This window comes from Anomaloglossus baeobatrachus, chromosome 5, assembly GCF_048569485.1.
Source record: "Anomaloglossus baeobatrachus isolate aAnoBae1 chromosome 5, aAnoBae1.hap1, whole genome shotgun sequence".
Classification (NCBI taxonomy): Eukaryota; Metazoa; Chordata; class Amphibia; order Anura; family Aromobatidae; genus Anomaloglossus; species Anomaloglossus baeobatrachus.
This window is the reverse complement of record NC_134357.1, coordinates 18,836,347-18,980,525: the sequence shown is the minus strand read 5'-3', so window position 1 is coordinate 18,980,525 and position 144,179 is coordinate 18,836,347. Positions and strand designations below refer to the sequence as shown.

General features: G+C 46.9%; 2 protein-coding genes across 3 annotated transcripts; both read right to left on the bottom strand.

Moving 5' to 3' along the window:
- Positions 1 to 25,172: 25,172 nt before the first annotated feature.
- On the bottom strand, positions 25,173 to 42,660 carry LOC142310663 (uncharacterized). Of its 2 annotated transcripts, XM_075348246.1 has the most exons (7): positions 42,515 to 42,660; positions 41,985 to 42,158; positions 41,780 to 41,903; positions 41,552 to 41,619; positions 40,709 to 40,829; positions 27,259 to 27,615; positions 25,173 to 27,174 (listed from the first exon to the last, which is right to left on the bottom strand). In XM_075348246.1, the coding sequence occupies exons 1-7, from the start codon at positions 42,590 to 42,592 to the stop codon at positions 25,634 to 25,636; spliced, it is 2,463 nt and encodes an 820-aa protein (XP_075204361.1). In that variant the 5' UTR covers positions 42,593 to 42,660; the 3' UTR covers positions 25,173 to 25,633. The 2 variants fall into 2 exon arrangements, with proteins under 2 accessions (XP_075204361.1, XP_075204359.1); XM_075348244.1 differs by having other exon boundaries at positions 25,173 to 27,615.
- Positions 42,661 to 69,873: 27,213 nt separating this feature from the next.
- Positions 69,874 to 141,940, bottom strand: LOC142312565 (uncharacterized). The gene is made up of 19 exons (XM_075351557.1): positions 141,660 to 141,940; positions 138,329 to 138,478; positions 138,063 to 138,242; positions 137,857 to 137,980; positions 137,182 to 137,249; positions 135,094 to 135,214; positions 129,640 to 130,748; positions 113,643 to 113,747; positions 109,994 to 110,173; positions 109,791 to 109,911; positions 109,182 to 109,249; positions 108,392 to 108,512; positions 102,335 to 103,436; positions 83,216 to 83,315; positions 79,163 to 79,342; positions 78,957 to 79,080; positions 78,623 to 78,690; positions 77,784 to 77,904; positions 69,874 to 72,332 (listed from the first exon to the last, which is right to left on the bottom strand). Exons 2-19 carry the CDS (start codon positions 138,404 to 138,406, stop codon positions 70,960 to 70,962), a joined length of 5,343 nt encoding a protein of 1,780 aa, XP_075207672.1. The 5' UTR covers positions 138,407 to 138,478; positions 141,660 to 141,940; the 3' UTR covers positions 69,874 to 70,959.
- Between the last annotated feature and the right edge of the window lie 2,239 nt (positions 141,941 to 144,179).

The following is a 144,179-nucleotide window of genomic DNA, read 5'->3' as shown; positions in this document are numbered from 1 at the left end:
TTCTCTTTTTTAATCGCCTCTTACTGTATTTTTTGCGAAAAATTGGCGGCGATCAAAAAAAATGTAATTTTTGGCATTTGGAATTTTTTAACGCTACGCAGTTTACCGATCAGATTAATTGATTTTCTATTTTGATTGGGCATTTCTGAACACGGAGATACAAAATCTGTGTATATTTTTTTAATGTTTTAACACTAATTTTTAATGAGGTGAATGGGGGTGATTTCAACTTATGTTTTTTTATATATTTTTTTTAACTAGTCCCCCTAACGGGCTATAAAGTTCAGCAGTCTGATCACTCATTCTTTTCTCCCTCTCAGAGCAGCACCACTCATATCGAGAGAAATGATCATCACTTGTAATCTACAGTAATCGGCTGCTTGTTAAAGGACCTGAGTCATTTGAGCTACAGGAGTCATCAGATGACCCTGTGCTACCATGACAACCATCGGATTCACATGAAATTCATGAAATAATTAAAAAAAGGGCTTTTCTATGTTTTTGGTTCCCAGCTGGGTACAAATAAGCAGCTGGAGGCAGTCCATATCTGCCTGCTGTACCTGGCTAGCATACAAAAATATAGAGAAGCCCATGTTGATTTTTTTTAAAAAAATTCATTAAAAAAACCAAACACATAAGTTATAATCCTAGGGGTAAGAGTAAAAAATATAAATGTGTGGGCTCCCACTGCATTTTCTATTGCTAGTTAAGGGTAACCCAAGCAGCTACTGGCTGCTAACCCCCAGTGCTTGGTGTTACCTTCACTGGCAATGAAAAATGCAGGGAAGCCCTTTTTTTTTTCTTTTCTTTTCAAAAAACTAACAAAAAATTATATGGACTTTGCCATAATTTTGTAGCTAGCCAGGTACAGCAGGAGGCTATGTACTGCCCCCAACCCACAGCTGCCTATTTGTACCCGGATGAGAACTTAAAAAAAAAAAAACCGATGGGGCTTCACCCAATTTTTGTGTCCAGCCAGATACAACTAGGCAGCTGGGGACTGGAAACCCAAGCTTTCTGGGCCCCCCCAACCCGCTGCAAATTGCAGTCTGCAGCCACCCCAGAAAAAGATGCTTTCATAGAAGCGCCATCTTCTGGCACTGTATACAACTCTTCTCTAGCGGCGCTGGCTAATAAGGGGTTAATACCAGCTTTGTTTTACCAGCTGGTATTAAGCCCAAGATTCTTAATGTTAGGCCACGTTTGACCTGGCCATTAAGAATCTCCAATAAAGGGTTAAAAAAAAAGACACCACAAAGAGAAAAAAATTCTTTATTAGAAATAAATACACAGACACACTTAGGAACTCCATCTTTATTACTCCCTCTCAACCCTCCACAATCCTGGTCTTCTGTCTTCTTCAACCGATGCAGCTCTGTTATATCAGGCAGGCAGGGAAGGCATATTAACATACCTGCGGGATGGTGAGATGAATCTTGCTGTGCTGGCATGGTGTCCTGGTGCCGGCAGGTGTCTTGGGTCACAAGACAGCATAAGATGCGAGGGCACATGCGCTGCCCTCTCAGCCTCAAGAATAGAATAGTAGAGAGTACCATGATATTCACAAAGATGGCGCCGGAGATAAGCGCTATGCGCAGGCGCCAACTCTGACACCATCTTAGTGAATAGTGAAATTAGCAGGGCGTTGGAGTCGGAGTCGTGGAGTCGGAGTCAGAGTCGGAGCTCATTTTGGTGGAGTCTGAGTCGGAGTCGGTATAAAATGCACCGACTCCGACTCCTAAAATATATAATAACTTGGGGACAGTAGTGCAATGCAGAATGTGCTGAATATTTTTTCATACGAATTTGGGAGAGTTATGAAATGTCCTATAAATGGCTGTTCTATTCCTAATCTAAGGCTACAGTCACACACAGCGTTTTTGCTGCTTTTTTTGAGGATATGTTTTCAGCTGCAAAAGCAGATCAGCTTTTTAAAAAACCACATCACCTGAAAGGTTTTGGAGCTCATAAATAATTATTTCAATAGCAAAAGCAAATTAGAAAATGCCACAAACTGAGTGCTCATTCTTTGTGAGGATCTGTTTTTGAGCACAAAAACGGATCTTCACAAAACGATGTGTCTGAATGTCCTATCTGGAAACCCATTGCCTTAGCTGGGTGCCCAGAGTCACTGCATTTCACTGAATTATTTTGCCATCAATGTTCGATATGTTTGTGACAAGAAAGAAATTGTTACCAAGACACTGGCAGTAACAGATACTAAAGCTCCTCACACCAGCCAGTTTCTCCAGGCCTTAGTGGAAAAAGTTCTGCAAGATTAGGAACTCAAAAAAGAACAGGTTCTTGCTATTGTAACAGACAATGCTTCAAACATGATAAGTAGAGTTGAGCGCGGTTTGAGATTCGCCAGTTCGCGGTTCGAGTGATTTTGGGGGGTGTTCTAGATCAAACTCGAGCTTTTTGCTAAAAGCTCGGCGGTTCGAGTTACGTTCGAGAACGGTTCTATAAGCAAAAAGCAGGGCTTTTTACAGCTACAGTGTGCAGGGAGCCATCGCTGGCAGCTTGCGGTAAGCTGGTAACCAAGATAAACATCGGGTATCCAAGCAAAGCGCTTTGGTTAGTAACCCGATATTTACCCTGGTTACGTGTGCAGGGAGCCGACACTTCCTCGCTAGGCTCTGCCCCCTCCTGCACTCGGCATGTACACACACACAGACACACACACACTCACCTGTCCCCAGCCATGCAGTCCCGGACACTGACGTCCTCAGAGCCACATGGCCCCGTTAGGCTCCAACCACTTTGCACTCCGCCGCCCGCACACATGGCCCCGCTGGGCTCGCCCACCTCGCACCGAACACATGGCCCCGCTAGGCTCCGCCCACCTCGCACCCGCACATATGGTCCCGCTCAGCCCCGCCCACCTCGCACCCAGACACATGGCCCCGCTAGGCTCCGCCCACCTCGCAGCGCACACATGGCCCCGCTCAGCTCCGCCCACCTCACACTCCGCACACATTACCCCGCTAGGCTCCGCCCACCTCACACTGCACACATGGCTTCCTAAGCTCCGCCCACCTCGCACCGCACACATTACCTCGCTAGGCTCCACCCACGTCGCACTGCACACACAGCCCCGCTAGGCTCCGCCCACCTCTCACCACACACATTACCTTGCTAGGCTCCACCCACCTGGCACTCTGCACACATTACCCCCGCTAGGCTCCGCCCACCTGGCACCGCACACATAGCCCCGCTAGGCTCCGCCCACCTCTCACCGCACACATTACCTCACTAGGCTCTGCCCACCTCTCCCCGCAGACATTACCTCGCTAGGCTCCGCCCACATGGCACTCTGCACACATGGCCCTACTAGGCTCCGCCCACCTGGCACTCTGCACACATTATCCCGCTAGGCTCCGCCCACCTGGCACTCTGCACACATTATCCCGCTAGGCTCCGCCCACCTGGCACTCTGCACACATGGCCTTGCTAGGCTCCGCCCACCTGATACTCTGCACACATTCCCCCGCTAGGCTCCGCCCACCTGACACTCTGCACACATTACCCAGCTAGGCTCCGCCCACCTCGCACTCCGCACGCATTACCCCGCTCGGCTTACCTGCGGTGAATAAGTCCCGCCCTCCCGACCTCAGCGCTGACACTGTCTTCCATGGCCGCCGCTTCACATCTCTCGCTGCCGGCCCGAGATTGTCACTAGCGGTGACGTCACAGGCTCTCGCGATACTTGGCTGTGAAGGTTATTGAAGTCAGTGACAGGTGCTGTCAGCAGTGCCGGAGATCAGCGCAGGTAATGTACCTCGCTGACAGCAGCACTTGTCATGCCCTGCAGTGACCTGGGCTGACCTATTGATGTTAGCTTAGGTCACTGCACTGCTCACCCAGCTAATGGGGAACATTCTGTTCTTCATTGGCTGGGACAGTGACTATGGTATGGATCGTCATGGTAACCGCTTGGATTACAGCAGACCTGGATTTGTTTTTCTTTCTAATAAATTCGTGAAAGAGGGAATGTGTTGGGAAGTGTTTTTCAAATAAAAATGTGTTTGTCGTCTATTTTTTTTTATTACTGACTGGGTTGGTGATGTCGGGTATCTGATAGACGCCTGACCTCACCAACCCCAGGGCTTGATACCAGGTGACATTACACATCTGGTATTAACCCCATATATTACCCCGTTTCCACCGCACCAGGGCACAGGATGAGCTGGGGCGAAGCACCAGGATTGGCACATCTAATGGATGGGCCACTTCTGGGGCGGCTGCGGCCTTCTATTTTTAGGCTGGGGAGAGTCCAATAACCATGGACCTCCCTAGTCTGAGAATATCAGACCCCAGCTGTCTGCTTTACCTTGGCTGGTGGTCCAATTTTGGGGGGACCCCACGTGTTTTTTTTTTTTTAAATTATTTATTTAATTTAAAATATCAGCGTGGGGTGCCCTCAGTTTTGGATTACCAGCCAAGGTGAAGCTGCCAGCTGTGGTTTGCAGGCTGCAGTCGTCTGCTTTACCCTAGCTGGCTACAAAAATAGGGGGAACCCCACATCATTTTTTTTTTAATTTATTTATTTATTTTGGTAAATACAAGGCTAAGCACCCCTTAGTGCCACATGAAAGGCACCAAAGGGTGCAAAATTACAAAATGCAGGAGAGTGGGACATTATGTGTCTATCTGCCATTGTAATGACAGAAAAGACTGATATGCAGTGTACAAGCACAAGAAAATCACCAGAGCGCTCTACACTGTGAAAAGCAGTAGAAAATGACACTGGAGTGAACATGTGACCGCCTCATGTAGGTTGAAGCTATGGATCCTGTGTAAATTTACCGTATGTATTTTCCCTCCTTCAGTTTTTTGGCAGTACACAAAAAAACGGAAGGCGCACGGATGACAAACGGATGACATACGGACCGTACTGCATACGTGCCACGCTCCCAATGCCTCGGCACCGCTCCTTACCCACTGATCCGGTCGCACCATCCCAGCACCACTCCTTACCCCCTGATCCAGTCGCACCTGCACGGCACCGCTCCTTACCCACTGATCCGGTTGCACCTGCACGGCACCGCTCCTTACCCACTGATCCGTTCCACGTGTCCACCGGTCACGGCTGCCGCTCCCGCTCGTGCTTTCCTGTGTCCTGTCCCCAGTCTTATGTGTCTGACTCATGCTTCTGTATAGGGTCGGGCCGCGCCCACTCATCTGGTCTTATAGCACTGCAGATGCAGCAGGATATTGTAACGGGGTGCCAGGGGTGCCTCTGGCCTTGTAGTCGTGGCCCTTGCAATCAGGCTTACCCCTGGTTCCACCGTCACTATGGGGACAGGAGATGACTTGGTGGGGCAGAGTGTGGTGGTGATGCAGATGTTATCCGGCGCACAAACACTCTTCAGGCAGGGTTCAATGCAATGAACAAACATTCTTTTATTCTTCACAAAGTCCCAAACAAAGCAATAAAGGTGATGATACGCTTTCTTAGCTGGGGGAAGCCTGTCCTTGCGTCCCCTCCAGTGGGGATGTGCCTGACTACTCCACTTCGCCCGGCTCCCACTTCTGGCTACCCACAGCCCGGACCCACACCGGACTGCTTCACACTATGAGGTTCCGCCCGCTCCTTTTCTCACCGGCTTCCCTGATTTCCAGCTCCCACACTCTGCCCCGGCTCTGCTGCTCCGCTCCTGTCCCCGAGACGACTGCTCCCTTGATCTAATCTTTCCCTCACACCCTTGCTCTCTCCTCCCCTTGTCTCTGCCGGCTCCTCCTCCCCACTGTGGTGACAGCCGTCCCACCCGGCCACTAGGGGTACCCTAACACAATACACATGCACATACAAATAAAACATTTTTATTAATAACATTTCCGGGTTAACTATGCTCCCTTTTGCAGGGGGTCTGCTCACCCACTGCATACCTCCCCTCTTAAAACCCGAGCCTCCCGGCACGGCTCTTACTTAAAACACACAGAAGCACGTAAAGTCTGCAATACCGTCCACAATAGGCGCAGCACCCACACAGAGGGCTCCAGTGTGCCCAGTTCTCCTCCTCTGGACGGCCACCAGTGTGCGCAGCTCTCCTCCTCTGGACGGCCACCAGTGTGCGCAGCTCTCCTCCTCTGGACGGCCAGCAGTGTGCCCAGTTCTCCTCCTCTGGACGGCCACCAGTCCCGCGCAGCTCTCCTCCTCTGGACGGCCACCAGTGTGCGCAGCTCTCCTCCTCTGGACGGCCACCAGTGTGCCCAGTTCTCCTCCTCTGGACGGCCACCAGTCCCGCGCCCGGCGGTTTCTGCAGCGCTCCCGGTCCTTCTTTCAACTAGCGCCCGGAGGCTCAACAGCGCTCCCGGTCTTAGATGGGGCGACTGCCCGTACGAACACACAGAAGGGAGCTCGTCCCGTGAAACTTTAAAAGAACTTCTGCCGGCTAAACGGCGCCGGACTTAAACAACAGATCAGCAGTGGTGACTTACTCTGGGGGTCAGACCCTCTTCCATTCCTCTGCTTGGGCCTGGATGTATGCCCCCAGGGATTGTCCCGGCTGCCGACGGATCCTCTGGAAGGACGCAGGGGCGTAGGGTGGCTCCACAGGCGCAGCTGCTGCAGCTCCTCTCGGTGGTGAAGGCGTCGCTGCCCCTGACAATCTTGCTGGTAACGGCGGCGGTGTCAATGCTGAGACTGGGTAGAGTGGAGGCGGGTCCTCGTTTCCCGCTCTTAAACAGACTCCACCCCCAGCCCCACGCATCATCTTGACTCCTCCGCTGAGGTACTTCTTTTTCTTCTTCTTCCATGCCCTGGAGCTGGCGCCTCCCCTCTTTGGGCGGAGTACTCCATGCTTTCTCTTCGGCACCGGCCAGCCCCAGGCTCTTCTTTCGGCGCCAATTTTCCGCGCCTTTTCTTCCTCACAGATAACGGCCTCCTTACCGCCATCTTGTACCCGGTCCAACGCTACGGGTACTGGGTTCTCTTCCCACCACAGGACTGGAAATCCTGTATCACGGTCCGGATCCTGTGCTTCAGGCACGACCCGATCTCCAGCCTCCTGGGTTCCTGGCAGGGGAATCGCATCCTGCCGACTACGCCACATGTAACAGGGTGCCAGGGGTGCCTCTGGCCTTGTAGTCGTGGCCCTTGCAATCAGGCTTACCCCTGGTTCCACCGTCACTATGGGGACAGGAGATGACTTGGTGGGGCAGAGTGTGGTGGTGATGCAGATGTTATCCGGCGCACAAACACTCTTCAGGCAGGGTTCAATGCAATGAACAAACATTCTTTTATTCTTCACAAAGTCCCAAACAAAGCAATAAAGGTGATGATACGCTTTCTTAGCTGGGGGAAGCCTGTCCTTGCGTCCCCTCCAGTGGGGATGTGCCTGACTACTCCACTTCGCCCGGCTCCCACTTCTGGCTACCCACAGCCCGGACCCACACCGGACTGCTTCACACTATGAGGTTCCGCCCGCTCCTTTTCTCACCGGCTTCCCTGATTTCCAGCTCCCACACTCTGCCCCGGCTCTGCTGCTCCGCTCCTGTCCCCGAGACGACTGCTCCCTTGATCTAATCTTTCCCTCACACCCTTGCTCTCTCCTCCCCTTGTCTCTGCCGGCTCCTCCTCCCCACTGTGGTGACAGCCGTCCCACCCGGCCACTAGGGGTACCCTAACACAATACACATGCACATACAAATAAAACATTTTTATTAATAACATTTCCGGGTTAACTATGCTCCCTTTTGCAGGGGGTCTGCTCACCCACTGCAATATGACATGAGGCTGTGCTGGGTATACAAGACTGGCCTTGCCATGTGGGCGGGGCCTGATCAACGTGTCTTGTAAGTCTTGTCTTGAAAGCTAGGTGCTCAGGTCCCCCTTGTGCCATGTCCTGTGATCAATACTATTGCCTGACATTCCTACCCGGCACCTGTGCCGGATTCCTGCACTGTCTCCAAGCCCCAGTGACTGTTCTACCTGTCCCCTGTGGGACGCAGTCCCTGCCATGCTAGTGCTCTGGCTAACGTGCACCCAGGCCTCCGGTGGGGTGCACGGCCCAGTGGATCCACCACCCGGACCTAACAATACGGAACAGAAACAGATGCCACACGGATGCACCCGTGAAAAAACAGACCATTTTTTGCGGACCGCAAAAACGGATCGGTCGTGTGACTGTAGCCTTATTCTGATCTGCCGTTTATAAACCGCAGGCAGAAATAAGTGAGAAATAAGCGTCAGAAAATCTCCGGGGTTTTAGGGGTAGCTGAGACCCCGGTGAACATGATTTAGGTCAGTTTTTCCGGTCCCCGCTCACGTGATCACCAGTATACACCGTATACCAGTGATCATGTTACAGTACATGACCGTGTCGGTAAAAAATTATTTATCTCCCATCTGGCATGAACAAACATGTCAGATGGGAGATAAATCTCCTCCCCCAGTCCCATCCGGTCCACCGGTGTCGCCAAAGTGCCCCCCCCGACCCCCTCCCGAAAATCCAAGATGGCCACGCGCACAGCAACGCGCAGGCCGCATTCACCCTACTCCTCTGATTTCTGTTGCATGTGCCATGACACATGCGACAGAAAACTCCTCCCCAGGCCCTGCCAGGTCACCCCCTATAACCCCACCAGTGTTCCCCGGTGTCTCACGGTACCTGTGCAGCATTGATCCCCCACGGCCCCCTCCTTCACAATAGACGCTGCCGCATGCACAGAGCGGCTGGCAGCTCAGCTTCCTCTGTTCAGACACAGTGAGTGGTGGTAACCATGCATCTGTAAGCTACTGCAATGCCCTGCTCATGAGGTAAGGAACATAGTTGATCAGGAGAGCTATACTACATTTACAAATGGAGGGATTCGCTATTTCTGTTGCCCTGCTGAACGACTACCAAACATGACAGTCCGTTATTCGCCACAAGAAAACATGTCTAAATAGCGAGCTCTGTTGTTTAGTATTCATTCAGCTGGATAACTGGACTTAAAGGGGTATTCCATCTCCAAGATCCTATCCCCAATATATAGTAGGTGGAATAGCAATAATATCAGCAAATACCAATATTTGGAAATGTAGAATAGTTCTCCTGATTAGGCATGCCCTTACCTCATGAGCAGGGCATTGCAGCTTTGGTAGCAACAGTTACGACATGGACTCTGCTGCTGTGGACCCGGGGAGAGTGGGTTCAGATTCATTGTACCTACACTCCTCACATGGAGGGTCTGCACTCCTAGAAAATGGGGGACACGTTCCCTGAGCTTGTCCCCCCATATTCTAGACGGTCCAGAGTCATCGTGGGACCCCCTTATATTTTTTCCTTACAATAAATTAATGAAAGAGGGAATGTTTTGGGGAGTGTTTTTTCAAATACATTTTTTTTCGTCTATTTGTTTCGTTAGTGCTGACAGTTTGTGATGTCGGGTATCTGATAGACGCCATGACATCACAAACTGCTGGGCTTGATGTCAGGTGACCTTACAGCTAGTATCAACCCCATTTATTACCCCGTTTGCCACCGCACCAGGGCACGGGATGAGCTGGGGTGAAGCGCCAGGATTGGCGCATCTAGTGGATGCGCCAATTCTGGGGTGCCTGCGGCCTGCAATTTTAAGGCTGTGAAGGACCAATAACTATGGACCTTCCCACCCTGAGAATACCAGACCACAGCTGTCCACTTTACCTTGGCTGGTGATCCAATTTGGGGAGGACCCTACTTTTTTTTTGTAATTATTAATATTTATAAAATAATTCTAAAAAAAGAGCCTGGGGTGACCTCCACATTGGATCCCCAACTGCGGTAAAGCTGCCAGCTGTTGTTTTCAGGCTACAGCCGTCTGCTTTACCCTAGCTGGCTATCAAAAATGGGGGGACCCAACGTCATTTTTTTTTAACTATTTTTTAAATAAAAAAAATTAATGGGCTTCCCTGTATTTTGATTGCCAGCCAAGGTAACGCCAGGCAGATGGGGGTGGCAACCCGTAGCTGTCTGCTTTATCTGCACTGAGAATCAAAAAATACCGCGGAGCGCTACATCTTTTTTTTAAAGAATTATTTTTATAGCACTGTGATGTCAGGCAATCAAAATACAGGGAAGCCCATTTTGTGTTAGTTATTTAAATAAATAATTAAAAAAATATATATATATGGGCTCCCGCTGCATTTTTTGTATTGCTAGCTAAGGGTAATCCAAGCAGCTGCTGGCTGCTAACCCCCACTGCTTGGTGTTACCTTCACTGGCAATGGAAAATCCAGGGAAGCATTTTTTATTTTTTTTATCAAAAAACTAAAAAAAAAAAATGATGTGGGCTTCGCCATATTTTTGATTGCTAGCCAGGTACAGCAGGCAGGTACGGCTGCCCCCAACCCCCAGCTGCCTATTTGTACCCGGCTGGGAACTACAGATATAGGGAAGCCCTTTTTTTACTTAATTCATGAATTTTTTAAATAATTAAAAAAAAAAAAAACGACGTGGGCTTCGCCCCATTCTTGTGTCCATCCGGGTACAGCTAGGCAGCTGGGGATTGGATCCGCAGTACAGGTTAGCCCGAGGTTTCTGGGCCCCTCTGCTGCGAATTGCAGTTCGCAGCCGCCCCAGAAAATGGCGCTCTCATAGAAGCGCCATCATCTGGCGCTGTATCCAACTCTTCCAGCAGCCCTGAAGCCGGGTGGCTCGCTGGGTAATAATGAGTTAATACTAGCTTTGTTTTACTAGCTAGTATTAAGCCACAGATTCTTAATGTCAGGCACGTTTGACCCGGCCATTAAGAATCTCCAATAAAGGGTTAAAAAAAAAACACCACACAGAGAAAAAATACTTTAATAGAAATAAATACACAGACACACTTAGAGACACCATCTTTATTACCCCCTCTCAGCCCTCCTCGATCCATGCTCTTCTGTCTTCTTTCACCTTTAACATATGCAGCTCTGTCTGCTCCATCAGACAGCACAGCTGCATGGGGGAAAGGACGCTGTGCTCTATGCAGAAATCACTCTGTGACAGTGACCACAGGCTTCCGGCTGTAAGCGGTGGCACGGGTTGCCATAGCAACGCTGCTCCGATCAAGTGATTCCGGTGCCGCTGCGTGCTGGTAGCGATATGTCACCGTCACCGCTACCAAGCGTGTTACTATGGTAACGGTGATCTCCGTTATTGACCGGCTGTGTCAGCCGGTCAGGAGCCGGCTTCTGCGGACGCTCGTAACTACGGTAAACATCGGGTAACCAAGAAGCCCTTAGCTTGGTTACTCGATATTTACCTTCGTTACCAGTGTCCGCTGCTCTCACGCTGTCAGTGCCGGCTCCCTGCACACATAGCCAGACTACACATCGGGTAAAATTAACTCGATGTGTACTATGGCTAGGAGTGCAGGGAGCCAGCGCTAAGCGGTGTGCGCTGGTAACCAAGGTAAATATCGGGTTGGTTACCCGATATTTACCTTAGTTACCATGCGCAGCATCACTTCCACGCGTCGCTACTGGCTGGGGGCTGGTCACTGGTGAGATCTGCCTGTTTGACAGCTCACCAGCAACCCGTGTAGCGACGCTCCAGCGATCCCTGCCAGGTCAGATTGCTGGTGGGGTCACTGGAGCGTCGCTTAGTGTGACGGTACCTTAAGGGAACGGGGAAGCAGAGTGGGGAGTCGACCGTGTGCTAGAGCATGTCGCCGGTACACGACGATACACAAACGTGCACCGTGTAACAGAGAGATGCAATGACAGGTCGTAGCATGACACGTCATAGTCATGTGACCAGTCTGTAGCTGTCACGCTTCCCGGTCCCCGTGCCCCGCTCTCCGGTCCCCGTGGCCCGCTCCCCGGCGGCGTTTACCACTCCGGTCCCGGTCTCCTCTTCCCCGCCTGCGTCCTCCATGCGTCCAGCTCCCCGCTCCCGACGCTCCTCTGCGACGTGGGACACCCAGCCGGGCACTCCTGCTTCCTCCGCACCGCTCCCCTGGACTGGCTTCTGGTACACGGGCCTCGCGCATGTGCATTAGGGCGCGCGCGCGGTCATTGACCCTTTCTTAAAGGGCCAGCACCTAGAAACAGGAAATTGCATAGACAGGTACAGGGTATATTAAGATTCTCTTTCCTGGTGGGCGGGGCCTGTTCTACGTGTTTGATAGACTAGGAGTTCAGGTCTCCGTATTGCTTTGCTCTGTATTAACCCTGTCCTGTCTCGTAGAGCCTGTCCTGCTATGCCAGTCGCTCCGAACCACGTCCATTCCAGCACCCTGACGGTGACTTCGGCGGATGTTCCACCACGTCTCCAGTCCCTGGCTCCGTTGGGTGACCCGTCCCATCGCTCAGCAGGTTCCGGATCCCGCCTGACCCTCAACCCGGCCTTGGACCCTGAGTCTCGTCACCCGGACTACCGTCCAGAACTCCGTGTGTTCGGCAACATCCACCTTTCCAGCTCCCCTACGGACTGTCTGGCTACCAATAGTGCTTCGGCTGCCGTACATCAAGACCCTCTGGCGGGGTAACCGGCCTGGCTGCCTCCTCAGGGGAAACCGGTGTACGGTCCAGTGTTTCCACCACCCGGACGTAACAGTAGCCAATGAGATAATAGACACGTGACTGGTCACATGGCTATTTTGACGTCACGATAGGTCCTGCATCACTGCTGGTGTTCCCGGAGGACGCAGAGATTACTGATGGAAAAGCTGCGGGAGACAGAGTGCAGGACGCATCCCGGGGACAGGTAAGTGTTATGGCAATGTTTTATTAACTGTATGTGTACATTTATAATGCGTTTTTATGTGTTTGTGATTGCCTCCCATTGTTTCTTATGGGGTTCCAGTGGTTCGCCGAACCGAACTCGAACCAGACCTCCGTTCCACGAACCGAACTCGAGCCGAACCGCAGCCGGTTCGCTCATCTCTAATGATAAGTACAATTACATTGATGAATGAGAGTAATGAACAACAGCTAGAAGGAAATTTAGGATTCAGCATGTCTGAGATGAAAAGCCACAGTGCTGTTCATGTAACTGAAAAACAAAGAGATATTACAACAGAAGAACAGCAAAATGATGCTTTAGAATTAGATGATTTTGTTGAAGCTGCTTCAGAACACTTTCATAATCATCACATGCGCTGTGTTGTGCACACGCTGCAGCTGGCAATAACAGATAGTCTGCAATAGGGACCAGGATTTCACACATCCGGCTTTTCGCCGGTTTGGCGGATGCGGCGCACTCCAGTACAGTGTATACAGTACAGTGGCAGCGCGACAAATGCCGGTCACATCCTGTCATGTGACCCGGAAGTTGTGGCGCTGCCACTGTACTGTATCTTACTGTACTGGCGTGCGCCGCATCCACTAAACCGGCGAAAAGCTGGATGTGTGAAACTGGGCGGACATGCTGGAAATCTGATTGGAAAAGTGAGGAAATTGGTTATTGCCGCCAGAACGACTAAAATTGATTCCATCTTGAAGAGACGTGCTGGGAAAGGGGCAATTGTTGATCAAGCCACTCGGTGAGGCAGCACTTATTTAATGACTGAGCGATTGTTTGAACTAAAATCATTTCTTATAGATATGGTGAACCCTCAAGTAACCTTTAATGAAGGTCAATGGACACAGGTGGCTGAATTGAAGGAATTGCTTATCACCCATTTACCGTGACTAAAAAATTACAAGCTGAGGATTTAACTCCTGGCATTTTCATAAGGGAGTGGAAGAACTTGCTATTTTGCCTGTCCTAAGGAGGAGGTTTAATCCCAGATGGCATTTCTACTTCAATGAAACGGAGAGAGACACAGCTATTGGAAAATAAAATTCTTCTGGCAGCTGTTTATGTGGACCCAAGTCATCGTATACTACTTGATGATCAACAGCTTAATAAAGGAAAAGAAGCTTTGAGTGAGGTAGCAGTTAGGATGAGCGGCTACAGGACTGCCAGGTGCAAGAGGACTTGGGTCCTGAGAGTGCTACTGCTGCCATATCTTCATCCTCATCAGATGAGGAGTTTAACTTTGACAAGTATTTGGATGACATGGAGCAGGCAAAGCGTTGCCGCAAGGAAAAAGATTTCACTCCGTCTCCTATAGCAGCAGATTGACCAGATTTCAGAAACATTTTTCACTTGCTCTCAAAGAAATAGAAAAATTCAACTGTTCATCAAAACTGACTGTGCATGAGGCAATTCCTTTATACCCGGAAATTGTTAGAGATGTTGCCCATGTGGTTACGGCTTTGCCTCCAACCCAAGTTACTGTAGAGAGGTCGTTCTCCAGCCTTAAAATTATTAGGTCAGATTTGAAGTCATCTGCGAAGAATGATCTGATGGAAGCAAATCTATTTCTTAGAAGAAATTCATAGAACGCACAAATGTTATTTAGTATGTTTTTGTTGAAAACTGTTTTTTTTGCCACTTAGTGTTTTATATAACACTATGTAATACACTATGTAAGTGGCAAAAAAACTTTTCAACAAAAACATACTAAATAATAACATTTAGTATATTGCTTATAATTAAGTGAAAAATGTATTGTAGTACAATGTGACCATTAGACATTTAATAATTTTTATGATACAATAATCAAGATATTTAGATAGAACATAAAATAAATTTATTGGAATACAACTTTAGAACACAAAAAACTGTAATAAATTGTAAATATGCAATACAATATGTAATATCTATCTATCTATCTATGTATATATATATATATATATATATATATATATATATATACACACACACACACACACACACACACACACACACACACAAGATATATATGTAATCTACTGTATATTACATGGTGTATTTAGTGCAGGGGTGGGGAACCTTTTTACTGCCGGGGGCCATTTGGAAAATTCTACCAACCTTCGGGGGCCGTACAAAATTAACAACTTGAAAATGACCCGGTTATAATTGGCCAAACAATTAATTAACTCTCCCCTATACCCCTACTGTGGCGGCCGGAGCTGATTCTCTTTGGTGCGGCTGTGATGTTTGCTTCTCACAGCTGCTTTTCCAGGTTTGTCTTTGTCTGAAGCGCAGATTGGTAAATCATATATATCACACAGGAGACACTGTACATACACACACCGCTCTGACACTGGCCGTATACTGCACACAGCCTTGACACAGTTGTCATATTTTACACCACCCACGACACACACTGGCCATATATAGTACACATGCACAGGAGATACTGTATACTGCACACAGCACTCACATGCCGTATACAGGACACACACAAGCCATACACAGCACTCAAGCCATACACAGCACTCAACAAGCCATACACAGCACTCAACAAGCCATACACAGCACTCAACAAGCCATACATAGCACTCAACAAGCCGTATACACAGTATATAAGGAGAAGAAAAGAAGGGAATTTTGTTTACTTACCGTAAATTCCTTTTCTTCTAGCTCCAATTGGGAGACCCAGACAATTGGGTGTATAGGCTATGCCTCCGGAGGCCGCACAAAGTATTACACTAAAAGTGTAAAGCCCCTCCCCTTCTGCCTATACACCCCCCGTGCTCCCACGGGCTCCTCAGTTTTGGTGCAAAAGCAAGAAGGAGGAAAAAAAATATAAACTGGTTTAAAGTAAATTCAATCCGAAGGAACATCGGAGAACTGAAACCATTCAATATGAACAACATGTGTACACAAAAAAACAGGGGCGGGTGCTGGGTCTCCCAATTGGAGCTAGAAGAAAAGGAATTTACGGTAAGTAAACAAAATTCCCTTCTTCTTTGTCGCTCCATTGGGAGACCCAGACAATTGGGACGTCCAAAAGCAGTCCCTGGGTGGGTAAAATAATACCTCGTAATAGAGCCGTAAAACGGCCCCTTCCTACAGGTGGGCAACCGCCGCCTGAAGGACTCGTCTACCTAGGCTGGCATCCGCCGAAGCATAGGTATGCACCTGATAGTGTTTCGTGAAAGTGTGCAGGCTCGACCAGGTAGCCGCCTGACACACCTGCTGAGCCGTAGCCTGGTGCCTCAAAGCCCAGGACGCGCCCACGGCTCTGGTAGAATGGGCCTTCAGCCCTGAGGGAACCGGAAGCCCAGCAGAACGGTAAGCTTCAAGAATTGGCTCCTTGATCCACCGAGCCAGGGTTGATTTGGAAGCCTGTGACCCTTTACGCTGGCCAGCGACAAGGATAAAGAGTGCATCCGAGCGGCGCAGGGGCGCCGTACGAGAAATGTAGAGTCTGAGTGCTCTCACCAGATCTAACAAGTGCAAATCCTTTTCACATTGGTGAACAGGATGAGGACAAAAAGAGGGTAAGGAGATATCCTGATTGAGATGAAAGGGGGATACCACCTTAGGGAGAAATTCCGGGACCGGACGCAGAACCACCTTGTCCTGGTGAAACACCAAGAAAGGGGCTTTGCACGACAACGCTGCTAGCTCAAACACTCTCCGAAGAGAAGTGACTGCTACTAGGAAAACCACTTTCTGCGAAAGGCGTGAGAGAGAAATATCCCTCATTGGCTCGAATGGTGGTTTCTGAAGAACCATCAGCACCCTGTTCAGATCCCAGGGTTCTAACGGCCGCTTGTAAGGAGGAACGATGTGACAAACCCCCTGCAGGAACGTGCGTACCTGTGGAAGTCTGGCTAGGCGCTTCTGGAAAAACACAGAGAGCGCTGAGACTTGTCCCTTAAGGGAGCCGAGCGACAAACCCTTTTCCAGTCCAGATTGAAGGAAGGACAGAAAAGTGGGCAAGGCAAAAGGCCAGGGAGAAAAACCCTGAGCAGAGCACCACGACAGGAAAATTTTCCACGTCCTGTGGTAGATCTTGGCGGACGTTGGTTTCCTAGCCTGTCTCATAGTGGCAATGACCTCTTGAGATAATCCTGAAGACGCTAGGATCCAGGACTCAATGGCCACACAGTCAGGTTGAGGGCCGCAGAATTCAGATGGAAAAACGGCCCTTGAGACAGCAAGTCTGGTCGGTCTGGTAGTGCCCACGGTTGGCCGACCGTGAGATGCCACAGATCTGGGTACCACGACCTCCTCGGCCAGTCTGGAGCGACGAGGATGACGCGGCGGCAGTCGGCCCTGATCTTGCGTAACACTCTGGGCAACAGTGCCAGAGGAGGGAACACATAAGGGAGTTGAAACTGCGACCAATCCTGAACTAAGGCGTCTGCCGCCAGAGCTCTGGGATCTTGAGACCGTGCTATGAACGTCGGTACCTTGTTGTTGTGCCGGGACGCCATGAGGTCGACGTCCGGCACCCCCCAGCGGCAACAGATCTCCTGAAACACGTCCGGGTGAAGGGACCATTCCCCTGCGTCCATGCCCTGGCGACTGAGATAATCTGCTTCCCAGTTTTCCACGCCTGGGATGTGAACTGCAGAGATGGTGGAGGCCGTGGCTTCCACCCACATCAAAATTCGCCGGACTTCCTGGAAGGCTTGCCGACTGCGTGTGCCGCCTTGGTGGTTGATGTATGCCACCGCTGTGGCATTGTCCGACTGAATTCGGATCTGCTTGCCTTCCAGCCACTGCTGGAACGCTTTCAGGGCAAGATACACTGCCCGTATTTCCAGAACATTGATCTGAAGTGAGGACTCTTGCTGGGTCCACGTACCCTGAGCCCTGTGGTGGAGAAAAACCGCTCCCCACCCTGACAGACTCGCGTCCGTCGTGACCACCTCCCATGATGGGGGTAGAAAGGATTTCCCCTTCGATAATGAAGTGGGAAGAAGCCACCACCGAAGGGAAGCTTTGGTCGCCTGAGAGAGGGAGACGTTCCTGTCGAGGGACGTTGGCTTCCTGTCCCATTTGCGTAGGATGTCCCATTGAAGAGGACGCAGGTGGAACTGCGCGAAAGGGACTGCCTCCATTGCTGCCACCATCTTCCCCAGGAAGTGCATGAGGCGCCTCAAGGGGTGTGCCTGACCTTGAAGGAGAGATTGCACCCCTTTCTGTAGTGAACGCTGCTTGATCAGCGGAAGCTTCACTATCGCTGAGAGGGTATGAAACTCCATGCCAAGATATGTCAGCGATTGGGCCGGTGTCAGATTTGACTTTGGAAAATTGATGATCCACCCGAAACTCTGGAGAGTCTCCAGAGTAGCGTCGAGGCTGTGTTGGCATGCCTCTTGAGAGGGTGCCTTGATCAGCAGATCGTCCAAGTAAGGGATCACCGAGTGACCCTGAGAGTGGAGGACCGCTACTACAGTAGCCATAACCTTGGTGAAAACCCGTGGGGCTGTTGCCAGGCCGAACGGCAGTGCCACGAACTGCAGGTGTTCGTCTCCTATGGCGAAGCGCAAGAAGCGCTGGTGCTCTGGAGCAATCGGTACGTGGAGATAAGCATCTTTGATATCGATCGATGCAAGGAAATCTCCTTGGGACATTGAGGCGATGACGGAGCGGAGGGATTCCATCCGGAACCGCCTGGTCTTTACGTGTTTGTTGAGCAGTTTCAGGTCCAGGACCGGACGGAAAGACCCGTCCTTCTGTGGGACCACAAACAGGTTGGAGTAAAAACCGTGACCCTGTTGCTGAAGAGGAACAGGGACCACCACTCCTTCTGCCTTCAGAGTGCCCAGCGCCTGCAGAAGAGCCTCGGCTCGCTCGGGAGGCGGGGATGACCTGAAGAATCGAGTCGGGGGACGAGAGGTGAACTCTATCTTGTAACCGTGAGACAGAATGTCTCTCACCCAACGGTCTTTTACCCGTGGCAGCCAGGTGTCGCAAAAGCGGGAGAGCCTGCCACCGACCGAGGATGCGGATTGAGGAGGCCGAAAGTCATGAGGAAGCCGCTTTAGTAGCGGCACCTCCGGTGGTCTTTTTAGGACGTGACTTAGACCGCCATGAATCAGAGTTCCTTTGATCTTTCTGAGGCCTTTTGGACGAGGAGAATTGGGACCTGCCCGCGCCCCGAAAGGACCGAAACCTCGACTGCCCCCTCCTCTGTTGGGGTATGTTCGGTTTGGGCTGGGGTAAGGATGTATCCTTTCCCTTGGATTGTTTGATGATTTCATCCAAACGCTCTCCAAACAATCGGTCGCCAGAAATTGGCAAACTGGTTAAGCGCTTTTTGGAAGCAGAATCTGCCTTCCATTCCCGTAGCCACAAGGCCCTGCGGAGTACCACCGAATTGGCGGATGCGACCGCCGTACGGCTCGCAGAGTCCAGGACAGCATTAATAGCGTAAGACGCAAATGCCGACGTTTGAGCGGTTATGGACGCCACCTGCGGCGCGGACGTGCGTGTGGCTGCGTCAATTTGCGCTTGACCTGCTGAGATAGCTTGTAGCGCCCATACGGCTGCGAATGCTGGGGCAAAAGAAGCGCCGATAGCTTCATAGATGGATTTCAACCAGAGCTCCATCTGCCTGTCAGTGGCATCTTTGAGTGAAGCCCCATCTTCCACTGCAAGTATGGATCTAGCCGCCAGTCTGGAGATTGGAGGATCCACCTTGGGACACTGAGTCCAACCTTTGACCACGTCAGGGGGAAAGGGATAACGTGTATCCTTAAGGCGCTTAGAAAAACGCTTATCTGGACAAGCATGGTGATTCTGGACTGCCTCTCTGAAATCAGAGTGGTCCAGAAACATACTCGGTGTACGCTTGGGAAACCTGAAACGGAATTTCTCCTGCTGAGAAGCTGACTCCTCCACCGGAGGAGCTGAGGGAGAAATATCCAACATTTGATTGATGGACGCAATAAGATCGTTCACTATGGCGTCCCCTTCAGGAGTATCAAGATTGAGAGCGGCCTCAGGATCAGAATCCTGATCAGCTGTCTCCGCTTCATCAACCAGAGATTCCCCCCGCTGAGACCCTGAACAATATGATGTCGAGGGAATTTCCCAGCGAGCTCGCTTAGTCGGTCTGGGGCTGGGGTCTGTGTCAGAGCCCTCAGCCTGGGATCTATGAGACACCCCGGGGGGACATTGTTGGTCCAACTGAGGGGGGCCAGGGAGCAATGATTCAACAGTGTCCCTGTGCTGAGATACCGGTCTGGACTGCAAAGCTTCTAGTATCTTAGCCATAGTCTCAGAGAGTTTATCCGTAAAGACTGCAAACTCCGTCCCCGTCACCTGGACAGTGTCAGCAGGTGGTTCCCCCTGGGCCCCCCTTAGCAGAGGCTCCGGCTGAGTAAGTGCCGCAGGGGCCGAGCAGTGCACACAATGAGGGTCAGTGGAACCTGCCGGTAGCGGTGTCATACATGCGGCGCAGGCAGCATAGTAAGCCTGTGTTTTGGCACCCCTGCCTTTTGTGGGCGCCATGCTATTGTCTTCCCTGAGCAACACAATAGGGTATATAGCCAGAAATCAACTGTGCACCATACAGTGTAAAGTATATACCATAAACATATAATTTATAATTACACTTCTGCACAATGGGGCTAGCACCACAGGTGCTGCTTACCACCCGCTTAAAGCGGTTGTGAGGCCACCAGAATCCCTGCCTGGGTCTCCCAGAATTTGTCCCCCTCTGCAGCGTCCGAGGAGCTGACAGGAATGGCTGCCGGCGTCCTGAGGAGAGGAGGGAGCCGTGGGCGTGACCCAGAAAGTGCGGGAACTGGTGCCCCACTGTGCACAGTGAGGGGGGTGGAGTATGCAAAGCATGCTCCAGCCCACATTGCTGCTCGTCCTGTACAGCGTCCCGCCCTTCCCCTGCCTGTCAGGGCTGGGGGCGGGAGGGAAAGAGACTAGGCCGCAAAAGCCGGGGACTCGAGTAATAAGCGCGGCCGCCGTATAAGCGCGGCCGGCGCGGAAGTCCCCGGCGCACTACAAGTCCCAGCCGCGCCGCAGTGTTAACCATGGCAGCGGCGGTCAGCGCGGTAGCCCCCTACACAAACACACTCAGCGACGCTGCAGTGTGTAATGGCACATTTAACCCGGTCAGCGCCGCGGTTCCCGGTGCACTAGCACACCCAGCAATGCTGGAGTGTTGCTGTGCGCGGTCCCCACTGGGACACAGAGTACCTTCAAGTAGCAGGGCCATGTCCCTGAACGATACTCGGCTCCTATCCAGCAGAGTCCTCGGGAGCTGTGGATGGAGCACGGCCTCAGTGCTTGGAGACCGATTAGGATCCCACTTCACCCAGAGCCCCAAGGGGAATGGGGAAGGAAAACAGCATGTGGGCTCCAGCCTCCGTACCCGCAATGGATACCTCAACCTTAACAACACCGCCGACAAGAGTGGGGTGAGAAGGGAGCATGCTGGGGGCCCTATATGGGCCCACTTTTCTTCCATCCGACATAGTCAGCAGCTGCTGCTGACTAATCTGTGGAGCTGTGCGTGCATGACTGCCTCCTTCGCACAAAGCAAAAAACTGAGGAGCTCGTGGGAGCACGGGGGGTGTATAGGCAGAAGGGGAGGGGCTTTACACTTTTAGTGTAATACTTTGTGCGGCCTCCGGAGGCATAGCCTATACACCCAATTGTCTGGGTCTCCCAATGGAGCGACAAAGAAAAAAGCTCTGCATGTAAACATGTGCACACCAGGAATTAGATATACCAATAAACCTTACATTATGAAACTTTATTAAGTGGCAAATACAACAAACACAGCACACACACACGCCGTATACATAGCACATACACAGTACACACGCCGTATACACAGCACACACACGCCGTATACACAGCGCACACACGCCGTATACACAGCGCACACACGCCGTATACACAGCGCACACATAGCACACACGTGGAGTCGGTGCAAGGGAAATTGAGGAGTCGGAGTCGAAGGTTTGGCTTACCGACTCCACAGCCCTGGAAATTAGCATAGAGAACAGAGAGAGGGAGGATCAGGTGGTGTGGGGGGCGGAAATCCGTATGAATACCCACCCGGTTATTATTTGCTGTAGTGCAATTGTCACTGAAGAAGCTGCTGAATTTATAAACTTTACTTTCTTGGAATTGAAAATCTAAATATCTGAGCTGACCACTAATGATATGTAGATAATTAGCCTGATAATGCCAGTATAGCTCTGGCTTTACCTTATATATGAAAATCCTGATGATTGGCTCCCTTTAAACTTATTTAAATATTTAAAAATAAAATAAAAAAAGCCGCGTGTCTTTCATCCTGTTTTGATACCCAGCCAAGATAAGTGCGTGGCTTGGGGCTGCAGCCTGTAGCTGTGTCTTTATCTGTGCTGGGTATAATAATATGGGGGGCCATATGCCAATTTTTTTATTTCACTGTATGATATAGACCCGCCCACCAGCATTTGTGATTGGAAGCATCAGACACGCTTGTCACTGAGCGTGGGGGCGTGTCTGACTGCAACCAATCACAGATGCGGGTGGGCGGGGTGAAACAGGGCATATTCAGTGAAGGTAATTAGGGCCCGGGAATTGAAAGAGTGACAGCGAGAGCAGTGTGACAGCTACGGTGGTGACTCTAATTATGAAGCACTTGATCCTAACCACCCCAAGTCAACAGGGGAGGACTGGCAGGTCAATCCCATCACTAGTGAGAAATGCAGGGACAAAATGCAAAAAGAATTGACATGCTGCATCTTCTAAAACACAGTCAAAAAAAGATGCACTGTGCGGACAGCAAAATAGAAATCTCATAGACTTTACTGTAGGATGGAAATGCATGCATTTGGATGCATCTTTGTGACCACAAAACTTCACCAAAAATGCAGTAAAAGATGTAGCGTGCGCACATAGTCTAAGATAATGCTCTCGATGAGCATGAAAATATTTTCTCCTTTATGCGATTCCTTACATGTTCAGCATAATAGGATTTACTTGTGAAATGTTTACCACACTGTAAGCAGCAATATGGCTTGTCGCCTGTGTGACTTTTCTGATGTCTAATAGATGGGATTTACGTGTAAAACATTTCCAACATTGTATGAATTCTATGATGATTAACAAAATGTGATCTCTGATTGAAACATTTCCCACGTTCTGAACATGAATACCAATTCTCTCCCGTGTGAATTCTCTGGTGACTAACAAGATATGATTTCTGTTTAAAATATTTACCACATTCTGAACATGAATACGGCTTCTCCCCTGTGTCAATTCTCTTAAGTATAACAAGAATAGATTTTGTGCCAAAAAATATTTTTCACATTCTAAACATGAATAAGGTTTCTCCTCTGTGTGGTTTCTTTGATGCTTATCAAGATCTAATCTCGTTTTAAAACATTTTTCACATTTGGAACATGAATATTGTTTCTCACTTGTATCAGTCTGACAAGATCTTATTTAGTTGGAAAACGTTTCCCACATTCTGAACATGCATATATTAAAGGGTGGTTGAGTGTCTTAATAATAGTGGTAGAACCTGCTGTTCGGCTGCAGCGCAGCCCGGTTTCTTTTCTCTGTACCCCAACCACCACTTTAGTGCAATACAGTAATAAGCATACTTTTTCTTCATGCGTCACAAGCACTGACACTGTCACAGGTTCTATTAATCAAACTTCTTTACTTGTCAACGTCTTCAAAAACAGTTTTTTATCTTGCCTTAGGCGGGCACATTCTTGTTTCCCGAAGGGGTTACTATTAGCAACGGATAATTCATACATTTTACCGACCGACCGCTTCCCTGGTACTCGGGTGCCCATTGGGGTCCCTAAGCTCCTCATCCTCTCCTTCAGCTTCATTATTCCTGTCAGAAACAACAGTCTCTCCAGTCTAGTCAGGGCCTATCCTTCTCTCAAGAGCCCACTGACCTTCCACTGACTAAGGGAATTCGCTAAGTGGCCAGGGAATGGCCACCACCTGGACTGCATCACGTGTCCGGCACCCAGATTTGACCCAGAAGGTCACGCCAAATTAAAGTTATTTGGGTTTTCCTCCACTATGTCTCTAACAGACTGTTTTTCTCCCTCAGGGACTCCTCCTACTTCCAGTCCTTCCAGCCATTTTCTCTGACTAAGCTCCTCCCCTTAATTAACTCCCTTTAGCCCAGGAATACCAGGGAAGCAGCTTACACATTGTGGTCACCTAGTGGCCGTTTGAAAACACTACATCATTATATCAAATTGAAACATTACACACAGTGGATTTGCAAGTGTGGGGCGGCCGAGCCTTACACCCCCTTATACTCTGTTTATGTGCGTGTGATGCTCACATTGGGGCATGAGGCATTTTGGGTTACGTCTCATGTTACCTCCATCTTGACCTGGGTCCTTGTCATGAATAAGGTTTCTCCTCTGCGTGGTTTCTTAGATGCATATGAAGAGCTACCGTATTTTTCTGACTATAAGACGCACCGGACTATAAGATGCACCCTGGTTTTAGAGGAGGAAAATTGGAAAATAAAACTTTAAGCAAAAAAATGTGGTCATGACACACTGTTATGGGGCGAGGATCTGCTGCTGACACTGTTATGGGGGTAATGTCCCCAAATTCTCTACTAAGGTACCCCATTCTGGTAACTATCCTCCTGCCTTGTATATGATCCTGCTATAAACCCCCATCCTGCTCATATACCCCATCCTGCTTATATACCAGCATCCTGCTCATATTTCCCCATCCTGTTCATATACCCCCATCCTATTGATATACCCCCCATCCATCCTGCTCATATTCCCCCATCCATCCTGGTCATATTCCCCCATCCATCCTGCTCATATTCCCCCATCCTGTTCATATACCCCCATCCTGTTCATATACCCCCATCCTGTTCATATACCCCCATCCATCCTGCTCATATACTCCCATCCATCTTGCTCATATACTCCCATCCATCCTGCTCATATACTCCCATCCTGTTCATATACCCCCATCCTGTTCATATACCCCCCATCCATCCTGTTCATATACTGCCATCCTGTTCATATACCCCCATCCTGTTCATATTCCCCCATCCATCCTGTTCATATACTGCCATCCTGTTCATATACTCCCATCCATCCTGCTCATATACCCCCATCCTGTTCATATACCCCCCATCCATCCTGCTCATATACTCCCATCCTGTTCATATACCCCCATCCTGTTCATATACCCCCCATCCTGTTCATATACCCCCCATCCATCCTGCTCATATACTCCCATCCTGCTATATGCCCCCATCGTGCTCATATACTATCCTGGTATATGGCCTGTATCCTATAGCACAGAGAAAAAAAAACAAACGTTTATACTCACCTTTTCCTCACTCCCTGCAGCCGATCATCTTCCTCTCTGCACCACTTACCTGTGTGTGTCTATGTGTGTGTGTGTGGAGCCGTTCCCCTGCAGCACGCGATGTCTTCCTGTCTGTGCCGATCAGCTGACCGGCACAGATCAGCTGACCGGCACAGACAGGAAGACATCGCGTGCTGCAGGGGGCAGCTCCACACACAGGGACGGGTGAGTGTACTGATTCATTGCACCCCGCGCTGATGATGACGCGCGGGGAGCAGTGAATACAGCCGCACATGATCACTCTAGGCTGTAATTGCCAGGGGTGATCATGTGGACCGGCTCTTTACTATGCGCGCGTCCCCGCTCGTCCTCCCGCCCACCTGTCAGCGCCGGCTTCTGCGCTGAGAAATGGGCGGGAGGATGGGCGTGCATATGTAATGAGCGGGCACACGTGGTCACAGTAGGCTGCTATAGCCTGCTCGTGCCCCCGATGACCCGCTCCACCGCAGCACCTCATTCCCCGCAGCCACAGTCAGACCATAAGACGCACCCCCAACTTTCCCCCAACATTTGGGGGGAAAAAAGTGCGTCTTATGGTCCGAAAAACACAGTAATCTCGTTTTAAAACACTTTTCTCATTTGGAACTTGAAGATGGTTTCTCACTTGTGTGAGTTTTCTGATGTCTAATAAGATCTGCTATACTTGTAAAAGCTTTCACACATTCTGGATATGAATATGGCTTTTCCCCAGTGTGAATTCTCTGATGATTAACAAGAGATGTTCTCCGAGTGAAACATTTCTCACATTCTGAACATGAATACCGTTTCTCTCCTGTGTGACTTCTCTGATGATTAACAAGAGATGTTCTCCGAGTGAAACATTTCTCACATTCTGAACATGAATACCGTTTCTCTCCTGTGTGACTTCTCTGATGACTAACAAGATTTGATTTATAGTTAAAATATTTTCCACATTCTGAACATGAATATGGCATCTCCCCTGTGTGAATTCTCTTATGTGCAATCAAAGTAGCCCTACTGCTAAAACATTTTGCACATTCTAAACATGAATAAGGTTTCTCCTCTGTGTGAGTTTTCTGATGTCTAACAAAATTTGATTTAGTTGCAAAACATTTCCCACATTCTGAGCATGAATATGGTTTCACCCCTGTGTGAATTTTCTTATGTCTGACAACAGCAGATTTACTGCGAAAACATTTTCCGCATTCTGAACATGAATACGGCTTTTCACCTGTGTGTTTTCTTTGATGTGTCACAAGATCTTGACTTCTTTGAAAACATTCCTCACATTCTGAACATGAATACCGTTTCTCTCCTGTGTGACTTCTCTGATGAATAACAAGACTTGATTTATGTATAAAATATTTACCACATTCAGAACATGAATATGGCTTCTCCCCTGTGTGAATTCTCTTATGTACAAAAAAAGCAGACCTATCGCTAAAACATTTTCCACATTCTAAACATGAATAAGGTTTTTCACCTGTGTGGGTTCTTACATGAATATCAAGACCTATTCTTGTTTTAAAACCTTTTTCACATTCGGAACATGAATATGGCATCTCCTCTGTGTGAATTTTCTGATGTCTAACAAGATCTGATTTAGTTGTAAAACATTTCCCACATTCTGAGCATGAATATGGCTTCTCCCCTGTGTGAATTTTCTTATGTTTGACAAGAGCAGATTTACTGCGAAAACATTTTCTACATTCTAAACATGAATACGGCTTTTCACCTGTGTGTGTTCTTTGATGTATAACAAGATTTTGAATTCTTTGAAAACATTCCTCACATTCTGAACATGAATACCGTTTCTCTCCTGTGTGATTTCTCTGATGACTAACAAGACTTGATTTATGTATAAAACATTTACCACATTCAGAACATGAATACGCCTTCTCCTCTTTGTGATTTCTCTTATGTGCAAACAAACCAGACCTATTGCTAAAACATTTTCCACATTCTAAACATGAATAAGGTTTTTCACCTGTGTGGGTTCTTACATGAATAGCAAGAGCTATTTTTGTTTTAAAACCTTTTTCACATTCGGAACATGAATAAGGCATCTCCCCTGTGTGAATTTTCTGATGTATAACAAAATATGATTTAGTTGGAAAACATTTTCCACATTCTGAACATGAATATGGCTTCTCCCCTGTGTGAATTTTTGTATGTTGGACAAGACCAGATTTCTTGCAAAAACATTTTCCACATTCTGAACATGAATATGGCTTCTCACCTGTGTGTTTTCTTAGATGTACTACAAGATGTGATCTATTTGTATAACATTTGTCACATTCAGAACATGAATACAGCTTATCCCCTGTGTGTATTCTCTGATGTGCAACAAGACTTGGTTTGTTGTTATAACATTTTTTACATTCTGAACATGAAAATGGCTCATTTCTTTTTAGAGTTGCTGGATATTTCATACCCATTCTGTGAATTTTACTTTGCTTTTCAGTCTGTGATGAATCAGAAGATGAGGGTAGATCTGGGACAATTGCATGTACGTCATGTGTATCTTGTGAGTTATCAGGATTTTCTGCCTTTAAATCAGATGTCAGATGTTTATCTGCGCTCCGATTACAGTCATCTGCCAAAAAATGAATCTAATTTTATTATTTATGAATAAGAAAAGAAACCCTTTAAAAATATGTTGAAATTTTACCAACATCAGTATGTCACATGAAAAACAAGCCCTCATACAACCCAAGCAACAGAAAATATATAGATAAAAAAAAAAAAAAAGATATATACTTTTTTTTTTTTTACAAATTTCAGAATTTTTTTTTCACCACTAAATAAAATACAAAACTCTAAAGGATTGGCATCACTGTGATTATACTGATCTGAAGAGTCATATTTCAACTTTTTTTTTTAATAACAAAGAAAGGAAGATTTTTGTGTACTCACGTAAAATCTTTTTCTCTGAGCCTTCATTGGGGGACACAGGACCATGCTGTATGCTCCTGTTGCCAGGAGGTTGACACTAGGCAAACTAAGAAAAAAGTTAGCTCCTCCTCCGCAGCGTACACCCTCTGACTGACCAGGAACTAAGCCAGTTTAGTGTAAAAGTAGTAGGAGAGGCTGTAGCTGTAGATTATGCAACGCATGAGAAAAACATATAATCCAAACAGGGCGGGTGCTGTGTCCCCAATGAAGGCTCAGAGAAAAAGATTTTACGTGAGTACACAAAAATCTTCCTTTATCTCTTGCCTTATTGGGGGACACATGACCATGGGACATCCCAAAGCAGCCCCTGGGTGAGAAGAAAACCCATTAATAACTGGTAAGGTCAGACAAACTAACTGACCAGTAACTATAAAGGTAGGTAGTAACTGAAAAGCGGGGTCCCTCTGAGTCAGAGGAAAGGCATCGCCGCCTGCAAAACTTGTCTCCTCAGAGCAGCATCCGCAGAAGCCTGCGTATGTACTCTGTAAAACCTGGTGAATGTGTGGACAATGGACCAGGTAGTGGCTTTGCAAAGTTGAGCCTCCGAAGCTTGATGGTGAACAGCCTAAGACGTTCCCACCGCTCGGGTGGCATGAGCCTTCACTCCCCCTGGAAGGGTGACGCCTTTGACCCTGTACGCCTCTCGGATAGCTTCTCTAATCCAATGGCCTATCGTGGATTTCAAGACTGAAGCACCCCTCTTATTCCCTTCTGGAAGAACAAAGAGTGTGTCTGACTTGCGGAACGGCGCAGTTCGAGAGATATAGATCCTTAGAGCTCTGACAAGATCCAGATTATGTAGGGACTTCTCAAAATGAATGAACCAGAGCAGGGCAGAATGAAGGTAGGACAATCTCATTTAGATGAAGGGAGAAACTACCTTTGGGAGGAATGACGGTGAGGGCCGAAGAACAACCTTGTCCTGGTGAAAAACCAGGTAGGGAACCCAGCAGGAGAGAGCCGCCATTTCCGAAAATTGCCTCACCGATGTGATAGCCACTAAAAATGCGACTTTCCAGGAAAGTAAGGAAGCGAGACCTCTTGCAAGTGGTTCAGAAAGCACTTGCAGAAGGACTCCGAAAACCAGATTAAGGTCCCATGGATCTAGGGACTGGCGATAAGGGGAAGCCAAATGGGTTACCCCCTGAAGAAAGGCACGAATCTGAACTCGAACCGCTAACTGCTTCTGGAAAAAAAAACAAAAAACGAAAGGCCGGAGACCTGTTCATTGAGGGTACTGAGGGCTATCCCCAAATTTAGTCACCTGCAAAAAGTCAGAATGTTGGACAAGGAAAAGGTAAGCGGCGACTTTCCATGTTGTTCGCACCAGGAAAGAAACGATCTTCAGGTTCTATGATAAAGGCAAGCTGAGGAGGGCTTTCTAGCATTCATCATAGTGCAAATGACCTGGGTAGGGAAACCGGTCCTGGCTAGAATCTAGGATTCAATAGCCATGTCGTCAAACGCAGCCAAGCGGAGAGCTGGTGGCAAATCGGACCCTGCGACAGAAGATCTGGGCGGTCGGGAAGCCAGGGAGTCTCGCATTGTAGCTGGACAAGTTCCGAATACCAGGCCCTCCAGGGCCAATCTGGAGCCACTAGAATCACCGAGATTCCCTCCACCTTGACCACCTTGATCACCCTCAGGCGGATGAATATGTAAGAGAGCCGAAACTGGGACCACGGCAGGACCAGGGTGTCTGAGCCTATTGCCTGCCAGTCGCGGGAGTGGCCTATGGAGGGATGAACCTTGGCATTTTGACGAGATGCAATGAGATCCACATCCGGAGGACCCCACCTGAGGCAGATCTGCTGGAATACCTAGTCATGGAGGGACCACTCTCCCGCTGCCAGACCTTTTCAGCTTAGGAAGTCCACGGCCCAGTTTTCTACCCTAAGGATGCGAACCACGGAAATGGCAGAGGCCTTTTTCTGCCCAACAAAGGATCCTGGTGACTTCTTCCATCGCTGCTAAGCTGCATGTCCCTCCTTGATGATTTTTGTATGCCAATGCAGTGGCATTTTCAGATTGAATCTGAACCTGAAGACCCGAGAGAAGCGAAAGGAACTCTTGAAGAGCCAGAAATATGGCCCTTAGCTCCAGAATGTTGATCGGGAGGGAGCAGTCCGGGATAGAACAGCGACCCTGAACTGTGTGATGATGAAATAGATCCCCACGTATCAGGCTGGCGTGTGCCAGCGAATCGGGGGGGAAAGAATCTCCCTTGGGAGAACTAGGAGTGATAGGTCCACCAGAGGAGGGAGTGAATCACCCTCTGGGAAGAAGAACTGGGCAAAGGAGGGACACCAGGTTCCTGTCCCACGCTGAAAGGAGAGCCAGCTGAAGAGGACGAAGATGAAATTGAGCGAATGGGACGGCTTCCATTGCCGCCACCATTTTCGCGAAAATCTTCATTCTTAACTGCAGAGGAAGGTGGCGCCTGCGCCAGAGGACCTGAATGCCCTGTCTCAGAGAGGTCTGTTTCTCTGCTGGTAGAAAACCCCAGGGCTCGAGAAGAGTCTAGGATAATGCCCAAAAGACAAGACGTTGAGCTGGAAGTAGACACGATTTTTTGGCGGATGACGAGCCATCCCAATGTCAAGAAAGTGTCCAAGCAGATTTGCATACTCTCCGAGCAGGCACGAAATGACTGTCCTTTTATGAGGAGGTTGTCCAGGTACAGGATGAGTATAATGCCTGTGGGACGAGGCACGGTCATGACGGCCACCATGACCTTGGTAAAGACTCGAGATGCCGAGGCTAGGCCAAAGGGGAGAGCCGTAAATTGGAAGTGCTCCTCCCCAATTGCTAACTGAAGGAACCTTTGGTGAGCTTTGCAGATTGGAATGTGCAAGTAGGCATCTTGTATATCGATGGAGGCCAGGAATTCTGCCGGTTCCATGGATGCAACCACGGATCTTAGAGATTCCATGCGAAATGGGTGAGTCCGCACTGCTGTGTTTAGCCTCTTGAGGTCTAAAATAGGACGGGCAGAGCTGTACTTTTAGGGAACCATGAAAAGTTTTGAGTAAAAACCTTTGTAACGTTGTTCGGTGGCAACTGGTACAATGACACCTGTATCGCGAAACTGCGATAGCCTGAGACAAGCCCCGATTTTGGGCAGCGAATTTGGGAATGCGTGATTACAGGAAACGTCTCGTAAAAAGAAAGGTGAATTCGATTTTGTAACCGGTGGATACCAGTTCTCGAACCCAGGCATCGTCTATGTAGGAAAGCCAGACGTCCTGGATGAGGAGCAGTCGGCCTCCTACAGTGGTCAGGAAAAGCCTGGCGTCATGCTGAGGAATGGTGAGAATGGGACCCACCAAACCGAGGCTGCCCAGGCCATGTTTGTTTTAGAGGGTTCAGGCTTTTGATCCCTGTGCTGGGAGGGTCGCTCACACCACACAGGTGGCTGAGAGGTAAAGTTCTGAAAGGACTGAAAACGCCAGGGAAATCTCTTGCGAGGTGCGCGCTTTGGGCGCTGTTGTGGTAGAGAGGTGCTCCTACCCCCAGTTGCATCCGTAATGATTTTGTCAAGAGTTTTGACGAAGAGACGAGACACTTAAAAGGGTAACCCCGTTAGGGATCTCTTAGATGCACCATCTACACTCCAGGCTTTAAGCCAGAGAATCTGACTTATTACCACTGAATTGCTGGCCACCATGGTGGCATAATTTGCCAAGTCTAGCGCAGCATATATAAGGTATTTGGCAGCCATGGCTATTTGATCGGTCAGCTCAACCAACTTGGCAGACAGACCTTCTGCATGGAGACCTCTCCGTAAACTCTTACTCCAGACGGCAATCCATTCTGCGGCAAATGAGTGGCAGAGGGAAGAGCCGCCTCAAAAATAGATCTAGCGATAGCTTCAATGGTGAAGTCAGTGGGTTCCTTGAGAGAGGTACTGTCTGGAATGGAGAGTACAGTGTACTTGGCCAGTCGAGACACAGTAGGGTCGACAGCAGGGGACTCAGCCCAATCCTTCACTAGTTTCGAAGAGAAAGGATAGAGAACGGCAAGACGTCTGTTTGCAGCAAATTGTTTTTTTGGGTGAGCCTTTTGCTTGACCAGAATGGCGGTAAATTCGTGATTATTAGAAAAGTACTTTGGGACTTGCTTAGGTTTTTTGAAGAAACCGTCTTTGAAGCCGCAACAGGCGGCTCTTCTTCCACCGATAGAGTCTGGTGAACAGCCAAGACTAGGCTGTTGACCATCTCCCGGATATTGGAGACCTGCTCCGCGTCCAATTCCAGGTCGGAGTCTGACTCTAGAGATATATCCTCGTAGACCGACTCTGACGCAGAATAGGACTTGGAACCATTATGGGATGTGGATGGGCTGCATGTTTAGACCCGTTTAGAGGATTTCTTCTGGATCCTAGTGTAGGGACCCTATCCTGTGCCTGGTGTGCAGGGTCGTTCTAGACCTCCGAAGCAGCCTCATCCTGGTTCCTCGAGGGAGGCTCATGGAGAGCTGGTAGGTGCTGTAAGACCGAAACCAGAGACTGGGAGACTTGGTTAGGTCAGCTACCGATTGGGAGAGGAAGGCAGCCCATCCGGGGGGGGAGTATGCGCTAGTGTTCTCATCCGCGGTGTCGGGGGAGTCCTGGAATGGCATGACGACTGGGACATCGCGTAGTCCTGACACAGGTAGAGCTGACTGGCCTGAGGAAAAATTCCTATTGCAGGACGTGCAAGCTGAGTAACGCTATGTATGGGAGGCCTGCTTCCACGCTTTTGAATTAGACATAATGCAATGCAGTATCCTAGCTCCCATTAACTTCTATCGAAGTTATGGGGTCTCCTAGTGCGGAAGGGTTAACTCTGTAATATACAGCAATAGCTGGAGCCTGCAGACCAAGCCTCCTGAGCAAGGAGAGCTTACTCCGTCAAGATCCAGAAGCTGCTGGCTGTGTCCCTCGGGCTGATCAGCGTTTTCCCAAGATGGTGCTGCTGTGTGTATTGCTGTTGTGGGCGTATCCTAGGCTGAGTGTCACAGAGCAGGAAAACAGCCTGCTCAACTGTGGAATATGCAGGGCAGTGAAAAACTGCCCCCTCCTATAGTGGCGGGACACCTGCACGCAGAGAAACTGTCCCAGCACTGCTGTGAGGAGTGATAGAGCCTCCACCCTTGTGAAACACCCTTCCTGTGTCGGGAATCAACATGCCTGCACTGAGACTGTCTCAACGCTAAAGCGAGGAGCAGCCTAAGCCCCCACCCTTGGAGGGCGGGACACCAGCGATAATGTATGAGCAGCGCTGATAAAAGACAGCAAGGGGGCGCGGCTAGCGGCCGCGCTAGGCCTAGTCCGGGGACTAAATTAATTGCCGGCCTGAAAACGTACCGGTGATAGCGCGACACTGCAACGCAGCTATCACTGATCGGGTAGACCATCACCCCTGCCGCTCCAACGCTGAATAGGACCTGCCTGGAGAGGATGAAGCTCCCTACCTGCATCCAGGTGCGCCAGCCAGGTAAAAACGTGGAGGGTCATGGACTTTGACTTGGCTGCGTCACGCAGCAGTTAGACGGACGGCAGGCTTGATACTTGGAACTGCCGAACGTTGCCACTCCCGGCGCAGCTTGCCTAGAAGCGCGACATATGGGAACACTCTCAGCACAGCTTGCCTAGAAGTGGAGGAGCCTGGGCGGACATACAGTGAGGGGCTCTGGGCACCAAGGTGATGCAGAGTGTAATTGTCCGGCCACTTAGGAAGAGGGGAGACCTGGTGGCGAAGCCACCCTGTTACCCTTTTCCCGCATAGGGGGAGAGCAGGAGGGTGGTACACCCTGTCGCCCATCTGTGAATAGAACAGACGAGAGATTAGAGGGCTAAAAAAACAGACCAGAGAAAAAACGAAAAAGAAAAAAAATCAAAAAGCGCCTGAGAACAGGCTTATGTCCACCTCCTAGGACACTAAGCAAAAAACTGGCTTAGTTCCTGGTCAGTCAGAGGGTGTACACTGCAGGGGAGGAGCTAACTTTTTTTCTTAGTTTGCCTAGTGGCAACCTCCTGGCAACTGCAGCATACACCTATGGTCCTGTGTCCCCCAATTAAGTGAGAGAGAAAAACATAATTAAAAAAACGCAATTGCGGGATTTGTTCACCACCTCCTCTTCCAGTACAATGTATAGTAACTTTTCATTCAAAACTACAACTTGTCCCATCAAAAAACAAGCCCTTATATTGCGATGTCCCCAAAAATATGGAAAAAGCTATGGCTACTGAAAGAAGAGGTGAAAACAAAAAAATAAATAAAAATGGGTTGCGGCGGGAATGGTTTAAAGAAAAGGTTAATGAGGATATTACAGAATATAGAATGAGAGTAATATGCAATTTAATTGGAATAATTGGGGTAGAGAATCCACATTTCCCAGCTCTTTGTCTACTTGGAATAAATTAGTTGCTGTGGTGCAATCATTTTTTTCAGATATACATGTAATATTCCCATAGCCTGGCATAGAAGAGGGTAAGAAGATATTCAGCTCTTTTACCACCCTCCTGTATTTATGTCCACATATAATGTACACCACTGGGTATAAAGAATGTGACTATATAATATTAATATTTAACTTTTATTATTACCATTAATCAAATATAAATATTGTTAAAATGTCCCTATTCTTGACCAAGAAATCCCAGTTCGTAGGATGGTAGAGGACACGCCGGGTCCTCAATGTTAATTCCCAGTCTAATATTGGGAATATATTATCCCTTATATAATGGAGTGATAATATAATTAATAAGCAGCACTGTGATCATGACACAAATAATTTTAGAAGTCAAATGAAATAGACACTGAACAAAAATATGACATGCAATACATTTTTTTTTCTCCAATTTTTCATGAGCTGAACTCTAAGGGGTACTTTACATGTTGCGACATCGCTACCGAGATATCGTCGGGGTCACGTCGTTAGTGACGCACATCCGGCGCCGGTAGCGACATTGCAGCGTGTAAATCCTATGTGCGAAGATGAATGAGCACAGAAGCGTTAAAAATCGCTCATCTGTGTAACGTCGTTCATTTCCATAATGTCGCTACTTCAGGAGATACGATGTTGTTTGTCACTCCAGCGGCGTCACATATTGCTGTGTGTCAAGCCGCAGGAACGAAAAACATCTCCTTACCTGCGTCCACCGTCATTGCGGAAGGAAGAAGGTGGGCGGGATGTTATGTCCCACTCATCTCCGCCCCTCCGCTTCAATTGGCCGGCCGCTTAATGACGTCGCTGTGACGCCGAACGCACCTCCCCCTTGAAGGAGGGATTGTTTGGCGGTCACAGCGACGTCGCCGAGCAGGTATGTGCGTGTGAAGCTGCCGTACCGATTATGTTCGCTAGGGCAGCAATCACAAGATATCGCATGGACGATGGGGGCGGGTGCTATCGCGCTGGACATCGCTAGCAAATGCTAGCGATGTCGCAACGTGTAAAGTACCCCTAAGATCTTAGACTTTTTCTATGTACAACAGGCCTTTTTCTCTCAAATATTGTTCACAAATTTGTCTAAATCTGTGTGCCTTAGGCTGGCCACAATTAAAGGCCACTGTAATATGTGCAGTTTTCCAGTAACTGAAGGGGATTTGGAGGAGGAGGGGAAATAGAAAACCACTCGGTGATCACATTTGCCTCATGCAGTGCAACACATCTCTGCATACAGTTGATCAGGTTGGTGATTGTGGCTGTGGATTGTTGGTCCTCTCCTCTTCAATGGCTGTGAAGTTGCTGGATATTGGCAGGAACTTGTCCTCGCTATCGCATTCGCCGATCCAGAGCCCCAATCCTGCTCAATGGGTGACCTGTCATGGTGAAGATGCTGCCATGCAAGAACTGGGATGTGTTCAACTTCCGGGAATTGTGAACAGATCCTTGCACCATGGGGCCCAGAATTATCAGCAGTAACAAGAGGTGATGGTCGTGGATGAGGCACAACAATGGCCTCAAGATCTCATAATGGTATCTCTGTACATTCAAAATGGCACCAATAATGCACCTGTGTTCGTTGTTTGTAATATACGCCTGTCCATACGATAACCTCACTGCCACGATGGGCTACTATATTCACAGCGGTGACATCAGCAAACCGCTCATCCACATAATGCCATACACACAGTCTGCCATCTGCTCTGTACAGTGAAAACCGGGCTTCATCCATGAATCGAATATGAGCATTTGCCAACAAAAGTCAATTACGATGACACTTTTCAGTCCGGTGGAGACCCCCGATGAGGATGACGAGCAGCAGATGAGATTCCCTGAGACAATTTCTGACAGTTTGTGCAGAAATTCTCTGGTTTTGCATTGATTGTTGCAGCCGCTGTCCGGGTGGCCGGTGTCATACGCTCCTGGAGGTGAAGATGCTGGATGTGGAGGTCCTGGGCTGGTGCGGTTACACGTGATCTCCAGTTGTGAGGCCGGTTGGATATTCTGCCAAATTCTCTGACACACCTTTGCAGACAACTTATGGTAGAGAAATGAACATTCAATTCACAGGCAACAGCTCTGGTGACGTTCCTGCAGTCAGCAGCCAACTGCACGCTCCCTCAAAATTTCAACATCTGTGACATTGTGCTGTGTGATAAAACTGCACATTTTAGAGTGGCCTTCTATAGTGGTCATTCTAAGGCACACCTGTGCAATAATCATGCTGGCCAGCCTGAGACGCACCTGTGCAATTGTGACGCCCCTAGACTAGTCAGGAGGTCACAGGGAGCTGCACGTTCTTTATCCTTAGTGCAGGACTCAACCCCTCTTGGTTCTGCGTTCCTAACTTGCAGTACTGCCCCATCAGCATACAAAATCCCAATCACATTCAAAAATTGAGAAGAGGTTCCAGGGCACTACTCAGCACGCACTATGTCCAATAGGAGAAAAACTCTTGTCCAGAGGCCAAAAGCAATGCAAGACCAGGGTGCATATATATATATATATATATATATATGTCAGTTGTCATTCAGCATGAACATAGAAAAAATATAGCACTCACCGTTTTTTTTGCTGTGCATAATGCCGTTTATTCAATGGTGGAGGTTACATGTATGGAGAGGGCTGGTGGGGAGAGGGAGTGCACGCCGTATGTGGCAGACGACGGCCGTTTCGCACCTGTCCGGTGCTTCAGCTGGTCTGATTAGGCATGACATCATGTCCGTTTTATCCACAAACAAAATGTGGCTGATGTCAGACAATTAAAACATACATTAAAATCAAAATATACACCCAAAACTTGAAAATTAGCAACAATTTGTAGCAAAGATATACATATGTATAGATAAAGACGGGTGCTTCATAAATCAACCTAGAAACACACTTAGATAGTTTTCAGTCCGTGCCAATACTTTTACATCGGAAAGACTATACGGCAGCTTTTTGTGAGATTCAGAGAGCACAGGAATTCCATTCATAGTGGAATAGGGGCAACAAGGTTAATTAACCACATAAATGAATGTCACAATTCTGATTGTAATGTATTGTATTGTCTTTTGCAGGTATCGAACGGATTGAGCCTAATGCTAGAGGAGGGGACACTCACAAAATGTTACTTAGGAGGGAAGCCGAATGTATTATGAGATTTAATGCAACAGGCCCTCTAGGGTTAAATTAAAAAAACAATCTAAGTGTGTTTCTAGGTTGATTTATGAAGCACCCGTCTTTATATATACATATGTATATCTTTGCTACAAATTGTTGCTAATTTTCAAGTTTTGGGTGTATATTTTGATTTTAATGTATGTTTTAATTGTCTGACATCAGCCACATTTTGTTTGTGGATAAAACGGACATGATGTCATGCCTAATCAGACCAGCTGAAGCACCGGACAGGTGCGAAACGGCCGTCGTCTGCCACGTACGGCATGCACTCCCTCTCCCCACCAGCCCTCTCCACACATGTAACCTCCACCATTGAATAAATGGCATTATGCACAGCAAAAAACTGGTGAGTGCTATATTTTTTCTATGTTCATGCAAAATCACAATCACACCTCGCACCACACCCTGTCAAGCACACCAGTGGGCTGCTAAACTGGAATAGGGCCGCCCACCTAGGGGTTAGGCAGGGAGGTGGGAGGTGACAAGTCAGTTCAGTGGTAGCCCTTGAGCAGTGAGGAGCTAGGGGGAGCGTGTGGCTCCTGGGGATGAGAAGATTGGGTTGCAGACGATGGTCTGGACCCAGAGGAGTCGGAGACCCGGTCGCGGGATATTGGGACTGGGTGCCTGGCTTAGTCTAGGAAGACGGCCAGCAACAGGACAATAGCAGGTCTGGGACCGAAAGCACGTCGGGGTACTGGACCCTAGGTCGGGGAGATGCTTGAAGCAACCCGGCAATTAACCTGCGGAAGATAGGTCCTTTATGGACTGTCCCCACAAAGCTCAGAGATCGGGGGCACTAGCGCAACGAGGGGGATAGGGCTTTCCAACCAAAGCAGCCCACTGAAATCCCAAGCGTGAGCCCCTGAGAGCACAGCTCCTTCACACCCAAAACGTGGTGAGCGGGGCCCGGACAGCTTCAAGCTTATGGGCCACTTTGACTACTAAAATCTGAGCACGGAGGCAGGCTCCGGTCCATCAGGCAGTGCTGCAGGGGACGGAACCCGGACAAGCTCTCCCAAGAGGGCAGCGGCACCCAGAGACTTGGTTTACTATGTTGTCAGCGTCTGTTTCCTTCTGAGTGAGTACCTGATCACCCCTTGCCCCAGCGAGCCTGCGCTCCGCCTGCAATCCAATCCCACCATCCAGAGTCCCGGGCCCTTCCCTACCCGTGGAGGGTAATGGCATCTGGCTACCCCCGTTCCATCATCCGGGGTACTCCCACTGCAGCGGCGGTACTCCCTATTACCGCACAGCATGTGAGGCGTCACAAACTATCTAAATCCCCTGTAAATAGTCCCCTTTTCTATTTGAGAGTGGCCCCAAGCCCCCGAGTCCGGAGACCCTCGAGCCACGAGTAACGACCCCCGGATCCGAGCGGTTCGACTGCTGCTGGGGCAGCACACCTCTAAAACTTCTGGCATCACGAACAGGATACGGACTGGGGACTGGGCCCACTTAGCTGGGTAACGTGCGCCTTGAAATCCAAGCTGCGGTGTCAAAATCCTGTTCCTGCCATTTTCCGCCATCTTTGGCGCCAAAACGCCATTTTCCAGACCAAAAGCGCGCAAAGCTAAAACCCCGCCCTTCGTCCTGAGAGTGTGGCCAGAACCGTAAATTCCCAGGGTTCCCAGGCGCGAAAGCGAGTGGCTGGCGAAAACCAAATGGGCGTGACGGGATGTAGCAGCGAAAGTGGAGCAGGGACGCCATGACTCTGCCATAACATTCCTGGGTACCGCAGAGGCAAGATGGTGGCAGCACGAGACTGGTCACCAGAGCGTGCTGCTCCTGGGACCGCGGCCTAGATAGAACAGGAAACGGAGCAACTCTGCAGGAGGATGCGGATGCAATTCCTCTATATCCTGGACCATCGGAGGGAGAAGATGAGGAGCCTGGCAGTGGCGTTGTGAGCCCATGGGATAGAAATCCCACGCGAGGAGCGGGTAAGCAGTTACCCAGTCTCGGTTTATCCGGCCCACCTGGCCGCGGGATCCGGTCTGCCCCTGCCCGTTCAAAGCATCCAGCTACAGTCACCCTCGCCCTCCAAGCCGCTATCCCTTACACCGGCAGCGGAACCTCCAGTCCCCGTCTATGAGGAGCAGGCTCCTGAGCCCCTAATCTAAATCCCCTGTAAATAGTCCCCTTTTCCATTTGAGACTGGCCCGTGCCCCCGGGTCCAGAGACCCTTGAGCCACGAGTAACGACCCCCGGATCCGAGTGGTTCGACCACTTGCAGGGATGACACACAATAATCATGATGTCTAATCGGAATCTTGATATGCCACACCTGTGAGGTGGATGGATTATCTCGGCAAAGGAGAAATACTCACCAACACAGATTTACATAAATTTGTGAACAACATTTGAGAGATAAAGGTCTTTTGTCTTTTGAAAAAGTCTTAAGCGGGCTTTACACGCTACAACAAATCTAACGATGTGTCGGCGGGGTCACGTCGTAAGTGACGCACATCCGGCATCGTTAGTGTTGTTGTAGCATGTGACAGCTACGTGCGATTGCGATTAAACGTAAAACCATTCATCGCATACACGTCGTTCAAAACCTAAAAATTGAACGTCGGATTGTTCAATGTTCCCGAGGCAGCACACATAGCAGTGTGTGACACCCCGGGAACGATTAACTCAGCTTACCTGCGTCCCGCGGCTCCCGCCGGCAATGCGGAAGGAAGGAGATGGGCGGGATGTTTACGTCCCACTCATCTCCGCCCCTACGCTTCTATTGGCCGTCTGCCGTGTGACGTCGCTGTGATGCTGAACGTCCCTCCCACTCCAGGAAGTGGATGTTCGCCGCCCACATCGAAGTCGTATGGAAGGGTAAGTACGTGTGACGGGAAATAATCGTTTGTGCGACACGGTCAACAAATTGAACATGCCGCACATACGATGGGGGCGGGTCACATCGCATACGATATCGTATGCAAAATTGAAAGGTGTAAAGCAGGCTTTAGATCTCTGAATTCAGCTCATAAAAAAATTGGAGAAAAGTAAGTGTTGTGTGCATATTTTCTGTGAATCTGGTGAAAGGGAAATCTGGTGAGAGATCCACTTTACCAATTTCAACATAAAACTGCTGCATCCAGTGGAGAAGAGGAATATGTGATCTGCATTCAGTGGCCACTACTCACCGGAGCCGTCATCTGTCGGAGTCTCCTTCTTACACTGCTCGTCACCCCTCACATATTCCTCCTCTTCTTCCATTATGTCTGTAGTAGGACAATGGTCTAGAACTTCATCCTGATTAACAAGCTGTGAAAAAAATATACTAAATGTGACCGGATACCTGGAAACTTCACATGGAATGAATAGATGACCAACCAAGATCATTAAAGGGTTATTTCCCCCTAAAACAGCAAATTATTCCCTATACATTGCAGTTTTGCGGGGATCTGACTGCTGGGACTCCAGATCCAGAGATCCTGTGAATGCAGCTCTACAGCCCATCGTGAAAAGAGTGAAGGTGTGCATGCTCGGCTTCTGCTCCCTTCACTGTCTATGGGACTGATGTAAACAGCCGAGCGATGCACTTCCAAATCCCACTGACCCACCAATGAATGAAGTGGAGGTTGAGCATGCGCACCTTCGCTCTTTTCAGGAAGGGGCTCCAGAGCCACATTTTTAGTATCACAAAGCCCCAATCTCAGAATCAATGGAGAGACCAGTGGTCAAACCCCCAGTGATCAAGTCATTCCTTATTCCAAGGACAGGGAATAACGTCTTGTTTTGGTTCTTTAATTAAGAAGACGAACGAAGCTCACATTACAGCAAATAGCTGCACATCTTCCATATAACTCCAACCTGTCGGTTTATTTTTCACAGCCAATAAAGTGTGATGAGATCCAGACCCCATGTAACGTCTGTGGTCAGCTGCCTTCTCCACCATGTATAAATCATATAATAATGCTGGACGGCAGAACACGACCTGCACAGCCTCCTACACATCAGATCCCTACAACCTCCTCCCCACCGACCTGATGATCCTGTGACCAGTCCTGAGCTCCGGGATGTCTCTCTGGTGTCGTCCTCTTACTGGTTCTTACTGTAGGAAAGACATAAGGATATAATATATATATGCATGTAATTTAACTTCATTTTCATCTTTCTGAAAGTTTTTTCTTCAGTGGCTGGTTACCTTATAAAGTTTTCCATCAAGTGACCAATCCATTTAACAAATGTGTGTATTTAGTCTTGTCTATTACCTGGTGATGTGCGGGGCGGATTCTCCTCCATCAAGACATCCTTGTACTGATCCTTGTGTCCTTCTAGATACTCCCACTCCTCCATGGAGAAATAGACGGTGACGTCCTGACACCTTATAGGAACCTGACACATACAATGATACTGTCACCCCCGATCCCTTCATAGCGTTACTGTATAATGTCCCAGCATTCCCAGCAGTGTCACCTCTCCAGTCAGCAGCTCAATCATCTTGTAGGTGAGTTCTAGGATCTTCTGGTCATTGATGTCCTCATGTATCCGGGAGAGTGGAGACTCCGGGATTGGGCTCAGGGTTCCCCCCCAACCCTCAGACTCCAGGGTCTGGCAGCAATCACTAGAGGTCTTCACCAATGTGTAATCCTGTGTATGGAAAGACAGTAATAAATCTCACTATAGACATTTCTATAGTTCCTTCAGTTACAATGCTTGGGGCGGATCATCGCTCTCCTTGGTGCTGTCATGGGTTTTCCAGACCCATGACAGCACCAAGGAGAGAGATGATTACCCAATTACCAGCAAGTAATTATCTATTTTTTACTCCTTTATTTTGTTTATCTATTTTTATGACTTCTATGAAAACGTGATGTAACTCTAGGTTAAATTTTTGCAGAAATATGGCAAATTCTGAAGGGTTCACAAACTTTCAAGCACCACTGAATGTCCATCTCTTATTCCCATAGATAATGATGTAATGTGAGGTCACCAGAATCTCTCACCTCTCCAGTAATCCGGAAGAGGATCTCCAGGGTGAGGTTTATTAACCTCTCCACCATCTTGTCTCTGTCATTATTCATCCTCGATGGGTCAATCAGGAAAATTATGTTATCAAGAAGATCTTCACGGAGAGGATCCTAGCTTGTTGGAATCTGAAAGGAAAGAAGATGAGTAAAATCATGCAAAATATCATGGAAAAAATACAATTACTAAGGATAAGAAGGGAAAACATGGTATTCATACCCTGGGAAGGAGTCTTCACGTGAGATCCTGGCAGACAGCGGCTGTATTCAATAGCCAAAATTTGATTCTAACATTTATTTGGAAAGCTCACTGGTGCCCGCGTGTATCAGATCCCATCAGACATTTCAAAGTAACACATAATTAAACACATACCAAGAGCATTGAGGGTCCTTTTTGCAAGCTTATAATCTAAGAGGAAAGAGGGGGAACACAAAAGGCAAAAAAAAAATGCTCATCATGTATGGTTTAACCATCGCTACAATAAATCGGGGCATTCAAATAACGCTATGTGAACCGGTCATCATCCGGTATCTGTATCCAGGGGCGGAACGTCAAGATCGCAGAGATCGCAACTGTGACCGGGCCAGGGGGTGCTGGGGTCCCGCCAGCCCCAGCCCCTTCTTCAGCTGGATGTAAGTCCAAGGCTGCACATCCAACTGAAATGCATCACAGTGCACAGACCCGTTTGGTCGCTGCACTGCAATACATGCTGCCGGCCAAACAGAAGCCGCAAGCTTTCATTGGCGTCCAGTGACTGAGGGCGGGACATGGCATTTACATCATGTGTTGCAATAGCACCGACACTGATGAAAGCTGCCGGCCAATGTGTGATGACTATACAGGAGGAGCCAGGCAGGGTGAGTACAATGTTTTTTGCATTAGACAGAACGGAGACATATTTACAAGGACGTGGACATATATACCAGAAGAGAAATAGTAGATACCAGGAAGGGGACAGTATGTACCAGGAGGGGAATAGTGTACACCAGGAGGGGGACAGTAGATACGAGGAGGGACCTAGCATTGCGACATAAATATCAGGATGGGGGATATTTTTACCAGGATGGGGTTATATATACACACCAGGATGTGGGCTAGAATGGGGAACATATATACTAGGATGGGGACATATATAACAGGATGGGGGACAAACTTACCAGGATAGGGGACATTAGTACATAATGGTGGGGGACGCATATGTCTTTAAAGGATTTAGAACACTAAATGTATATATACATACACAGTACATACATTTGTCCAACATAAGAGGGGGGACCCAGGTTCAAATGTTGCACCAGGGCCCATTGACCTCTAGTTATGCAACTGTCTGTACCCATACAGATACAAAGTACATGTGTGGGAAAAAGATGATGAGAGGGAAATGTGTGTTTTTTGCACGGACGTGTGAAACAGGCCTTAAAGTGCCACTCCAGGGTTAAACATAATTAAAAAAAAATAACAAACAGAAGAAAAAATGCTGGGGTGGTGCTTTCGCATGTCAAAGTAAAAAGTACGGCCATATTCGGGCTGTTGTATTGATTTAAGAGATACATCTGCAGAAATCCACAGCCTGGATCTTGTTTAATTCACGATAGAAGTTTTAGTGCAACATCCTTTTTGTGCATATAGGCGAGACTGTGGGGCAGGACCTTGGGTGGGGTCTTCAGCTCTGCTGTGGCCTCTCCATGTTTGTACAAGCCTCTTTTTTTTAAATTTAACACTAGCACCACCTACAGGAAGGGCAGCATTTCATCTCCCGGCATTTTTCAGCAAAAAGGTGCTGCATGTGGCGCATGCGCAGATTAAGACTTCGGCTCAATGACGAACCAAGAACCAAGAACTCAATCTGCACATGCACCTCCACCGGTCTCATTTTGCTGAACACCATCGGATGTCACTGTTTACATGCACCGTCCACTGTGCCATTTTGTTAAAGACTGTTTGACGTCACGGTGCATATACAGCGCCCACTGCGCCATTATGGTAAAGACGAAAGGATGTCACTGTGCGCATGCACTGCCCACGGCGCTATTTCTTTAATTACGGGTCGATGTCACTGTGCACATACATCGCCCATGGCATCATTATGCAAAAGACAAATGGATGTCACTGTGCATATACATCGCCCACGGCACCATTTTGCTTAATACCGTTCTATGCGAGTGTGTGCATGTGCTCTCTGCAGTGCCATTTTGCTGAACATACCCTGGAGAGGAAGGTGTGTTACCTCCATTCTTCTTTCGGAAAATTCTAGTGAAATTTTTTTTAAAAATTTGCTTGTATAAATGCGGAGGGGCCGCAGCAGATCTAAAGACTCTACCCACAGTACCGCCACATTGCACAAAATGGATATTACACCAAAACTTCTATCATTAGGCTGGTTTCACATCAGCGTTTTTTTTGTCTGTAGGTAAAATACCGCAAACCGCATTTGACCGGATCCTGTGCATTCAAAGTGCAACGCATGCAACCGCAATTCACCAGTACGTTATTTTACCGTATCCTTCTCCTTCTACTTTTTATGGCTGCTGCGATGGCTTCAGTGGGACACAGAATTTAATCGGCCGGCACTCGAGTCAGCTGAACTCCTTATCTCACAGCCCGCACACGCTGCGATGGATACAGGTTAACAGCAGTCACTGCCTTCTGCTGATCACGTGTGACCGTGTGCGCGCTGTGTGGTCAGGAGTTCAGCTGAGTTCAGATCAGCTGACTCCAGTGCCGGCCGATTACTTGTTCTGTGTCCCGCTGCATCCATCGCAGTGTGTGTGCTGTGGAATTCAGCTGAGTTTGACCGGCACTGGAGTCAGCTGATCTGAACTCAGCTGAACACCTGACCTACCTCACAGCCAGCAGAATAAGTAATCAGATCAGCTGACTCCAGTGTCGGCCGTTTACTTGTTCTGTGTCTCGCTGCATCCATCGCAGCATGTGCGGGCTGGAGTTCAACTGAGTTCAGATTGGCTGACTCCTGTGCCGGCCGAACTCAGCTAACATCACAGCCCGCACACGCTGCGATGGATGCAAGGGGACACAGAACAAGTAATCGACCGGCACTGGAGTCAGCTGATCTGATTACTTGTTCTGCTGGCTGTGTGGTTAGGAGTAGGGATGAGTGAGCAGTAAAATGCTTGAGTGCTCGATGGGCGAAGCCCATGTCGTTTTTTTTTTTTTAATTAATTAAAAAATAAAAACAAAAAAAAACAAAAACCCAAGCACATAACCCTAACCCTAGGGTTAGGAGTAAAAAAAAAAAAATGTGTGGTCTCCCGCTGCATTTTCTACAGCTAAGGGTAACCCAAGCAGCTACTGGCTGCTAACCCCCCACTGCCTGGTGTTACCTTCGCTGGCAATGGAAAATCCAGGGAAGCCCTTTTTATTTTGCCAAAAATCTAAAAAAAAAAAATTACTAGGGCTTCGCCATATTTTTGTATGATAGCCAGGTAGAGCAGGCAGGTACGGGTTGCCCCAAACCTCAGCTGTTTATTTGTACCCGACTAGGAACCAAAAATATAGGGAAGTCCTTTTTTTTAATTATTTCATGGATTTTATTAACCCACATTCGCGCTCACAGTGACGTAGCTAGGAAGGTAAGTACGTGTGATGGGTGTTAGCGATATTGTGCGCCACGGGCAGCAATTTGCCTGTGACACACAAACGACGGGGGCGGGTGCTTTCACGAGCGACATCGCTAGCGATGTCGCTGCGTGTAAAGCCCCCTTAAGTCCTAGGTTAATCATGGCAAGCGGCTCCCCGAGATACCTTCCATGATTAACCTGCATGTTAAAGAAAATAAACACATACACCCGAAAAAATCCTTTACTTGGAATAAAAGACAAAAAACCCACCCTTTTTCACCACTTTATTAATCCCCAAATACCCCTCCAGGTCCGACGTAATCCACACAAGGTCCCGCGATGCATCCAGCTCTGCTACATGCAGCTGACAGGAGCGGCAACAGACCACGACCGCTCTCTGTCAGCTCCACGCAGCAACTGAAGTGAGCCGCACGATCAGCGATGACGTCACTTAGGTTAGCCGCGGCCACCGCTGGATCCTACAACTGTGACAGCAAGTCGCCCGAGTGACTGAAGTGATCAGCGGTGCCGTCACTCAGGTTACCCGCGGCTACCGCTCTCAGGTGGAGGACTCCAGCTGTGGCCGCGGGTAACCTGAGTGACGGCAACGCTGATGGCGCTGCTCACTTCAGTCACTCAGGGGATTAGCGGTCACCGGTGAGTCCTTCACGGCTGACCGCTAATCAGGACGCGACACACAGACAGACAATGAAGTTGGGAGAAGTTCATCCGAATTCATTCTCGTCGCGCGACTGTCTGTGTCTGCTGTCAGCAAGCATGTAGCAGAGCTTAATTGCCGGGGGAACGCACTGTCAAAAATGCATCCAAAACGCATGGAAAATGCATCCAAAATGCATGCGTTTTGGATGCATTTTTTTTTTTTTCAAACGCAGTGTTTACATTTGTCTAGTCTGCCAGAGGGTGCGTTCTTTTCCGCACTGCACAGAACGCAACGTGCGCACATACCCTAAGAGACTCCATCTTTATTATTCCCTCTCACCCCTCCACGATCGTAGAGCGGGAGATAGAGAAATAATGCCCAGCACATAAATTAACAGTTTTCTGTACTTGGGCAAGCTCAGTACATAAAACAGGATCATGTCTATCACTATGCGGTGACTTTCGGTAGAGCAGGATCCGGCGCTCATTGAACTGCATTGCAGCTGCCGCTGCAATATCACGGAGCCAGTGACATGCAGTATTTTGACTGAGCTCAAAACCACTACAAGTATCGGTTTTGAAAAGAGACAAAATACCGCAAAACAACGGATCCAGTGTATGACGCACGCAACCGCATGTGACCGCATCTTGCCACGATTCCATTGCAAATGTATTGAAATGAGAACACATTTGCAAAGGATCCGGTTTAGCGGCAAAAAATGCATTCATGCTGCAGTTAAAAAAACGCTGATATGAAACAACAACCAGACTGCAGATTTCTGCACAACCAGTATTCCATCAGTATAACAGCCCCAATATGGCCGCACCTTTACTTTTACAGGTTAAATTGTGATGACAAGGTCCCTTTAAAACAAAGAAAGAACAATGGAATTATTCAGCGCCGGCGTCAGCACCCAGCAAACCCAGTCAAATGCCGGGCCCCTTGGCTGCCGGGGGGTCCACTCGTGGTGGCAGGAGTGGCGTACCACTAGTCAGAGGGGCCCAGTGCCCACGCTGTCACCGGCCTCCCCCCGCCGAGGATCGTGCTTTCAATTGTATCGGCATCACAGTTGCTGATACAATTGAGAACAATGATGAGATGTAGTGGAGCGCGCTCCCTCTCTCATCACTCTCTCTCTGTGTCTGTCGGCGCTCTGACAGCTCAGCAGCGGAGTGCGGTGGTGTCAACACTGCGCGCCTGCAGTGAGGTCAGAGCGACAGCAGTGGACGCGCCGAGGAGACTGGAGCAGCTGGGGAACGAGGAGAAGTGAGTATGTATTTCATCACTGTGACCAGATGACCATGGGGGTGCATTAAATGATATGATGGCTGTATACTACATGAGGGTGCCTAATTCTATCTGGGTCTGCACTGTGCTATAGGGGCTGTGTACTACATGAGGATGCCTAATGCTATGTGGGTCTTCACTGTGCTATATAGGGGCTGTATACTACATGAGGGTGCCTAATGCTATCTGAGTCTGCACTGTGCTATATAGGGGCTGTATACTACATGAGGGTACCTAATGCTATCTGGGTCTGTACTGTGCTATATCGGGGCTGTATACTACATGAGGGTGCCTAATGCTATCTGAATTTGCACTGTGCTATATAGGGGCTATATACTACATTAGGGTATCTAATGCTATCTGGGTCTGTACTGTGCTATATAGGGGCTGTATACTACATGAGGGTGCCTAATGCTATCTGAGTCTGCACTGTGCTACATAGGGGCTGTATACTACATGAGGGTGCCTAATTGTAACGCCTGCCTGGATCCACAGACTCAGAGGGGCTGTAAAGGGGAGGCTAGAGGGAAGCCACTCACCAAGCAGGACCACCAGAACCCTGAAACCCTTTAACCCCTATACAGGGCTTTGAAATTACAGAGGGCCCTGGAGATCACTACCTGTGGAAGGCTGCAGTCCAATGAGAGTAGTAGTCAGGCAGGGTCAAACCAGGAATGCGGAACAGGGACAGAATCGGCAGGCAATGACGTAGTCAGCAAACGTAACAGAGGTCAAATCCGGATCGGGCAGCGAGGTGCAAAAACAGTAGGCAGGTGGGTAGTCAGAAAACAGGCAGAAGTCAACACACAGGAATCACCAAACAGAATAGGACGTAACAGGAGCCAGGAAAATCAGAACTATCTCTGGCAGAGGTCATGTAACAGGAGGGGGAATAAGAAGGGTGCGGTGTCTTCCCATTGCAGAGTGCCCTGGATGAAGCTGCACCAGCTACATGCAGAAAAAAACCACACAGGCAGCGGCAGCCCTGGCAAACGCTTCAAACACGTTTCCTACAGCGCTGTTCTAGGTGTGCTGAGCGTCTGTGGAGAAAAACCTTTTCAGCTGAAGACTTCATCCACTATAAGTTCATGCTCAAAACCTACAACTCTGCTCTCCATCTGGCTAAACAAGTATACTTTACCAATCTCATCACTTCACTGGCCAACAATCCTAAACGACTCTTTGAAACCTTCCACTCCCTCCTGAGCCCTAAAGCACAGACCCCGGCCACCAACCTAAGCTCTGATGATCTGGCCACTTTCTTCTTACAAAAGATCAACGACATCCGCAAAACAATCTTTGAAAAATCCCCTCAGAGCCTGGATCCCCTCCTCTCCCACACCTCAAGCTCACTATCAATATTTGAGCCTGTCACAGAAGAAGTGACGCGTCTCCTTGCCTCTTCCCGCCCAACAACATGCACCAGTGAGCCTCTTCCCTCACATCTCCTTCAGGCTCTCTCCCCAGCTGTCACTACCTATCTAACCAAAATGTTTAACCTCTCTCTTTCATCAGGTATCTTTCCTTCATCATTTAAACATGCCATCATAACCCCTCTACTCAAAAAACCTTCCCTCAATCAGAACTGTGCCGCTAACTACAGACCAGTCTCTAACCTTCCATTTATCTCTAAGCTCCTGGAACGCTTGGTCCACTCTCGACTAATCCGCTATTTATCTGAAAACTCACTTCTTGATCCCTCTCAATCTGGATTCCGCTCTTTACACTCCACCGAAACGGCCCTCACCAAAGTCTCAAATGATCTATTAACAGCAAAATCTAAAGGCCATTATTCCCTATTGTTTCTCTTGGATCTCTCAGCTGCTTTTGACACTGTGGATCACCAACTTCTCCTCACCATGCTCCACTCTATTGGCCTCAAGGACATTGCTCTCGCCTGGTTCTCCTCCTATCTCTCCGACCGCTCCTTCACGGTTTCCTTTGCTGGCTCTTACTCCACTCCTCTCCCCCTCACCTTCGGGGTTCCTCAAGGCTCAGTCTTGGGCCCTCTCCTTTTCTCTCTATACACCGCCCCTATTGGACAAACCATCAGCCGATTCGGTTTCCAATACCATTTCTATGCTGATGACACCAAATTATATACATCATCTCCAATCATCACCCCTGCTTTGTTACAAAATACCAGAGATTGTCTGTCTGCTGTCTCTCAAAGCATGTCCTCCCTCTATCTGAAACTGAATCTCTCCAAAACTGAGTTTCTTGTGTTTCCTCCCTCTACCAACCAATCTACACCCGACATCTCAATTACCTTTGATGATTCAATCATTATTCCCAAGCAGCATGCTCGCTGTCTTGGGGTCATATTTGATTCAGAACTCTCCTTCATTCCCCATATACATTCACTCACTCGCACATGTCGCCTACATCTCAAAAACATCTCCAGAATCCGACCATTTCTTACTTTGGAAACTGCAAAAACCCTTACTGTCGCTCTTATTCATTCCCGCCTAGATTACTGCAACTCTTTATTGATTGGTCTCCCTCGGACCAAACTCTCCCCTCTCCAATCCATCTTGAATGCAGCTGCCAGGGTCATATTCCTGTCCAGCCGCTTCACCGATGCCTCCACCTTGTGCCAGTCACTACACTGGCTACCTATCAGCTACAGAATACAATACAAACTCCTATCCCTCACCGACAAAGCTCTCCACAGCTCTGCACCACCATATATCTCATCCCTCATCTCTGTCTATCATCCTAGCCGCCCCCTTCATTCCGCAAATGATCTTAGACTAACATCCTCCATAATACGAACCTCACACCTCCGTCTCCAAGACTTTTCTCGTGCCGCGCCAGTTTTCTGGAATGCACTACCCCAAAGAATGCGACTAATATCCAGCCCCCAAGTTTTTAAGCGTACATTAAAAACACATCTCTTCAGACAAGCTTATCATAATAACTTACTAACCTAACTGTCCCCCGTCCCACCTTCTAAATGCTACTCATAACCTTCTCTCTCCTATTTCTGTCCTCACATCCTACATACAACCAATAGCACGTAAGGGCACCCAAAAGGTTACTGTCAAAAGACCAGATCAGTCGTCTTTATATGTAACTAATTAACTAGCATAACAATAGCCAGCCAGATCTACAAGTGTACTTGACCTTTTGTGTCCCCCTTCTTCCCCAAAGATTGTAAGCTTTCGAGCAGGGCCCTCATTCCTACTGTAGCTGTTGAATTATGTGCCATTTTGTTTTGTATTTGTCTATACAACCCCCACCGGATTGTAAAGTGCTGTGGAATATGTTGGCGCTATATAAATAAACTTTATTATTATTATTATTCCCATTGGCTGTAGCTGAACGCTTGCAACTTCAGCTGGAAGACACATGCCACCCACAGTCAGCCAGCGGTACTGCAGATCCCAAGATAACCCAGCCCAGTGGATGATCGGAGCCTGCGCCCACCGGTGCCGCTGGCATCGACTCCTCTCCCATCACCAGCACCATCCACGGCAGGAACATGGCGTCGCTTGGTGATCAGAGCAGAAGTCGCTGGAGCAGACTCTGGCGGTGACGTAACACTAATGCTATCTGGGTCTGCACTGTGCTATATAGGGGATGTGTACTACATGAGGATGCCTAATGCTATCTGGCTCTGCACTGTGCTATATAGGGGCTTTGTACTATGTGAGGATACCTAATGCTATCTGGGTCTGCACTGTGCTATATAGGGGCTGTATACTACATGAGGATGCCTAATGTTATCTGGCTCTGCACTGTGCTATATAGGGGTTGCATACTACATGAGGATGCCTAATGCTATCTGGGTCTGCACTGTGCTATATACAGGCTGTATACTACATGAGGGTGCCTAATGCTATCTAGGCCTGCACTGTGCTATATAGGGGCTGTATACTACATGAGGGTGCCTAATGCTATCTGGGCCTGCACTGTGATATATAGGGGCTGTATACTACATGAGGGTGCCTAATGCTATCTGGGTCTGCACTGTGCTATATAGGGGCTGTATACTACATGAGGGTGCCTGGACGGGGAATCTGCACTCACCTCCGCCACCTGCAGAGCCGCACACTGGAGAATACGCTGCTCTGTGCTTACAGGACCTGCGGTGATGTCACCGTCATGTGATCAGTCACATGTGTGGGAGGAGTCAGGGGTCACATGACCAGGAGCCTCACCGTGTGCAGGACTGCAGTTGAAAACACTGATGTGTGAGTAACATCATAGAATAACATGGGTACGTGTGGCATTCGTGTTAAAAACGGATGTCACGTGTACCTTATACATTTCCTCACTTATATAGCGCTATTACTTCCACTTTACAGCAGTGATCACCATCTTGTATATTCCTGGTTATACTGTGTGAAAAGAATTCAAATAAAAAATGGGTGATATAAGTATTTATACAGTATACACCTGGCCTGAGGAAGACTCTGTCTGATGCTGAAACGTGTAGCCCTGTATTTATCTCATAAATTCTTCTTTACGTGTTACCTGCCTGTCTGTTACACCCAGCAGCGGTTATGTCATCCCCCTTTTTTTCTTTTAATTTTGAACCTATTTTTCTGATACATGGTGGTTCCTGCACCGTACCATCATTTGGGGCAAGCTGCAGCTGAGTCAGTCCATCTCTGGCTTTGTGCACATCCCTCCAAGGTGAGGATACTACCATACAGTGGGTACGGAAAGAATTCAGACCCCTTTAAATTTTTCCCTTTTTGTTTCATTGCAACCATTTGGTAAATTGAAATAAATTCATTTTTTTTTCTCATTAATGTGCACTCTGCATCCCATCCCCCATCTTGACAGAAAAAAAAAGTAGAAATTTTTGCAAATTTATTAAACAAGAAAAACAGAAATATCACAAGGTCATAAGTATTCAGCCCCTTTGCTCAGTATTGAGTAGACGCACCCTTTTGAGCTAGTACAGCCATGAGTCTTCTTGGTATCCTGTATTTGGGGCTCCTCGGCCATTCTTCTTGCAGATCCTCTCCAGTCCTGTCAGGTTGGATGGTGAACGTTGGTGGACGTCATTTTCAGGTCTCTCCAGAGATGCTCAATTGGGTTTAGGTCAGCGCTCTGGCTGGGTCGTTCAAGAATGGTCACAGATTTGTTCTGATGCCACTCCTTTGTTATTTTAGCTGTGTGCTTAGGGTCATTGTCTTGTTGGAAGGTGAACCTTTGGCCAAGTCTGAGGTCCAGAGCATCTGGAAGAGGTTTTCTTCCAGGATATCTCTGTACTTGGCCTCATTCATCTTTCAATTGCAGCCAGTTGTCCTGTCCCTGTCCCCATAGCATGATGCTGCCTCCACCATGTGTCACTGTGGGGATTGTATTGGGCAGTAAATGAGCAGTGCTTGGTTTTCTCCACACATACGGCTTAGTTATCACCAAAAAGTTCTGTCTTCGTCTCCTCAGACCAGAGAATCTTATTTCTCATAGTCTGGGAGTCCTTTACGTGTATTTTTGAAAACTGTATGTGAGCTTTTATATGTCTTGCACTGAGGAGAGGCTTCCGTCAGGTCACTCTGCCATAAAGGCCCGACTGGCAGAGGCTGCAGTGATAGGTGACTTTGTGGAACTTTCTCCCATCTCCCTACTGCATCTCTGGAGCTCAGCCACAGTGATCTTGGGGATCTTCTTTACCTCTCTCACCAAGGCTCTTCTCCCATAATTGATCAGTTTGGCTGGACGGCCAGTTCTAAAAAGAATTCTGTTGGTCCCAAACTTCTTCCATTTAAGGATTATGGAGGCCACTGTGCTCTTAGGAACCTTGAGTACGGCAGAAATTTAATTTGTAGCCTTGGCCATATCTGTGCTTTGACACAATTCTGTCTCTGAGCTCCTTGGGCAGTTCCTTTTACCTCATGATCCTCATTTGGTGTGACATGCAGTGTGAGCTGTGAGGTCTTATATAGACAGGTGTGCGCCTTTCCAAATCAAGTCCTATCAGTTTAATTACACACAGCTGGACTCCAATGAAGGAGGAGAACCATCTCAAGGAGGATCACAAGGAAATGGACAGCATGTGACTTACATATGAGTGTCTGAGCAAAGGGGCTGAATACTTATGACCATGTGATATTTCAGTTTTTTTTGTTTAATACATGTGCAAAAATTTCTGTTTTTTAGTCGTCAAGATGGGGGCAGAGTGTACATTAATGAGAAAAAATGAACTTTTTTGAATTTACCAAATGGCTACAATGAAACAAAGAGTGAAAAATGTATAGGGGTCTGAATACTTTCCGTACCCATTGTATATCCTGTCCGCCCTCACCATTTCCACTTAAGGGGTTCACTAAGAATGAGATAAAATGGAATCCCTAATATAATTCAAACTGCAGCCCTGGGAGGGACCTGTTGAAACGCAATCCATGTAGCATAAAACAGCTGTCGTTCACATGCTCCCTGCATCTCAGAGCTCCTTGTGTTTTTATGGAATTATGAATAAAAAATTTTGAATTTTCTAAGGACGGTGAAGTGCCAATTTCTTTTCTTTTGCTGCAACCAAGAGACTACTTGACAGTTTGAGCACCACCGGAATCCTATTCTGCAGTGTACAGGGAATTAATCTACATCATACCAGCTTATGCATGTGAGTAGTGCTGAATTTTTTATTTATTCACTGTAAACCCAACCACTTGTTTTGTTTGAAGATGAGTACATGGCAAGTGCACACAGTCAATGGAGCACCGCATCACATCTCTGATGATGATAAAACACAATTGACAAGTGCTGCGGCTTTCTGCAGTGTAGAGACCGGAATGGAGGGCAGAGTTGAAAAGTTTATGGAAGATAATGGATGGAATGATGAGTTCCTAGACCCCACATGGAGTCAAGGTTATCTGACTGTTTCCGTCTCAGACACAGCTGCCACTACATTCATCCAGTGGGTAGTTAGGGAGTAATAACGTCCTTGCCGGTGCTTACTGGTCCATGTATCGGTGGTTATGTGGACCTTTGATGGCGATGGCGTTGTGCAGTGCACATCTGATTTTGCCTGCAGTATTTTCGAGCAGGGCAGGGATGGCTCGTCTGGAAAAGTAGTGGCGGCTGGGAGCCACATACTGTGAGACAGCCATCGCTATAAGCTTTCTACAAGTGTCCATCTCCACCAGCCGGAATGACAACATTTCAATGGTCAGGAATTTGAAAATGCTGCCATTCAGGATCAGAGATTGTAGGTGGGTAGGGGGTTACTTGCTCTTCCTCTCCATTGTACGGGGGAAATACAGCTGAACGCTTCCTTGGGACGGTGTGGAGATGCTCGGTGACACTGCTGGTGGTGGTGGTGTCACAGCCTCGCTTTGTGGGAGTCAGGAAGCTCTGTTTCTCAGGAACGGCTGGAAGAGGCCGAGACCACAGCAGAAGAGGGAGCAAGATGAGCCTCAGATCTTCACTGTTTTTTCAGGTATTTACTCTATAGCCAGTGGTTTTGACATTAATGGCATTGACTCCATGTGGGGTCTAGGAAAAGAAATGACAACCTCTAGATGTTAAAAAATATACAAATTACTTATTTTTTTAAGTAAGGACGCGATGAGGCGCAGGAAAGATAGACTTCAAATTTCAAAATAAATAGTTGTATTTTATATAGAAAAAAAATGATTGGCAAAAATAAAAGTTCATTGTATGTCGATCAGTTACAGAAAAGGAAAAATAGTATTGTCCTTTAGCTTGCGTGATAGATATTTTGAAATTCTACTGGATAATTGTCCATTTCTCTATTAAATCAATAAAGTTTGTTTCTTCTTTCATTTATCCTTGCCTAAATCCTTTATATGGTCTAATCCTTAATGCCCTGCTGAGGCCTAGCACATGTGCTTCATCGGGAATCTTCCTGCAGCTCTCACACGTGTTCCTGCAGCGTTGACCCTCCAGAGTGAAGTGAGCCCCCCCCCGTGTGTCATGTGATGGATAGTTAATAATAATAATAATAATAATAATAAGTTTTATTTCTATAGCGCCAACATATTCCGCAGCGCTTTACAATTAAGAGGGGACATGTACAGACAATATGAGACAATACAAAATAACAAAATTAAGATACGAGGAGGAGTGAGGGCCCTGTTCGTAAGCTACAGTCTATGAGGAAATAGGGGAGGCACAAAAGGTGACTGGGGGGGAGAAAAGCCTGTCATATATGGTCCAGCCATCGATTAAATAGGGTATTCAAATGCAGCTGCATAAACTCGTTGATGAGAATTTATACAGGTACAGGGGACGAGAACTGGAAGTACATTTTTTAAAGGGCAGAAAGGGACTAGATTAGATCAGGGCAGTGAGGTGATAGGCTAGTCTAAAGAAATGCGTTTTTAGGGCCCGCTTAAAGGTGTTATATAAATAGTTATATGTTTTAGGTGCAGCTGGTGATGTCCTTCTTAGGAAGTCCTGTCCCTTGCATGATGCAACTCTTTACCAGTATTACACTTTTGATATGTCAGCAAAAAAAAAAAATTAAAATTATATATCTATGTATTGTGAATAATTTAATAAATGTGAACTATTTACACTAGATATGACGCTTAGCACGTACACTCAACTTCTTTGGTCGAAACATGGCATGGCCTGTTTCTAGGAGAACCCGTCTTGTTAAAATGCTGTATGATCTTCTAGGCCGCCATGCTACAGCTCAGTTTCAGGATGTTGGTAATTTTTGTGTAGCCTAGAACATCTTTATGTAGAGCAACAATTCTTTTTTTGAGAGCCTCAGAAAATTCTTTACCATGAGGAGCTATGTCCAACTTCCAGTGATCCAGGGGAGGACATTTTAGAAACCTGTGCAGCTGGAAAAGGGGCCCAAGAGGTTCAGGGGCCGATTTCTACCTCCAAAACTAGTGGCATTGTGCATTATGATGAAAATTGAATGGCAAAGGTCCCATTTATGCTCTTGCACAGGTGACCTTTTCTGTCTGTGTCCGACAGTTTAGTGACCAATATGAGAGTGTGTGTGTGAGTCATAGCCCTAAATTTACCACACCTGCTCCCCATTCACACCTGAGACCCTGAAGCACTAATGTGTCACATGATATCGGGGAAGTAAAATGGCTAATTGGACACGATTTGGCCATTTTAACTTACGGGTGTACTCACTTTTGTTGGCAGAGATTTAGATATTAATGGCTGTGTGTTGGGTTATTTAAAGGACATCAAAGTTACGCTGTTATACAAGCCGCACACTGAATACTGTACAATGTATCAAAGTGTCAGGTCTTCAGTGTTGTCCCATGAAAAGATATAAAATATTTACCAAAATGTGAGGGGTGTACTAAGTTTTGTGATATACTATTATGGTATTATATATCTCTTCTACAACTAATTTTCCTGGTAATGAGCCTGGTAAAGAGGGTCCACAAAAACCATGATTTAAATAATTATTCCCCATGAAAAGATAGTTTTCAAAACCAGAAAATGTCCTAGAAAATTACATAAAGTGTTAGTGTGGCACCCCAGTGGTGGTCATGGGAGCCCTACTGGCGTTGCTCTCTTCTCCGGGAGCGAAGCTATGTTTGGAAGCAGTGGGGAGAACTCCTTGCTGTGTAAAGGCCCCGTCACACACAGAGATAAATCTTTGGCAGATCTGTGGTTGCAGTGAAATCATGGACATATTGTTCCATTTGTGCACAGCCACAAACCTGGCACTGATTGTCCACAATTTCACTGTAACCACAGATCTGCCGCAGATTTATCTCTGTGTGTGACAGGGCCTTTAGTCTGTATACAACACTTCCTAACTCAGGCCAGAAGGGGGAGCTCAAGACCTGGTTTAGGGAGAACTTCCCTGGTGCATTCTGGTCTGGGGAGGGGTTAGAAAACACACCCAAGCACACACTGAAAGCGAGACCACCAACAGAACAGTTTAGGAGAGCAGTGCACACAGTCACTGAGGAGAGCTTTGAGACTGAGCCCTCTCAGGACCTAGTGCAGGAACAGAGCACCAGGGCTCTAGACTGATTGGGTGCTAAAGCCCCACCAATGAAACCCGGAGGACAGGCGATTTCAAGTCCCCTGGCCCAAAGAGAGCCTGAAGGTGCAGCAGCACAATAGAGCCTGGGACCGCAGCTGAATAGACTGTGCCCCTACAGGCTCGTGCAGCCACCATTAGGGACGGACTGACAATGACACCTAGGAAGAGGGTCTCTGTAGGGCTCCAAGCAGGGGCTGGCTGGCACAATTTAGCCTGGGGGAAATCACAAAGCAGTGGCCCTCAAGTTGCGGCAGCCCACTATTGGACTGTTCATCTCTGGCCGCTGCATTAAAGCAGCAGTAACAGGCTTTATGAACAGGCTGGTGCATATATATGGAAACAGAGCCAAGCTTACTGCATATATATGGAAACAGAGCCTAGCTTACTGTGTACATAGATACCGCAACAGAACCAAGATGACTACATAGATACGGGAATTGACGCGAACTCATGGGAGCAGAACCGAGATATGGGAGCAAAACCTAGCTTACTACAGAGATACGAGAGCAGAACCGCGCTTACTACAGAGATATGGGAGCAGAACTGTGCTTACTACAGAGATATGGGAACAGAACTGTGCTTACTACAGAGATATGGGAGCAGAACCAAGCTTACTACAGAGATATGGGAGCAGAACCGAGCTTACTACAGAGATATGGGAGCAGAACTGATGTTAGTATAGAGATATTGAAACAGAACCGAGCTTACTACAGGGATATGGGAGCAGAACTGAGCTTACTACAGAGATATGGGAACAGAACTGTGCTTACTACAGAGATATGGGTACAGAACCAAGCTTACTACAGAGATATGGGAGCAGAACCGAGCTTACTACAGAGATATGGGAGCAGAACTGTGCTTACTACAGAGATATGGGAACAGAACCAAGCTTACTGCAGAGATAAGGGAGCAGAACCAAGCTTACTACAGAGATATGGGAGCAGAACCGAGCTTACTACAGAGATATGGGAACAGAACTGATCTTAGTATAGAGATATGGAAACAGAACCGAGCTTACTACAGGGATATGGGAGCAGAACTGAGCTTACTACAGAGATATGGGAGGAGAACTGAGCTTACTACAGAGATATGAGATCAGAACCGAGCTTAGGGGTGCTTCACACACAGCGAGCTCGCTGCCGAGATCGCTGCTGAGTCACGCTTTTTGTGACGCAGCAGTGACCTCATTAGCGATCTCGCTGTGTGTGACACTGAGCAGCGATCTGGCCCCTGCTGCGAGATCGCTGCTCGTTACACACAGCCCTGGTTCGTTTTCTTCAAAGCCGCTCTCCTGCTGTGACACACAGATCGCTGTGTGTGACAGCAAGAGAGCGACAAATGAAGCGAGCAGGGAGCAGGAGCCGGCGTCTGACAGCTGAGGTAAGCTGTATCCAAGATAAACATCGGGTAACCAAGGTGGTTACCCGATATTTACCTTAGTTACGAGCCTCTGCAGCTCTCACGCTGCCTGTGCTGCCGGCTCCGGCTCTCTGCACATGTAGCTGCTGTACACATCGGGTTAATTAACACGATGTGTACAGCAGCTAGGAGAGCAAGGAGCCAGCGCTAAGCAGTGTGCGCGGCTCCCTGCTCTCTGCACATGTAGCTGCATTACACATCGGGTTAATTAACCCGATGTGTACTGTAGCTAGGAGAGCAAGGAGCCAGCGCTCAGTGTGCGCGGCTCCCTGCTCCCTGCTCACACTGGTAACTAATGTAAACATCGGGTAACCATACCCGATGTTTACCTTAGTTACCAGTCTCCGCAGCTTCCAGACGGCGGCTCCGTGCAAGCGCAGCATCGCTTGCACGTCGCTGCTGGCTGGGGGCTGTTCACTGGTCGCTGGTGAGATCTGCCTGTTTGACAGCTCACCAGCGACCATGTAGCGATGCAGCAGCGATCCTGACCAGGTCAGATCGCTGGTCGGATCGCTGCTGCATCGCTAAGTGTGAAGGTACCCTTACTACAGAAATAAGGGTGCAGAACTGAGCTTACTACAGAGATAAGGGAGCAGAACTGAGCTAACTACAGAGATAAGGGTGCAGAACTGAGCTTACTATAGAGATATAGGAGCAAACCGGAGCTTACTACAGAGATATGGGAACAGAACCAAGCTTACTACAGAGATATGGGAGCACAACACAATTGTACTTACTCAGTCATCTACATAGAAACCGCAACAGAACCAAGCCTCCTACATACATACGGGAACAGAACAATCTCACTGCATACACATAGTACCATAACTAAGCTTACTACTCAAATATGGCACCATAACTGAGCTTACTATATAGATATGAGAGCAAAACCATGCTTACTGCATAGATACAGTACCATAACCCAGCTAACTGCATATACAACAAACACAAAGCTTATCCTATATTTTCAATGTTAAACACGTACAGCAAACTGATCGTAACACGTACAGCAAACTGATGGTATACGGACTATACACTGATGCCATCCGTGTGCTGTACGTATTTTGCTGTACTGTACAACACAGCGTTTTGGATGCAGTGAAAACACTCTGCATCCAAAATGCTGTGAACCCTGAACGTGGTTACGTACCCTTACATACACACATACATAGATCCCCACAAAACGGACATGCAAACATACAGTACAGACACGTACACCCACACGGTGTACAGACACATACACAGATTTATTCACATGAAGCATGTACAAATTTGAAGACAATAACAAACATATAAACATACACATACATAAATAGACATACACAATCCTATACACACAGAGATACATATACTGGGGGGGCTTTTACTTTTGATGATTGAGGACAACAATTCTCTTGCCTCCTGTGTGGCCCACAGACTTGTTTGATGCTCCCCTTCGGTGGGGAGGCAGCGCATGCTGCCACCAGGAATTTTAGGGCCCCATACTGGCAATATTTTCAGGGCCTTTGAGACTTCACCCAGGTTCCACCCCAGCTCCACCTTCACCCCTCAAACCTTCTACAGTCTCACTGCCATTCTTGGAAAAACTCCACTTCCATCTTTGTCCTCCTTCTTCTGAAGTCGGCGTGCATGACACATCCTACGTCATGCACACGCACCGGCATTGAGGTCCTGCGCAGGCGCACTTTGATCTGCCCTGCGCTGATCAGATCAAAGATTTGTATTGCACCTGCGTAGGACCTCAATGCCGGCTATTGTGGATGAGGTAGGATGCGTCATGCACCCTGACTTCAGAAGAAGAAGGACAAAGATGGCCGAAAGAGGAGGCGCCGCACCCGGAGAACAGAGACACCCCTTTGACCAGTCTGCACCGCACCAACCGATTAGGTGAGTATTATAAAGTCATTTTTACATTCTACACAGCCTGGGATCTTATATACAACATGTTAGAATGCTGTATATAAGAGCCCACTGGTGGTGGCCACAGCCTATAGTCACCAAATTTGGTGACAGGTTCCCTTTAACGGCTGTTTGGCTCAGCTATGCACCGCAGTCGTCATTTTGACAGCCTGAAAAAGGCTGCATGCACTGTGTTTTTGGGTTATCAAAATAACAAGCCCTGATGGAATCATCAGCCATATGCGTATTTATATATATAATAAAGAGTATACAGGCAATATATACTGTAGATAATATAGAGGCTGCTGGCTGCATATAGACTGGGTACGGAAAGTATTCTTGTTTAATAAATTTGCAAAAATGTCTACATTTCTGTTATTTCTGTCACCATGGATGTGGGATAGGGTGCAGAGTGTACATCAATGAGAAAAGAAATGAACTTTTTTTAATTTACCACATGGCTGCAATGAAACAGAGTGAACAATTTAAAGGGGTCTGAATACTTTCCATACCCACTGAATATAATATGGGGGCTGTATATAGTGTATACACAGCACTATACTGTACACACGCATCCACACTATATATAGTATATACAGACATAATGCAGACTGTAGTGTGCTCCTGTATATACAGTATGGTGCTGTGTATGAGCCGAGAGACAGACACACACAGATTATACTTATGAGCCACGAACGGCTCCAACGCTAAAGACACAAGGTTCAGATGGAGTCCTGATGTTCAGCGGTAATTGGAGGATCCTCTCTCCTCGCGGTGACATCCTTCATCTTCCAGGACGGTCCCGTTTGTACTGCACATAGCAGCCTCTTTAGCGCATGCACAGTACAAACGTCACAATAATGAACAGAGGGCGGCCGGCAGCATCAGACGTCACTGATGATGTCACAAACAGCCAGCCCCTCTTCGGTGGCCATACTTTTAAGTAGCTGGGGCCCTGGGGCTTAATAAAGCTAAGCGCCATATTTTTTGGACTATGAGACGCTCTTTACCATAAGACACACCACAAGTTTACACAGCAGAAAATAGAAAAAAAAAACATTTTTCCTATTAAAACATCCCTGGCAGTGTAAAGGGGAGTGGTCATTATTACTAATAAATGTTCTAGGGTAGAATAGTCTTTCTGCGGAGTATATCTTATACACACACGGCTCTGCCACAGGCCTATACACACACACACACGGCTCTGCCACAGGCCTATACACACACACACACGGCTCTGCCACAGGCCTATACACACACACACACGGCTCTGCCACAGGCCTATACACACACACACACACACACACACACACATGGCTCTGCCACAGGCCTATACACACACACGGCTCTGCCACAGGCCTATACACACACACGGCTCTCTGCCACAGGCCTATACACACACACGGCTCTCTGCCACAGGCCTATACACACACACGGCTCTGCCACAGGCCTATACACACACGGCTCTGCCACAGGCCTATACACACACGGCTCTGCCACAGGCCTATACACACACACGGCTCTGCCACAGGCCTATACACACACACGGCTCTGCCACAGGGATATACACACACACTGCTCTGCCACAGGCCTATACACACACACGGCTCTGCCACAGGCCTATACACACACACGACTCTGCCACAGGCCTATACACACACACGGCTCTGCCACAGGCCTATACACACACACGGCTCTGCCACAGGCCTATACACACACACGGCTCTGCCACAGGCCTATACACACACACGGCTCTGCCACAGGCCTATACACACACACGGCTCTGCCACAGGGATATACACACACACTGCTCTGCCACAGGGATATACACACACACTGCTCTGCCACAGGGATATACACACACACGACTCTGCCACAGGCCTATACACACACACGGCTCTGCCACAGGCCTATACACACACACACGACTCTGCCACAGGGATATACACACACACTGCTCTGCCACAGGGATATACACACACACGGCTCTGCCACAGGCCTATACACACACACGGCTCTGCCACAGGCCTATACACACACACGACTCTGCCACAGGCCTATACACACACACACGGCTCTGCCACAGGCCTATACACACACACACACAGCTCTGCCACAGGCCTATACACACACACGGCTCTGCCACAGGCCTATACACACACACGGCTCTGCCACAGGCCTATACACACACACGGCTTTGCCACAAGCCTATATACACACACACGGCTCTGCCACAGGCCTATACACACACACACACGGCTCTGCCACAGGCCTATACACACACGGCTCTGCCACAGGCCTATACACACACGGCTCTGCCACAGGCCTATACACACACACGGCTCTGCCACAGGCCTATACACACACACGGCTCTGCCACAGGCCTATACACACACACGGCTTTGCCACAGGCCTATGCACACACACGGCTCTGCCACAAGCCTATATACACACACACGGCTCTGCCACAAGCCTATATACACACACACGGCTCTGCCACAGGCCTATACACACACACGGCTCTGCCACAGGCCTATACACATGCACGGCTCTGCCACAGGCCTATACACACACACGACTCTGCCACAGGCCTATACACACACACAACTCTGCCACAAGCCTATACACACACACACGGCTCTGCCACAGGCCTATACACACACGGCTCTGCCACAGGCCTATACACACACACACACACACACGGCTCTGCCACAGGCCTATACACACACGGCTCTGCCGCAGGCCTATATACACACACAGCTCTGCCGCAGGCCTATACACACACACACGGCTCTGCCACAGGCCTATACACACACACACACGGCTCTGCCACAGGTCTATACACACACACACGGCTCTGCCACAGGCCTATACACACACACACACATGGCTCTGCCACAGGCCTATACACACACACACGGCTCTGCCACAGGCCTATACACACACAAACGGCTCTGCCACAGGCCTATACACACACACGGCTCTGCCACAGGCCTATACACACACACACGGCTCTTCCACAGGCCTATACGCACACACGGCTCTGCCACAGGCCTATACACACACACACACACACACACATACGGCTCTGCCACAGGCCTATATACACACACACGGCTCTGCCACAGGCCTATACACACACACGGCTCTGCCACAGGCCTATACACACACGGCTCTGCCACAGGCCTATACACACACACACACACACACATGGCTCTGCCACAGGCCTATACACACACACACGGCTCTGCCACAGGCCTATACACACACACACGGCTCTGCCACAGGCCTATACGCACACACGCACGGCTCTGCCACAGGCCTATACACACACACACACACGGCTCTGCCGCAGGCCTATATACACACACATGGCTCTGCCGCAGGCCTATACACACACACATGGCTCTGCCGCTGGCCTATACACACACACACACGGCTCTGCCGCTGGCCTATACACACACACACACGGCTCTGCCGCAGGCCTATACACACACACACACGGCTCTGCCACAGGCCTATATACACACACACACATGGCTCTGCCACAGGCCTATATACACACACACACACGGCTCTGCCACAGGCCTATACACACACACGGCTCTGCCACAGGCCTACACACACACACGGCTCTGCCACAGGCCTACACACACACACGGCTCTGCCACAGGCCTATACACACACGGCTCTGCCACAGGCCTATACACACACACACGGCTCTGCCACAGGCCTATACACACACACGGCTCTGCCACAGGCCTATACACACACACGACTCTGCCACAGGCCTATACACACACACGGCTCTGCCACAGGCCTATACACACACGGCTCTGCCACAGGCCTATACACACACGGTTCTGCCACAGGCCTATACACACACACGGCTCTGCCACAGGCCTATATACACACACACACACGGCTGTGCCGCAGGCCTATATACACACACACGGCTCTGCCACAGGCCTATACACACACGGCTCTGCCACAGGCCTATACACACACACACATGGCTCTGCCACAGGCCTATACACACACACGTCTCTGCCGCAGGCCTATACACACACACACGGCTCTGCCATAGGCCTATACACACACACGGCTCTGCCACAGGCCTATACGCACACACGACTCTGCCACAGGCCTATACACACACACACACATGGCTCTGCCACAGGCCTATACACACACACACGGCTCTGCCACAGGCCTATATACACACACACACACGGCTCTGCCACAGGCCTATATACACACACACACGTCTCTGCCACAGGCCTATACACACATACACATGGCTCTGCCACAGGCCTATACACACACACACACGGCTCTGCCACAGGCCTATACACACACACACACGGCTCTGCCACAGGCCTATACACACACACACGGCTCTGCCACAGGCCTATACACACATACACACACATGGCTCTGCCACAGGCCTACATACACACACACACACACACACACACACACACACACACACACACACACATGGGTCTGCCACAGGCCTACATACACACACACAGCTCTGCCACAGGCCTATATACACACACACAGCTCTGCCACAGGCCTATATACACACACACAGCTCTGCCACAGGCCTATACACACACACACACACACACACAGCGATATACACACACGGCTCTGCTACAGGGATTTACACACACGGCTTTGCTTCATTCAAATATAAACACACACAGCTCTACTACATGCATAAATATAAACACATTGCCCTACTATATACACCTACATACACAGCTCTAATACATGCACCTATTAACAAACACAACTTTGTTAAATGCTGCACATATAAACATACAGCCTCACAACAAGCACATTTACTTACCACACTATACATTACCTCATCTTGCAGTTTCTGATCGGTGCAGGCAGGAGAGGAGACGCTGGGAGCTGCACGGAGGCTGCAGCAGCTGAACAACAGGACCTGTCACTTCACCGGTCATGTGATAAGGCACATGACTTGAAAGGTCCTGAAATTACTCATTTCACCTACTGGAGTCCAACAGCCTCCGTTCATCTCCCAGTAGCTTCCTCCCTGCTCTGCACCGATCACAAAGGTTAGTGCAGAGCTGCAGGGGGAGGGCAGCTTTCTGTGAGCGGCCGGGTTCTTTACTTCTACTCACCAGGCGGCCCGTACACCAGGGCAGTAATGCGCTGATGGCGGCCCTGGCATGACGCCATAACACACATGGCCGCGAACAGTGAACTGCGCGCGGCCATGTCTCCTGTACTATAATGCTGCCTGCTGGCACTATCTGCACCTGTATGTGTCACTGACACATACAGGTCCAGATAGTGTCAGCCGGCAGCATTATAGTACAGGAGACACGGCCGAGCGCAGTTCACTGTGCGCGGCTATGTACATATTATAATGACATCATGCAGCAGTCGGTCGGCCTTATAACAGCAGTTGGGAGGGCGGTCCGGTGGGAAATTGCCCGCCTGTCCCCCGGGCCAGCCCGCCCCTGGCTCCAAGCCACAGACACACACACACTGAAGCGCTACAAGGAAGGCCTCCAACCCACCCGGCACGGTGAATTCCCTCATTGCTTCCAGGCTGACCGGACCACCGCCATCTTCTGGACCAGACTCCCGGGCTGTATAACAACGGCCAAGTAAAGGTAAAGGAAACTACAGCCCTGTGTTGTCCAGTTATTATCGGCATCCTCAGTCCTGCACCCAAACGTTACAATATCACAGACTACTACCAACCCCATCATCCTCCCTGGGGCCTAGCTCTACCTGTGGGGAGCTGCAACACCCAAGATGCATTAACATCAGCCCCAGGAGAGAGAGACTTTCCGCAGCGGCGACTCCAGTCATAGCTACATACCACAGGTGGCGTCACGAGACAACTACTCCCAACATCCCCATCTTTATTTACACCGACGGGACCACGGAACCGGGCTAGGCCATCGTGACATCCTTCTCCACCACCAGCCTGATGACGAGTGAAACCCTCGGACCCGTGGGCTCGTCATTATCACTAAATATCTGTGTATTATCAGGATTCTAAGCATACTATTACAAGGTAATACATATATATCATCTGGATTCAAATTGCTTAAACATTATTTATTGGTAATTGCAAACATTTCATAAATTAACTACTAATTTTTGATGTTCAAAAAGATGTGATTTGCTGACAAAACATTTCAAACATTCAAAGCACAGATATATCTACTCTCCTCAGTGTGAATTATCAGATTATTAACAAGATCTGATTTCTGGTTGAAATTTTTCCCACAATACGAACATGAAAATGGCTTCTCTCCTCTGTGACAACTCTCATGCTGATAAAGACTTAAGGCCACTTTACACACAGAGATAAATCTTTGGCAGATCTGTGGTTGCAGTGAAATCATGGACATATTGTTCCATTTGTACACGGCCACAAACCTGGCACTGATTGTCCACAATTTCACTGCAACCACAGATCTGCCAAAGATTTATCTCTGTGTGTAAAGTGGCCATTAATGGACATGTCAAACATTTCCCACATTCTGGACACGAATACAGCATCTTCCCTGTGTGACTTCCCTGATGTCTAAAGCGGGCTTCACACGCAACGACATTGCTAACGAGATGTTGTTAGGTTCACGGAATTCGTGACGCACATCCGGCCTCGTTAGTGACATCGTTGCGTGTGAAATGCACGAACGACCGTTAACGATCAAAATTACTCACCTAATCGTTGACGCGTCGTTCTAATCCCAATTATCGTTGCCGTTGCAGGACGCAGGTTGTTCGTCATTCATGCGGCAGCACACATCGCTATGTGTGACACTGCAGGAACAAGGTACAGCACCGTACCAGCGGCTGCCGGCAATGAGGAAGGAAAGAGGTGGGCGGGATGTTCGGCCCGCTCATCTCCGCCCCTCCGCCTCTATTGGGCGGCCGCTTAGTAACGCCGCTGTGACGCCGAATGAACCGCCCCCTTAGAAAGGAGGCGGTTCGCCGGTCACAGCGACGTCGCTAGGCAGGTAAGTCCGTGTGACGGGGCCTAGCGATGTTGTGCGCCACGGGCAGCAATTTGCCCGGGACGCACAACCGACGGGGGTGGGTGGTTTCACCAGCGACATTGCTAGCGTGCAAAGTAGCCTTAAGGCTATGTGCGCACACTGCATCTGGAGTGTATCTTTTCATCCTGTGGTCACAGAAAATGCATCCTTAGCTCAAACAACACATGAAAGAACACAATCGTTTTGCCGCATTTTTAAAGAAGAAAGAAAATACAATTGGATAATTGATAGATAGCTAGAATAAATAGAACATATAGAATAGATAGAAAATAAAAACAGAAATAAATAACAGAATAGCTCGAAAGAGCGATAGATAATTAAAAAAACAGCTGGCCAAGTTATGTTTTGGTAAAAAAAAAATAATGAAAAAAAAAAAAAAAAATGATGTGGGGTCCCAATTATTTTTCCTATCCAGCACAGGAACAGCAACAGTTGTGGGCTGCAACCCTCAGCTGTCTACTGTAAAAAATAGAGGGGATCCAACGCTTTTTTTTTTCTTCAATTATTTAAAAAAAAAAAAAAAAAGTGGGGTGCCCACAATTTTTTTTTTTTTTTAAAACCAGCCAGGTACAGCGGACAACTTGGGGCTTGATATTATTAAGGTGGGAAGAGCCATGGTTATTTGGCCCTTTCCAGCCTAACAATAGCAGCCCACAAGCCCCAGAAGTGGCACATCCATTAGATGTGCCAGTTCGGGGACTGGACCTGGCTCTTTCCGTTGCCCTTGTGCAGTGGCAATTGGGGTTATAAGGAGTTAATCGCAGCCCACAGCTGCCACTAAGCCCTAGATTAGTAATGGGGGCATCTATGAGACACCCCCATGACTAATCTGTAAGTGAAAGAAAATAAACACAAACACCTAAAAAATCCTTCATTTGAAATAAAAAAAAAACACCCTCTTTCACGCCTTTATTAACCCCCAAAACACCCCTGCAGGTCCGAGGTAATCCACACATGGTCCCACAACGATTCAGCTCTGCTACATCTGAAGCTCACAGCGATTGCCATAAAACATGACTGCCCGCTGTGAAGTACAGGCAATGACTGACATGAGACACTCAATCAGCGGTGACTTCACTCAAGTTAGCTGCGGCCACAGCTGAAGGTTCCCACTGTCCTCCACTTGTGACCAGAGTGAGGTCACACTTGATCGCGCAGCTCACTTCAGTCGCTGCTTGAAACTCACAGCAGGCAGTTATGTTCTATGGCCGCTCGGTGTGAATTCACATGTAGCAGTGCTGGAAGCATCGTGGGACCTCATGTGGATTATGTTGTACCTGCAGGGGTGTATTGGGGGTAATAAAGTGGCGAAACATGGTGCTTTTTTGTCTTTTATATAAAATAAAGGATTTTTTGGGTGTTTGTGTTTATTTACTTTGTTACTTTCACTTACAGATTAGTAATGGGGGGTCTCATAGACGCCTCCCATTACTAATCTAGGCCTTAGTGGCAGCTGTGGGCTGCCATTAATTCCTTATTACCCCGACTGCCACCGCACCAAGGCAATTGGGAAGAGCCAGGTAAAGTCCAGGGACTGTCACATCTAATGGATGTGGCAATTCCGGGCGCCTGCAGGCTGATATTTTTAGGCTGTGGGGTGCCCAATGACCATGAGTCTCCCCAGCCAGAGAATACCAGTTGCCAGCTGTAGGGCTTTATATTGGCTGGGTATGAAAATTGAGGGGCACTGCATGCTGTTTTTTCAAAATGATATATTTATAAAAAAAATATATAATTTATAAATTAAAAAAAAAAAAAAAGCCGCATACGGTTCCTCCTATTTTGATCTCCAGCCAAGATAAGCGCATGTCTGGGGGCTGTAGCTTTATCTGTGCTGGGTATCAAAATATGGGGGGACCCTACACCAATTTGTTTTATTTATTTTACAGTACAATATAGACCTGCCCACTGGCATCTGATTGGAAACATCAGAAACGCTGTCACTCAGCGTGGGGGCGCATCTGACTGTAACCAATCATAGATGCCGGTGGGCGGGGGAAGCAGTGCATATTCAATGAAGGTAATGAGCAGCCGTGGGAGCAGTGTGACAGTTGCGCCGGTGACTCTGTAAGTATGAAGAGCTTTCTCCTATCCATCAGGGATCAATCCCCCGCTGGCCCAGAGTCAGCGGGGGATTGATCTGCCAGTCCTCCAATGATTAGTGAGAAACTCAGGGGAAAAAAAAAAAACGCCAAAAGAATTGTCATGCAGCATCTTCAAAAACACAGCCAAAAAAAGATCCATTGTGCGAACAGCAAAATAGAAATCTCATAGACTTTACTGGTGCAAGGAAATGCATGCATTTGGAGGCATCTTTGTGACCACAAAACTTCACCAAAACCACAGTAAAAGATGCAGCATGCGCATATAGCCTAACAGAAAGTTCTCTCTGAACATGAAAATGTATTCACCTGTGTGTGATTTCTCACATGTTCAGCATAACAGGATTTATTTGTGAAACGTTTTCCACACTCTAAGAAGCAATATGGCTTCTCACCTGTGTGACTTTTCTGATGTCTAATAGATATGATTTATGTGTAAAACACTTCCCACATTCTGAAGATGAATATGGCTAGTCCCCTGTATGAATTCTCTGATGTTTAAGAAAACGTGATCTGTGATTGAAACATTTCCCACATTGTGAACATGCATACGGCTTCTCACCTGTGTGACTTTTCTGATGTCTAATAAGATCTGCTTTACTTGTAAAAGCTTTCCCACATTCTGTGCAAATATATGGCCTTTCCCCGGTGTGAATTCTCTGATGATTAACAAGATTTGCCTTCCGACTGAAACATTTCTCACATTCTAAACATGAATACGGCTTCTCTCCTGTGTGAATTCTCTGATGATTAACAAAATGTGACTTGTGTTTAAAATATTTACCACATTCTGAACATGAATATGGCATTTCCCCTGTATGAATTTTCTTATGTTTAACAAGAACAGATTTACTGCTAAAACATTTTCCACATTCTAAACATGAATACGGCTTCTCACCTGTGTGTCTTCTTTGATGTATAACAAGATCTTGTCTTGTTTTAAAACATTTGTTACATTCTGAACATGAATACAGTTTCTCTCCTGTGTGAATTCTCTGATGACTAACAAGATTTGATTTCTGTTTAAAATATTTACCACATTCTGAACATGAATATGGCTTCTCCCCTGTGTGTATTCTCTGATGTATAACAAAACTAGTGCTATTGCTAAAACATTTTCCACATTCTAAACATGAATAAGGTCTCTCCTCTGTGTGGGTTCTTAGATGAATAATAAGACCTAGTTTTGTTTTAAAACATTTTTCACATTCGGAACATGAATATGGTTTTTCACTTGTGTGGCTTTTCTGATGTCTAACAAGACATGATTTAGTTGAAAAACATTTACCACATTCTGGACATGAATATGGCTTCTCCAGTGTGTGACTTTTCTGATGTGTAACAAGATGTGATTTCTGTTTAAAATATTTACCACAGTCTGAACATGAATATGGCTTCTCACCTGTGTGAATTTTCTTATGTGTAATAAGAACAGATTTACTGCGAAAACATTTTCCACATTCTAAACATGAATACGGCTTCTCCCCTGTGTGTTTTCTTAGATGTATGACAAGACTTAGTCTTCTTTTAAAACATTTCTCACATTCGGAGCATGAATACGGTTTCTCCCCTGTGTGTATTCTCTGATGTATAACAAGATTTGCTTTGTTGTTAAAACATTTTTGACATTCTGAACATGGAAATGGCTTATTTCCTTTTAGAGTTGCTGGATATTTCATACCCCTTCTGTGAATTTTACTTTGCTTTTCAGTCTGTGATGAATCAGAAGATGATGGTAGATCTGGGACAATTGCATGTACGTCATGTGTAGCTTGCGAGTTATCAGGATTTTCTGTCTTTAAAGCAGACATCACATGTCCCTCTGCGCTCCTATTACAGTCATCTGCCAAAAATTGAATACAATTTGACTATTAACAAGAAAAAAATAAAAAATGTGTTGCAATTTTACCAACATTAGTATGTCACAAGGAAAACAAGCCCTCATACAACCCAAGCAACAGAAACTAAAAAAAATAAATAAATCTTTTTCTTTTACAAATATTAGAATTTTTCTTAGAATATAGAATGGGAGTAATAAACAATTTAATTGGAATGATTAGGGTTGAGAATCCACATTTCCCAGCTCTTTGTCTACTTGGAATAAATAAGTTGCTGTGGGGCAATCATTTTTTCATATATACATGTAATATTCCCATAGCCTGGCATAGTCGAAGAGGTTAAGAAGATATTCTGCTCTTTTACCACCCTCCCGTATTTATGTCCACATATAGTGTACACCACCGGGTATAAAGAATGTGAATATATATTAATATTTAACTTTTATTATTACCATTAAAACAAATATTAAAATGTCCCTATTCTTGATCAAGAAATCCCAATTCGTGGGATGGTAGAGGACATGCCCAGTCCTTAAAGTTAATTCCCAGTCTAATATTGGGAATATATTATCCCTGATATAATGAGGAGTGATAATATAATTAATAAGCAGCACTGTGATCATAAGACATAAATACTTCTAGATGTCAAATTAATTAGGCCGCCATGAAATACAGTGAAGGAAATAATTATTTGATCCCTTGCTCATTTTGTAAGTTTGCCCAATGACAAAGACATGAACAGTCTATAATTTTAAGGGTCGGTTAATTTTAACAGTGAGAGAGAGAATATCCAAAATAAAATCCAGAAAATCACATTGTATAAATTATATAAATATATTTGTATTTTGCAGAGAGAAATAAGTATGTGATACGTCTGGCAAACAAGACTTAATACTTGGTGGCAAAACCCTTACTGGCAATCACAGCAGTCAGACATTTTCTGTAGTTGATGAGGTTTGCGCACATGTCAGGAGGAGTTTTGTTCCACTCCTCTTAGCAGATCATCGCTAAATCATTAAGATTTTGAGGCTGACACTTGGTATCTCCGAGCTCCAGCTGCCTTCATACGTTTTCTATGGGATTAAGGTCTGGAGACTGGTTAGGCCACTCCATGACCTTAATGTGCTTTTTTTTGAGCCACTCCTTTGTTGTCTTGGCTGTATGTTTTGGGCCATTGTCGTGCTGGAAGACCCAGCCACGACCCATTTTTAATGTTCTGGCGGAGAGAAGGAGGTTGTCACTCAGGATTTTACAGTACATGGCTCCATCCATTGTCCCACTGTTGCGGTGAAGTAGTCCTGTGCCCCAAAACATAATGTTTCTACCTCCATGCTTGACAGTAGGGACGGTGTTGTTTGGGTCATAGGCAGCATTTCTATTTCTCCAAACACGGCGACTTAAGACCAAAGAGCTCAATTATTGTCTCATCTGACCACAGCACCTTCTACCAATCACTCTCAGAACCATCCAGGTGTCATTGGCAAACTTCAGATGGGCGGTCTGCACATGAGCCTTGTTCAGACGGGCCGCCTGCGCATGGGCCTCCTTCAGACGGGCCGGCTGCGCATGGTCCTCCTTCAGACGGGCCGGCTTCGCATGGGCCTCCTTCAGACGGGCCGGCTGCGCATGGGCCTCCTTCAGACGGGCCGGCTGCGCATGGGCCTCCTTCAGACGGGCCGGCTGCGCATGGGCCTCCTTCAGACGGGCCGGATGCGCATGGGCCTCCTTCAGACGGGCCGGATGCGCATGGGCCTCCTTCAGACGGGCCGGCTGCGCATGGGCCTCCTTCAGACGGGCCGGCTGCGCATGGGCCTCCTTCAGACGGGCCGGCTGCGCATGGGCCTCCTTCAGACGGGCCGGCTGCGCATGGGCCTCCTTCAGACGGGCCGGCTGCGCATGGGCCTCCTTCAGACGGGACGGCTGCGCATGGGCCTCCTTCAGACGGGACGGCTGCGCATGAGCCTTCTTGAGCAGTGGAACTTTGTGGGCACTGCAGGAGTTTAAGCCATTACGGCGTAAAGTGTTACCAATGGTTTTCTTCGTGACAGTGGTCCCAGCTGCTTTGAGATCATTAACAAGTTCCCCCGAGTAGTTTTTGGCTGATCTCTCACCTTCCTCATGATCCTGGATACCCCACGAGGTGAGATTTTGCATGTAGCCCCAGGTCGATGTCAATTGAGATTTTGTATTACTTCCATTTTCTTACTATAGCATCAGCAGTTTATCCTTCTCACCCAGTGTCTTATGGTTTTGTAGCCCATTCCAGCCTTGTGCAGGTCTATGATCTTGTTCCTGACATCCTTAGAAAGCTCTCTGGTCGCCCATGTTGTAGAGGTTAGAGTCTGACTGATTAATGGAGTCTGTGGACAGGAGTCTTTTATTCAGGGGACAATGTAAGGCTGGTTTCAGACGTCCGTGTTTAATCACTTACCAGTCACACGCATGGTTATGATCATACGTGTGTCATACGTGTATTACACGTGTGACATCCGTGTTTGCATACGTGTGACACGTACCGGGTAAAACACGTGATTCTGTAATGAAAAGATTTTCTATATTTACCTGTATCCAGCGATGCTGTCTCCGGCTCTGCTGCGTCCCGCTCCTGATCCCCGCCCATTATTTTCATTGATTATTCACTGCCTGAGGATCTGGGAGCCGGAGCATCGCGGGGACAGGATGGATACAGCACCGCCGAGGACAGCACCGACGGAGACATCGCCGGTGACAGGTGAGTATACAGCAGTTTGTGCAGTGACATCCAGGGGGTCATCAGAAGTTCCCAATGAACTCTCATGAACCCCTGGAAGTCACCATCGTGACACTCGCTGTAGGGGTGTCATCAGAGTTCATTGGGAAATCCGATGTCCTCCTGGTCGTCCCCGCACACACACTGCTGACAGATTACTCACCTGTCACTAGCGATGTCCCCAGCGATGCTGTCCTCGGCGATGCTGTCTCCAGCGCTGTCACCACGATGCCCCTGCTTTCAGCTGCTCACTGCAGTGAATAATCAATGAAAATAATGAGCGGGGGTCAGGAGCGGGACGCAGCAGAGCCGGAGACAGCATCGCTGGATACAGTTAAATATAGAAAATCTTTTTATTTAAAAACCCGTGTTTTCTCCGGTTCGTGTCACACGGATCACAACAGTGTGTGGTTCGTGTGACATCCGTGCTGCTGGAGAAAAACGGGCACGTCTCCGTGTGTGAAATAGCGGGGCCACACGGTCCGTGTGAAAACACGGCCGTGTGAGAGTACACAATAGGGTAACATGGGTACGTGTGGCATCCGTTTTAAAAACGGATGTCACAAGTACCTAAAACACGGACGTCTGAAACCAGCCTAAGGGCTGCTTCTCACTTGCGAGTTTCTCGCAGTAGAACAATGCGAGAAAAACTCGCATTGAAATCGGATACATGTTAGTCAATGATTCGGCTCACATCTGCGATTTTTTTCTCAGTCCAAATCGGACCGAGAAAAAAATCGCAGCATGCTGCTTTTTTGCGAGTTTCTCGCACCATTTGTCCCAATGATTTCCTATGGAAGGGGATTAAAAGTAGCATCACACACGCGCACCAGCGTTCACATTTGCGAGTGTGGCAGTAACTTTATTCATTAGATGAATGTGACAGCACATTCCCATAGGTTAAATGACACATGTGTAATAGCTTTTATCTAATTAAGATGTTGCATGAAACTAGCATCGCAATCGCAACACACACGCGAGCAAAAAGCATCGCACTTGCGTTGCACTCGCACCTAACGTGAACTAAAATCAGCCGAGTATTTTTCAGCCCAGTCGGACCGATTTTACTCGCATAGATGTGTTTCCACCCTAAGACATTGTCTGTAATGCAGGGAACGAGGGGATTAGGAGCGTCTGTGTCTGTAGGAGCCAGAACTCTTAATGGTTGGTAGGGGATCAAATACATATTTCTCTTTGCAAAATGCAAATAAAAAGTTATAAAATTTAAGCAATTTGATTTTCTGGATTTTATTTTGGGTATTCTAACTCTCAGTGTTAAAATTAACCGACCCTTAAAATTATAGACTGTTCATGTCTTTGTCAGTGTGCATAGAAAAAGTCTAAGATCTCTGAGTTCAGCTCATGGAAAATGGGAGAAAAAAAAAAATGTGTTCATATTTTTAGTGAATCTGGTGAAAGTGAAATCTGGTGAGAGATCTGTACCGCCCTGGGACTCAGCCGGCTGCCGAGCCGCTCGGGTCCGTGCTCGTCGGTGGGTGGCTCGAGCTCCTCCCGGACTCGGGGGTCACGTCGCTCTGAAAGGGTTTTGGTGCTACATGTAGGGATTTCGGTGGGGAGGTTCATGGCCGAGGCCATGGCGTTTAGGGATGTAAGTTCGTGACGCCACCCACGGGTTGTGGTGAATGTGGACACCACCGCTGCCGTTAACTAGGCTCCCGGGGACGATATTATGCAGCTTGGTGTTGACCCCTCCGTGGGCAGGGGGTGATGGTCCCAGGGCCCAATGGTTGTGAGGTGCGGCCAAGATGGTGTGGTGTGGTGCGCGGCCCGAGGGCACTGTTGTACTCACTATGACAGATACACCGGAGTCTCTGGTAAACCAAAAAGGATGGTGGTCGGTGCCCGCAGCCGGCTGCGCTTTGCCCCTTTCTCAGGTTGGTGGTTCCCGCCTTTCTCCTGCACCTCTTTGTAGAACTTGACTGCCTATGCTTCAGCAACGGTAGTCCGCTCCCCGGCTTAATGTGTGTCGGGGAACCCGTTTGCCCACAGGCGCTGGCCCGTGGGATCTCTCTGCCTGTGCGGTGGCTTTCTATACCCCTCGGTGGGCTGTTGCTGTCTTTCGGGTCTTGGGACGGGAAAGGACCTAAGGTCCAGACCTCAATCAGTGAATTCGACGAGGTCCAGTGGCTTCTGGACGTCGTTCTGGGTCTGAGTAGCCCTCTTGGTGCTCCGGTTTCCAGTTGGCTCCCCGGTTCGGTTCCGTCGGGCCACTACCCTGTCCCGGTCCCTTACGGTTCCACCAGCCATCTTCCCGGCTTCTGCAGGTGGCAACCACCATCTGCCTCCTTGCCACGGTACCAGGGCTATGACCCCGGCACCGGTCAGTATTGTTGCTGCAGACCTGATGCCACAGGCCTGCTGCACTTGAACTTCACTCCACTCCACTGTACTTCAAACTAACTTGAACTGACTGTTTCCTGTCTCAGGCCCTCTGGACTCCTCGGTGGGCATAGCCAACCACCTGCCTCCGCCCCCTGGTGTGACCATTGAACACAGAGAGGTGACAAGGGTTTTGTAGGTTGGCTGCTGTCACCTTATTAGGGGCTGGTGTTTGTGCAGGGGGTCTACCTGTGACTACCTGTCTAGTCCAGGGCGTCACAGATCCACTTTACCAATTTCAACATAAAACTGCTGCATCCAGTGGAGAAGAGGAATATGTTATCTGCATTCAGTGGCCACTACTCACCGGAGCCGTCATCTGTTGGAGTCTCCTTCTTACACTGCTCGTCACCACTCACATATTTCTCCTCTTCTTCCATTATGTCTGTAGTAGGACAATGGTTCAGAGCTTCATCCTGATTCACAAGCTGTGAAAGAAATATGCTAAAAAGTGACTGGATACCTGGAAACTTCACATGGAATGAATAGATGAGCAGAAAAGATCATTAAAGGGTTATTCTCCCGGAAAATAGCAAGTTATCCCCTGTCCACTGTAGATTGGCAGGGGCCCGAATGCTGGGACACCCAGCTAATACAGAAATCCTGTGAATGCAACGGTGCAGCCTGTCCTAAAAAGAGTGAAGGTGCGCATGCTCTGCTTCTGATCCAGTCTATGGGACTGATGTAAATAACTTAGCACTGTACTTCCAAATCCCACTGACAATGAATGAAGTGGAGGTTGAGCATGCGCACCTTCGCTCTTCAGGAAGTGGCTGCAAAGCCACATTCTAAGGGTCACAGAGCCCCAATCTCAAGATTAATGGAGAGACCAGTGGTCAGACCCCCAGTGATCAAGTCATTTCTTATTCCATGGACAAGGAATAACGTGTTTTGGTAACATCCCTTTAATTAGCAGGATGAACAAATCTCACATTACAGCAAAGAGCTGCACATCTGCCATATAAATCCAACCTGTCAGTTTCTTTCCCAACAGCCAGAAAAGTATGAGAAGATCCAGACCCCATGTAACGTCTGTGGTCAGCTGCCTTCTCCGCCATGTATAAATCATATAATAATGCTGGACGGCAGAACACGACCTGCACAGCCTCCTACACATCAGATCCCTACAACCTGCTCCCCACCGACCTGATGATCCTGTGACCAGTCCTGAGCTCCGGGATGTCTCTCTGGTGTCGTCTTCTTACTGGTTCTTACTATAGGAAAGAGGAAATCATTCCATTTGTTAAAAATTAAGTAATTTAGTGTTACCCGCCCATCTTTACTGTGCAGTACAGAGATAGTAGGGACCCAAAAGAGGAATTAACGGGGGTGGGGGGGTGGGGGGTTTCGTCAGTAAGTTGAATATTACTTATTTTTCATCTTTCTGAAAGTTTTTCTTCAGTGGTTTGTCAAGTTTTAAAAATTTCCCTAAACTGACCAATCCCTTTAACAGATGTGTGTATTTAGTCCTGTCTATTACCTGGTGATGTGCGGGGCGGATTCTCGTTCATCATGACGTCCTTGTACCGATCCTTGTGTCCTTCTAGATACTCCCACTCCTCCATGGAGAAATAGACGGTGATGTCCTGGCACCTTATAGGAACCTGACACATACAATGATACCGTCATCCCCCGATCCCTTCATAGCGTTACTGTATAATGTCCCAGCATTCCCAGCAGTGTCACCTCTCCAGTCAGTAGCTCAATCATCTTGTAGATGAGTTCTAGGATCTTCTGGTCATTGATGTCCTCATGTATTCGGGGGTGCGGTGGAAGCCCAGGGATTGGGCTCATGGTTTCTCCCCATCCCTCAGGCACAGGGGCCGGATAGCGCTCACTAGAGGTCTTCTTCACCACTATGTAATCCTGTGTATGGAGAGACACAGTAATAATCTCACTACAGACATTTCTATAGTTCCTCCAGTTACAATGCTGCTTAAATATTTGTGAACCCTTCAGTATTTTCCATATTTCTGCATAAATTTAACCTAGAATTACAGCACATCTGCACAGAAGTCTTAAAAATAGATAAAAAAAAAATCAAATGAAATACAGGAGTAAAAACTAGATAATTACTTACTGGAAATTAGGTTCTCCAGACCCATGACAGCACCAAGGAGAGAAGATCTGCCCCAAGGACAGGAAACCTAATAATTATATATATATCTCCCCTTTTTCTTCTGACTCCCTGTGACTTAAACAGTGTAACACAACACTAAAGAGGAACAGAAAAAATGGAAATAGAAACAGAGGAAGGGAAAATAAGGTTGCTGTCATGGGTCTGAAAAACTCAATTACCAGTAAGTAATTATCTACTTTTCCTTCCTCACGACAGCACCAAGGAAGGATTACAGAGCAATCCCTTAGGGAGGGAGCACAACCTTCAAAACTTTTCTCCCAATGGAAAGGTTATTAGCACCCCAATCCAACCTGCAGTGCCTAAAAAAGGAAGGTGAAGACCATGTGGCTGCTGTACAAATTTGTTCAAGAGAGGCTTCCGCTCTCTCCGCCCAGGATGTGGCTACAACCCTAAGGTACCATCACACTAAGCGATGCTCCAGCGATCCCACCAGCAACCTGACCTGGCAGGGATCGCTGAAGCGTCGCTACACGGGTTGCTGGTGAGCTGTCACACAGGCAGATCTCACCAGCAACCAGTGACCAGCCCCCAGCGACGCGTGGAAGCGATGCTGCGCTTGGTAACTAAGGTAAATATTGGGTAACCAACCCGATATTTACCTTGGTTATCAGCGCACACCGCTTAGCGCTGGCTCCCTGCACACCTAGCCACAGTACACATCGGGTTAATTACCCAATGTGTACTCCAGCTACGTGTGCAGAGAACAGGGAGCCAGCACTGACAGCGTGAGAGCGGCGGACGCTGCTAACGAAGGTAAATATCGGGTAACCAAGGGAAGGGCTTCTTGGTTACCCGATGTTTACCGTGGTTACCAGCGTCCGTAGAAGCCGGCTCCTGCTGCCTGCACATTCAGTTGTTGCTCTCTCGCTGTCACACACAGCGATCTGTGCTTCACAGCGGGACAGCAACAACTAAAAAATGGTCCAGGACATTCAGCAACAACCAGCGACCTCACAGCAGGGGCCAGGTTGTTGATGGATGTCACACACCGCGACATCACTAGCAACATCGCTGCTACGTCACAAAAGTTGTGCCTCAGTAGCGATGTTGCTAGCGATGTTGCTTAGCGTGACGTGGCCTCTAGTGGAGTGTGCTTTCAAGCTTTTAGCAAGGCTTAATGACTCCCTGCCATGTATGCTAATGAAATTCTGGATTTAAAACTCATCTGGCCAAAGAATAAAGAGGGACGTAGATCTCCTGAAAACGTTTTGTTGCTTCTACAGTATGTATTCAAGAAGACACCGCCTAACGTCTAGCGTGTCAAGTTCCCTTACTTTTCCATTCTGGGGTTATCACAAAATGAAAGTAGTACAATACCCTGGCAACTATGAAATTCTAAGACTACCTTAGGAAGGAACGCTGGGTCAGGCCTAAATACTACTCTATCCAAAAGGATTTTTGTAAAGGGTCAGTTAGCTTACAAAGTCTTTAGCTTCTAGATTTTTCTTAACCTTTAGATAGTTTGCCAACAGTGACTGAAAATTACACTCTGCTAAGGTCATTATTTCCCTTGCCTCTGACATGAGTTTTCTGGATCTTGTGCCTCGGTTTGGTCACGTAAGCTACAGCCGTACGGTTGTCCAACAATATGTGACCTGATAAGACATGACAACACAGTGACCTGATAAGCACGGCAGAGCTCCTAGAGGCGCTAGCTTTATGGCCACTTGTTCCTTTAGGTTTGACACAATGCCTCCTTCTACTTCCTCCTTCTACCACCTTGAAGAATCTCGCCCTCTATGTGGGCCTTACAAACGAAAGGACTTGCGTCTGTAGTGATGATCTTGGGATTCCTTATCTCTCACAGAACCCCCTGGGAGAGGTTCTCCCTGTGTTTTCACAAGGACCATGTGGAGCACACGCATGTCTGTGTGCTCCAAACAGCGACATGTCCATTTTTATCCAGCAGCACGGGTGTCACAGGGACTGTGCACTGATGTGATCCATGTGACACGGAGAAAACACAGGTCACATAACCATAAAGAATTGTTATACTTGCCTGACTCTGGTGCTGCTGTCTCTGCCTCTGCTATTGTTTTGGGTCACTCATTATGCTCATTCACTGCACTCACCGCAGGCCCAGAAGTAACAGCAGCGTCAGGGACAGCTGAGTATACAAGCTCATGCTGTCCGTGTGCTATCCGGATATCACACGGCTTGCACATGGACACCACACGGAGAACAAACACATATACACACCTACACCACTGACCGTGCAAATGGTTTGTGTTTTGCATTGACGTGTGAAAGAGGCCTAAAGTAGAGGATTGAGGTCTATATGAGAAACATTGTGTCAGGGCAAAGAAAATGCTGCATTAGAGCATAAAAACCTCCTCCCATCTGTGATGTGACGCCCTTGGACTATCAGGTCGTCACAAGGTGCTGCACTCTCTTTATCTTTAGTGCAGTATTCATATCCCTCTTGGTTCTGGGTCCCCATCTTAGAGTGCTGCCACCAACAGCAAATCAAATCCTAGATACACCCTGCACCACACCCACCAGGCACACCAGTGGGCGGCTTGAGCGGAATAGGGCCGCCCACCTAGGGGTCAGGAAGGGGAGGTGAGGAGTGTAGTAGGCAGTAGTGAAGTGGAGTAGGCAGGGAGCAGTAGCTCCCAGGAGAAGCTGACTAGGTTGCAGACGGTGGTCTGGACCTACAGGAGTCGGACCCCCGGTCGCAGGGGATTGAGGCAAGATGGACTGTCCCCACTAGCTCCAGAATCGGGGCACTAGCGCAACGAGGGGGATAGGGCGTTCCATACAAGCAGCCCACTAAAATCCCAAGCATGAGCCCTGAGAGCAGGCTCCCACACTTAGCCATAGTGGGGAGCAGGGCCCGGCAAGTTCCAGACTACTGGGCCACTACGGTGAATTTAAACTTTGTGCCAGGAGGCAGATCACGGATTACCAGGCAACACTATAGGGGACGGGACCCGGACAAGCTCCCCTTTGAGAGGCAGCGGCACCCAGAGACTTGGTTTACCCATTTGTCAGTGTCTGCTTTTTGTCTGAGTGAGTACCTGAGTGATTTCCCCGTCACGGCACCCAATAGCACCATTCAGAGTCCCGGGGCCTACCCCTACACATGGAGGGCAATGACACCTTGCTGCCACACTCCATCACCCTGGGTACTCCCAACGGCAGCGGCGGTACTCCCAGTTACCGCACACCACAGGTGGCGTCACGAACTATAACTCCCCTGTAAATATCCCCCTTGTTTACTTTAGAGTGTGGCCCCTAAGCCCCTGGGTCTGGAGACCCTCGAGCCACGAACGGACACTATCTCCGGATCCGAGCGGATCGATCCGCTGCTGGGGCGGCACAGTGACACACGGTGGCGGTAGTATCATGGCTCTATCACTCACAGACACGTCACACTGGATCATTCTCATCTAAAAAATGAAGTGAAATATTTTTTTGACTCATTTGGGGTTTTATCTACTTTTAGGACTCGTGTGAAAGTGTAATGTAGTTTTAGGTCACATTTATGCAGAGATATGGCAAATTCTGAAGGGTTCACAAACTTTCAGGCACCACTGAATGTCCATCTCTTATTCCCATAGATAATAATGTAATGTAACGTCACCAGAATCTCTCACCTCTCCAGTAATCCGGAAGAGGATCTCCAGGGTGAGGTTTATTAACCTCTCCACCATCTTGTCTCTGTCCTTATTCATCCTCGATGGGTCAATCAGGAAAAATTGTTATCAAGATCTTCAACCGGTGTCTATTCCATCAGTATAACAGCCCCAATATGGCCGCACCTTTACAGTAACAGGTTAAATCGTGATGACAGGGTCCCTTTAAAACAAAGAAAGAACAATGGAGTTACTGAGCGTTTTTCCAACTTCTCCTCAAAATAAAAGTTTTCTGCACCTAAAAATGGTGCCAATCAATAACACAAGCCCCGCAACAAAACTAACCCCCGCTCTCATACTGCGACACCCACAGAAGAGTAATAAAGTTCCGGCTCTTGGAAAACAACAATAAAAAAACAAATAAACATATAAATAAACGCCGGGTTATAAGAAATAGCTGTGAAGAGATAAACAGCCCCTGGACGGGGAATCTGCACTCACCTCCGCCACCTGCAGAGCCGCACACTGGAGAATACGCTGCTCTGTGCTTACAGGACCTGCCGTGATGTCACCATCATGTGATCAGTCACATGTGTGGGAGGAGTCAGGGGTCACATGTCCAGGAGGCTCAGCGTGTGCTGCACTGCAGTGCTGGTTGTCATGGTGCTGGATCTCACTTTCCTTCTGCTGTTCCTAGATTTCTTGTTATTTCCTCACTTATATAGCGCTATTAATTCCACATTACAGCGGTGATCACCATCTTGTATATTCCTGGTTATACGTCGTCTAATACGAGCGGCATCTTATCTGATATTCGTTAACCCCTTAAGGTGGTATTTTACCCCCTCATGACCTGGAATTACTTTTTTTTACTTTTTCATCATCATACTCTAAAAACTGTATCTTTTTTTTGGTCATATGATGAGCGCTGTTTTTTTGTTGTTGTTTGTTTTTAATATTGCTATCTTTATCTTTGAGTAATTTTGAGCCATTTTTGAGTTTTTTTTCTTGTTTTTAAAATCCGGCAGCTCCGTTTAGACGAGTGTGGAGAACTTCGCTCCTGAGCCCCTCCACACATGCGGACCCTTCCCGGGGTGTCACATCCTAGCATTATTTCCGGTGCGGTCAGTCAATATTCTGGGGTCGTCAGCGCGGGTTTATTCTTTTCTCTTTTAATATTTCCCTTTTCAGGTAAGAGAAAGCAGCGCTGAGTATGGACGGGGTCATGTAAGAGAAGACACTCGGCCGCACTTCTCCTGTTTTACCCCTTAACAGGTGTTTAATTCAGATGGAAGCAGTGACGATGAGAGGAACATTGTGTGAAAAGAAATCAAATTAAACCCATATGGTCCTTTTAGATATGCATGATTTATTCCTTCCAAAGACAATACTAAGGACCAGGGGGCACTCACTGTGAGTGGAAGAAAAGCGATTCCGACAGCTAAATAGGAAAGGGTTCTTTACAGTTAGAGCAGTCAGACTGTGGAATGCGACCACAAGAGGTAGTAATGGCAGATACTATAACAGCTTTTAAAAAAGGGCTGGATGATTTCCTCAGTAAACAACATTGTTGGTTATAAATGACTTAATGACACAATGTATAATTGGTGGAGGAAGAGTGAACTAGATGGACCTAGGTCTTTTTCAACCTATTTATTTATGTAATATGCGGATGTGGTGGACAAGGACACACCGAAAATACACTCACTTGATTTTCTTGAATCCAACTTCATAGCCAACCGTGAGTTCCTCCAATATATTCAGATAAAACATTTTGCACTATTGCTTTATGGTTCATCAGGGGTTTTTCAGCCAACTGAATTGTAAAAGCTTTCTAATAATTACTTTTCCTCAAACCGATTCTTTTAAAAAAACTTTCATATTTGGAAAAAGTTTCCATATTAAAAATCTCTTCAATTCTTCATTTGATTGTGTTTTCCAGGACGCCACATGACAGCACGGTAGGAGTTGCTCCTTTGACCTTTACAGGGACAGGAAAACGCAAGAGGTTAAAAGCCCCTCCCCATCCCCCTTTCCTCAGTGTTTTTCCTGTCCCTGTACAGGACGGATGCAAGTCTTACCGTCGGAGGTACGGGGTCCAGGCGGATCGGGGGGGCTTGCTCTCTCCTTCCTGCCGGTCAAGCAGCCCCTGGCCGACACTTCTACTGCAGAGGTCCCTCAGCCGGCTGGTGGAGCGAGATCTCCCGGCAACAAGCCGCTTCCCTCAGGTGAGGGCTCTCGGCGGCCCACTGTCTACTGCCGGCCATGGGGCACTTCCGGGTCTGCGCAGACCATGCGTTCCAGCATGACACGCACGCTGACGCATGCGCCGTGCGGAGATCGCCGCATTGCCGGGACGGAATATGGCGATGGCCTGGGAGGCAGTAGGTGATCCGGGACGGAGCACTGAAGGCGGGAATGGACTCTGACGTCGCCCAAACAGGTAATAAAACCGGGGGATGACTCAGTATTCTCTGTATGTCGCTTGTCATGGATGAGGATGACCGGTCAGATGCTGGAGCCCCTGCAGAGTCCCAGGGTCACGTAAGTGCAGGTGTACCTGGGTTCGGACCAGGGATAATAAGGGTAGTCCCTGATTCAGTCTACCCCTTCATTTTAGGATTCTTCCACAACGCGCACTGGCACTATTCCTAAGAAAGCTCAGAGGAAATCTGTCAGGACAAAAAAATGTGCAGTCTGCCATTCACATCTGTCAGAGTCCTGTACAAAACAGTTATGTGACCCTTGTATAGCTGAATTGATCTCCAGTGAACAAAATTCCCTGCTGACGGACATGAGAGCTATGATCCGAGAGGAAGTGCAGTCGGTCATTGCCAGTACATCATCCCACCAGGAATGTCGAGACACGCCTCACAAACGACAGCGACAGGACATGGGGATCTCTTCAGAAGAGGGAGAGATTTCTTATGACTCTGATTCTCAGTTAGAAGAGGAGACGGCAGGTCCGGCACCTGAGGAGGGCCGTCGGTATCTCTTTTCCTCCTGTGATATGGATGAACTGCTTCGAGCTGTCAGAAAGACAATGATGGTGGAGGAGCAGGAGAAGCCGAGGTCTGTCCAGGACGAAATGTTCGGTGGACTCAGGTCTCAACGCCATCGAGTGTTCCCTGTCAATCCCCATGTCAGAGCAATGATAATGGAGGAATGGCAGGAGTCTGAGAAAAAGTTAGTAATTCCCAGGGAATTTCGGGCTCGCCTCCCATTTGAACCGGATGATATTAAGGATTGGGACGATGTACCTAAAATCGATGTCCCGGTGGCTAAGGTAGCTAGAAAGACTGCTATCCCATTTGAGGACTCATCCGGGTTGAAAGACCCAATGGACAGAAAGGCAGACGGCCTTCTGAAAAGGGAATGGGAAGCTGCAGCCACCACTATCAAGACTAACATTGCGGCTACGTCAGTGGCCAGGTCCATGTCCAGGTGGTTAGATGACCTAGAATCCCTGTTTGTGGATAGGGCTCCCAGGGAGACTGTTCAGGATTCTATATCCCTCCTGAAACTTGCCACAGGATTTATGGCAGATGCTTCAGCGGAATCAATTAGATTTTCTGCTAGAAATGAAGCATTGACTAATTCTGCCCGCAGGGCCATATGGTTAAAAACGTGGTCAGGGGATTGTGCCTCTAAAAACAAATTGTGTGCTATCCCATTTTCAGGTGTGAGAGTTTTTGGTCCCGCTCTTGACGATATCCTAGAAAAAGCGTCTGATAAGAAAGGGGGATTCCCCGAGGAAAGGTCTCGTCGGGGACCTCCTACCCGTCAGTTTCGTTCCTTTAGGAATCCTGACTACAAAAGTAGGGGTAAAACGGGTAGATGGAGTTATTATAAAAGGAGGAAAAGAGAGGAATCCCTCCTTTGACACTAGAAAAAACCAAAATCGGTCCTGACGCCAAGGTGGGCGGACGTCTGGTGGAGTTTCAAGCAGCGTGGGAACGTATCACGTCCAATCCTTGGGTTCTCCAAGTGGTATCAGGAGGTCTCCTGATAGATTTCTTCTCACACAATTTCGCTCCCCAGACTCGTCCTGCCATCTCTGGTCCGAGGTCCAAAATCTGTTACGTACCAGAGCAATACGTCCGGTTCCTCGTCGGGAACGCTTCAGGGGCCACTACTCCAGTCTCTTTACCGTCCTAAAACCGTCGGGAGATGTTCGCACGATTATCAATCTCAAGCCCCTGAATCGGTTTGTTCGCTACAAAAAATTCCGTATGGAATCCATCAGATCGGCCATCCCACTCATCAGTCAGCATTCGGAGTGGGACCTGTCAAGCGCATATTATCACATAGCTATACACCCCGCCTGTCAAAAATTCCTGAGATTTGCTTTGGAAAAACAGGGCGTAATCTATCACTACCAGTTCCGGTGTCTTCCTTTTGGCCTGTCATCCGCTCCCCGAACCTTCACAAAAGTTATGGCAGAGGTGGTGGCCCACCTAAGAACACTGGGTGTCACCATCGTTCCATACCTAGACGATCTCCTCCTCATTGCAGCCAACCCAAGAGAATTGTCCCACCAGGTGGAGCTCACTCTATTCCAACTCCAGAGTCTGGGGTGGATGGTGAGCATTCACAAATCAAATTTACTGGCGGAATCCAGAAAGATCTTCCTAGGCATACTTCTGGGCTCGGACGCCAGAATGTCATTCTTACCGGCCCTGAAGGTAAGATTACTCCAACGCAGGATACGGGCCTTCCGAAGTCAAGAGAAGTGCACTATCCGGGAGGCTATGAGGGTGTTAGGTCTGATGACGTCCTGTATCCCATGTGTCCGGTGGAGCCAGTTCCATTCAAGACCGCTTCAGCAACTGATCCTTTCCAAACCAGTGGGTCGCCACTGCTCGCTGACCAGCCGAACCACCTTGAACCCCAAGATCGTCCTTCCAGTGCGGCTCCGAGACATTCTGCAATGGTGGACAAACAAGGAGCATTTATCGGTGGGAGTTCATTGGGACTACTCGCCATCAGTTACGCTCATTACCGACGCCAGCCAAACAGGTTGGGGGGCACACGTGGGCAAGGTTTCTTTCCAGGGGACATGGCCAAACCGGTTGATGGCCTACTCTTCCAACTACAGGGAGTTGAACGCAGTCTGGCGGGCCCTCAGCAGCAAACAGCACCTGTTCCTACGTCAACATGTCCGTATCCTCTCGGACAATGTAACAACGGTGGCGTTCCTCAGACACCAGGGCGGCCCGAGACATCACCAGTTGCAAGCTTTGGCGCACCTCATCTTCCGCTGGGCCGAGACCTCTGTTCTGTCCATTTCGGCTGTCCATCTGAAGGGGTCAGACAATTGTCTGGTGGATTATCTCAGCAGACACCGGATCGACCCCGCAGGTTGGTGTCTCAACAACGCAGTGTTCCAGTCACTAATTGCCCGGTGGGGGACGCCTCATTGGGACCTGTTCGCGTCCAGGAACAACTCGAAGTGCAAGAACTTCTTCTGTCTCAATCCCAATGACCGACCAGCAGCAGTGGATGCGATGTCTCAACCTTGGGTCATGGAACTGGCATATGCCTTCCCCCCTCTTCCATTGATTTCCAGAGTCCTTCAGAAGATCCGGCAGGACAGGGCCACAGTCATCCTCATTGTTCCATTTTGGCCAAGAAGGAGCTGGTTCTCGCTCCTGAACAACATGGCGGTGGACGAGCCCATTCTCCTTCCCCTACGGGAGGATCTACTCAGCCAGGGTCCGGTGTTCCACCAGAATCTTCGCAATCTTCATCTGTCGGCTTGGATCCTGAGGGGCGATTCTTGAAGAATAAGGGCTTATCCGCAGCAGTTATTACTACCCTGCAAGCCAGTAGGAAGCCGGTTACCCAGACGATTTATCGGCAGATCTGGACTCGGTTTTGTGCCTTCCTAGGTGAGGAACCAAGGGACAGTGCCCGTCCGGATATTCCTCGGATCCTTGATTTTCTTCAAGAAGGTTTCCGCCAGGGCCTGAAACCCAGTACAATTAAAGTCCAGATCTCGGCGCTCAGTGTGTTCTTCGATACTTCCCTTGCTTCCCATCCTTGGATTGTCCGTTTTGTCAAAGGCCTTCAGAGATTGCGGCCTACTATTCGATCCACAGTTCCTCCATGGGATCTGGGTCTAGTTCTTAATGGACTATGCGAGGTTCCGTTCGAGCCTCTGGAGGATGTCTCCATTCAGCAATTATCATTTAAAACGGCTTTTTTGGTGGCCATTACCACCGCAAAGAGAATTGATGAACTGCAAGCTTTATCCATTCGTCCTCCATATCTCCAGATCCTGCCCGACAGAATCATTTTGAAGCTTGATCCAACGTTCCGGCCGAAGGTGTTGTCCGTGACTAATCTAGAACAAGAAGTGGTCTTGCCGGCGTTCTGTTCCGACTCTTCCACCCGCCCAGATGAATCCGTTCGCTCTCTGGATGTCAGAAGAGCGGTACTGGCTTGTTTGGAAGCTACCCGGAGCTGGCGTATAGATTCAACCCTTTTTGTGCAATTTGCGGGGACAAACCGAGGAAAGACGGTGTCTAAGACAACTCTGTCTCGGTGGGTTAGGTCTACTGTTTCAGCTACTTACCAGTCCGCGGGTCGCGACCCCCCCCACTCACCTTAGGGCTCACTCTACCAGAGCTCTGTCTACTTCATGGGCGGAAAGGGCGGGGGTTTCCCTAGAACAAATTTGCCGTACAGCGACGTGGTCGGGTCCCCACACGTTTTGTAAGCACTATCAACTAGATCTTCTCACTGATCAACAAACATTGTTCGGTAGGAAGGTTCTACAGGCTGTGGTCCGACCCTCATAGGGATTACTTTGGCATTCTCCTACCGTGCTGTCATGTGGCGTCCTGGAAAATAGGAATTACTGCTTACCGGTAATGATGTTTCCAGGAGCCAACATGACAGCACTCTTATTTCCCTCCCGTCTGATTATGTACCGTGTTGTTGTACGTTCTGCATTAATAAAATGGTGTTATCTCCCATCCTGGTGTGGTACTTAAAAAAATCACTGAGGAAAGGGGGATGGGGAGGGGCTTTTAACCTCTTGCGTTTTCCTGTCCCTGTAAAGGTCAAAGGAGCAACTCCTACCGTGCTGTCATGTTGGCTCCTGGAAACATCATTACCGGTAAGTAGTAATTCCTATTTTCTTTGTTATCCTATTTCCAGTTTTATTTTATTTTACTTTCACTTTTCTTCTCTTGGTATTTTCTTATATTTATAACATTATTTCCTCAAGACGTCACTCAGTCCCCTATGCTCTCCTGGCATTATACAAGAATTTATTAAATTGTATGCCAACTTAATGTATTGTATCCAAATTGCATGTTCATTTACTGTACTACTCAATACCCTGTTGAATCTCCTTAATAGTGTTGTTCTATTTAGCCTTTGGGCCACGTATAAATGGATACAATTTTCTCGGGCCATTCTGCATTTTTGCTTATATTTTGCCTGTATCATTATCTCTGCATTTACCTCACGCAACCTTTTATATGTACCGTATTGTTCGGTTTATAAGACGCACCAGATTGTAAGACGCACCCCAAACTCAGAGCAAAAAAGGGTGAGGAAAAAAAAGGGGGGTCTATCTTATAATCCGGTGGTGTCTTACCGTAAGGGGCAGTAGCGGTGGTGGAGCAGGGTCACAGGAGGCAGGGGCGGTGGGTGTCCCAGAAGCTGTCTGCTGTGCTGGTGTTGAGACAGCTTGTTCTGGGGCTCGGGCTGTGGCGGCTGCAGGGGTGAGATCTTCAAAGAAATGGCGCCCTGAGTCAGCGCAGATTGAGGTCTCTGCTCAATGGCAAGGTGAGATCTCATCTGCACAAGAGCCACCTCTGGGGGCCATTTTCCTTAAGTCTGCTGCTGGAAGATCAATGGGCTGGAGGCGGTGCATGTGCAGATGAGATCTTGAGCCGAGAGCTCCATATGTGCACACACCGACTCTGGGCGCCAATATTTGAAGTCCTCACTGCCTGCCCCGCAGCGCAAGCCCAGTTGCGACAGCCCCAGCACCAGCTGCCGCAGACCCAGCACAGTCGCACCAGCACCAGCCGCCGCAGACCCTGCACAGCCGCAGCAGACCTCACAGAGCCGCTACAGCATCTGCACAGCTGCCATAGCACCAGCCCAGCCACCGCAGTATTCCCCTGGCCTCCTGTGACCCCCCTCAACCACCCTCGGTAAGCTACATTCAGATTACAAAGGTCTACAAAAATATTTTTTGTAATCCTCGCAGGTGACTTTGTACTTTTTTGAAATATCTTTTTGTCCGGATTTAAAAAATGTATATAGATTTTCTGTAGCACGTATAGTGAAATGTACTGAAACCCTTTTGAATTTGTCTTTGCCATGGCTTTTACATTAATCAATCCCAACTTTATATGTAGTGGAAGAAGAAAGATTTTTGTTGGAGCAACTCAAGGATTCTGCTGAACATTGTCTCTACCTGGAGCATAGATGTTTCTCTGTCCCCAATGATGACTAACCATGCTCTACTGTATTTCTAATGTCCCATAAGCCAGAGGTGTATCTAGGCTTTCTGGCACCCGGGGCAAGAATTCAGTTTGCCCCCCCCCCCCCCCCCTCGCGGTTTGGGCAGTTATCATGTGACCGCTCATGATTTGCACACTAAAGCGGGCTTTACACGCTACGATATCGCTACAGCGATCTCGTTGGGGTCACGGATTTTGTGACGCACATCCGGCCGCTGTAGCGATGTCGTAGCGTGTGACTCCTAGGAGCAATTTTGGATCGTTGCAAAAACGTCCAAAATCGCTCCTCGTTGACATGGGGGTCTGCTGCCAGTTATCGCTGCCGTCGCTGGGGCGAAGTTGATCCTCGTCCCTGCGGCAGCACACATCGCTACGTGTGACGCCGCAGGAACGGGGATCATCTCCTTACCTGCCTCCGGCCACAATGCGGAAGGAAGGAGATGGGCGGGATGTTACGTCCCGCTCATCTCCGCCCCTCCGTTTACATTGGGCGGCCGCTTACTGGCGTCACTGTGACGCCGAACGGACCGTCCCCTTAGAAAGGAGGCGGTTCGCCGGTCACAGCGACGTCGCTAGGCAGGTAAGTATGTGTGACGGGGGTGCGCGATGGGCAGCGATATGCCCGTCGCACACAAACGATGGGGGCGGGTCTCATGCTAGTGATATCGGGCCGGATATCGCAGCATGTAAAGCCACCCTTACTCACGTGCAGGCGAGCTGCTCTTCCTAAATCTCAATGTTTAATGAAAAACAGAGAAATAGAAAGAGAAGCGAATTGTCACATTATTAAATATGAAAATTGCATGTTAATGGAGAGGCCATGTGATGACTGCTGGAACCAGAAGCAGAGCTGAATCCTGACAGTGAGTATATTACATGTTTTTAGGATTGTGTTTCGGGGCTTAATTTTATAATTAAAGGGGTTGTCCAGGATTATGATGAAAGTCTGTAGTCACTCTAGGTCAGAGGTTCCAAACTCCAGTCCTCAAGGCACACCAACAGTGCATGTTTTCAGGATTTCTTTAGCATTGCATGGGTGTTAATTTAATCACCTGCAAGGGTGCTGAATCCAACACCTGTGCAATACTAAGGAAATCCTGAAAACATGCACTGTTGGTGTGCCTTGAGGACTGGAGTTGGGAACCTCTGCTCTAGGTAACTGCAGACTTCTGAATTCTTTCAACGCATGCTCTGCACACTTTTAGGATCCTCTGTCAGTGGCGAGAGAGGACGGTCATATGAGCACAAGTATGTCGCGTACTGCACATACGCCTCATTGATTTGAATAGGAGCAGATGTGCAGTACCTGGCCGCGGCCACTATCAGAGGATGGGGCAAAATTGAGCACTCCGGCTATCTGTTGCCACTGCTGGTACCAAGAGCAGCTGATTGGCAGTGGGCCGGACCATTTTTTTTAGGGACCACATCACATTTGAAATGACCTTGAGAGGCCTAGGTGACAGAAAATACCCAAAAGTCACACCATTCTAAAAACTGCACACCTCACACTGTTCAAAACCACATGCAAGCCGTTTATTAACCCTTTTGGTGCTTCACAGAAACCAAAGCAATGTGGAACGAGAAAATGAAAATGTTACTTTTTTTTTTTTTTTTTTTTACACAAAAATGTTACTTTAGCCCCATATTTTGCATTTTCACAAGTGTATCAGGAAAAATGCACCATAGAATTTATTATGAAATTTCTCCCGAGTACGCCAATAACTTATTTGTAGAGGAAATCAATTGTTTGAGCTCACGGCACAGCTTGGAAGGGAAGCATTGAATTTTTGAAAGCAAAATTAGGTGGAATCATTAGCGGACACCATGTCGCATTTAGAGACCCCCTGAGATGCCTAAACAGTGGAGCTCCCCCACAAGTAACCCCATCTTGGAATCTAGACCCCTCAAGGAATTTATTTAGGTGTTTGGTGAGCACCTTAAACCCTTTAGGAGCTTCACAGAAGTTTATAACGTTGAGCCGTGAAAATAAAAAAAATACATTTTTACAACATTGTTACTTCAACCAGATAGCTTTGTGAAAAAAAGCTATCAGGAGAAATGCACCATAAAATTTATTTAGCAATTTCTCCTGAGTATGCTGATACCTCATATGTGGTAGAAATCAACGGTTTGGGCGCACGGTAGAGCTCAGACGGAAAAGAGTGCCATTTGACAGCAAAATTGGCTGGAATCATAAGCAGATGCCATGTCGAATTTGTAGAGCCTCTGATGTGCCTGAACAGTGGAGCTCCCACACAAGTGACCCCATTTTGGAAACTAGACCCCTCAAAGACTTTATCTAGATAGCTGGTGATGAGCACCTAGAACCCCCGAGGGCGTCACAGAATTTTAGAAAGTTGAGCTGTGAAAATGAAAAAATACATTTTTAACAAAAATGTTACGTTAACGCCAAATTTTTCAAATTCGCTAGGGTAACGGGAGATAATGAACCATACAGTTTGTTTTCCAATTTCTTCTGAGAACACCAGTAGCCCATATGTGGTGAAAAACTACTTTTGAAGCACAATACAAAGTGAAGTAGGGAAGTGTCATGGCTATTTCTCTGCATTATGAGACTAGGGACAGATTCAGGACTTGAGAGTCATTTACCATTCTTGACTCTAAATATCAAACATGTTTTCCTTTCCTTTGGCAGTTGTGGGGTTAATGTCAATATTTCTTTCCAGCAAGTAGGCTAATTACCAGCTCAGATGTTTCCGGTTTTGGACCACTCCCAGTCCCTTTATATACCCTCTGCTACCAGCAGAGGGTGCTGGTTATTCTCTTTGCCATTTGGATGTTGAGCTAGAGGTGGAAGGAGTTGCTAAAAACCCTGTCGAAGTTACTGTGGTGTCTGCAATTTTGGTGCTGACTGCAGCAGTCTGTTGTGTCCCCCATTTGTCTTCCTTCCCTGGTGTGTTGTTTAGTACATCCTTCACCTGCCAACTCCCTAGCCAGGGAGTTGTCAGGTAGGGTCCTTTCAGTAGGGACTGGCTAGGTGTGCAGGGTACAGCGGCAGGTATGTGGAGGTGTCCATCTTCTCTCTCACTAGTCCTAGGGCCCTCCCTTCTAATGTGTCCCCGGTGTACCCCTTGTTTGTTGTGGTGCAACCCCTATTATTGTGTGTTTTGGCTCACGCCGGACTCTAGCCCAGTTTGCGCTGTGACAGAAAGGAACTTCATATTGAAGTGCAGATTTAGTTAGAATGGTTTGCGGGTGCCATGTCACATTGGCAGAGTCCTTGAGGTCCCAGAACAGCAGAAACCCCCCACAATTGGCCCATTTTACAAACTGCACCCCTCAATGAATTCATCAAAGGGTGCAGTGAGCATATTGACACTACGGGTGTGTCACAAAATTTTATACTATTGGGCGGTGAACAAAAAATTATTTTTACCACTAAAATATTGTCTTAACCCCAGATTTTTAATTTTCACAAAGGGAATAGGTAAAATAGAACGCATGTGTTACACAATTTCTCCTGAACGTTGCAATACCCCACTTGTAACTGTACAGTACTGTTTGGCAGTTCAATATTCACTACTTTGCCTACCCACTGGCGCGTGTAATTGGTTGCAGTTAGACGCGTCCCCATCCTGAGTGTCAGCGTGTCAGCTGACTGCAACCAATCACAGGAGCTAGGATGGCCGGTGGGCGGAGAAAGCAGTGTATCCCTCGCAAGTGTGACTCTGGCTTTTTTTTTAAATAAATAATTTAAAAAAATCTGACGTGCGGTCCACCCTAATTTTCATCCCCAGCCATGATAACGCCGGCTGGAGGCTGGTATATTCTCAGCCCGCAGCCGCCCGGTATTGCCGCATCTGTTAGATCTGACAATCCCAGTGTGATACCGGCCCTTCCCGTTGGCCTGATGCAGTGCCAGTAAGAGGTTAATAGCAGCGCACAGCTGCTACTAAACCCTAGGTTTGTGATGGCACAGGCGTCTATGAGATACCTTCATCACAAACCTGTAAGTGAATGTAAATAATCACACACAGTAAAATCCTTTATTTGGAATAAAGTACAAAAACACACCCTCCTTCACCAGTTTATTAACCCCCAACACAGCCCTCCAGGTCCGGCGTAATCACACGAGGTCCCACGATGACATATCAAGCTCTGCTACATGTCACAGCTAGCAGCCATAGAGAAGACTGCTGTTGTGAATACATTTTCCAGTTCGGGGCTCCCTCTTGTGGTCATTGCTGGTGGTGCTGTTGATTTGTGGAATGAAAGCCACACACCTGTCAATGGCTGGCAATCAGGTCTCTCAGATTGGGATATATAGCTGAGTAGTTTTCTTCTATTTCTTGCCGAAGCTCAATGAATATTCTGTGTTAAGAACATTCTGAATCCAGCCCTGCTCACTACCAGAGCTCCTCTCAGATAAGTGGTCTTTGTACCTCCGCTTTTTGTTTTCACTTTCTTGTTGTTTTTTCTGCTTTGATACTACTGCTTGATTCCTATTTTGCCTGTTTGGAGTTCCTGGTGGAATTAGATCATTCCCTGCTGGGAGTGTCTGTATACTTAGCTCCATGATTCTGCAATGTATTGTGTTTTGTCATGCTTGGTATTAATTCAGTCCCTCATCTATATTAGTGTTTTTGGATTCCAGTAACATCAGAGTGCTGATTAGTGGGGGGAGAGGCCGTTTGGTCTCAGGTTTTTTTTTATATCAGACGTGCTGGTATTTTTTTAGGGCTTTTACGGCTACAGACAGTACTCCTTTCTAATAAAGATAGTTTGGGCCTCATCTTTGCTAATCTGTTTTCTGGCTGTGTATTGTGTTTTCTTATATCACCGTAGTCTTTACATGTGGGGAGGCTATTTATATCTTTGATGCTTGCTCCGAGGCAGATTAGCTTTTCTTATATTTCTATCTGTAAGGATATTTAGTTCTCCGGCTGTGTCAAGATGACTAGGTCATCGTAGGCTCGTCCCATGGCTACTTCTAGTTGTGTGTCAGGATTAGGTCTGCAGTCCGTTAAGGTTCCAGCCACTCTGGTTACTTTTTGGGTTTCCGCATTTTTTTGATCCTCCTCAGTCCCTGAATCTTAACAGACTGCCAGCTCTCAGTGTAGCCTATTACTGAGCCGCGATTAGTGATGACTGTCACAGGCTGGGGGGTGCGTCAGCCTGTAACCAATCACAGACAGACACAGCCGGTGATGTCAGACTCGTGCAGGTCTGCGATGACATCACCCCGGACAGCCTGCCACTGTCTGAACATGAGCGTGCATGTACCTAGAAACACATGCACGCTCCTGTCAGAAGTGTGTGGCTGTGCTGCGGTGTCAGTCTTGCGGGAGTCCCTTTCAAGTGTAACTGCGGCCTAAGAAAAAACGCATGCGGCGTTTCTTTTTATTTAAATAGATAATTAAAAAAAAAAAAAGAAGACGTGCGGTCCCCCCAAAATTTTCATCCCCAGCCATGATAATGCCGGCTGGTATATTCCAGCCCGCAGTCGCCCAGTATTGCCGCATCTATTAGATGTGACAATCCCGGTGCGATACTGGCTTTTCTCGATTGCCCTGGTGCGGTGGCAATCAGGGTAATAAGGGGTTAACAGCAGCACACAGCTGCTACTAAGCGCTAGGTTTGTGATGACACAGGCGTCTATCAGATACCTGCATCACACAAACCTGTAAGTGAATGTAAATAATCACACACAGAAAAATCCTTTATTTGGGATAAAGTACAAAACATGCCCCCTCCTTCACCACTTTATTAAGCCCAAACACCCTGCAGCTCCAGTGTAATCCACACGAGGTCCCACGACGACACATCCAGCTCTGCTACATTTCAGAGCGAGCAGCCATAGAGAAGACTGCCAGCTGTGAGTGTAGCCTATGACTGAGCCACGATGAGCGATGACTGCAGCAGAGACTGTCACAGGCTGGGTGGTGCATCAGCCTTCAACCAAGAACAGACGAGAGGACAGCCGGTGGGCGGGGAAAACACGGAAAGCTGTGTGTTTGCGATGGACAGTACAGGAAGTGAATGCGCGACCCGGAAGCAGTGTGCCGCCATGACACAGAGACTCAGTAAGTATGAAACTTTCACTTATTTCTTCTTTTGTTTATTTTTACTTCAATGGCCGAATCTGGATCGTGCACCCGGAATTCTGCACCCGGGTCCGGCATCGAGAGAGCATTGAAACCGCGTGGATGCGGACTTTTGCAGTCCGGATCCGCTCATCCCTACTCAGAAGGGAAGGAACGCCATTTGATTTTTGGAGCACAGATTTTTCTAGACTTCATTTGCAAAGACCCTAAGGGCCAGAACAAAAGAAATCCCCCTCAACTGACCAAATTTTGGAAATTACACCCCACGGGGAATTCATCTATGGGTATAGTGACGATTTAGTCTCTGGAAATCACCCATAGTGTCAAACACAGTGTTGCAGAGTTAAAAATTGCAAATAAGTCCTTGTTGTGCCCAGTACATTTTAGTGCCTGTACATTGTGCCCAGCTCGTGCTCCTGTAAACCTGCACCGGATACATTTAAGCGGGCTCGCTTCACTATAACAATGCTAAGCATGTGGATGCTAACTATGGTTTGGCACATTGTGGGGCTCAGGAGAGAGAGGCGCATTTGGATTTGGGAGCACAGATTTTGCTTGATTTCGTTTTTTTGAGGAGGGAGCCATAGCGTTTTTTGAGCGTCTTTGTGCTACCAGTAATGTGGATTCCCCTATATTTCTGTTAACCGATTATGGATCTAAGTGGGGAATTGTGTTTTTGTGGGTTTAGTGGAATGCTATTTGGTGGCAATTTTGGTACAGAACATTTTGAATCCGTTCACATTTATCTTGTGATTTATGCTGAGTGCCTACAGTGGTGTTTCCATCTGCATCTCCGAAATATGTGATTTAGGTGAAACCCGCGACAGATCCATTCACTAATGAGGCAGCAGAGTTACTCCGGACTCCTTTTGGCCTCTAGTCAGCAGTGTCCATCTTTTCAAAGGTGAATAAAACTGTTGATGACCACACTTTCGTGCACGTCTAAAAAGAGGCGTAGAAAGATGGACACCGCCGGACAACAGGCCAGACGTGAGGTCAAAGTGACTCCCTCTACCCAGTTACAGTGAATTTTCCATTGGGAATCTTGTTTCAATCATGTTCTTCACAGATTTAGGGTACATTCCTATGACCTGCACACGCTTTGTCCTGGACCCCTACGGAGATGCAATTGTTCTCCACAAAATACAACAGCGACCTGTGCCCATGATCAGAGTTTGAGGCACTGTGGACTTTCGCTGTTTTCCCAGCTGAGGACACGCGTCTCCCCAGCATAACATTACATGCTGCATCTATGGGAAGCTGCACTGCATGACAGTTTACATTGTGGAGAAAAGAAGCACAGTGGGCATGGGATTTCTATAAATCCCATCCACTGTGCTTGTAACTGCACAACACAGTGGTTTGAACACATCAAAAACACGCTGCATCCAAAATGCTGCCATTCCTGATTGTGGGCACGCACCCTTACACGTAATCCTGGTGCAAGCGCTCAGTGTAGAGCGCAGCATAAATATGAGCAGCGATCTTTTAGAGGCAGAATGAACAATCAATAGCGCTTGAAGAATTGGCTTTATTGATTTATTTTTTACACCACTCACCTTGCAAAATAACTGATTACAGCGATACCAGGTTTATATTTTTTTTTTTAAGTTTGGCAACTATCACACTAAAAATGCTTTTCACAAAACAATGTTTTTTGCATCACTGAATTTTGAAAGCTAGTTTTTTTTTTAATTTTTCTGCCGATAGTCATGTGAGGGCTTATTTTTTGCGGGATGAGTTGGAGTTGATATTGATACCATTTGTGGCTAGATAATTTTTGATCGCTTTCTATTCCACTTTTTATTAGGCAGAATAAAAAAAACACAGTAACTCAGCAATAGTTTTTGGTTGTTTTTTTTAACACCGTTCAACGTGCTGTAAAAGTGATAACAGTTTTATTCTTCAGGTCAGTACGATTAGGTCAGCAATACCAGATTTATATAGTTTTTTGTTTTGCTGCTTTTACACCATAAAAACTATTTTATAAAAAACAAACAGTTTTTGCATTGCTGTATTCTGAGGGGTATAGTTTTTTTTTATTTATTGGCAGATGGAGCTGTATGGTGACTTGTTTTTTTCGGGAAAAGATGACTTTTTTAGTGGTACCAATTTTATTTTTATATGACTTTTTGATCATGTTTTATTCCACTTTTTTTGTCCGATGTAAGTTAAAACACTGTTTTTGCTAGGTTTTTTATTTTCTTATGGTGTTCACTTAAGGGGTTAACTAGTGTGACAGTTTTATAGCTCAGGTTTTTAAGGAGGTGGCAATACCAAATATGTGTACTTTTTTGTTTGTTTTCTTTTTACACAAATATAACTAATTTATTAGAATTTTTTTGGTTGTTTTATTTTCTGATTTATTTTTACTTTGTTTTTTTAACTTTTTTTTTTTACTTTTTCACTTAGTACCTTTATTGGACATCACCCCACAGTATTCTGATCACAGCGGCAATGTTCTGCAGTGCTCAATCACTGCATCGCAGGAGTCCAGATCGAAGGGGAAAGTGAGTGCGATCCCTCTCCCAATCTCCTAAGTGCCGTGATCGATATTAAACACAGAAATTAGGGGATTAAACAACATGTCACCGTCCCTGGCTGCGAGGCCCGGGGCTCGGCTGTCAGGTAAGCAGAGTCCCCGTGCCACAATTGCAGGCACACAGCCCCCTGTGATTCCTTGGACGTACTTGTACATCCTTGGTCATTAAGTGACTTTAAAATAGGACTTAATAGCATGTCCAAAGTTGGAAAGCGGTTAAAGCACAGAGTTTGCACCTATGGCCCATGGGCATCTGTCTTCCACCTTAACCCTTTGCAAATCAGCCAAGCAGTTTGAGCCCTAAAGTCATGCAGCAGCCACTTCTGCTTTTTGATGACTCCGCTGGTTGGGGTTCCGTGGCCCTACCCCTGAAGTGGAATAATGGGCCCACATAGCCCTCCATGCAGAATAATGGGCCCCACATAGTCGTTCATACAGAATAATGTGAAAAGACAGTATCAGGGTGCATCTTGGACAGAGGATTGATCAGCACATAGCACTGGGAAGGAGGCAGTAGGGTCACCCAAAATGAATGACTGGACCAAGGCATTCAGCCCACCTAGTTCACCAGTAGGAATGGCAATACAGCCAACAATGGACGTAGAGAAAACACTTTAATCCCAGTTTAGGATCAGTTTTGAAAACACTCTTAATTATTGACTCTAAAACTGCCACAGGAGATGCAGACAGTGAGAGGCCTAGCTAAAATGTCCAGGAGGAATGGCAATACAGGCAGGATTAGACATACAAAAGACACCGTGATCCCAGTTTGAGATCAATTTTGAAAACACTCTTAATTTCTGACTCAAAAACTGGGCAAGAATATGCATTCACTAGACATCATTTTTTTAATAAAATAAAAAAAGTCTTACTGTTATAGTGCGGCATGACATTTTAAAACATTTAAATCCAAACAACCCTTGGTTTACTATAGACAACTATAGGTAGGAAAGCGATTCATGCTTATAATTAAAATAAATTTTATTAAATCTTATTATTAAAACATTAATAAAAAACAGAGAGCTCTCCACTGAGGACCTGAATATCACCTAGGTACTTGTGGGAGACTAGTGTAATATACTAGTAAATAATTTGGAGTAAAAGCAACATCTAATACATTTTGTAAAGAGTGACAACAAAAATCAATAATTATAATTTATAGTAATATATAGACATATTACAAAAGTATCGCTTTAAAAAAATTTTTTTGTATGTATAGAATCAACTGACCACCAGACAATAAATTCATATGTAAATGTAAAGCTGCATCAATTGATCCTAAATATGTTGTGATATAGTTCATATTTGCTGCTTACATGTGCCCGTTCAAAATAAAGTATAGTGCTGGTATAGCACTGTTGCTGGTAAGAGCATGTGATCAGTAAGATGCTTAATGGTGGCTGATTCGGGTCCCAGGTAGACAGTTCCTCTACTACAACACGTGTTTTGCCCAGGTTCTAATGGATGCGACAATCTTGGGCGACTGCAGGCTGCTACTTTTAGGCAGGGGGAGCCCAACAAGCATGGGTCTCCCAAGCCTGAGAATACCTTCCCAGCTGTTGGGCTTTATTATGACTGGAAATTATTTATTTAAATCATTAAAAAAAAAAAAGCCACATGCGGTTCCTCTTATTTTGATACAAAGCCAAAATAAGTACACAGCTGGAGCTGCAGCCTGTAGCCGTATACTTTATCTGTGCTGGGTATCATAAAATGGGTGGCCCCTACGCCAATTTATTTCTTTAATTTATTTATTTTTACAGTATGATAGACCCGCAGACCTGGTCTGTGATTGGAAGCAGTCAGACGCTGTCACAAAGGGTGGGGGCGCTCTATAACTGCAACCAATCACAGACGCCAGGACTGCTGGTGGATAGAAGAAGCAGTGAATCTTATCAATATATGTCGATATATTATCTGGATTCTTTTTGCTTAACAGATGTTTATTAGTAAATGCATACATTACATACAATTATTTGGAGATTCAAAAGGATGTGATTGGCAGTTAAAACATTTACCACATTCATAACACAAATATGGCTTTTACTCTGTGTGACTTTTCTGATGATTGACAAGATCTGATTTCTGGTTAAAATCTTTCCCACATTCTGAACATGAAAATGTCTTCTCCCTGATGTGAATTTTCTCATGTCGATAAAGATGTGCTCTACGTGTAAAACATTTCCCACATTCTGAACATGAAAAAGTTTTCTCCTGCACGTGATTTTTCACATGTGCAGCATAACAGGAATGTTTTGCAAAATGTTTTCCACATTCTGGGCATGAATATGGCTTCTCCCCTGTGTGACTTCTCTGATGTGTAACAAGATATGTGTGACGTGTAAAACATTTCCCACATTCTGAACATACATACGGCTTCTCCCCTGTGTGACTTCTCTCATGTATAGCGAGATATGATTGAGCCTGAAAAGGTTTCCCACATTCAGAACATGAATACGGCTTCTCACCTGTGTGACTTCTCTGATGAATGACAAGACTGAATTTCCGGTTAAAATATTTCCCACATTCTGAACACGAATACGGCTTCTCCCCTGTGTGACTTCTCTCATGTATAGCGAGATATGATTGAGCCTGAAAATGTTTCCCACATTCAGAACATGAATACGGCTTCTCACCTGTGTGACTTCTCTGATGAATGACAAGACTGAATTTCCGGTTAAAATATTTCCCACATTCTGAACACGAATACGGCTTCTCCCCTGTGTGAATTCTTATATGACTGTCAAGATGTGATTTCCGGTTAAAATATTTCCCACATTCTGAACATGAATATGGCGTCTCATTTGAGTGACTTATCTGATGCTGTGTAAGATGAGATTTGTTCATATAACATTTTCCACATTCTGAACATGAAAACGGCTTCTCACCTGTGTGAGTTCTCTGATGTTCAAAATGATGACATTTCTTGTTAAAAGATTTTCCGCATTCTGAACATGAAAATGGTTTATTTGTTGGATTTGTATTATACCATCTATGAATTTTATATTGTTTATCAGTCTTTGATGAATGAGAAGATGAAGGTATATCTGGCATAATGGTAGGTTCTTCATGTGTAGCTTGTTTGACATCAGGATTATCTGTTTTACAATCTGATGTCACATGTCCCTCTGAGATCCTGGCAAAGTCATCTGTCAAAAAATAAAACAAATTTGACTATTTTTGAATAATAAAACTTAAAAGTGTGTTGTTATTTTATTGTCTCTCCAGGACAGGAGACAAAGTCTAGCGCAGCGCCACCTATTGAAAGTAGCGATCCTAAAAGTTAAATGTGGATTTTTAACAATTCTTTACATATAACTTAGGATATATTGTTATTTTATAACATTTTAGCCGAATATAGCTGGAATTACAGACAGTCAAACCACAACTGTAAAGCTTGTAGCATATGCTGACTATCTCCTGCCCATATATTTCAATCCCTTACTGCTTATAGATTTTTAAAATACATTTAAAAGACAATCTGTCAGCAAGTTTTTGCAATGTAATCTGAGAGCAACATGATGTAGAGGCAGTGACCCTGATTCCAGTGATGTGTACTTGCTGGTCTGCTTGCTATCATTTTGATACACTCACTGTTTTCTCTGCTGCAGATCTAGTAGACCTCGCAATGCTGAGCTCTTTATAAACCCGCCCATAACATTGATTGGCATCATTCTATGTGCACTGAATATTAATAGAAAGCTGCTAATCGGTGGTGGCTGCAGGGTTATACAGAGTAGTTGACAAGGAGGCATGAGACACCTAGTCCGGTAGTGATAATCTCCTGCTGATAAAACACTGATTTTAATTAAACCACAAACACACTAATCAGGCTCTCAGCCCTTACCTCATGCTGCTCTGAAATTATCTAACAAAAACCTGCTGACAGATTCCCTTTAGTATCTCCTTATCCTTTTTGACTATGTCAGCCCTCGCTGTTTTTTTTCCCTGCCGTTGTGCCCCATATTCAGTAATTTATTTAGGGATTCACGTAAGAATTTATGTCTTTTATACACAACCATCCTTTGGCATAACAAAATGGTGCAAAAAAAATATATTACCTGTTACCTCTTACCTGTTGTGTTTTTTCCCCAAAGCGCTATGAGGCTGTTGCGTTTGGGTTAGGAGACCCATGGCCGGTCCGTGCAACATGGTCTTAGTACAGACCACGAAACATGGATGTGTGAATCGAAGCCTGCCAAGGGTAATTTTGGACTCGCAGACATTAGCTCCTTCAATTACGTTTTTCCCTCTCCATTCCTTCACGGGCTATACATTTTTCAGTCGATATAGGTATCAGAGGTTTTTTGTGTTAACAAGATGTTGATGTGAATGATATTTTACAATGCAACGTACTGAAAAATAGGGATCAATATACAAGTGGCATGAAATGAGAAAAAAAAGCCAACTGAAACTGATAGACAAAGTATTAAGCGGGCTTTACATGCTGCGACATCGCTAGCAATTGCTAGCGATGTCGAGCGGGATAACACTCGCCCCCGTCGTACGGCCGATATGGGGTGATCGCTGCCGTAGCGAACATTATCGCTACGGCAGCGTCACACGCACTTACCTGCTCTGCAACGTCGCTCTGGCCGGCGAACCACCTCCTTTCTAAGGGGGCGGATCGTGCACCATCACAGCGACGTCACACAGCAGCCGTCCAATAGAAGCGGAGGGGCGGAGATGAGCGGGACGTAACATCCCGCCCACCTCCTTCCTTCCTCATTGCCGGTGGAGGCAGGTAAGGAGATGTTTGTCGCTCCTGCGGTGTCACACATAGCGATGCGTGCTGCCGCAGGAACGAGGAATAACCGCTAAAAAGCAGAAAACGAATTTTTATTTCAGGACGACCTCTCCGCGGCAAATGATTTTGCCCTCTTTTGCGATCGCTTCAGATCGCTCTTAAGTGTCACACGCTGCGATATCATTAATGACGCCGGATGTGTGTCACAAAAAACGTGATCCCGACGATAAATCATTAACGATATCGTAGCGTGTAAAGCCCGCTTTAGGCTACAAGACTCTGACTCAAATAGGCAGGCACCTATTACAATTTGAAGGGCCATAGTCAAGCCCCAGCCGAACATAGTAGAACAATGCGCCGTGATTGAGTTGTGTGGTGCCGATAGCCAGACAAAGATCTGTGGTTGCTAGTGATGGTGGTATTTAAGGAGTTCAAGCTGATCCGGACTGCCCTCAACTCCCCGATGTTGTGTCCATGCTTCAACAAGGAATTAGCAGAGTGAGTATCGGAGCCGTGACATCATGATCCCAGGGAAAGAGAGGTAGGTTTTACCTAAAACATACTGCACCATTTCAGAAAAAACATGACTGAAAAGTAAGCCAGGGACCATAGAGACCGACCTTACATATCCGGCACAGCCTCCAGATGGTTTTCCCGACATGTGATGTGGTCTATGGCCCACAAACTGATGCCTGGTTACTTTTCACATGTTGTCTTTTTTTTCCTTTATTGGTTTTTACATAACACATTTACAACATTTGAATTTTGTTTTAGCCAAAGCTAGAAGTGATACAAAAATGGTTGACAAATCCATTGTGCTTTCCATCCTATTAACACCTTCCCGACCATGGACGGAAAGATCCGTCATGGTGCCCTGGGCCTTAAAGACCAAGGACGGATCTTTCCGTCACGACGGAATCGTGGCACCGGAGCCTCCGGTGATTGCAATCGGGGAATACAAACCGCAGATTCGGGGATGAGGGGACCTGTACCTGACCTCAGGAGGGGTGGTGCCTCCTCCCCGGACCTACAGAGGCTGTGATTGGCTGACGAACGCCGCTCAACCAATCACAGCCACTGTAATGTTCCAGCCATTTAATCTACTCCTGTATTTTCCTATTCCTGAGCTCAGCCCATCTTCTCCTTTGTGACATGAGATATATTCGTGCTTTGCATCAATCAGGCTAGACAATGAAACCTATTCATGTTTTAGGTGACTCCTCTGACCAACATGGGCTTCTTCATTTCCACTTTTTACATAATCGACACTAGGTGCACCACAGTCGTTAATTTTGTACGCTCACTACTTCCAGCATTATAAAGATACCAACGCCAACTACATGAGCAAAGCAAACCCAAAATACTTAATAAGTTATCAAAGAATGGTAAATATAATAATCTGCTATATATAACATTATTGTTATTTAATGGCTTTCATCTCGATTTCAAGCCATGGTTGAGATCGAGGTTAGTACAATTACAGCGATATCAGATTTATATAGCTTTTTTAGGTTTGGCAACTCTCACAGTAAAAAAAAAAAATAAAAAAAAAATAAATCACTTTTTTTTTTTTTTTTACAAAATAAAGTTTTTTGTATCACTGAATTTTGTAGGCCATAGTTTTTTTTATTTTTCTGCCAACAGTGTCATGTGAGGTTTTTTTTTACTTTGGGATGAGTTGGAGCTTTTATTGGTAACATTTTGGGCCACATAATATTTTTTGATCACTTTCTAGTCTACCTTTTGTGAGGCAGGAACATGAAGAAACAACAATTCAGGAATTGTTTTTTTTTTGTAGTTTTTATCTATGCTGTTCAACGTGTCGTAAAAGTGATAAGACCGCTTTATTCTTTGGGTCACTACGCTTACAGCGATACCACATTTATATAGTTTTTTTTATGTTTTGCTGCTTTTACACAAAACGTTTATAGAAAAAAATTGTTTTTGCATTGCTGTATTTTGAGCGTTATAGAGTTTTTATTTTTTTCACTGACAGACCTGTATGGTGGTTTGTTTTTTGTAGGACAAGATGATATTTTCAGCTATACCACTTTTAGTTACATATGACTTTTTGATCGCCTTTCATTCCACTTTTTTTGACAGCTGTATAATGAATAGACATGGCTTTGTCTAAGTTTTTTATTAATTTCTTTTACGGTGTTCACTGTCGGGGTTAGCCAGCTTGACAGTATTATAGATATTTTTTTCCGGACGTGGCGATACCAAATATATGTACTTTTGTTGTTTATTTTTGTTTTTACATAAATAGACGTATTTATTGGTATAAAAAAAAAATGGTGTGTTTTATATCAAAAAATGTTTTTTATTTTTGGTTTTTCATATTTTTACAATTAGTTTTTCACTTTTTTTTTTACTTAACTTTTATTGATCTGAATACAGGTATAATGTATTGTAATGCACCAGAATTGCAATACATCATACCTGTCAGTATGGCACTGACAGATCGCTACTTAGACCATGCTCCTGGCATGGTCTAACAGGCCACCGTAACCAAGCAATCCGGAGGTTGTCATTTGATCTCGGGTTGCCATGGCAATGATTGGGCCCCTGTGATCTCATCACGTGGGTCCCGGTTGGGTGGTGGAGAGAGTGCACTCCCTCTCCCAGCCTCCTAAATGCTGTGATCGCAGCATTTAGGTAGTTACACATCCGGGGGCAGTACAGGCATTGGGCCTGGATGTAACAGCCGGGTCTCAGCTATCACTTAAGCCGAGCTCCCGGCGGCAATCACACCGGCACAGCTCCTGTGCCTGCATGATCGCCATGATATACTGGTACGTCCACCATTTGAGGGAACACACAGCAAAATAGGACGTACCGATACGTCTAATGTTGGAGAGTGGTTAATTCTTATTTTTTTAGTTATACCAAATAACATTTAATTCTGAATTCTCAGCCTTTACTATATTAATTTATTCACATACTACTCTCATTCTATGTTCTACAATACCCTCGTTTGTCCTCAACCCCTTCCCGCCACAGCCGAAATTGCGGCTACACATTTCCTTTCCTTAAATTCAAAGCCATAATTTTCCTATTTTTTCCATTTATATTATTAAATGTAATCTGTTTTTGATGCTGTAGATCTAGGAGTTCTCTTAATGCCGAGCTCTGTCTAACCCGATTGGTTGCTTTCTGTGTACACTGTGCATAGGCAGAAGGCTGCCAATCAGTGCTGGAGGATGGGGTTATACAGAGCTAATGAATGTGGAGGACTACATGGCAGCAGGTTTACTGCCATGTGATGATAACCTCGTGTTGATAAAATATATCCAGTTTAACAAATTCAATAAAGTCGAATATGTGACTAATCTGCATTTAGCGCTGACAACTCACCCAAGCCGTTATCTGTAGGAGACTGCTCTTTACAAGTCCTCTTCCCCTGGACATCAGTCTCCGCTATTTTTATTACGGATTCAGCATTATTACAGTTCAGATCTTCATCTTGATTTAAAGCCTATGAAATAGATATGGTAAGAGTCACATATACTTGAATCTATCACATTGATTACTTTATATCCCCTATAAAAAATTCCTAAAAGAGTTAATCTCCCAAAAAGCAAGTTATGCCCAATTCTCCAGACAGGAGATAACTTGGTGACTGCTGGGAGTCTCATCGATGGGACTCCCAGCTTATCCAGTGATCGGAGCGCTGTAACCCTCGGAATGCCACTCTGCAGCTCCATCTTGACAGTAGTTGAGGTGCGCTCCATTCAATGACTCTGGGAAGGCAGAATTAGGCTTCACAGTCCCAATGACTGTGAATATAGTGCAGCGTCTTCACTTCATTCAAGAGCTCCAATCTCAGGATTGACATGGACCCCAATAATAAGCAAGTCATTCACTATTCTATAGATGGAGAATAACTTATTTTGGGAATGTTCGTTTAATAAGTAAGACGACCAAAAATAACATTATGGCAAATAGCTGCATAAATCCCACCGGTCGGTTCCTTTTCCCAACCTATTCCACAGACAGAAAAGCATGAGAAGATCCAGACCCCATGTAACGTCTGTGGCCAGCTGCCTTCTCCGCCATGTATAAATCATATAATAACGCTGGACGGCAGAACACGACCTGCACAGCCTCCTACACATCAGATCCCTACAACCTCCTCCCCACCGACCTGATGATCCTGTGACCAGTCCTGAGCTCCGGGATGTCTCGCTGGTGTCGTCCTCTTACTGGTTCTTACTGTAGGAGACACAGAAGGAAATCAATTAATTCCTTATATATAAGTAATTTAGTTTTTGCTGCTTTGGGAAACTCAACACAATGATTGTAACAAATGTACTAATAAGTTTTATCAGACGTTCTGCTCTGTTTTCGTCCCTTCTTACGACAGCCGTGTCTTCTGATCACACACCGCTCCTGTCACTGATATGGAGGAGCCTGTGACCAGACACTCTGCATCCAGGACACGAGCGCAGGAGCGGTGCACCACTGGACCCTCGGGGTGCCACACTCCCATCATTGATATGGAGGAGCCTGTGACCAGACATCCAGGACACGAGCGCAGGGTCTCTGTGCAACAATGGAGGAAGCGGAAAGGTCTCATCAATGGCCGCAGCGGTGACCAAGAAACATCACCGCTGCTGTTACAGTGTTTGATGGCCAAGGTCAAATGACTGTGTGGACCATGGAACAAGCAGTTGGGGTTCAATAACATGAATCTTACTTTTTATTTTTAGTGGCCAGCTTTGAACAGATGTGTGTATTTAGTCCTGTCTATTACCTGGTGATGTACGGGGCTGGAACTCCTCCATCATATCCTTGTACTGATCCCTGTGTCCTTCTAGATACTCCCACTCCTCCATGGAGAAATAGACGGTGACGTCCTGACACCTTATAGGAACCTGACACATACAATGATACCGTCATTCCCCGATCCCTTCATTGCATTACTGTATAATGTCCCAGCATTCCCAGCAGTGTCACCTCTCCAGTCAGCAGCTCAATCATCCTGTAGGCGAGTTCTAGGATCTTCTGGTCATTGATGTCCTCATATATCTGGGGCTGCGGTGGAGGCTCCGGGATTGGGCTCAGGGTTCCTCCCCATCCCCCAGACACAGGGGCCTGACAGCGATCACTAGAAGTCTTCTTCACCACCGTGTAATCCTGAGTATGGAGAGACACAGTAATAAATATCACTACAGATATTTTCAGAGTCAAAAGCTCTCTAGTTCCAGTTTTGCTTTAAAGTTTGTGATGCCTTCAGAATTTTCTTTATTTCTGCATAAATTTGGACCCGTTGAAGCACTAAGAGGTGCGAAACGGCCGTCGTCCTTAGGGGACCCGCACCCGGCTCTCTCCCCGCTACTTTTATCTGCACTTCATGATGAAATAAAGCACTTTGGAATACTGGATGGTGTATGCCGTAGCTTTTTACTTCTTGGACACTGATCTTTATAAATTTGACCCAAGACTATATCAGATTTTCACAGAAGTCCTAAAAGTAGCCAAAGAACCAAGTTAAACAAATTAAGTTAAAAAATATTTGATTTTGTCACTTTCTTTTTAAATAAGGAAAATGATCCATTGTCAGATATCTGTGAGTGGCAGAAATATGTAAACCCTTAGGATTAGTAGATAATTTGAAGGTAAAATCGGAGTCTGGCGTTTTCAATTAATGGGATGATAGTTAGGTGTAAGTGGGCGACCTGTTTTGTTAAAGGGAACCTATCAGGTGCAATATGCACCCAGAGCCATGAGCAGTTCTGGGTGGATATTGCTAATCCCTGCCTAACTGTGCCAGTATCAAGTAGCATAGATAAAGGGATCTTTAGAAAAAGTATTTCTAAAGATCCCTTATCATATGCTAATGAGGCCAGCAACTAGTCACAAGGGTGTTAGTTCCCTTGGCTAGTCGGCCCCCTTAGCATGTAAGCACGCTCCTGCGCAGCATCAGAGGATTGTCGCACTCAACACTCTGCTGCCATCGCGTCTGTTCCTGGATTTCGGCTTAGTGCACATGATCCCGGACTCTCGGTCATGCGCACTATGAAGCCGGGTGTACGCGTCCTGGTTTCAAACTCATGTAGTGCGCATGACTGGAAGTGCCGGGATCATGCGCCCTGAGCCGAAGTCCAGTGATGGCAGCAGAGAAGTGAGCACAACCATCCTCTGACGCTGAGCATTCATTAGCATGTTAGCACGCCCACTGGGGGGCCGACTAGCCAAGGAACTAATGCCCTTGCGACTAGTCCCTTGCTGCATTAGCATATCATATGGGATCTTTAGAAATACGTTTTCTAAAGATCTCTTTATCTATACTAGTGTATACAGGGACAGTTAGGCAGCGATTAGCAATATGCACCCAGAACTGCTTGTAGTTCTGGGTGCATATTGCAGCTGACAGGTTCACTTTAAAAGAACAGGGATCTATCAAGGTCTGACCTTCAGAACACACTTTTCTGAAAGTATATTTAGAGCAAACAAAGCACAAGGAAACGAGACTTAAGAAGAGTTGTTGATAATTCAAAGGCTGGAAACAGTTACAAAACCATCTCTAAAAGTCTACACTTCATCACAGATTGCATACACATGGTGGAGATTTAAGACCATTATTACACTCCCCAAAAGTGATTTGTGATTCACCAACAAAAGATCCCTCTAAGAGCAAAGTGTTTAATAGTTCCACAAAGGAACCCAAGGTAAGTTCTAAGCAACTAAAGGTCTTCCTCACATTAGCTAAGGAGTCCACCACAGGGTTGTCAACTTGACTTTCTTTTTCTGGACAGCTTATCAGAAAAGTCACAGACTGTTTTTTTATGGACACATTAGAAAGCCATAATAAGTCATTAAAATGTTTAAAGGGAACCTGTCAGGTCCCATATGCATTCTGACCTATAAGCAGGGTGTTGGGTGGCCTAATAACCCCTTCCTACCCATTCCCTGTGTTGTAATATTGTGTAATATGAAAGTAATAAAAAACATTTTATTATTTACATATTCCCTATGTAAATGATCAAAAGCTGTAGCCCCCTGGGCGTTGCATTGCCCTGTGGGCGTGATTCCATGGATTTATTTGGCGCCCTGGACTAGCCAGGTCGTCACAGGTAACACACAAACACCCCCACCCCCACTAGACAGTAACATTAGCCAAACATAAAATCCTTGTTGCCTCCCTCCAGGGTCTGATGTCCACACCAGGTGGGGGCGGAGCCAAGCGGTTGGCCCCTCCCACCGAGGAGTTCACAGGCCTGGAGGCGGGAAAAGTGACAGAACAGTTTAGGAGGTTGAAGTTGTGAGGAGTAATCACTTGGGTGTCTGGGTTTGTGGCCCAGGCACTAACAGCAAGGTTGGCAGACGGTGGTGGCCGTCTGCAGGAGGGGTGAATCGACGCGGAACCGTAGGACCGGGGTCTGGCGTTGGCCCGCCGGTACCGACCGGGGAGCGAAGTGAAGCCAGCACACACAGGCAGGGCCATCGGACCCCGACCAGGCTTGGAGCCGCCGACAATAGTCAAATCCGAGTGTGACGGGAACCCCCGGGGGTTTCCTAACAGCCAAAGACCCGATTGAAGGCAACCGCCCACACCGTGAGGGTATACAGCTACCGCCTAAGGCTAGAGACCCAAGGGCCAGCGCCTGCGGGCAAACGGGCTCCTCCGGTATCCATACACCGGGGAGCGGAGTACCGTTGGGAATCCATCGCATTCAAACAAGTACACAAAAGGTGCAGGGAAAGACAGCCGCCATCACCTGTCCGGGGAGAGATACTGCAGCCGGCTGCGGGACCCGTCCATCCAGCCGTTTGGTTTACCGAGGACTTTGTGCATCTCTTGTCGAGTGAGTACACCCGTGCCATCCAGCACCGCGCCGCGCTGTCCCTACAAATCTGCACCTCACCAACCCTGCCTCCCCGGGACCACCGACCCCTACCCACGGAGGGGGGAAACAACATCCCAGCTGCTCCCTGCCATCACTCCCGGGATCCCTGTCACCAGCAGCGGTGGTGCCTATCTTCACCACAAACCGTGGGTGGCGTCACAGACTAAATCCCCCAAACCAACCACTCCTTTTCACTCACGGGCGAGGAGCGCCGCTCGAGTTCCCAGATCCGGCCCACCGCTCGAGCCACCGAGCAGCAGCAGCAGCGCCGGACCCGAGCGTTGGCGAGCGCAGCGCAGTGGCGTCCTCCTCCACCCGCGACATTTACATGAGCGACCTCCCCGTCGCTCCTTCAGATCCTGCGTGTGCGCACTTACCATTCCCGCAGCCTTCTTACCTGGGTGCTTGTTGTCGGCTTCAGACGCGCTCTGCGCATGATCTGATCAGTTACATAGGAAATATGTAAGTAATAAAATGTTTTTTATTACGCTCATATTACATAATATTACAACATAGGGATGGGTAGATAGGGGTTAATAGGCCACAGATCACCCTGCTTATAGGTCAGAATGCATATGGGACCTGACAGGTTCCCTTTAAGTGATCTATGGCTACAGCCCATAGTTCTGCATTCACTGTAACATGTCAAAAGATTATAATTACAGTCAAAATAATCTGTTTCAGTTTCTTCAGCTTCAAAAAAAAAATCATGGACGTCTTAAGGTATGTGATGTGACATCATCAGAGTCTCTCACCTCTCCTGTAATCCGGAACAGGATCTCTAAGGTGAGATGCAATATCCTCTCCGCCATCTTGTGTCTCTCCTTATCCATTCTCAAAGGGTCCATCAGAAAAATTCTCTAAAAATTGAAGATATCTAACGAGAGGATCCTATGTTGTCGGAATCTGAAAGGAAAGAAGATGAACAGATGGAAATTCAAACAAAATCCCATAGAAATAATACAATTTTTAAAGATAATAAGCAAAAACATTTATAGAGGTTTTATTTCATTAACCCCTTCACGACCGGCCGATTTTTCGCTTTCCGTTTTTTTTTCGCCATTCTTCTTCTAAGAGACGTAACTTTTTTATTTTTCAGTCAATATGGTCATGTGAGAGCTCATTTTTTTGCGTAACAAGCTGTACTTTTAAATGAAACCATAAGTTTTACCATATAGTGTACTGGAAAATGGCAAACAAATTGTTTTTGAGATATTTTATTCACTGTGTTCACTATATGGTAAAACTGATGTGTGGGTGTGATGCCTCAGGTCAGTGCGAGTTCGTAGACACCAAACATGTATAGGTTTACTTTTATATAAGGGGGTTAAAAAAAAAACAAAAAAAGTGGCGCCCTTTTTACGCCATATTCCGTGACCCGTAGCGTTCTCATTTTTTGGGATCTATGGCTCAGTGACAGCTTATTTTTTGCGTCTCGAGCTGACGTTTTTGAACGGTACCATTTTTGCGCAGATGCTACGTTTTGATCGCCTGTTATTGCATTTTGCGCAAAAGTTGTGGCGACAAAAAAAAGTCAGGAATTTTTTTTGCCGCTACGACGCTTACTGATCAGATTAATTGATTTTATATTTTGATAGATCGGCGTTTCTGAAGGCGGCGATACCAAATGTGTGTATATTTTTTATTTTTTTAACCCTTTAATTTTCAATGGGGAGAAAGGGGGGTGATTTGAAGTTTTAGGTTTTTTTTTAATTTTTTAAAACTTTTTCTTTGCTTTTTTTTATTTTACTAGTCCCCCTAGGGGGCTAGGATCAACAATCCGATCGCTCTGCCCTATCTGCTGATCACAGCTACACAGCTGTAAACAGCAGATACGCTCTCTTTCTGCTTCACTGGGCTGCGGGCCGAGTGAAACTGAAAGTAATTCATGGCATGTACAGGAGTCATCACATGACCCTGTGCTACCATGACAACTACCGGAAGTCACGTGGTCACGTCACGTGACTTCCGGTATCGGGCGGTAAGTAAAAGTTTACCACGATCGCGATTATAATGGCGCTGTCACATATTGATAGCGCCATTTAAGGGGTTAAACGGCACGAGCAGATAAAGATTCTGCTCGTGCCTAGCAGGAACACATCTCAGCTGTGAAAATCAGCTGAGATGTGCGCCGATCGCGGCATGCTGCCGGCGGCAGACCGCGGGCGGTAACACTAGGACATAATATTACTGCCCGCGGTCGTTAAGGGGTTAAAGGGAAGTGCACAGAATGACTGTTCAAACCTAGCACAGGTGCTCGGTGCATTATGGAGGTATTGATAAGTTTTTTCCAAATCCTTCTCCCCCTTCGAAATATATTATATAGACCTAAAAATGGCGCCATACAAAAACACAACCCCTACCACAATGAATAAAACCAGCTTTTATACGGCGACAACGAAAGATAAACCAGAAAGTTCTGACTCTTAATATGTGACAATAAAACAAAACAATATATAGAAATAAATGTTTGCTATAAGCAACTGCCAGCTCATGAAGGGGTTAACAGTCTCTGTCTTCAGTAATGGTGAATCTGCGCTCACCTCCGCCACCTGCAGGGCCGCACACTGGAGAATACGCTGCTCTGTGCTTACAGGACCTGCGGTGATGTCACATGTGGGGGAGGAGTCATGGGGTCACATGACCAGGAGGCTCACTCTGTGCACTGCAGGGCTGGTTGTCATGGTGCTGGGTCTCACTTTCCTTCTGTTGTTCCCATATTTTGTATATTCCTGGTTACACGTCGTCTAATGTGAGCGTCATCGTGTCAAATATTGATTAACCCTGTTCTGTCTCCGACATCCAATCTTTGTTTCTGGACGTTTATTTGCATAATGTTTTATATTTGCTAAGGCTACGTTCACACATCAGTTTTTTCTTTGGCGCTCCATTGGGAGACCCAGACAATTGGGTGTATAGCTATGCCTCCGGAGGCCAAGCTATACACCCAATTGTCTGGGTCTCCCAATTGGAGCTAGAAGAAAAGGAATTTACGGTAAGTAAACAAAATTCCCTTCTTTTCCATCAGGCACAATCCGGAAAAAAACGGATAAAACGGATCCGTTTTATCCCCATTGATTTGTGTTAGTGCCGGATTATGCCTGATGGCCTTGCGTTGCATCCGGCTTTTGACGGATCCAGCATAATTACTCAATGCAGCGGCCGGATGGAACGTTTCATTGAACGCTTTTTGTCTCTGGAAAAAAACGTATCGCGCCGAATCCGGCACGATACGGCGTGATTTAGGCTACTTTCACACATCCGGTTTGAGCACTGCGGCTCAATCCGGCTGTGAAAACTATGCAACGGATGCGGCGAAAACACCGCATCCTTTGCATAAGTTTTTACATGCGGCCCGTCCGTTTTTTTTCCGGTTGCGGCATGCTACTGAGCATGCGCAGTGGAAAAAACCGCATGCGGCGACCGGATGCGTTTTTTTCCGCATCGCGCCGCATCCGGCCTCCATAGGTATGCATTGAAAAATGCGCCGCAGCGGCCGGATGCGGCGCGATGCGGTGTTTTTTGCCGGAGCAAAAAACGTTGCAGGGAACGTTCGATCCGGCTGCGGCATTGGCTAAATCTGCCGCATGCGGCAAAAACCGGACCGAACGCAAGCCCCTGCGGCACAATACGGCACTAATGTAAGTCTATGCAGAAAAAAACGCAACCGGCGTTACAAAAGCCGGTTGCGGTTTTTCTGCAGAACGCCGTATTGTGCCGCAGAGCAAAAATCCGGATGTGTGAAAGTAGCCTTACAATGGAAGTCTATGGACAATCCGGCGTGATGTGGCAAAAAACGGATGCGGCCGCCGGATCCGTTTTTTTAAACTGCACATGCTCCAATTTATTAGAAAAAACGGATCCAGCAAAAAAAAACCTGACAAAACGGATGCAAAAAAACGGATGCGCCGGATCCGTTTTTTGACGGATCAGGTATACCGGATCCATAAAAAAAAGGATCAGGCACATCCGTTTTTGCATATTCTGCGCCCGATCCGTTGTATCAGGCACAAGCCGGATTGTGCCTGATGCCAAAAAACTGATGTGTGAAAGTAGCCTTAGGCTACTTTCACACATCCGGTTTTTGCTCTGCGGCAAAATACGGCGCTCTGCAGAAAAACCGCAACCGTTTTTTTTTACGCCGGTTGCGGTTTTTTTTTGCATAGACTTACATTAGTGCCGTATTGTGCCGCAGGGGCTTGCGTTCGGTCCGGTTTTTGCCGCATGCGGCAGATTTAGCCGATGCCGCGGCCAGATAGAACGTTCCCTGCAACGTTTTTTGCTTCGGCAAAAAACACCGCATCGCGCCGCATCCGGCCGCTGCGGCGCATTTTTCAATGCATGCCTATGGATGGCGACGGATTCCTGCGCGGCGCGTTAATTTTGATGACCAGAAAAACGTTACATTCTTGAAATAGAAAAGGAGGAATGTGCACCGCACTGCTTACCTATTGGAGGTAGTGTAGTAGTCCCGTTCCAAACACTATTCAGTGTGGCTCTTGCCTGGTAATATCCTTGGCTTGCCGGGTATAACCATGGGTCTTTATTCTGATCCTAATGGGTAAACAAGTCACCTACCGAGGTGCTATTGCCCAGTTACAGCCAGTAAATCCATAGAACAAAGAAAGACGGGCAGCACTCTCCGGTATTCTGGGACTATTTTATTTTTCAATGCTGACAGGTGATACAGACATGAGGGAATGGAGGGAGGGGAGCACGAGGACGACGGTACCGTTTCGCACCTCTAGGGGCGCTTTCACGGGTCCATACTCCCAGTATGGACCCATACCCGTGAGTGTATGGACCCGTGAAAGCGCTCCTAGAGGTGCGAAACGGTACCGTCGTCCTCGTGCTCCCCTCCCTCCATTCCCTCATGTCTGTATCACCTGTCAGCATTGAAAAATAAAATAGTCCCAGAATACCGGAGAGTGCTGCCCGTCTTTCTTTGTTCTATGGAAAACGTTACATTCTGCGTTGCTCCCGCCCGGCGGTCAGTCAAAAGACAACTGACCGCGACGCAACGGATGCAATGCAAGGTCATCAGTCGCAATCCGCCACTAATAAAAGTCTATGGGACACAACGGAATCCGCTAAACGGATGCCATTGTTTACCAGAGCCGCAGATTGTGACTGATACAATTTAACGGAAATGTGAACCTAGCCTTAGAATATAGAAGTATTCACATTGGTTATTTATGATCTGTAGTTTACCTCCATCTAGTGGCCAGAGTTATTATTACAGTCTCATGCTCTCATATCCATACCCCGCCCCCTTGCAATGCATTCTGGGAACTCAGCCTCCATTTCCTTTCATAATAATAATATTTTTTTTTATAATTTTATTCACTTATATAGCGCTATTAATTTCACAGCGCTTTACATACATTGGCAACACTGTCCCCATTGGGACTCACAATCTAGACTCCCTATCTGTATGTCTTTGGAGTGTGGGAGGAAACCGGAGAACCCGGAGGAAACCCACGCAAACACGGGGAGAACATACAAACTCCTTGCAGATGGGATTCTTGGTGGGATTTGAACCCAGGACCCCAGCGCTGCAAGACTGCAGTGCTAACCACTGAGCCACCACAAGACTGCAGTGCTAACCACTGAGCCACCACAAGACTGCAGTGCTAACCACTGAGCCACCACAAGACTGCAGTGCTAACCACTGAGCCACCACAAGACTGCAGTGCTAACCACTGAGCCACCGTGCCGCCCATCTTGTCTTGAGGAAGAACAGACTCCATTACTGTCCCCCCATGCGATTGCTTTGCTGTTTTACCATTCCCCAATATGCTGTGATGTTCAATGAAACACAGATTCCAGCACAGCCTCCTTATTGGACAATCCTGCACACCGATTTATCTGCCTGTATAGCTATATGAGCCCCGGCCCGTTTAGTGAGGACAGAACAAACCCCTTAACCCTACAATGTGTATCGGGGGTCTTTTAGGCCCCGGTCCTTACTTTTTTGCTGTTATCTGTAAAATTACTTTATTTAGAATTTGGAAACTCCAGGTATTCCTCAAGTATGTCGTTGTTGGTAATATCCAGTTGCTCATATAATTTTTTTGATAGGCAGTTTGGTGTAACGATGCTTTTTTGGGGAAAACTACATCTGTACGGTACGGGGGCCTTTTAGGCCCCTGCTATTTTTATCATGTACTCAGCAGTGTTTGTTACTTTGTTTGTAGTCATGGTTGCTGGTGGAGGGGCCGGGGGTGGATCAAGCCATGTGAGGATGTCATGATTTTAGGAGGGAGTGATAAAGCCATGACATCATCTCAGGTTCTTCTGAACACAGTAGTGATGGGCAGTCCGGCTCTTTTTGGTGATCCGGTTCCCATGGCTCCGTTCACCAACAAGAGCCGGATCTTTCAAATCGTTCTCGGCTCCTTATTATATATTATATTTAAGATTATAGTGACGCCGCTGAAGCCCCGCCCAACCGCAGCTAAACCCCGCCCACTTACAAGGGACCAATTAGATCGTGGAGTGGGCAGTGTTTTAGCCGCAGGTGGGTGGGGTTTCAGCGGCGAAAAGAGCCGTTTAGCGATTTTAGTGGCTCACTTTGGTGATCCGGCTCCTGTCGGTCACTACAGGGAGCTAGATCTTTGTGTCTGATCGTTCATGACCGACACATCACTAATTTGTAGTCACAGTTGCTGGTGGAGGGGCCGAGGGTGGATCAAGCCATGTGAGGATGTCATGATTTTAGGAGGGAGTGATAAAGCCATGACATCATCTCAGGTTCTTCTGAGCACAGTAAGGCTACTTTCACACATCCGGATTTTTGATCTGCGGCACAATACGGCGTTCTGCAGAAAAACCGCAACCGGCTTTTGTAACGCCGGTTGCGTTTTTTTTTTGCATAGACTTACATTAGTGCCGTATTGTGCCGCAGGGGCTTGCGTTCGGTCCGGTTTTGGCCGCATGCGGCAGATTTAGCCGATGCCGCGGCCGGATCGAACGTACCCTGCAACGTTTTTTGCTCCGGCAAAAAACACCGCATCGCGCCGCATCCGGCCGCTGCGGCGCATTTTTCAATGCATACCTATGGAGGCCGGATGCGGCGCGATGCGGAAAAACCCGCATCCGGTCACCGCATGCGGTTTTTTCCACTGCGCATGCTCAGTAGCATGCCGCAACCAGAAAAAAACGGACGGGCCACATGTAAAAACTTATGCAAAGGATGCGGTGTTTTCGCCGCATCCGTTGCATAGTTTTCACAGCCGGATTGAGCCGCAGGGCTCAAACCGGATGTGTGAAAGTACCCTAATGAGCTGTATAGAGAGTACCGAGGACAGTATACACTGTGAGCTAACTGCTGAAGAACCTGTGATGATATGATGTTGGAAGAAAGTCTGACTCATTTTCAGTCTCTTTGTTTCTATAAAAAAATTGTTTAAAACAAAGTCCTGTGGTTGATACCTTTTAATGGCCAACTAAAAAATGGTAATAATAGCAGCTTTCCAGACTACGCAGGTCTCTTCATCAGGCATGGTATAACACAAAATCTGAAGAGTCACACATTTATACGCAACAGGACATAGAATGGGGCAGTAAAGAAGACAAGTGACGTGAAGCAGAACTATCACTATGGCAAGAGGACAAACTATAGTGGCCATAAATATTGCAGCAGTTCATAGATAAGCAGTGTGAAAGTTTTATTGTCCTCTGATTGGGGTCTGGTCTGGGCTGTGATGCCCCCAGATGCTCTGAGTTGCACATTTCTTAATTGATGTTAAAAGACATAAATCCATGTGGCACATTCATTCCTGCTCGGAATGTGTCATCATAAGTTTGTATTCCCAGACTCTCCTGTCTCTCTGGGATCTGAAGTTTCCTTTCAATACCAGCAATTTCATGTCCATGATGCTGTGGTCAGGGTTACAGAAATGTTTTGCCACAGGTAGATCCATCCTATTTTCCCTAATTGTGTGGCGATGAGAATTCATCCTTGTTCTGAGCTGTTGTCCTGTCTCCCCTACATACAGACCCCCAGTTGGACATTTGGTACATATAATTTACACATTAGTTGTGGTGCTGCTGAAGGTACCTGGGATCTTGTAGTCCTGATGGGATCTGGGAATCTTTATCTTGTCCATCTAATATATAAAGCTCAATATATGTGTGTGTGTGTGTGTGTGTGTGTGTGTGTGTGTGTGTGTGTGTGTGTGTCCGGGATTGGCATCTGCACCGTCGCAGCTACAGCCACAAAATTTTGCACACTCATACGTCTGGACCCCGAGAGCGTCATAGGCTATGTTTTGAGGGGAAATTTTGTACAGTTCGCCAAAAAACCTGCCTCCATTAAAGCGAATGGAGCTGGGAGCCACAGTGCAGTCAGAACTTCAGAAGAATGCGCAGCCACGCCCTTATATGGAATGTTGGCGTGTCACAATGCAGCCGGGGAAAGAGACAGACACAAACAGGGAAAGAGGCAGACACAGACAGGATAAGAAACAGACATAGACAGACACAAAGAGACAGACAGACAAAAAGACAGACTGACAGGGAAAGAGACAGACAGGGAAAGAAAGGGAAAGAGACAGACAGGGAAAGAGACAGACAGGGAAAGAGAGGGAAAGAGACAGACAGGGAAAGAGACAGACAAGGAAAGTGACAGAGATAGACAGACAGGGAAAGAGATAGACAGACAGAGAAAGAGATTGAGACAGACGGAGAAAGAGACAGAGACAGTCAGAGACAGACAGGGAAAGAGACAGACAGACAAAGAGAGAGAGACAGAGAGATATATACAGAGGGGGAGACAGACCGTATAATTACATTTATATTTATTTGTTTTGTGATTTTTGTGTGCAGGATACATTTTTGTTACTACATTCTATTTTGTTAACAGCAGTTATTAACCCGGGCGAAGCCGGGTAGTACAGCTAGTTGTCAATATAAATGGATAGGTCTTACATTTTCTTCTGGTTGCAGGGAAGTGTTCCTGTTGTTGGAGAGGACAGGGAGCTTCTGACAATGATGTTTCTCAGATTTGGGGGATGCCTAAAACACAGAAGTGGGGAGTCCGGAAAAATAGATTTTAATCGGGCATCTTTTTGCACTAAGGGTATGTCCGCACGCTACATTCTTGATTTGGCAAAAAAAAATGCACCCTTTGGCAGACTTTGACAACTGTAAACACAGCGTTTGACAAAAAAAAATTTGCATGCATTTTACATGCGTTTTGGATGCATTTTTGACAGTGCGGTCCCACGGCAATTCAGCTCTGCTACATGCCCGCTGACAGCAGACACAGACAGAGCCGCGCGATGAGAATGAACTCGGATGAACTTCAACTTAGATATTTAAATTAATGTGTGTTATCAAAAATAAAATGCATAATGGTTGCTATTGTCCCGCTCTGGACTTCATCTGGAAAGAGGAGGGAATGGTAGGCCTTCTGTTTTTTCCTTTATAAGGTCTTTTAGGACGCGTCATTAATAGGAACAATGTGATCTCAGCTCCTATTAATTTAAATATCTAAGTTTATTATCAAGAAATTGTGTTCACCGCACGCTTTACTCGACCTATCAAAGGAGTTATAATGTAATCTATTTTTGCTACAGTCCATGTTAGCATAATCCATACAATCAGCCTTTTTCCCATCCCCTTGTCATAGGTTTGTTTCATCCTACATGTCGACCCATACAAATATGGGGGTTTTTACAGTATATTATCCTGAACCGTATTTATGTGTGTGTGCGTCGAAATGGATGTACAGTAGAGACCAAAAGTTTGGACACACCTTCTCATTCAAAGAGTTTTCTTTATTTTCAGGACTCTGAAAATTGTAGATTCACATTGAAGGCATCAAAACTATGAAATAAAACATGTCGAATGAGATACTTAACAAAAAAGTGTGAAAAAACTGAAAATATGTCTTATATTCTAGGTTCTTCACAGTAGCCACCTTTTGCTTTGATTACTGCTTTGCACACTCTTGGCATTCTCTTGATGAGCTTCAAGAGGTAGTCACCGGAAATGGTTTTCCAACAGTCTTGAAGGAGTTCCTAGAGATGCTTAGCACTTGTTGGCCCTTTTGCCTTCACTCTGCGGTCCAGCTGACCCCAAGCCATCTCGATTGGGTTCAGGTCTGGTGACTGTGGAGGCCAGGTCATCTGGCGTAGCACCCCATCACTCTCCTTCTTAGTCAAATAGCCCTTACACAGCCTGGAGGTGTGTTTGGGGTCATTCTCCTGTTGAAAAATAAATGATGGTCCAACTAAACGCAAACCGGAAGGAATAGCACGCCGCTGCAAGATGCTGTGATAGCCATGCTAGTTCTGTATGCCTTCAATTTTGAATAAATCCCCAACAGTGTCACCAGCAAAGCCCCCCCACACGATCACACCTCCTCCACCATGCTTCACGGTGGGAACCAGGCATGTAGAGTCCATCCGTTCACCTTTTCTACAAAGACACGGTGGTTGGATCCAAAGATCTTAAATTTGGACTCATCCGACCAAAGCACAGATTTCCACTGGTCTAATGTCCATTCCTTGTGTTCTTTAGCCCAAACAAGTCTCTTCTGCTTGTTGCCTGTCCTTAGCAGTGGTTTCCTAGCAGCTATTTTACCATGAAGGCCTGCTACACAGTCTCCTCTTAATAGTTGTTTTAGAGATGAGGTGTGTCCAAACTTTTAGTCTGTACTGTATGTACAGTATGTACGTGTACACACCTATAGGCCTTTCTGGCCCTGAGTTCCTTGTCTATCATGAGAATTGGTCAAATTTTTCTTCTTCTAGCCAAGCATGTATATCTTTTGGTTTGAGTAGATCTCACTCCTATGGTATCTCTAGGAATTGTATATGGTCAGCATATTTTATAACATGTGCTGTAGCCTAAAATATTTTTGTTAGGATATAAAATCTACAGATTTGGAACCACATCTCATTTTAAAACTCCTTTATTAGCAACTAGGATTATATCTTTAAATTTGAGAAATGGGGGTACCATTATTCTTCCACCCTGTAGTATCATGCGCATTTCCATGTGATAATGTGAAGTTTATTTGTAATGTGCTATCTAATTCACACAACCTTATTACTTATAAGTAGGATTCGATGGTTTGTTTGGTATTTCCTCTATGTCCAGGGTATGTCATCTGAACTTTTTTTTTTTATTCAGGACATTTATATTTAACTTGATATATTGGCATAATTATAATCGATCTAAAATCTATATTCTATATACCTTGTGAAAATTTATCGATACAGTCCATAAATAGCATTGCAGCAAGTACCTTTATACTGCACCTTTGTACTTTGTACTGATTATTTTTGTGCATGCGTCCATAAATCTAGTGGAGTGTTCTCACGCATGCATACTACACCACCGGGAGGTAGCACTCTTATTGACACATCATGCAGGGGGTGTGCGCTAGGAGAACGCTCCTGCGCATACACGGAAGTATACCAACAGAAAGGGAACAATGTTTTAGTGTTCCATGGTATCCACGGTGTCTATAGGCAGGTGCACACTTCCGGTTATGGTAGTTTTCATGCCTCCTTTGATGCAAACACCGGAGGTATTCCTTTAGATTCCTTTAGATGCACACTTCCGGCATCTATAATATCGCCAGCCCGCCTGAATTACCACAACAGGTTTGTCTTTACACGTTGCGACACCGCTAGCAATTGCGAGCGATATCGAGTGCGATAGTCCCTGCCCCCGTCGCACATGCGATATCTGGTGCTTGCTGCCGTAGCGAACATTATCACTACGGCAGCTTCACACGCACTTACCTGGTCGGCGACGTCACTGAGACTGCCGAACAATCCCTCCTTCAAGGGGAGGAGCCTTCAGCGTCACCGCGACATCACTAAGCGGCCGCCCAATAGAAGCGGAGGGGCCGAGATGAGCGGGACATAACATCCCGCCCACCTTCTCCCTTCCGCATTGCCAGTGGACGCAGGTAAGGAGCGGTTTGTCTTTCCTGTGGCTTCACACACAGCGATGTGTGCTGCTGCAGGAACGACAAACAACATCGTACCTGCAGCAGCAGCGACATTATGGAAATTAATGACGTGACACAGATAAGCGATTTTTAACGCTTTTGCGCTCATTCATCATCGCACCAAGGATTTACACATTGCGATGTCGCTACCGGCGCCGGATGTGCGTCACTAACGACGTGACCCCGACGATATATCGGTAGCGATGTCGCAACGTGTAAAGCCCGCCTTATAATTACCTATTCTATTAATTTTTTGACATAAATAGCTCCAGATTTGTCCTTGTTTATGCCCCATTTTTTTCCCTGAGGAAGCCATCTTTAGAGTGGCGATACGTGGCGTCGGGAGGGGGGGGGGTGGGGTTCTGGTTTTCCCTTCCATTATGATTAATTTATCCATTCGCAGAACATGCTTCTGACCACTATGCTGTACACCTGAGTTTGTTTGGAACTGGTACCTATTTATTCTTCTTTTTCATATATGTTGCCTTTCAACTTATTTGTGGGATGTTATTGACATTTAATTCTATTTGTCTATTTCATGCACTTTGTATGAGGCAGTCTGGTTGTATTAGTTGCTCATGGTGTTTCTATATGTGATTGTCAGATGTCGTGTTTTCAACTATTTATTATCCATCTGATTGTTGTCCTGTGACCTATATGTTCTGATGTACATTTAAGTGGAAGAGAAAATTCTGGGGGTTATTGTAAGCTTTATTTTACGCAAACCCCAGTCTGCATATTCACCGTTGTGAGGTTTTACAAGCTTTTTTAGTGTTTTTGTCTACAATAAAGTTATTTATCTTTTATAAAATTTGGTGATCCCATTTGTTACACACCTACCTTTCCCTATGTTTCATTGAAAGTAGAAGTCTAGCTGATTTGGAGCAATGAGACAAAAGTCTATAGACGGCTCTGATGGGGCAAATGATTGTGGAAGAAACAAGGGAAAAAGGGGCTAAAGGCCGCTTTACACGCTACGACATCGCTAAAGCGATCTCGTTGGGGTCACGGATTTTGTGACGCACATCCGGCCACGATAGCGATGTCGTTGCGTGTGACACCTATGAGCGATTTTGAATCGTTGCAAAAACGTTCAAAATCGCTCATCGGTGACATCCCCCCCTAAGCTCAATTATCGTTGCTGCTGCTGCTGCTGTAACGATGTAGTTCGTCGTTCCTGCGGCACCACACATCGCTACGTGTGACACCGCAGGAACGAGGAACCTCTCCTTACCTGCGTCCCGCCAGCAATGCGGAAGGAAGGAGGTGGGTGGGATGTTATGTCCCGCTCATCTCCGCCCCTCCGCTTTGATTGGGCGGCCGCTTAGTGACGTCGCTGTGACGCCGAACGAACCGCTCCCTTAGAAAGGAGGCGGTTCGCCGGTCACAGCGACGTCGCTAGGCAGGTAAGTAGTGTGACGGGTCTGCGCGATGTTGTGCACCATGGGCAGCGATTTGCCCGTGTTGCACAACCGATGGGGGCGCGTATGCACGCTAGCAATATCGGTAATGATATCGCAGCGTGTAAAGCGGCCTTAACGGATCTAGAAATTGAAGGAACTGTCAAGTTTGGTGGAGGAAACCTGATGATATGGGGGTGTTTCATAGCTAAAGGTGTTGGATACTTGGCCAGGATACATGGTGGTCTCAATGCTGAGCTATATGTGAGGTTCCTACAAGACGAGTTACTTCATAAACTCGAGTACTATGGGTATGAAAAGGACGACATAGTGTTCCAGGAGGACAACAACCAGAAGCATACAGTGAGATTGGAGAAGAAATGGTTCAATGACAATGATGTAGAGGAGCTGGATTGTGCCCAGACCTCAACCCAATCCAGAAGAATAAGCTGTATACAGTCCCAAGTGAGACAACCAGTATGCACCAACATTGGTAACGAGAAGACATGAATTGTTTGACACTTGTCGAGGTCAAACAATTCAGTGCACCTCTATGCCTACGTGCATATGTACAGCAAATGCAGACAGGACACGCACACTTTGGCGGCACACACTTTAAAAGGAATTAGCGTTATTGTGTGCTGTTTAATTGCTTATGTTTTTATGCTAAAAAGCAATATTGGGTGCACAAAATACAATAATGCCAAAAATAAATGCACTGCACAAGAGCAGAATTATGCTGTGAATTTCAGCTCTGGAGCACACTGACAGCAGCAAGCAGCTCTCTATCTGTCCTTCACACCTAACAATATCAGACAGTGATTCTCCTATCTAGTCCTTCAATAAAATCCATCCCTACCTAACAGTTTCTGTGACTATCTCCATCAATGCTTAATAGTATCAGTCAGTGACCCTCCTACACTGACAAGCAAAATGGTAACAATGTTTTGAACTTTTCGGCTCCATATCTCACCATCCTCTACAGCTTTTAGCGGGAGACGACCTTCATAGACAATCATTTTGGCTATCTCATGCATAAATTTAGTTATGCAGATTCTTATCAGGTAACTGCATTGTTACTGTTTTTCTCCTAAAAATGTATTTTTTTTTTTAGCATTTTGTAAATCCACCTTTGGCTTTTAACACCGTTTGAATCCTCCTAGGCCCTTGATCAGATTCAAGCACGTCTCGTCTGAAATCTGATCCCAGGTCTCTTCTACACATTCCCAATGTTGGTGCATACCCAAATGAGCCGACCAGTATGCACCAACATTAAGAACGTGTTGAAGACATCTAGGAGCAGATTTCAGTAAAGACATCCTTGAATCTGATTGCGAGCCCAGAAGGATTCAGGCAGAGCTGAAAGCCAAGAGTGGATTTACAAAATACTAAAAAAAAATGTAAAATTTAGATTTTTAGAAGCAAAACGGTAACAATGCAGTGACCTGACAACAATCTGTATAACTAATCATATGCTAAATAGCTGCAAGTCACATTTATGTATGAGATAGCTAAGATGATTGTCTATAAAACGAAGGTCATCACGCATGGAACGCTGTACTGGATGGTGAGATATGGAGCCTGAAAGTCAAAAAGGCAAAACATTGTTACCCTTTTGCTCAGCAGTGTAACTAAAGAATACACCTGCAAAATGGCTAATAAAGCTAAAGAAATCCAGTCTAGTTCAAGGAAGACCTGTTATTGTAGACTCCAAAAGTCAAACTGTCTTATACTAAGACTGGAAGACAGATTCTGATAAAAATAAGGTCAGCATCTTTCAGAAGAAAAGAAAAAAAAATACTATGTCTCATGTCAAGCTCAGTCGAGACAGTCGCATGGGTCAAATTGTAGCTGTGATCCCCTAAACAGGATTTTTTTTTTCTTATTGGATAAGAATCCATCATCCTTCGAAAAGTCCATCATCCGGCATAATTGTGGAATATAGATAGGGTCTCTGAGAGCCATGGAGGATTGGTCACACATTGGGAAAGACCCCTCCTCTAACTCCAGGCAGTGAAAGGTAGTTTTTAGATATCTCTCAAATTTTCAGGTTAGGATCAAAGGGAAAAACGGTAACAGTAGACTCCACAACCATCAGTTGTGAATATCAATCACCAAGTGTATAGCCATCCCCTTCTCTTCTACAACAGCGGTATAGGGGTTCACAAAAACTGTTTTATGTAAATGTAATATATAAAGCTGTGTGTGTGTGTGTGTGTGTGTGTGTGTGTGTGTGTGTGTGTGTGTCCGTTCACTAAAGAAATCCGCACCGTTACATTTACAAACACGAAAATTTGCAGACCCCCCATTTGACTCAGGGATCATCATAGATTATGTTTGAGGGGAAAATGTAACCCCGCGCTTCAGTTATTTGCCAAAAACCTCCTTACATTAAATTCAATGAAGCTGGGAATGGAACTTTTATTATATAGACTCCTATTATGGACAGAGAAAGAGACAAAGAGCCCCACACACAGAAAGACACTTGGAGAAAGAGCCCCACACACACACACACACACACAGAAAGACACTTACAGAAAGAGCCCCCACACACAGAAAGACACTTACAGAAAGAGCCCCCACACACAGAAAGACACTTACAGAAAGAGCCCCCACACACAGAAAGACACTTACAGAAAGAGCCCCACACACACACACAGAAAGACACTTACACAGAAAGAGCCCCCACACACAGAAAGACACTTACAGAAAGAGCGCCACACACACACACAGAAAGACAATTACAGAAAGAGCCCCACACACACAGAAAGACACTTACAGAAAGAGCCCCACACACACAGAAAGACACTTACACAGAAAGAGACCCACACACAGACAAAAAGACACACACAGACACACAAAGAGACACATACACAGAGAGACACACACCGACCTTACCCGTATACTAATTGTGTGGGGTTTTATGAGGCAATATATTGGCTGTTGTGACAGTCACCCTGGATATTTATCAGGTGGTCTATAGTAACAAAATCTTAGCTCTGCTGCTATTTTGCTACAGGTCATTAATAGGAGCTCTGATTGGTTGCTATAGGCAACAGGAGACATTCTTAGTATAAGACAGCTTATGTATCAGTTATGATTTTGGTGGTGAGAGGGCGAGTGGGATACAGGGAGAGACAGGGAGAGAGTAATAGAGAGAGGGGAGAGTGGGATCGAGGTAGAGTGGGAAAAAGACAGAGAGAGAGCGACACTTAGGTACTATCATGGGCACCACCAGGTACGACAGCTAGTAGCTCCTGTAAAAAGATAGTTTTCAAAACAAGAAAATGTCCTAGAAAACTATACACAGTCTTATCCCTATATGCAGGTGTATTATTTGAATTCTATTTGCTTCAGAAATGTTTATTGAAAATCTGATACATTACATACAACCCTCTGATGTTCAAGAAGGTCTGATTGGCAGATAAAACATTTCCCACATTCATAACACAAATACGGCTTCTCCTCTATGTGAATTTTCTGATAATTAACAAGATCCGATTCCAGGTTAAAATCTTTGCAACGTTCTGGACATGAAAATGGCTTCTCCCCTATGTGACTTCTCTCATGTTGGTAAAGACCTGATTGACGTGTAAAACCTTTCCCGCATTTTAGGCATGTGAACGGCTTCTCTCCTGAGTGACTTTTCTGATGTCTAAGAAGATGCGATTTCTGGTTAAAATATTTCCCACATTCTGAACATGAAAAGGTTTTCTCCTGGGTGTGATTTCTCACATGTGCAACACAATATGATTGATTTGTAAAACGTTTTCCACATTCTAAGCACGAGTACGGCTTCACACCTGTGTGACTTCTCTGGTGTCTAATAAGATGTGATTGATTTGTAAAACATTTACTGCACTCTGAACATCCATATGGCTTTTCTCGTGTGTGACTTCTCTCATGTATAATGAGATATGATTGATTTGTAAAACATTTCCCACATTGTGGGCATGAAAACGGCTTCTCCCCTGTGTGAATTCTTTGATGATTAATAAGATGTGATTTCTGATTAAAATATTTCCCACATTCCAAACAGGAGTACGGCTTCTCCCCAGTGTGAATTCTTTTATGATTAACAAGATGTGATTTCTGATTAAAATATTTCCCACATTCCGAACATGAATACGGCTTCTCACCAGTGTGACTTCTCTGATGTATAACAAGATATGATTTTTTGTTAAAACATTTTCCACATTCTGAACATGAAAATGGCTTCTCCCCTGTGTGACTTCTCTGATGTATAACAAGATGTGCTTTTTTGGTAAAATATTTTCCACATTCTGAACAAAAAAATGGATTATCTTTTTCGAGAGGTGTTTGATTTTTAGTACCCCAGTCATGAATTTTATTTTGTTTATCAGTCTTTTCAGAAGATGAAGGTTTATCTGGGGTAATGCCAAGTTCTTCATGTGTAGCCTGTGTGATATCAGGATTATCTGCATTAAAATCCGACATCAGATTTCCCTCCGAGATCCTGGTACATTCATCTGCCGGTAAATAAAACAAACTTTAATATTTTTAAAAAATAAAACATTAAATAGTATGTGAAATTACCCTATTTTACCTAAGCATAGGTGGATTTTTCTTTTAAAGATATTTTTAAACATTTTTTAATAATACGAGATATAAGGGACATTAATGCACCACTCTGTATCACAGTTCACAATTTCAATGTTGCAGAAGAATACAAGATTCATTTACAATACTATATTATGACTAGAGTTGAGGGGAAATAGAAAGCGAGAGAAAGCGAAAGCGAGAGAAAGCGAAAGCGAAAGCGAGAGAGAGAGAAAGCGAAAGCGAGAGAGAGAAAGAAAGCGAAAGCGAGAGAAAGCGAAAGCGAGAGAAAGCGAAAGCGAGAGAAAGCGAAAGCGAGAGAAAGAGAAAGAAAGAAAGAAAAAGAAAGAAAGAAAGAAAAAAATAAAAAACGAATCCGGATCGTGCAGCCGGATTCCCGCGTCCGGGTCGGACCCGGATCGGACGCTGAAACCACGCGGATCCGAGTTTTTACAGTTCGGGTCCGCTCAACACTAATTATGACATGACCAAAAACTTGTAAAGAGGAATTGACTATAATACATGAAAACTTGTGTGTTAGTAAAGGAACAAAAATGTTGAATATTCATTTTTAATCGATAACCCATTCATACAGCTATACATGTTCCCACCCATGAAGAGCATGGCTGGAAATTAAGGTAAACCCACAATTGTTAAGATTACAGTATAGGCTGACGATCTCCTATCCATATATTTCAATACCTTATTCCCTAAACATTTTCAAAAGAGCTTAATATTTCCCTACACTCTGACTAGGTCAACGCAGGCCAATTCTTTTTAGTGTTATGATGTTCATTGTGTGTTAATACTAACAGTACAACTAGAGCAATACCAAACATAATATTCCAAAGCTTTATTGCAGTTGGTGTAAAACTAATCGTAAACTGTCAGATATCTATTACAGGCCTGGGGTTCATAGTCAGGCTCGAGGCTGCCGTTGTAGAGCATGGCCCCCTGCAACTGAATTGTGGGATGCCGATAGCCAGATGCTGTGTTAGCCATTGACCATGGTACAGTGCTGGCCAAAAGTATTGACACCCCTGCAATTCTGTCAGATAACTCAGTTTCTTCTTGAAAATGATTGCAATCACAAATTCTTTGGTATTACCCGGTTTCCCCGAAAATAAGACAGTCTTATATTTTTTTTTTGCCCTGAAAAAAGCGCTAGGTCTTATTTTCAGGGGGTGTCTTATTCTCGAGGAGACATGGTTGGGGGTAAGTTTACCCCCCACAAAAAGCAGACCCCCCCCATCCCAGGATCGTCATACTTACCAGCCCAGGGCATCTGTATGGCTCCCAGATCCTCCTGTGATCTCCCATCAGGTACACTGCATGACTCCCCTGTATCTGGCCGACATCAGATCTCTCTCACACACACACACACACACACACACACAATATCGCACATACGCGCGCACACACTCACAACATCCGGACATACCACATGATTCCGGCCATGTGATCCTCCGGCAGGTCCTGGAAGGTCACTGCACGCACAGTATCACCGCCGAGAAGCAAGCGATATCGCCGGATGTTGTGTGTGTGTGTGTGAGGTGTGTGTGCGAGTGTGATCTGATGTGTGTGTGCGCGTGTTCCGCCGCAGGACCTTGATGCGCTCACCTGCTCCCGGTCGGTGTCTTGTGAGTATGATCGGGGGTCTTTTTTCTTCTGTCTTCTCTCTTCTGGGGGTGCCCGCTGCCTATAATGAAGTGTCCTGCAGTGTCTTTAACTCTTTCACTGCTGCATGACACTTCATTATTGACTGCGGCTAGGTCTTATTTTCAGGGGATGTCTTATATTAAAGCTTCCCTGAAAACTCCTGGGAGGTCTTATTTTCGGGGGAGGTCCTATTTTCGGGGAAACACGGTATTATCTTAATTTATTTTGCTTGCAATGAAAAAAACACAAAAGAGAATGAAACAAAAATAAAATCATTGATCATTTCACACAAAAATCCAAAAATGGGCCAGACAAAAGTATTGGCACCCTTAGCCAAATACTTGGTTGCACAACCTTTAGCCAAAATAACTGCGAACAACCGCTTCTGGTAACCATCAATGAGTCTCTTACAATGCTCTGCTGGAATTTTAGACCATTCTTCTTTGGCAAACTGCTCCAGGTCCCTGAGATTTGAAGGTGCCTTCTCCAGACTGCCATTGTGAGATCTCTCCACAGGTGTTCTATGGGGTTCAGGTCTGGACTCATTGCTGGCCACTTTAGTAGTCTCCAGTGCTTTCTCTCAAACCATTTTCTAGTGCTTTTTGAAGTGTGTTTTGGGTCATTGCCCTGCTGGAAGACCCATGACCTCTGAGGGAGACCCCGCTTTCTCACACTGGGCCCTACATTATGCTGCAAAATTTGTTGGTAGTCTTCAGACTTCATAATGCCATGCACACGGTCAAGCAGTCCAGTGCCAGAGGCAGCAAAGCAACCCCAAAACATCAGGGAACCTCCGCCATGTTTGACTGTAGGGACCGTGTTCTTTTCTTTGAATGCCTCGTTTTTTTCCTGTAAACTCTATGTTGATGGCTTTTCCCAAAAAGCTCTACTTTTGTCTCATCTGACCAGAGAACATTCTTCCAAAACGTTTTAGGCTTTCTCAGGTAAGTTTTGGCAAACTCCAGCCTGGCTTTTTTATGTCTCGGGGTAAGAAGTGGGGTCTTTCTGGGTATCCTACCATACAGTCCCTTTTCATTCAGACGCCGACGGATAGTACGGGTTGACACTGTTGTACCCTTGGACTGCAAAGCAGCTTGAACTTGTTTGGATGTTAGTCGAGGTTCTTTATCCACCATCCGCACAATCTTGCATTGAAATCTCTCGTCAATGTTTCTTTTCCTTCCACATCTAGGGAGGTTAGCCACAGTGCCAAGGGCTTTACACTTCTTGATGATACTGCGCACCGTAGACACAGGAACTTTCAGGTCTTTGGAGATGGACTTGTAGCCTTGAGAGTGCTCATGCTTCCTCACAATTTGGAGTCTCAAGTCCTCAGACAGTTCTTTGGTCTTCTTTCTTTTCTCCATGCTCAATGTGATGCACACAAGGACACAGGACAGAGGTTGAGTCAACTTTAATCCATGTCACCTGCTGCAAGTGTGATTTAGTTATTGCCAACACCTGTTAGGTGCCACAGGTAAGTTACAGGTGCTGTTAATTACACAAATTAGAGAAGCATCACATGATTTTTTAAACAGCGCCAATACTTTTGTCCACCCCCTTTTTATGTTTGGTGTGGAATTATATCCAATTTGGCTTTATGACAAATCTTTCTTTTTTTTCCATTGAAGACAAATTAAATGAAGATAATACCAAAGAATTTGTGATTGCAATCATTTTCAGGAAGAAACTGAGTATTCTCTGACAGAATTGCAGGTTTGCCAATACTTTTGGCCAGCACTGTATCTAAAGAGTTCAAGCCAATTCTAGACTGCTCTCACCTCCCCACTTTCGTGTCCATGCTTGTAGCAAGGAATTAACAGAGTGAGAGAACCCAGAGGAATCTGCAGATGCCATTTCACTTCTTATAAGGAAAGCAGCATATTCCATTAGGATGTTAAAGGGAACCAGTCAAGAGATGTATGGTCACCAGACTTGTCCCCAGGGCAGGGAGACGTGCATGTGTGCAATGGAGGCCTCTGTGTGGGTGACCTAGGATCCACATAGGGTTGGGAAGGAGAACAGCGACTGTACAAGATAGAGGAGGTGCCGGATCAGAAACACCCATTGAACCAGATCGCCCCCTAGGGGAGTATAATAAAAGAAGTTTTTTACAATTTACAGCGTTGACTGGGCTCTTATATATCGCTTTCTAGAATACCGTATAAGAGATCACTGGTGGTGGCCGCACCTTACAAAGGGACAGATATGGTGACAGGTTCCCTTTAAATCCAATAAATTACCATAGCTTTCCTTTAAAGTGGATTTATCACCAGATTTCAAAATGCTTTGGTATATATAAAAAAAAATTCTTTTGACTCAATGAGACTGGTGTACTTACTGTGAAAATGCACATCAGAATGGATTTAAAACGAGCATATTACGAATCCAAGTACAGCTCAAAATGCTCAAGTTACCATCAGAATTTTACAGCCATTCGGATATTAATTTTAAAAATAAGTACACCAGCCTCTTCAGATCAAAGAGATCTATTTAATACTGTATACAGGTTATGTTGTGACATTTGGTGATAAATCCACTTTAACAAATTGGCCATAAAAATGTTGCATCCAGTGGAGAAGTGGAGTATGCGACTAATCTGCATTTACTGCTCACCTGAGCCGTTACCTGTAGGACTTTCCTCTTTACACGGCCTCTCCCCCCAGATGTCGATCTCCTCTATTTTTATTATGTTTGGAGCATCACTGCAGGTCAGATCTTCATCCTGATTCAAAACCTGTGAAATAAAGAAAGTAAAAGTCAGAGACTTGGACAAAATACATGGAAGCGATGACCAGAAAAGATCATTCAAGGGTTATCGTGTTTCCCCAAAAATAAGCCCTACCCCAAAAATAAAACCTAGCAGGACATTTCGGAGTATAGCTTAAATATAAGCACAAAGATAAGCCCTAGTTGTAGTTCAATAATGAACACACACACACACATCCGGTGATACCGTACTGCCACAGGGACCTGGGACAATGGAACGCATCAAGGACCTGCACTGGAACGCATCGATGCGTTCCATCGCAAGTCCTCGCGTTCCACAGCACTGTGTTACGTCACCACTGGAGTCTGCTCCAGCGACTTCTGCTCCGATCGCCAGGCGACGCCGTGTTCCTGCCGTGGATGGTGCTGGTGATGGGAGAGGAGTCGACGCCAGCGGCACCGGTGGGCGCAGGATCCGATCATCCACTGGGCTGGGTTATCTTGGGATCTGCAGTACCGCTGGCTGACTGTGGGTGGCGGATGTCTTCCAGCTGAAGTTGCCAGCGTTCAGCTACAGCCAATGGGAAGACACCACACCCTCCTTATTCCCCTCCTGTCACATGACCACTGCCAGAGATAGTTCTGATTTCCAGGCTCCTGTTACGTCCTATTCTGTTTTGTGATTCCTGTGTGCTGACTTCTGCGTGTTTTCGGACTATCCTTCTGCCTACTGTTTTTGTACCTCGCTGCCCGATCCGGATTTGACCTCTGCTACATTTGCTTGACTACGTCACTACCTGCCGATTCTGTTCCTGTTCCGCAATTCCTGGTTTGACCCTGCCTGACGACTACTCTCATCGGACTGCAGGCTACCACAGGTAGTGATCTCCAGGGCCCTGTGTAATTCCAAATCCCTGTAGAGGGGTTAAAGGGTTTCAGGGTTCTGGGGGTCCTGCTTGGGGAGTGGCTACCCTCTAGTCTGTCCATTACAGCCCGTCTGAGTCTGTGGATCCAGGCAGGCGTTACACACTGCTGGTCAGAAGCAGTGCGGTATCACCGGATGTTTCTTTACATATGTGTATGCATGATGCTCCTGAGATCGGATGTGTGTTTGTGCGAGTGCGACTGGAAGTAGGGCAATACTGCTGCGGAGCACACAAGGACCTGCTGGGAGCGCTTGTGGATCGCAGTAGAATCAGAGAGCGACGCAGATGTCTGAGGTCTGATAAGTATCATTCTCCTGGGGGATGTCTGCCTTTTTAGAGGGTAAACTTACCTCCAACCTGAGTTTTCCCAAAAATAAGTCCTACCCTAAAAATAAGCCCTAGTGGATTTTTCAGGGGAAAAATAATATAAGACAGTACCTTATTTTCAGGGAAACACGGTATTCCCAATAAACAAGTTACACCCCATCTGCTGATGATCGGTGAGGGTCTGACTGCAGGGATAGGGGCTCTGTGTAAAACCAAAATGAGTCTCTGCAGCTCTGTGCTGCCTACACCAGAGATGTGCGTGCTCTGCCTCTGCTCCATTTATTGACTATATAAGAGCAGCGCTGCAATTTGTAGTCCCAACAACAGTCAAAATTGCTGAGGATGAGATTGCGTAGCTGCGCTGCAATCATCATGGAGCCATCCAGATGCAACTTTGCGTGTATAGAGTGCCACTATAAAGATCGATGAAGGTCCAAGCCGTCAGACCTCCAGAGATCAACAAGTAATCCATCATTATATGCATAGGAAATAACTTGTTTTTTTGGGGGAATATCCCTTTAGTTAGCAGTGCGACGAAAAATTACATAATGGCAAATTGCTGCAGGTCTCCTAATATCAACCTATTACATAACCAGAAGTGTGAGGAGATCCAGACGCCATGTAACGTCTGTGGTCCGCTGCCTTCTCCGCCATGTATAAATCATATAATAATGCTGGACGGCAGAACACGACCTGCACAGCCTCCTACACATCAGATCCCTACAACCTCCTCCCCACCGACCTGATGATCCTGTGACCAGTCCTGAGCTCCGGGATGTCTCTCTGGCGTCGTCCTCTTACTGGTTTTTACTGTAGGAGACACAGAAGGAAATCAATTAATTCCTTATATATAAGTAATTTAGTTTTTGCTGCTTTGGGAAACTCAACACAATGATTGTAACAAATGTACTAATAAGTTTTATCAGACGTTCTGCTCTGTTTTCGTCCCTTCTTATGACAGCCGTGTCTCCTGATCACACACCGCTCCCATCATTGATATGGAGGAGCCTGTGACCAGACACTCTGCATCCAGGACATGAGCGCAGGAGCGGTGCACCACTGGACCCTCAGGGTGCCACACTCCCATCATTGATATGGAGAAGCCTGTGTCCAGACATCCAGGATACGAGCACAGGGGATGTGCGCCACAATGGAGGAAGTGGAGATGTCTCATCATTGGCCGCGGCGGTGACCACTGCTCCTGTGCCCGTGATTGATGGCAGAAGCCACCCGCCCATCTATACTGTAAAGTACAGTGACAGGTAAAAGACCCAGGAGAGTAATCAACACAGTGGGGATAAGTCCATCATTCTGAAAGGTTTTTGGTTGTTTTTTTTTACAGTAGATGGACAATCGCATTAAGATTTTTCGAAAGCCGCCAATCCCTTTAACAGATGTGTGTATTTCGCCCTATTACCTGGTGATGTGCGGGGCGGATTCTCCTCCTTCATGACGTCCTTGTACTGATCCTTGTGTCCTTCTAGATACTTCCACTCCTCCATGGAGAAATAGACGGTGACGTCCTGACACCTTATAGGAACCTGACACATACAATGATACCGTCATCCCCCGATCCCTTCATAGCGTTACTGTATAATGTCCCAGCATTCCCAGCAGTGTCACCTCTCCAGTCAGCAGCTCAATCATCTTGTAGGTGAGTTCTAGGATCTTCTGATCATTGATGTCCTCATGTATCTGGGGGTGCGGTGGAGGCCCCGGGATTGAGCTCAGGGTTCCTCCCCATCTCTCAGACACAGGGGCCTGACAGCGATCACCAGAGGTCTTCTTCACCACCGTGTAATCCTGTGTATGGAGAGACAGTAATAATATCACTTCAGACATTTCCAGCGTCCATCACCTCCTCTGGTCACATCATCAGAACCTCTCACCTCTCCAGTAATCCGGAAGAGGATCTCTAGGGTGAGACTTATTATCCTCTCCACCATCTTGTCTCTGGTCCTACTCATCCTTTATGGGTAAGTAAAGAAAATGCTTTTACATAGAAGATCTCAGCGAAGAGGATCCTTTATTGTAGGAACCTAAACGGAAGGAAAATGAGAGAAGATTCCATAAAGTGTCGATTTTTCTGTTTACAAATTTATTTAAACTGCTTCACAGCCGCTTCAGCTAGTCACTGTCTGCAGTGGTCATGTCAATATTACATGCTTGTACGACAATTCACAATGTCCTGTCACTTGGGATCATTCGCAGATCCTGTAGGACAACAATGGTGGGATCTCCAGGTGCAGACATCAGTTCCTGGAAGGGCTTGTTCCCAAGACCGTACAAATCTGACAAGTGCTAGGTATTCTTTCTTGTCCGATATCACACCGACCTGTGTTATTCAAAGGGGTGAGCAGAGGATTGATTTGTTTTCACTGACAAAATCTGTTGGTGACAGAAATCGCAGCTCGCTGCAGCTTTACTCTGAATTTGGATGAGATTCACCCAATCAAGTCCACGGGTGTGAGAAAAAAATTAAAATCAGACAGATTATTTTTATACTGGTTTTGTGATCCCAATCTTGTGAAAAATGGGTAAAATTGTAAAGTGCTTCTAAAAACAATCCTGCTCATACTCAAAGATAGTTTATGGTGATGAGCGGGCACTACCATGCTCGGGTGCTCAGTACTGGTAACTAGTGATGAGCGGGCACTACCATGCTCGGATGCTCAGTACTGGTAACTAGTTATGAGCGGGCACTACCATGCTCTGGTGCTCAGTCCTGGTAACTAGTGATGAGCGGGCACTACCATGCTCGGGTGCTCAGTACTGGTAACTAGTGATGAGCGGGCACTACCATGCTCGGGTGGTTAGTACTGGTAACTAGTGATGAGCAGGCACTACCATGCTCGGGTGCTCAGTACTGGTAACTAGTGATGAGCGGGCACTACCATGCTCGGGTGCTCAGTACTGGTAACTAGTGATGAGCGGGCACTATCATGCTCGAGTACTCAGTACTGGTAACTAGTGATGAGCGGGCACTACCATGCTCGGGTGCTCAGTACTGGTAACTAGTGATGAGTGGGCACTACCATGCTCGGGTGCTCAGTACTGGTAACTAGTGATGAGTGGGCACTACCATGCTCGGGTGCTCAGTACTGGTAACTAGTGATGAGTGGGCACTACCATGCTCAGGTGCTCAGTACTCGTTACTAGTGATGAGCGGGCACTACCAGGCTCAGGTGCTCAGTACTGGTAACTAGTGATGAGCGGGCACTACCATGCTCGGGTGCTCAGTACTCGTAACTAGTGATGAGTGGGCACTACCATGCTCGGGTGCTCAGTACTCGTAACTAGTGATGAGCGGGCACTACCATGATCGGGTGCTGGGTACTTGTAACTAGTGATGAGCGGGCACTACCATGCTCGGGTGCTCAGTACTCGTAACTAGTAATGAGCGGGCACTACCATGCTTGGGTGCTCAGTACTGGTAACTAGTGATGAGCGGGCACTACCATGCTCGGGTGCTGGGTACTTGTAACTAGTGATGAGCGAGCACTACCATGCTCGGGTGCTCAGTACTGGTAACTAGTGATGAGCGGGCACTACCATGCTCGGGTTCTCAGTACTGGTAACTAGTGATGAGCGGGCACTACCATGTTCGGGTGCTCAGTACTGGTAACTAGTGATGAGCGGGCACTACCATGCTCAGGTGCTCAGTACTGGTAACTAGTGATGAGAGGGCACTACCATGCTCGGGTGCTGGGTACTTGTAACTAGTGATGAGCAGACACTACCATGCTCGGGTGCTCTGTACTGGTAACTAGTGATGAGCGGGCACTACCATGCTCGGGTGCTGAGTACTCGTAACTAGTGATGAGCGGGCACTACCATGCTCGGGTGCTCTGTACTGGTAACTAGTGATGAGCGGGCACTACCATGCTCGGGTGCTCTGTACTGGTAACTAGTGATGAGCGGGCACTACCATGCTCAGGTGCTCTGTACTGGTAACTAGTGATGAGCGCACACTACCATGCTCGGGGGTTCAGTACTCGTAACTAGTGATGAGCGGGCACTACCATGCTCGGGTGCTCAGTACTGGTAACTAGTGATGAGCGGGCACTACCATGCTCGGGTGCTCTGTACTGGTAACTAGTGATGAGCGGGCACTACCATGCTCGGGTTCTCTGTACTGGTAACTAGTGATGAGCGGGCACTACCATGCTCGGGTGCTGAGTACTCGTAACTAGTGATGAGCGGGCACTACCATGCTCGGGTGCTCAGTACTGGTAACTAGTGATGAGCGGGCACTACCATGCTCGGGTGTTCAGTACTGGTAACTAGTGATGAGCGGGCACTACCATGCTCGGGTGCTGAGTACTCGTAACTAGTGATGAGCGGGCACTACCATGCTCGGGTGCTCAGTACTGGTAACTAGTGATGAGCGGGCACTACCATGCTCGGGTGCTCAGTACTGGTAACTAGTGATGAGCGGGCACTACCATGCTCGGGTGCTCAGTACTGGTAACTAGTGATGAGCGGGCACTACCATGCTCGGGTGCTGAGTACTCGTAACTAGTGATGAGCGGGCACTACCATGCTTGGGTGCTCAGTACTGGTAACTAGTGATGAGCGGGCACTACCATGCTCGGGTGCTCAGTACTGGTAACTAGTGATGAGCGGGCACTACCATGCTCGGGTGCTCAGTACTGGTAACTAGTGATGAGCGGGCACTACCATGCTCGGGTGCTCAGTACTGGTAACTAGTGATGAGCGGGCACTACCATGCTTGGGTACTCTGTACTGGTAACTAGTGATGAGCGGGCACTACCATGCTCGGGTGCTCAGTACTGGTAACTAGTGATGAGTGAGCACTACCATGCTCGGGTGCTCAGTACTGGTAACTAGTGATGAGCGGGCACTACCATGCTTGGGTACTCTGTACTGGTAACTAGTGATGAGCGGGCACTACCATGCTTGGGTACTCTGTACTGGTAACTAGTGATGAGCGGGCACTACCATGCTCGGGTGCTCAGTACTGGTAACTAGTGATGAGCGGGCACTACCATGCTCGGGTGCTCAGTACTGGTAACTAGTGATGAGCGGGCACTACCATGCTCAGGTGCTCAGTACCCGTAACTAGTGATGAGCGGGCACTACCATGAAAAGAAAAAAGTGCAGGAAGAAAGCGGAACACTGATGAGAGTAAAGAAGCGCAGAGCAGTACGGGGCGGGAGGGGTTAACGCTGCTGCGCCTAGCGACGTGTTCACACCTACCTCCTCCTGCAGAGCCGCACAGCTCCGGAGCACTGTACACCTACGGCCGTGGCTGATGACGTCACCGGAAGGGGCGGGGCGCACACCAGGAAGTGGCATCGCACTTGTGTGTGCTGCGGTGTTTGATGTTAGACGCTAGACTGTGGGAAATAATATTTATTCCATATGAAAACTTCGGGCTGCATTTCGAACACGCCCCCTGTCCACGTGACCGAAATGGCGTCATACATGGAATGAGCCCATACAGTCTAGCATGGTCTACAGTGCTGCGGCCGGTGAGCTTGTTGTAAACTGTAACTGTTCACTGGTGAAGGAGGAAGAATGGAGGCGGTGACTGACAGGAGGAGGAACTGAGGTGGAGACTGACTGGAAGAGGAGGTGAAAGGAGGAACAGAGGGAGAGACTGACTGGAAGAGGAGATGAAAGGAGGAGGAACGGAGGGGGAGACTGACTGGAAGAGGAGATGAAAGGAGGAGGAACGGAGGGGGAGACTGACTGGAAGAGGAGACTGACAGGAGGAGGAACGGAGGGGGAGACTGACTGGAAGAGGAGATCAAAGGAGGAGGAACGGAGGGGGAGACTGACTGGAAGAGGAGACTGACAGGAGGAGGAACAGAGGGGGAGACTGACTGGAAGAGGAGATGAAAGGAGGAGGAACGGAGGGGGAGACTGACTGGAAGAGGAGATGAAAGGAGGAGGAACGGAGGAGGAGACTGACTGGAAGAAGAGATGAAAGGAGGAGGAACGGAGGGGGAGACTGACTGGAAGAGGAGACTGACAGGAGGAGGAACGGAGGGGGAGACTGACTGGAAGAGGAGACTGACAGGAGGAGGAACAGAGGGGGAGACTGACTGGAAGAAGAGACTGAGGGTGAGACTGACTGGAAGAGGAGACTGAAAGGAGGAGGAACGGAGGGGGAGACTGACTGGAAGAGGAGACTGAGGGGGAGACTGACTGGAAGAGGAGACTGACAGGAGGAGGAACGGAGGGTGAGACTGACTGGAAGAGGAGATGAAAGGAGGAGGAACGGAGGGGGAGACTGACTGGAAGAGGAGACTGACAGGAGGAGGAACGGAGGGGGAGACTCACTGGAAGAGGAGATGAAAGGACGAGGAACAGAGGGTGAGACTGACTGGAAGAGGAGATGAAAGGAGGAGGAACGGAGGGGGAGACTGACTGGAAGAGGAGACTGAAAGGAGGAGGAATGGAGGGGGAGACTGGAAGAGAAGACTGAAAGGAGGAGGAGACTGACTGGAAGAGGAGACGGAGGGTGAAACTGACTGGAAGAGGAGATGAAAGGAGGAGGAACGGAGGGGGAGACTGACTGGAAGAAGAGACTGAGGGTGAGACTGACTGGAAGAGGAGACTGAAAGGAGGAGGAACGGAGGGGGGAGACTGACTGGAAGAAGAGACTGAGGGTGAGACTGACTGGAAGAGGAGACTGAAAGGAGGAGGTACGGAGGGGGAGACTGACTGGAAGAGGAGACTGAAAGGAGGAGGAACGGAGGGGGAGACTGACTGGAAGAGGAGACTGACTGGAAGAGGAGACTGAAAGGAGGAAGAACGGAGGGGGAGACTGACTGGAAGAGGAGACTGAAAGGAGGAGGAACGGAGGGGGAGACTGACTGGAAGAGGAGACTGAAAGGAGGAGGAACGGAGGGGGAGACTGACTGGAAGAGGAGACTGAGGGTGAGACTGACTGGAAGAGGAGACTGAAAGGAGGAGGAACGGAGGGGGAGACTGACTGGAAGAGGAGACTGAAAGGAGGAGGAACGGAGGGGGAGACTGACTGGAAGAGGAGACTGAGGGTGAGACTGACTGGAAGAGGAGACTGAAAGGAGGAGGAACGGAGGGGGAGACTGACTGGAAGAGGAGACTGAGGGGGAGACTGACTGGAAGAGGAGATGAAAGGAGGAGGAACAGAGGGTGAGACTGACTGGAAGAGGAGATGAAAGGAGGAGGAACGGAGGGGGAGACTGACTGGAAGAGGAGACTGAAAGGAGGAGGAATGGAGGGGGAGACTGGAAGAGAAGACTGAAAGGAGGAGGAGACTGACTGGAAGAGGAGACGGAGGGTGAGACTGACTGGAAGAGGAGACTGAAAGGAGGAGGAACGGAGGGGGAGACTGACTGGAAGAGGAGACTGAAAGGAGGAGGAACGGAGGGGGAGACTGACTGGAAGAGGAGACTGAGGGTGAGACTGACTGGAAGAGGAGACTGAGAGTGAGACTGACTGGAAGAGGAGACTGAAAGGAGGAGGAACGGAGGGGGAGACTGACTGGAAGAGGAGATGAAAGGAGGAGGAACGGAGGGGGAGACTGACTGGAAGAGGAGATGAAAGGAGGAGGAACGGAGGGGGAGACTGACTGGAAGAGGAGACTGACAGGAGGAGGAACAGAGGGGGAGACTGACTGGAAGAAGAGACTGAGGGTGAGACTGACTGGAAGAGGAGACTGAAAGGAGGAGGAACGGAGGGGGAGACTGACTGGAAGAGGAGACTGAGGGGGAGACTGACTGGAAG

Coding starts and splice junctions, on each gene's coding strand:
- LOC142312565 (XM_075351557.1), bottom strand. CDS start 138,406: ATGAGTAGGACCAGAGACAAGATGGTGGAGAGGATAATAAGTCTCACC. Junction 138,243..138,328: donor TCTTCCGGATTACTGGAGAG/GTGAGAGGTTCT, acceptor CTCCATACACAG/GATTACACGGTGGTGAAGAA. Junction 137,981..138,062: donor TTGAGCTGCTGACTGGAGAG/GTGACACTGCTG, acceptor TGTATGTGTCAG/GTTCCTATAAGGTGTCAGGA.
- LOC142310663 (XM_075348244.1), bottom strand. CDS start 42,592: ATGAATAATGACAGAGACAAGATGGTGGAGAGGTTAATAAACCTCACC. Junction 41,904..41,984: donor TTGAGCTGCTGACTGGAGAG/GTGACACTGCTG, acceptor TGTATGTGTCAG/GTTCCTATAAGGTGTCAGGA. Junction 27,616..40,708: donor TCCGACAGATGACGGCTCCG/GTGAGTAGTGGC, acceptor ATTTTTTGGCAG/ATGACTGTAATCGGAGCGCA.